Below are 141,061 nucleotides of genomic sequence, written 5' to 3' on the forward strand. Positions count from 1 at the left end.
ATTTACTGGGTACTCAGTACTGGATACATGCTGGGGACAGGTGGCAGAAGAGTGGAAAACATCCCAACTGTTCTTAAGGCAACATACGAAGTACTTTGGCCCAGGCTGGTATGGCTCAGTTGGTTGAAGCATCGCCCCATACACCAAAAGGTGGCGGATTTGATCCCCTGCCCAGGCACATATGGAAGGCAACCAATTGATGTTTCTCTCTTCTCGCTCTCTCTTCCTCTCTTTCTCAAATCAATAAAAACATATCTTTGAGTGAGGATAAAAAAAGAAAAAAAACCCCAAAGTACTTTGCAAGTATTACTTTGTTTGATCCTCAAAATAACCATATGCAGCAGGCATTATTAATATTCCCATGTTACAAAGGAGTTAAGGCACACAGAGGTTAAATTACATAGCTGAGGTCATGGAGCTAGTAAGTAAAAAAGTTAGATTAGAACCCAGCAGTCTGGCTCCAGAACTTGTTCCACTACATCACAGCTGATGAGCTCTACAGGTCCCATTGAGAATCTGAGTAAAAACCGGTCCCTGACTCTAGAAAGTTCTAAGCCAGTAAGAGAAATGAGACATATACTTTAACAACAACAAAAAAACACATACAAAAGCAATGGATATTTATTCCTCAATGTTTGTGCAAGAGTATAAATATGCATTTGAAAGAACCTGATGGCTAGTGAGCATCAGCCATGGCCTCCAGGCTGGCCTGGTTTACAACTAGAGTAGGAGAAGGAAGGAAAAAAGGTAATTTGCCTAGTTCACATGAATGATGTTTCTGGCTAACACAGTTGTTTACAAGTTTCAAACTACATTTTACTAGAGTCAAGGGAAGACTTCAAAAAGCCACATACAGTACAAGTTAAAATTGGATGGAACACCCTGCAGTGTTAGAGACATGTACCTTTGTACCTGCAACAAGGGAGTATGTCCTAAATGCCATCTGTAGATATGAGGTGCCAGAAAGCATTCAGATGTAGGAGAAGAGGGTAAGTTTAATGGAAAAGGCAGAGTTGGGCTCAGGTCATAAAGGAGATGGAAGGCCAAGCATTCCAGGTGACAGGAAGCTGTGAGATGTATCTAGGGAATGGTGGGCAGACCTGTTTGACCAGAAGAGAGAGCTCCTATAGCAGAGCTCCTCGGAAAGGAAACTACAGGTCAGTACCAGTGTGTACTCATTGTTCCTTGGAGTCCTGGCAGGGTTTCTTTAGGATGCTTGCAGTTCTAGGCTACAGGAAGTCCCTTTGAATAGCTTGTAGCTGTAAAGAAATATTGTTGCTAGAAATGACTTGTCCTCTGCCTGTTTACTGCTACTTGAATACATCTTCTTGATGAGGTATTGATACCACAAGAGAGAGAGGAAGGCAAGGAGAGAGAAGGGAGGGCATTGGAGGGAAAGATGGGAGGAAAATGGAGTGGAGGAAAACTACTACACTGAGCAATGTAAGTCCACTTGCTCCTGGTAAGCAGCTAAAATCAGTTTCTGCCTCGAATCCTAAGCAGACTTTCTTCTTACAATGGATGTTTTGGGGGAATATTTGAAGATTTTACATCAGTTTGCTTATTTCCTTGGATTCACTCAGGGAGACCTTCATTAGTTTTTTCTTTATTATTCTTTTTTTATTTATTGATTTTTTTTGGGGGGGGGAGAGAGAAACATCAATCTGTCCCTCCACTCATTCATGCATTCATTGGTTGATTCCTGTATGTGTCCCAACTGGGGGCCGAACCCACAACCTTGGCATATTGGGATGACACTCCAGCCAACTGAGCTACCCCGTCAGTGTCCTTTCATTAGATCTTCAGACATACAAGGTAAGAGGCCCTAAACATAAGCCTGCTGTCTCTGATATGACTCAAACATCAGCCCCAGCAAGGGCTTTCCCCATTCCTGTTCCATCTAGGACCAGGACAGTTGATAGAGGAAAATGATCACATGATTTAAGAGCACATCTCACCAGTGACATCATCATAGTTCAGAGGTACAGAACCCATCAACAGAATCAATAAGCAGGCTGGTGGGAGCTCTGCTTATTACATTGCAGCAAGCTTGAGGCTTCCTCAGATGGCATGCAACAGCACTGCCTCCCATGTGGAGTTCATCATCCAGCCCATTCCTGAGCCTCATTACTGAACAAAATGTGGCATTGTGTATGGCTTTGATAAATGAGACAGCATTGCTGTATGGCTCAGAAATCAAGGGGGACAGCTTCCAATATAAATGGTGCTTAAGACACACAGGCAAAAACTCTTCCCAAATGGGTCCATAAGATTAAGGAAATGGGGAACCCTGAAAATCTGCAGAACATTTCCAATGACCCCAACTCAGCTCAGGTTGTGGAAGGTTATGCAAAGTGTATGTAAGGGCTGCTAGGGGAAGATGGAAGTGGTGCTATTTTCATAATTGCTACTGTTTTTCACAAATCCTTTTCAAAAGGACACATAATTATATGAGTGAGTCTGTGTCCCAGGAATTTGGAGTCTTAGAAGAGGTAAAATAGAGGGAGCTATCAATACTTTTCCAAGGGGGTTTCTAAAGAACTGTACCTAGATAGTGCACCAGTTCACCTGACAGTTAAGCATACACCTTTTGCTCTATGGACAGTTTGGAGCAGGGAACAAAAGCAAAGTTGTTCCAGTCTCCCCTAAACTTAATTGTATGTAATATCCTAAAACCAGCCCCACATAGTCAGGATGGTACACTCATTCTACCAAGAATAAAATCTAAGGGTGAGGCAGTGCTTCTTGGAGCTTATAGATTTCTTGGGAAGAAAAGTCTTCAGCAACACTATATCCACTCCCTGCAATTTGTAATGTGTTTATGTGTTTTATGTGTTTATGTGTTTTATGAAGACCTTAATTCCTGGGGCTTGAGGAATAGTATTATATTTCACTGATGTCTGATCACTGCAACAACAGAATATATGCTTGAAAATGATTCTGGAAAATTCGACATCCTTTCACTAGACCAGGTAGCCAAGTGAAAAAAGTGAAATGGAAAATTGGAACTTTTGGGCTCCTGTCTTAATATTTTACTCAGCCAATACCGCTTGATGTTCATTTCCTGATCACTCTGCTCTTGGGGATATAGTGCACAGTAGGACCTCAGAAGTGGCACAGAAATATAAAATTCCCAGGTTGAATCCAATCCTGGATTTTTACCCAAGAGGACTAGAGGTATTGTGGTAGGGGTGAAGAATCAGAAAGGAGTCCAGGTCACAGACAGAAATATGGGGTTAAGTGTCAAATTTGAAGGATGAAGTGAAAAGGACACAAAAGAAGTTAGCTATTTCTGCTAATTCTCCAAGTGTGGGAAGCCAACCTGATGAGCTGATGCCCTGCCCATTAAGCTGTTGATAGTTTAGTACTTTCCTTCCAATTTTCTTTCTTTATATACACAGTCATCATTGTAATCATATTGTACATACAGAGATTTTTTTCATAGGATCATTTTCCAGGTCTTTCAAATAGAAATCCAATGGTCTATTCACCCATCCTCTCAAGCTGAGGATCCAGTGAAACATGTAAACCAAGCCCTAAATAGAAGCCCTTGTGCTCACCTTTCTGTCTAATCTTTGGACTCCTCTGCTCTTCCTTCTGTCAGCCAAGTTTGCCAACAATAACACCATGAATGCCTCATCCAGAATCCCCATGCCTCAGTAATCACAACTACTACCCCTGCTCCTTCCTGGAACCAGCCAGCACTACCAGGTCAATATGTTGGGGAGTGCCAGGTTGCTGACAATACCCTGAAGGCCAAGGCTTCTGCTGACATGTACTACTCATAGCAGGAGGGATGGTAGGTTATCCAGGTAGGAAACCCAGGCAGTTTTTCTCCTACCCCACCTGTCCAGCCAATCCTGCTGTAAATTAGAGGACTGACTTCTAGGCCCTTTTTGCCTTCTGCCTAAAGTCCTCCACCTCCCTGTTCAAGCACATTCATCCATCCTATCAGAGACAAGGAGCCAGAGTATGTGTTACGTGGATTCCTGGACAGACCCATCCATGTGGATTCTGGCACCAGGTCCAGGGAGATAACACTGGGCCAAAAGGGAGCACCCATGAAAGCTTGAGTACAACCTTAACTCTCACTATAATGCCTTATGCCTTTCATAGGGTCAGCTCACCTCCAGCCCCAGCCAATAGAGCAGTGTGTGTGTGTGTGTGTGTGTGTGTGTGTGTGTGTGTGTGTGTGTGTGTGTGTGTGTGTGTGAAGGGGCAGATAGGATCTAGTCCTGTATAACTTCTTTTTTGTTGTTGTTGATCCTCACCGGAGGATATTTTTCCCATTAATTTTTAGAGAGAGTGGAAGGGGGGGAGAAACATTGATGTGAGACAGACACATTGATTGGTTGCCTCCCACACACACCCCAATTGGGCCGGGCATCTGACCTGCAACCCAGGTATGTGCCCTTGACCTGGAATTGAACCCGAGACCCTTCAGTGCTTGGGCTGATGTTCTAACCTCTGAGCCACACTTGCCAGGGGCTGTATACCTTCTTTAAACTACCAAATCAGTCACTGCAACAGGCTCTGAAGTACCATCTTCATCTTTAACAGCCTTCATTCTAACTAACCTGCTTTCCTTAATTTGTCCCTCGAACTTGCTCCAATGTCTCCCAAAGATTTTGTCTCCCTTTTTTTATTTCAATCCTCATCTTGCCTTTTGTTTAAAGATTATGGTTCTCCTCTATGGCTTTACTGCCCTGTGCCTCCCCAAGTGAAAACCTCTTTTAGTTGGATGCCCCTAAGATCTTCTTTCCTCTGCTTATCCCAGAAGCAGACACATCCAGAATAAGGATTCCACAATCTGTGGGGCCTCTGCTTTGGGTATAAAGTAAGAGCTTCAGATCCTCTGAAGAGGCCTCCATTTTGGTTATGTTTTCCTCCTACAAAAGACATGGATGATGGAGTTATTTCATTGTCTCCTAGGAAATGGGTTTGCCAGCATGAAGGCACTTTTCAGAATGTCAAGCAGTTATTGATTTTTGAATCTGAGTTAGTGCTTTAAATTAAGCATAAACTGCTCTTTCTCTCTGCTGACATTTCATCTTACAGTGTTGGGGCTGGGTTAAGCCGTAGAATGCACCAAGGTTGGCATTATTCCTAGAGAACAATATTGTCTACAGAACTGAGCTACACACTTTTATAAAGAAGCCCTTGCCCTGGCCAGTGTTTCCCAGTGGTTAGGGCATCGACCCACTCACCCAAGGGTCCCAGTTTCCATTCCCGGTCAAGGGCACGTACCTGGGTTACAGGTTTGAACCCTGGCCCTGTCAGGGTGCGTACGGGAGGCAACCAATTGATGTCTCTCTCTCATATCGATGTTTCTCTCCCTTCCTCCCTCCCTCCCTCCTTTCCACTCTATCTAAAAACAGTGGAAAAATATCTTTGGGTGAGGATTAAAAGAAAAGAAAAGAAAAAAAGAAGCCCTGACTGTTATCACATGAGTCCCAAGAACTTCCACAACTATTTCTTCCTCATAGCATGGGTTTTTTTTTTTTGGGGGGGGCGTCTCTTTTTAAGGGTTAACCCATGCTCTAAATTATGTAGCCATATATGTAGCATTGAAATGTTTTGCTCAGTTTTAATGATGACAAGTTTGAGCCCAGAAAAGCAATTTCTTTTTTAACAATTTATCTTTATTGTTAAAGGTATTACAGATACCCCCCTTTGTCCCATTGACTCCCTCCATTCTGCACCAGAAGAGCAATTTTAAAAAAAATTTTTTTTATTGATTTTTTAGAGAGAGGAAGGGAGAGGGAGAGAGAAAGAGAAACACCGATGTGAGAGAAGACTATTGATAGGCTGTCCCCTGCATGCCCCCTACCAGGGTTCTAGCTAGCCCACAATGCAACCCTGGCATGTGTCCCAACTGGGAATTGAACTTGTGACCTCTTGGTGTTCAGAACGATGCTTAATCCACTGAGCCACACCGGCCGGGCCAGAACAATTTCTGATGTTGATTCCCTGAGCTGGCTGCTGCTTCTAATTCCACCCTATGCTGTAACCCCTTACACTGAAAATCTGAATGTCAGAAGACCTTCATAACCTACCTTTCATCAGGATACTCAAAGCCACCAGACATAGTATGAGATTCTCAAACTGGATGGTATCTTTCACTGGGCCTCTGCCCTATCTCCTTTCCTTTTTAACCAAGTTATTGAAAGACACTTCTACATTTGTTGTCTACACTTCTTCATCACCCATTCACTCTTTTTTTTTTTTTCTTCTCAATTTTTTTTTTCTTTAAAAGGAGTGAGTTGTGTACAGGGGGATTAAATGCTTTATAGACAAGAAAAACAAACTGTGCTAGAACCAAATTATTCATCATCATCTTCTTCTTCTTCATCTTCCTCCTCCTCCTCATCCTCTTCATCTTCCTCGTCTTCCTCCTCTTCCTTCTTTTTCTTGCTTTTTTCAGCCTTGACAACTCCCTTTTTGGCCACATCGGGCTTTCCTTTAGCTCAGTATGCAGCAATATCCTTTTCGTATTTTTCCTTCAGCTTAGCAGCCTTCTTTTCATAAGGCTGTTTGTCATCTGCAGCAGTGTTATTCCACATCTCTCCCAGCTTCTTTGCAACATCACCAATGGATAGGCCAGGATGCTCTCCTTTGATTTTTGGGCGATACTCAGAACAAAACAAGAAAAAGGCCGAAGGAGGCCTCTTGGGTGCATTGGGATCCTTGAATTTCTTTTTTGTTTCCCCTTTAGGAGGGATATAAGTTTTCATTTCTCTCTCATAACGGACCTTGTCCGCCTTTGCCATGTCTTCAAATTTTCCTTTCTCTTTAGCAGACATGGTCTTCCACCTCTCTGAGCACTTCTTAGAAAACTCTGAGAAGTTGACTGAAGCATTTGGGCGCTTCTTCTTGTGCTCCTCCCAGCAAGTTTGCACAAAGAAAACATATGATGACATTTTGCCTCTTGGCTTCTTAGGATCTCCTTTGCCTATGTTTAATTACTTTCCCTCAGCGAGCATACAGTCACCCAGTGCCCGTCCGGCTTGCTCTTGCCCCGGCGCTGTCTCTATAGAGCTCAATGTACTGCAAATACCCATTCACTCTTCAGTTCCACTCCAATCTGACTTCTGCCCCTACTCCCTACTACACTGAAACAGTTTTCACCAAGGTCACTTTGTTGTTAAATTCAATAGACAGCTCTCAGAATGAGTATTACTGACTCTGAGGTGTTTGATTCAGTTGACCACTCCACGTTCTCAAAACTTTCTTCTTTTATTTTTTTCCTTTTAATATTAATTTTTATCCTTGCTGATTACACAAGTAATGCATGTTCTTTATGGAAAAATAAGAACACAAAAAATAATAAGGATGAAAATAAAAATAGTCTGTAACACCACACCCAGAGATAGTTATTACTAATAGTTGTGAAAGTGTACACTTTTCAATGAAAAGATAGAGATATACTTTTAAAATAAAATTGTCATCATATGATATATATTATTATTACTATTATTAAATATATCTTTATTGATTTCAGAGAGAGGAAGGGAGATGGAGAGAGAGAGACAGAAACATCAATGATGAGAGAGTCATTGATCTGCTGCCTCCTGCACGGCCCCCACTGGGGATCGAGCCCGCAACCCGGGCATCTGCCCTGACTGGGAATCGAACCATGATCTCCTGGATCCTAGGTTGATGCTCAACCGCTGAGCCATGCCAGGCTGGGCCATATTATTATTTTTATTGAGGTATAATTGATATATAACATATTAGTTTCAGGTGTACAACATTATGATTCAATATTTGTGTATAATGTAAAATGATTGCCACAATAAGTCTAGCTAACATCCATCACCAGATATATCTACAATTTTTTTCTTGTGATAAGAATTTTTAACGTCTACTCTCTTAGTAACTTTCAGATTTGCAATACAATATCATTAACTGCATTTACCATGTTGTATGTTACATCCCCATAGCTTATTTATTTGATAACTAGAAGCTTGTACGTTTTGAATCCCTTCACCCATTTTGCCTATCTTCCACCTACCACCTCTGGAAACCACCAATCTGTTTTCTGCAATATATATTATTTTATATCCTCTCTCGCTTTCCATTATAGCATGACCATTTTAAAATGTCATTAAATATTTCTCTAAAACAGGGTTTTAAATGCCTACATCATCTCCTTTAATTTTTGTTATACTTTTCTCTAGTGGGTCTCTCATCTCTCTGACTGCTCCATGCTTTCCTCTTATTCTGCTCTTTAAATGTTGATATTCCTCAGAGTTCCATTTCATCTGTTCTTATCACTTCTCAAACTCTCCAAGAGCAGTCTCATCTGCTCCCATAGCTTCAACTACCGATAATTTGAAATCTGTATCTTCAAGCCAGACCTCACTCCTGGTCTCCAAATATATAATCTCTTCTGCTCGCAAATCTGCTGTTCCTCCAGTTCCCTTATCCCAGTGAATGGTATTATATCCACCCAACTGTCCAAGCCAAGAATCTGGGGAGTTGGTATTAGCTTCCCCATCTTGCTCACTCTCCTACCACTTTGTATTCAATAAATAACTAAACTCTGTAAGTTTGACCTCCTCATATCTTCTGACTCTTCCTCTTCCTTCCTATTCCACTTCCACCACCCTGGTACAGACTGTAATAATTTTATAATTGAATTAGTAAGCCAGTTTCTTAACTGTCTCCCTACCTCCATTCATGGCCTCTTCCCATCCATTCTCCAAACTTTCTTCAGAGTGGTCTTTCTAAAATGTATATCTGATCATGTCAATTCCTTGCTTAAAATCCTCCATTGGCTCCTCACTGCCCTTGGTAAAAAACTTGCCTATTACATCTTTTCCCAATTTCTTTACCAACTCTTCTTCATTCTTTGAAACTCAGCTCAGATTGTCTGCCCTTCACATACAAAGGCTAATGAGTGGTGAGAGGTAGCCAGTGGCCTTTCATGCTAAATTCAGGAGTTAAGGTTTATTCCCTCCATTTTCTCTGTACTTCTGTTTCTCCTCTGCACCGTATATCTTTGAGATAGCACTTATCATAGCCCACTAATATTGTATATTTACTCTTGTGTCTCTTCCATTAGAATACTTTTGAAGGGCAGGAACCATTCATCTTTGTATGAGCACCTATGTGCCTAGAACATAGTAGTCATTTAGAAAAAGATGAATGACAACTGAATGAATAAATGGACATGGCCAACAAAGAAATGAACTTGAGGCCTTCACCCTGTCCTTAAGCTGTCAACATCATAATATAGTTACCTTTTATCTTGGTCATATCCCAGGCATCACTTCCAAAATTGGAATGATCTGCATAACAGCCTTAGGTAAAAGCTTGTCTGCAATGTCCTGGAACAAACCCTGCTACTGAGAGACCATAGAAGTATGTTATACATGTCAATCTCCTTGGCCTGCATCACCCATCACAGTTAGCACCCTCCCAAGTTAAATGATGCAGGGAGCTCAGTCAAGAATTACTTTTCAAGGAAAAATTAATTCCTTGGTTGTGGTAGACTCACTTTACAAATGGCTCCAAATAGTTTTTGCTTCCACCTCCTCACCTCTTCAGCATCAGTCATTGCTCTCTCCAGCTACTTGTAACCCCCTGGCTGTTGAAAATGGACCTACGTTGACCTCAGCTTTTTTTTTTATCCTCACTCAAGGATATTTTTTTCCATTGATATTTTAGAGAGAGTGGAAGGGAGGGGAGAAAGAGAGAGAGAGAGAGAAAGAGAGAGAGAGAGAGAGACATTGACATGAGAGAGGCACATTGATTGGTTGACTTTTGCACATTGATTGGTTGACTTTTGCTCGCTCAGGGATCGAACTTGTAATCGATGTCCGTGCCCTTGACTGGGAATCGAACCCTCAACCCTTCGGTCCATGGGCCACCGCTCCAACCACTGAGCTAAACTGGCCAGGGCTGACCTTAGCTTAATTTAATTAAAGAATGTGTAGGAGAAACAAGATGGCGGTGTAGATAACAGCTGCACCCGTGGCCTCCCACAACCACATAAAAATTACAACTAAAATACAGAACCACCATCACTCAGAACCTCCTGAAATCTGGCTGAACAGAAGCCCTACAACCAGGGAACTGAAGAAGCACGGAGACTGGTAGGAGGGGCACAGACTCGGGAGGATCGGGGCTGGATCAGAGACTTGCCGCAGGCACACACCCGGCGCCGTGGTTGAAACCCGGGAGGGAATCTTGGCGGTGGGGGTTTCCTGGAGCAGGGAGGGGTCTCAGCTCCACAACAGGCCCCCAGCCCAGGGCTCCAGGGCCGGGAAGAGACGTCCCCACAACTTCAGGCTGTGAAGCCAGCAGGGACTGTCCCTGAGGGACGCAGAGGCTGCGGGAGCCCCAGGCAGCTCCTCTTAAAGGGTCCGAGCATGCGCTCCCTCTGAGCCCACCGCCGGGCAGCAGCCTGAAAGAACCTGGGACACACCGGGAGGAACTAACCTGCCTGAAATTGGGACGAGAGGTGGAGGGGCAGCTTTCTCCCAGGCAGAAGGGCTGGCAGAGGCCATTGCTCCTTTGGCGAGTCCTCCCCGCACAGCCAGCAGTGCAGGTGCCATATTTGAATTGCCAGCACCTGACTCACAGCTTTGGCCCCACCCTATGATTCCCAGAGGCCCCGCCCCTCCTACCTGCAAGCTCATCCAAGCCATTTCCAGTGGCTTTTCTATGCAAGTGGCCTCTCGAGCCTTATGCTTAGGACTTTTCTAAAATCTCTCAAACAAGCAGCAGCGGGCCCCATACAGCTTGATAAGTGGTCCCAGGCCTGGCACTAGAGGCAGCCTGCATTGGTTCATAGCTTCGCCTTCCCTGGACACCACCAAGCCCAGCACAAGTAGCAGCCATCTATGGATTGCTGTGTAGTTCAGGCTGGGTGGCCCTGGGCAAGGCACTGGCACAGGCTGACTTTGCACTTCCTGGGAGGCCCCAGAGACAACCTTACCACATCCACGAGTGACACTCAAGGGGCGCACTTGGTGAACACCAAAGCACCACTGAAGTAAATCCTGATCCATAAGGGTGTCTCCAGCACAGCAGCTCTTTGGCTGTAGTTGTAGCTGGTCCTCACAGCTGATTGGCCTGGGGGTCAGTTCCTCCCAGGGACGCCAACAGGACAGTGCACACAGCCCACACAGGGGAGCACCTAGAAGGCCCAGCTCAGGTGACTGGGGAGGCTGAACCACTGGACCCTACAGGACACCTACTATACAAAGCCATTCTAAAAATTCCAGAAGACACAGCAGTTCTACCTAATACATAGAAACAAACATCTGGAAGCAGCCAAAATGTGGAGGCAAAGAAACATGTCACAAAGGAAAAAACAGAAGAAATCTCTAGAAGAGGAACTAAATGAAATAGATCCAAGCAAGCTAACAGATAGAGAGTTCAGAATTTTGTTTATAAGGATGTTTAAGCAGACTATTAGGGAAATAACAGGTAATCGATAACATAATAAAGTACCAATTTGAAATGAAGGCTACAGGAACTGAAATGAAGAATAATTCACATGGAATCAACAGTAGAGTAGAGGACGCTGAGGATCAAATCAGCAATTTGGAACATGAGGAAACAAAAAACACCCTACCAGAAGAGCAAAAAGAAAAAAGAATCCAGAAATATGAAAATAGTATAAGGAGCCTCTGGGACAACTTCAAGAGGCCCAACATTCATATTGTTGGGGTGCCAGAAGTGGAAGAAAAAGACCAAGGAATTGAAAACCTATTTGAAAAAATAATGACAGAAAACTTCCCCTACCTGGGGAAAGAAATAGACTTACAAGTCCAGGAAGCACAGAGGGTCCCAAACAAGAGGAACCCAAAGAGACCCACAGCAAGACACATCATCATTAAAATGCCAAAGGTTAAAGACAAAGAATCTTAAAAGCAGCAAGAGAAAAGCAGTTAGTTACCTACAGGGGAGCCCCCATACGACTGTCAGCTGATTTCTCAAGAGAAACTTTGCAGGCCAGAAGGGAGTGGCAAGAAATATTCAAAGTGATGAAAAACATGGAACTACAACCAAGATTGCTCTACCCAGCAAAGCTATCATTTAGAATTGAAGGTCAGATAAAGAGCTTCACAGATAAGAAAAAGCTAAAGGAGTTCATCACCACCAGACCAGCACTACAGGAAAAGTTGAAGGGTCTTCTTTAAGAATAAGCTAATGAACAAAAGAATCTGATGAACTAAATAAATCCAGAGACATTGATGCATGCAACAGACAATCGTATTTCAGAGGAAAGAGGGAAGGGGAGTGGAGGGTGGGAAGAGATTAACCAAAGAAGTTATATACATATATGCATAATCCATGGACACAGTTAATAACGGGGTGAAGGCCTGGGAAGGGGGCAGGAGCGAAGTGGAGGGGATCAATTGAGGGGGAAAATGGGACACCTGTAATACTCTCAACAATAAAGATAAATTTAAAAAAAAGAAAAAAAAAGAAAAAAAGAATGTGTAGATAAGAATTTTGAGTTGTGTCACCTTTCCTACCTTATCATCCTTAAGCAAACTGGTTGAAAATTACCAAGGCTGCTCAGAAGCATGTTGTTTGAGATTTGCCAACAAGGTTTCCCAGATGTCTCTTTTCTCAGTAGATCACTTCATGTTCAGCAACAATAGTTGGTCTTGCTGAATTACTTATGAGGCGATATCTCAAGACTTGGCTCCACAGTTTTCTTTTCACTTCGATAAATATTTATTAAGTACCTATTGCTTTCCAATATCTCTGTTAGGGGGGACGGTGGATGTGAAGATGAACAAGACAAGTCTCACTAGTTGTTTAAATAAGCAGCTCTAATATAAAGTAAATTAAATAAGTGGTAAACAGAGGTATAAGCAAAATGTTGTGGGAACACAGTTTAAAAAAGGAAGGGAGGCCAGAACTCATGTTTACCAAACACCCATCTATGATACCAACTCTTGTCACATGTGTTATCATAGAGGTTAATTCTGACTAGGGGAATCTGAAAAGTCTTCATGCACCAGGACATTTGAGTTGGGCCTTGAAATATGAGTAAGAATTTGGCAGGAGGAAAATCAAAGTAAGGACACTCAAAGTTGAGAGAACAATATGTAAAAAATCAACAGGGCATGAAAGTGCATGAACCATTTGAGGAACACAGAGTATTGGGCATGGCTAGGTTATGGGGTATAAAAGGGTAGTGTGGGCACTGAAGCATAGAAAGATGGACCGGAACCAGATTTTGGAGTTTTTAAAATACTTTTTAAAAATTGTTTTTTTAGAGAGAGGGAGGGAGAGTGAGAGGAATGGAGGGTGGAGAGAGAGAGGAAGGGAGGGCAGAGAGAGAGAGAGAAAAACATCGATGTGAGAGAGAAACAGTGACCAGTTGCCTCCAGCTTGTGCCCTGACTGGGGATTGAACCCACAACCCAGGTATGTACCCTGGCCGTGAATCGAACTGCCACCTCTTGGTGCACGGAATGATGCTCCAACCAACGGAGCAACCTGGCCAATGCTTGGAGGAGTTTTGATGCCTAAGTTAGACATTTGGATCTTATTTAGTAGGCAATGAAGAATCACTAAAAGCTTTTCAGTGAGGGGAATGAATGACAAAATGGAAATGACCCTTTAGGGAGATTAACTTGGTGGGATGCACTAGGGAGGGGGTAAACCAGAGGTTGCAAGATAGGTAGTAGGCTTTGTCAATAATCCAGACATGAAGTTATAAATATTTGATCTAGGGAAGTGTCAGTAGTGACAGATACAATAAGACTGCAAGATGCAATGTGGTATAGTACAAAGTGCAATGGACTAGGGCTCCAATAGCCCTGGGGAGTCCAGTCCTGAATCCCATTTACAGGCTATGGTGATTTACCTTTCAGGGATTCAATTTTATTTTCTGAAAAAAAGGTGAAGCTTGAAGAAATAAGTGTCTTTAAGGTCTCTTCCACCTCTAATGACCTCTGGTTCAGACTAAGTCACTTGCCCCAAATCACAGAGCCAGGATTTGGTCCCAGGCAGTCTTGTCCATAGAGGCAGTGTGCTTGACTGCTATATTACGTGGGCATTTATATAGGACTAACTGACAACATTTGATAAGGATTTAGCTGACTAGGAGAATGGAGGTGCCATTAATAAGACAGTGGAGTCAAAGAGGGAAGCTAGCCTTGTGGAAGAAAATGATGCTTCAGAAATGCTGAGTGTGAGGTGTGAATGAAACATCTAGCTAACTGCTGGAAGGGCAGGGTAGCAGCTCTGGAGAGAGGCATGGGTGGGAGATTTCAATTTGATAATAATAAACCTAAAGGCAATCCTAGAAGCTATGCAAATAGATGAGTTTATAGAAAGAGGAAGTGAGTATAGGGGACCCAAAAGTAAAGAACCATGGGAAGTGAGAAAAGTGGGGGGAAAGTCAAGGAAGGAACAACTGACCATGAACCCTGAATAAGCTACTTCCATTTTCTGGCTCTTTAGTCTCATCATTTGTGAAATGAGGGAGTTGGAGCAAGTAAGCTCTAAGGCTCTCAGCTGAGACATCTTATGCATAATCAGAGGAGATAGAAGACAGCAAAATGCCATGGAAACTGAAGAAGAGCATTTCTAAAAGGGGGCTTTCCCAGGTCCCTTGCATCCAATACTGCAGAGAGTCAGGGACTGAAGCCTTAGATGAAGCCACTGCATTTAGCAATTTAAAGATCCTCTGTAAGGTAAAAACCTCTCTCTCCCTCACAGGCCACTAATTTACTGTACTCCTTCTCCTAAGTGTGAACATTCTACAAAATTCCATTCTCTATAAGGTGAATTAGAAATCTCTGGTTTATACCTTCCCTTTGCACTTCAATTTACATTTCCAGCTGCCTAATGGACATTTCCATCAGTCACTGAAATTTAGTTTGTAGTAACAATAATAATAATAAAAATAATAGCTAACGTTTATTAAGTATTTATTCTGTTTTGTCCTAGAAATAAGGTAGGTATTTTATTATCCCCATTTTGCAGATGAGGAAGCTGAGGCTCAGAGATATTAAATAATGTGTGTAAGGTCACACAACTGGGATGTTGCAAAGCCATAATTCTTCCTGATTCCAGAGCTCAAGAGCTTAATAATTTCACTATGATCAATTTAAATTAAAAAGTTTTATATGTTTTTATTGATTTCAGAGAGAAGAAGGGAGAGGGAGAGAGGGAGAGAAACATCATTGATGAGAGTCATTGATCGACTGCCTCCTGCACGCCCCCTACTGGGGATCAAGCCCTAAACACGGGCATGTGCCTTGACCAGGAATCGAACCTTGACCTCCTGGTTCATAGGTCAGTGCTCAACCACTGAGCCACACCAGCCGGGCTTCACTAGGGTCAATTTAAAATCAAGTCATCATCTTTATTTCTTAAATCAGTTCAACTACTTTACTTCTCTATTTGTTTCATTCTCCTCCAACATTTTGCTGCTCTCTTAGAATAGGTTCTCATCTCCTCATGCTCAAATAATTATGGAAGTCTCTCAACTGGTCTCACCACTTGCAATTTTGCCCTTCTAATTCTGGACATGTGGCAGCTGCATGGCTCCTGATCCAGGAGCACACTCGAGAGTGGTCTGGAGTGCCCCCCCCCCCCCCCAGCCTTCCCTCCTGAGTCGCCCTGCTGCCAGTTTGGACAGTGCCTGAAGAAGCAGAGAAATCCAAGAAGCCAGTACTTGGGCATACCACAGACACAGGAAAAAAGTGCATCACATCAAACCTGAGATGTTATGGCTATTATTGCTTGAGACAACACTAAAGTGAACAAACTAAGGCTCAGAGAAGTGTAGTGATCATTTGTCCAAGACCTCACAGCTATAGTGGAAATCAAGTGCAGCCCATGTGACTGACCTCTCCTACTCGAGACTCGAGTAGCACCCGGGATCCTCATCATGGCTGTCTCACCTGGAGGTCTCTTTTCTGCCTTGGACTCCCACACACCTCATTTAAATCCTCAGCACCACTGGTTGGGGGAAAAATAAGGCACAGGGAGGTAAAGTGACCTGCATAGGTCACACAGCCTTCTGGGGAAGAGCTGGGATTCTCATCCAGGTGTGTGGGACCTTAAAGTGCCACCTCCTTCCTCTATATGAAGTATTGGGGCCCTCACAGAACACATACCTGAGCTGACAGTCTCTGTCTCTACGTTTTAAAGAGGTGGAAGGAACAGCAAGTACAAAGCTTCCGTGGCTGGAAAGCAGAGTCCACATATGTGTACTGTGAGCTAGAGCTTTGCTCTCAAGGAACTGCCCCTCCCAGTTCTGTATGATCCTGAAGGGGCTATCAGTCACAGAGCCTTTGCCACGGGTGGACACGGACCAGATTTGGCCAATCAGAGGTCCCCATGCCTAGGTTTAAGTCTAAGCTGGACCAATCAGAGACCCTCTTGAGACTTTTCTGCTGAAACAAAAATGAACTGTTTCTTCTAAATTAGGGTCTACTGGCAACCATTGTGCCCAATGTGTCAAAAAAGTTGAAGAGAAGGAGCACAAGACAGAGCCTTGATGCACTGCATGAATGCTTGCATCCAGTCTTGCCTGAAATCCACCTCTGTACTTATCTATTATATACACTACAAGTTTACCTTTTCGCTTATGCTTGTCTGAGTTATGTTTCTCTCACTTGCAAACCCGAGTCCTGGGTAGTCAGTTTGAAGAGCAGTAAGGCTCAGGAGTCAGGTCTGGCTGGAAGGAAGGGTGAGTGAGCAAAATGGAACAGTGCATCTTAGGAAGAGACAAAACAACCGTCTGCTCTGGAGTAGACAAGACCAGTTTTGCCAGGATCTGGGGCTCACAGTGATCTCCTCTCTTATAGATGCTTGTCTTTGAGGAAAGCTGGAATGTAGACACTTTCACACTTCCTGATTCATGGTTGTTCTTAATAACTTACTTTTTTCACTTAGGAAAAAAATCCATATTAAAACAAAACAAACAAAAAACAAACTCTGAAGGCCTCCTAGTATTTACATTAAAGTCCAAACTCATTGCCCTGGCCAGGTGACTCAGTTGGTTGGAGCATTTTCCCGTACACCAAAAGGTTGTGGGTTTGATCTCCCAGTCAGGGCACATACAGGAGGCAACCAATCGATGTTTCTCACATCTCTCTCTCTCTCTCTCTCTCTCAAAAATCAATAAACATATCCTCTGGTGAGTATTTTTAAAAATGTCCAAACTCGCCCGGCCGGGCGTGGCTCAGTCGTTGACGGTCGACCTAGGATCCAGACGATCGGGGTGCAATTCCTGGTCAGGGCACATGCCCGGGTTGTGGGCTCGATCAATGACTCTCTCATCATTGATGTTTCTATCCTTCTCTCCCTCTCCTTTCCTCTCTCTGAAATCAATAAAGATATATTTTAAAAATTAAATAAATAAAAATGTCCAAACTCCTTGACATGGCTAAAAGACCCCTTCACAGTCCAACCCTGTACCTCATCTGCACTGAACCACTAGTCATCACTAAACATGACATAGACATTTATATCTGCAAGCCTTGGCTTATGTGTCCCTCTACCTGGAATGCCTTCCCCACTCTTTACCAGGAGAACTTCCACTCACCTTTCTAATCCCAGCTCTAATGTCATTTCCTCTGTCAAGACTTCTCAGTTTCCCAACCCTTTCTTATGACAGAAATTACGTTACCTCTTCTGTGCTTTCAGACTCTTATGTCTGTCTCCTACTGTGGTGTGAGCACCTTGGGAATAGTGACCACAACTGCTTCTTCATATCCCCAACAGCCAAGACACCCAATAAATGTTTGCTGGAATGAAAAAAAATTGTAATACTCATCTTCTATACATTTGTTATTTAACATATGGTAACTGGTATTGTTACTTTTAAGGGAAATGCCCAAATTCTGGTTTTCAGGGGGTGGGGGGTGGGGAATAGTTCACACTCACTATCACTGCTTCCTTTCCTCCCATCATCATTCAATCCATTGCAATCTGGCCTCTGCCCCAACCATCTGCTAAAAGTGTTTTCATTATGCTCATAAGTGACTTCCATATTAGAGAAGCCAACAGACATACTTCAGAGGGAACTTCTCGGTGGTATTTGATGCCATGAACAAATCTCGCTTCTAGAAAATTGCTCTACCTTTGGTTTCCATGATATCACACTCATGATTTTCCTCCTCATTCTGTAATGTTCCTCAGAATTATAGCCTCAGTATCTTCTTACTCCAAGACTCTTGCTGAGTGATTCATTTGACTCTCATGTCAAGTACCATGTCTATGTTGATGACTCCTGTAGCTCTGTTTCAGGTTTTAATAGTTCCTTCCCACCTCCACCCCTCCAGCCCATTCCGGCTATTTGCAGTGTGAACATACATCTGCACAGTAGGTGAATATGTCAGCAGTGTTCACTTCACATCTGTACGGATTTTTTTTTTTAATCCTCACTGAAGGATGTTTTTTCCATTGCTTTTTAGAGAGAAGTGGGAGGGAGAGAGAGAGAGTGAGAGAGAGGGAGAGAGAGGGAGAGAGAGAAACATCGATGTGAGACAGACACATCAATTGGTTGCCTCCCACACACACCGTGACTGGGACTGGGGATCGAACCCCCAACCAAGATACGTGCCCTTTACTGAAATCAAACCCAAGACCCTTCAGTCCATGGGCCAACACTCTAACCACTGAGCAAAACAGGCTAGGGCTGGACAGATTTTTAAATTCATTTATATGCTATGGTGAAGGGCAAAGGCGCTGGGTGCTCCTTTGTGGATATAGTGCTGTCCATCATAAACACATTAAATTGAGATGAATGAGTTTACCTAAACTTTTATATATGGAGAAAAATATTGAAATACTTCAGATTCTGCCTCTGCCCCATCCCACTACTATTCCCAATCAATAAACATGTACCCTGTAGTGAGGTAGCATAGGAAACATGGATCAGACGTTTTCTCCTAATTGATTTCTAGCCCTATAGGAATCTCATGACATCAAGTGGGTTTCAAATTTATGGATTTTTCAACAACATGGCTAATTTATGTCCAGGACTTCATCAAGGGCTCAACTCAAGAAATAGCAATCTGTCCCAAGCTGACTATGTTGAATTTCTTATGTTGAATTTCCTATCTTTGATAAAGTTATGTTTGTCTCCAGTGTGATGTGTCCTCATGGTGTGTTTTTTTTTTGGGGGGGGGAGGAAGGGGTGGTGAACTTAACTCTTGTTACTTGGGAAAAAACAAAAGCACAAAAGGGAGGAGGATTTGAAGACATAGGTGGTGATGTATAGATTGCTTTTCTTTAGTACGACTTATTTTAAATTAAGAAAATTCATATTACATTTAAAAATGATATGATAAAAAATAGTCTAGCATGTATATATATTTCCATTTTATTTTATTTTTTATTGAGTTTATTGGGGTGACATTGGTTAACAAAACCATACAGGTTTCAAGTGTACAACTTAACAAAACATCATCTGCACACTGCATTGTGGGCCCATCACCCCAAGCAAAGTCTCTTTCTGTCACTTTTCCTCCCTTTGTCCACCTACACCTACCCCTACCACCTTTCCCTCTGGCTATCACCATACTCTTCTCTCTCTCTCTCTCTCTCTCTCTCTTCTCTCTCTCTCTCTCTTCTCTCTCTCTTCTCTCTCTCTCTCTCTCTCTCTCTCTCTCTCTCTCTCTCTATATATATATATATATATATATATATATATATATATATACATATACAGAGTAGTTTCTGTATGATGCTGCACTAAAAATCCTCTGTATGCTGGGTACTAGACTCATCGGGGTGATCACTTTGTAAGTTATATAAATGTCTAAAACTGTGTTGTACAACTGAAACTAATGTAATATTTATTTTATGGCAACTGTAATTGAAAAGATGTTTAATTTTTAAAATTAAAAATGATAAAATAAAAATTTAAGAAATAAACAGTACCACTGGGAAATGATACATTCATCCCTAGAAATGGTAAGAAGATATCAAAAGTGAAAAATTGCCCTTTAAAATGAAACTGAAACCCTAAAACGCGTTTCCATTGATTAACCCCAAGGTGGTCTACAATATTTTGTGATTTTTATATTTCATTAAAACTCTCAATTAGCAAAAATTTAAGCAAGTGATGCTACAACCTAAGAATTATTCTTCAGTAAAAAATTCCCTGCTTAAAAAAAAAAAGTCCTCTGTGCTCTGCCTATTCATCCTTCCCTGATCCCCAGTCCCTGGGAACTACTGATCTTTTTACTGTCTACATAGTTTTGCTTTTTCCAGAATGTTATATAGTTGGAATCATACAGTATGTAGGCTTTTCAGATTGACTTCTTTCATTTAGTAATAAGCATTTAAAGTTCTTCTATGTCTTTTTATGGTTTGATAGTTCATTTTTTTTAGCAATGAATAATATTTCATTGTTTGAATGTACTACAGTTTAGTTATTCATTCACCTACTGAAGGACATTTTGGTTGCTTCCAAATTTTGGCAATTATGAGTAAAGTTGCCATAAACATCTATGTACAGGTTTGTTTGTTTTTAATCCTCCCCCAAGGATATTTTTTCTATTGCTCTTCAGAGAAAGTGGCAGGGAGAGAGAGACAGAGAGACAGAGACAGAGAGACAGAAAAACATCGATCAGCTGTCTCTCGCATGAGCCTCAACAGGAGCCAGGGATCGAGCCTGCAACCGAGGTACACACCCTTGGCCGGAATCAAACCTGAGACCCTTCATCTTGTACCCTTTAGGATAGTATGGATGGACTTGGAGAAAATTATGCTAAGTGAAATAAGCCAGGGAGAGAAAGACAAACATCACACGATCTCACTTATATGTGGAATCTAAAGAACTTAATAAACTGATGAACAGAATAGATTCAATGAAATGGAAGCATAGATGAGACTGACGAATGTCAGAGGGATGGAGGAGGGCGGGTGGGTGGAGGGGGAGAGAGTAACCAAAGAATTTATATGCATATATGCACAACCCAAGGACATGGACAATGGCTGGGAGAGGGACTGGGGAGGGTGGTGGGATGGGGTGGAATGGGTCATTGGGGAGAAAAAGGGACATCTGTAATATTTTAAGCAAAAATAAAATTAAAAAAAAAAAAAGATTTAGTATAGAACAAAAACAACCCCCCCCCCCCCCCCCGAGACCCTTCAGTTTACAGGCTGGCAGGCTAACCACTGAGCCAAACTAGCTAGGGCTGTGTACTGTTTTCAACTCCTTTGGGTAAATACCAAAGAGTGACATTTCTGGATCATATGGTAAGAGTATGTTTAGTTTTGTAAGAAACCACCAAACTGTCTTGCAAAGTGTCGTCTATTTATTTATTTATTTATTTATTTATTTTTGTTGACGTTAATCCTCCCCCCAATATATTTTTTCCATAGATTTTTTTTTTTTTTTTTTTGAGAAAGAGTGGAAGAAAGAGATGGAGAAAGAGAGAAAGAGAGAAACATTGATGTGAGAGAGACACATTGATTGGTTGCTTCCCACACATGCCCCAGCCAGGGCTGGGGAAGGAACCTGCAACCTAGGTACCTTCCCTTGACTGGGAATCAAACCCACTACCTTTTGGTGTGCAGGCTGATGCTCTACCACTGAACACACTGGCCAGAGCAAAGAGTCATCCATTTTTAAAAAATATATCTTTATTGATTTCTGAGAGAGGAAGGAAGAGGGAGAGAGAGAGAGAAACATCAATGATGAGAGTCATTGATCGGCTGCCTCCTGCACGCTCCCCACTGGGGATCAATCTCGCAACCTGGGCATGTGCCCTGACCAGGAATTGAACCGCAATCACCTGGATCATAGGTTGATGCTCAACCGCTGAGCCAAGCCTGCTGGGCATGTCATCCATTTTGTATGCCCACTAGCATTTGGTATTGTCAGCTTTCGGATTTTGGCCATTATAAAATGTGTATAGTGGTTAGCTCATTGTTGTTTAAATTTGTATTTCTCTGATGGCATATGATGTGGAGCATATTTTCATATGCTTGTTTGCTATTTGTGTATCTTCTTTGATGGGGTGTCTGTTAAGGTCTTTAGCTCATTTTCAAATCAGGTTGCCCAGCTAGCCTGGCTCAGCGGTTGAGCATCAACCTATGATCCAGGCAATTGCAGTTCGATTCCCTGTCAGGGCGCATGCCCTGATTGTGGGCTCGATTCCCAGCAGGGGGCATGCAAGAGGCAGCCAATCAATGACGCATCATTGATGTTTCTATCTCTTTCTCTCCCTCTCCCTTCCTCTCTCTGAAATCAATAAAGATATATTTAAAAAAATTTTTTAACAAAATATAGAAAAAGGAAAAAGTCATTGCCATACCCAAGGTCATTTAGGTTTTCTTCTATGCTACCTCCTAGGAGTTTTATAGTTTTGCATTTTTACATGTAAGTCTATGATTTATTTATTTATTTATTTATTTAGAATTTCTTTAAATGTCTTAAGAGGTCTTAGCTCTACTACTTTTTTGTTTTTTTAATTTTTTTAATTTTTATTTTTAAATATATCTTTATTGATTTCAGAGAGAGGAAAGGAGGGGAGAGACAGAGATAGAAACATCAATGATGAGTCATTGATCAAGCCCGCAATTGGGCATGTGCCCTGCGGGAATCGAACCCCAATCGCCTGGATCCTAGGTTGATGCTCAACCGCTGAGCCACGCCCGGCCAGGCTTAATTTTTTTTTTTTAGAGAGAGAGGAAGGGAGAAAGAAAGAAACATCAATTTGTGGTTCCACTCATTTATGCATTCATTGGTTGATTCTTGTATGTTCTCTGACCAGGGATTGAACCCACAACCTTCGCCTAACTGGACGATGCTCTAACCAACTGAGCTACCTGGCCAGGGCCTCTCCATATTTAGAATCAGTTTGCCAATATCCACAAAATACCTTGCTGGGATTTTGATTGGGGCTGCTTTGAATCTATAAATCAAGTTGGGAAGAACTGATATCTTGACAATACTGAGTTTTCCAGTCCATGAACTTAGTGTATCCCTGCAATTATTTAGTTCTTCTGTGCTTTTTTGTCCATCAAAATTTTGTCATTTTCTTTATAGATATCTTGTACATATCTTCTTAGGTTTATATTTAAGTATTTCAGTTTGGGGGTGCTAATATAAATGGTATTGTGTTTTTATTTTCAGATTCCACTTGCTTGTTACCGGTATTTAGGAAAGCAATGGATTTTATATATTAACCTTGTATCCTGCAACCTTGTTATACTTGCTTATTAGTTCCAGATGTGTGTTGCTGTTTTTTGTCAATTCTTTAAAATTTTCTACATAGGTGGTCATATCATTTGCAAATAAAGACAATATTTCTTCTTCCCAGTCAGTTTAACTTTTCTCTCCTCTTCTTTTCTTATTGTATTAGCTAGAACTTCCAGTACAATGTTGAAAAGGAGTGGTAAGAAGGGACAATCCTTTCCTTGTTCCTGATCTTAGTGGGAAAGCTTCAAGTTTCTTACCATTAAGTATGTAGGTTTTTTGGTAGATATAATTTATCAAGTAGAGGAAGTTTCCCTCTATTCATAGTTTACCAAGAATTTTTGTTATGAATGGGTGTAGGATTTTATCAAATACTTTTTTGTACCTATTGATATGATCATGTGATTTTTCTTTTTTAGACTATTGCTGTGGTTGGTTGCAATAATTTATTGTACCAGCCTTGCATAACAGGGATAAAACCCCCACTTGGTCATGGCGTATAATTCTTTTTATATATTGTTGGAGTTGATTTGCTAATATTTTGTTGAGCATTTTTCCATTTATGTTCATGAGAGTACTTTTTTCTTTGTAATATCTTAGTCTGGTTTTGATATTAAGGTAATGCTGGTTTCATAGAATGAGTTAGGAAATTATTCCCTTGGCTTCTATCTTATGAAAGAAGTTGTAGAGAATTGGTATAATTTATTCCTTAAATGTTTGGTAGAATTCACCAGTGAACCCATCTGGGTCTGGTGCTTTCTGTTTTGGAAGGTTATTGATTCAATTTCCTTAGTAAATGTAGGATTCAGATTGTCTGTTTCTTCTTGTGTTTTTGCTGCTTGTCTCTTTCAAGGAATTGATCCATTTCATCTAGGTAATCAAATCTGTGGACAGAGAGTTGTTCATGGTATTCCTTTATTATTTGTAGTGATGATTCCTCTTTCATTTCTGATATTAGTAATTTGTGTCCTCTCTCTTTTTTTCTTAGTTAGCCTGGCTAGAAACTTACAAATTTTATTGATCTTTTCAAAGACTGCACTTGTTTTAATTGATTTTCTCTATTGATTTTCTGTTTTCAATTTCATTGATTTCTGCTCTATTCTTATTTCTTTTCTTCTGCTTGCTTTGGATTTAATTTGCTCTTTTTCTCTAGTTTCCTAAGGTGGAAACTTAGATTATTGATTTTTAGATCTTTTTTCTTTTCTAATACAGGCATTCAATGCTATAAATGTTTCTCTAAGCACTGCTTTTGCTGCAATCCAAACATTTTGATGAGCTGTGTATTCATTTTCATTTAGTTCAAAATATTTTAAAATGTCTCCTAAGATTTCTTCTTTGATCCATGTGTTATTTAGAAATGTGTTTTTTAATCTCCATGTATTTAGGAATTTTTTTAGTTATCTTTCTGTTACTGTCTCTATCTGAGAGCAGGCATTGTGTGATATCTATTCTTTCAAATTTATTAAGGTGTGTTTTAAAGCCCAGAATGTGGTCTATGTGAATGTTCCATATGAGCTTGAGAAGAAGTGTATTCTGCTATTTTGGGATGAAGTAGTCCATAGTCTATAGATGTCAGTTATGTCCAGCTGATTGATGGTGATGCTGAGTTCAACTATGTTTTTACTGATTTTCTGCCTACTGGATCTGTCTATTTCTGATAGAGGGGGTGTTGAAGTCTCCAACTCTAATAGTGGATTAATCTATTCTTTTTAATTTTTAAAATTTTTCAATTACAATACAATATTATATTAGTTTAAGGGGTATAAGACAGTGATTAGACATTTATATAACTTATGAAGTGATCACCCCAATAAGTTTAGTACCCATTTGACACCATACATAGTTATTACAATATTACTGACTATATTCCCTATGCTATACTTTACATTCCTGTGACTGCTTTTATTTATTTATTTATTTATTTATTTATTTATTTATTTATTTATTTATTTATTTTGTGTGTGACTGTTTTTATAACTGGCAATTTGCATATTTTCATACCTTCCTCTTTTTCATCTATCCCTCAACCTCCCTCCTGTCTGGCAACCATCAGTTTGTTCTCTGTATCTATGAATTTGTTTCTGTTTTGTTTGTTCTTTTTTTTAAAAAAATATATCTTTATTGATTTCAGAGAGAGGAGAGGAGAGGGAGAGAGAGAGATAGAAACATCAATGATGAGAGAGTCATTGATCAAGCCCGCAACCGGGCATGTGCCCTGACTGGGAATCGAACCCCAATCACCTGGATCCCAGGTTGACGCTCAACCACTGAGCCATGCCCGGCTGGGCTTGTTTGCTCATTTTTGTTTTCTTTTAGATTCCACATGTAAGTGAAATGATATGGTATTTGTCTTTCTCTGTCTGACTTATTTCCTTTAGCATGATACCCTCTAGTTCCATCCATGTTGTTGCAAATGGCAAGATTTCACTTTTTAATGGCTGAATAATATTTCATTGTTTATATGTACCACATCTTCTTTATCCATTAATCTATCAATGGACACTTCAGTTGCTTCTATGTCTTGGCTATTGTAAATAAGGCTGCAATGAACAAAAGGATATACATGTCTTTTCCATTAGTGTTTTGGGTTTCTTCAGATAAATACCCAGAAGTGGAATTATTGGGGCCTTCTTTGTGTCTTGTTATGTAGCCTTTGTTTTAAAGTCTATTTGTCTAATATAAGTATTGTTACCCCATCTTTTTTTGTTTCCATTTTCATGAAATATCTTTTTTTATCCCTTTACTTTCAGTCTGTGTGTGTCTTTCAATCTGAAGTGAGTCTCTTGTAGGCAGCATATGTATGAGTCTTGTTTTCTTACCCATTCAGCCACCCTGTATTTTTATTAGAGCATTTAATCCATTCACATTTAAAGTAATTATTGATAAGTACATAGTTGTTGCCATTTTATTATTCATATTTCTTCTTCTTCAAGTGTAACATTTCTTGTAATACTAGTTTGGTGGTGATGAACTGTTTTAGCTTTTTTGTGCCTGGGAAGCTCTTTATCTGTCCTTTGATTCTAAACAGTAGCCTTGGTGGGATAATCTTGGTTGTAGGCTCTTGCTTTTCATCACTTTGAATATTTTGTGCCAATCCCTTCTGGTCTGGTCTATTTTTTCTTGAAGGTTTTTCAGATTTTGCCTCATATAATGGAAGGAAAGACTTTGTCAAGACAGGGTAGAGTGATTGGACAAAGACAAGTAGGGATTTATAGTGAATGAGCAGAGTGAAGGGGTCAGTGAATGGAAAATTACTAAGAGGAGATATCAAGAATGGAGGATTCTTCCTAAAGAGACCTAACAATCTGTTAATGGCAAGCCAAGGACTTAGACATCAAAGGTGGGGGATGAAGAACTTGATCAGATATCAAGGGTGGGAGGATGGCTTAGCAGAATTTTTTGCTAAGACTAACATGGATAGGCCAAAAAGACAGGATGAGGGTGAAGGTTGAGGCTTAGTTGAGAAAAGGACTCACAGGAGCCTTACTAAAATTTGGTCAAGGAGACAGTCTTTGCCAGTGCTTCCTCTTGTTCAAGGAAAGAAACAATTTAAGTCATTTCTCATCTGATTGCATTTTGTTCATTAAGAACCAGCTGAGCCCTAGCTGGTTTTGCTTAGTGGTTAGAGCGTTGGCCCATGGACTGAAGGGCCTTGGGTTTGATTTCAGTAAAGGGCACGTATCTTGGTTGGGGGTTCGATCCCCAGTCCCAGTCACGGTGTGTGTGGGAGGCAACCAATTGATGTGTCTGTCTCACATCGATGTTTCTCTCTCTCCCTCTCTCTCCCTCTCTCTCCCTCTCTCTCACTCTCTCTCTCTCCCTCCCACTTCTCTCTAAAAAGCAATGGAAAAAACATCCTTCAGTGAGGATTAAAAAAAAAAATCCGTACAGATGTGAAGTGAACACTGCTGACATATTCACCTACTGTGCAGATGTATGTTCACACTGCAAATAGCCGGAATGGGCTGGAGGGGTGGAGGTGGGAAGGAACTATTAAAACCTGAAACAGAGCTACAGGAGTCATCAACATAGACATGGTACTTGACATGAGAGTCAAATGAATCACTCAGCAAGAGTCTTGGAGTAAGAAGATACTGAGGCTATAATTCTGAGGAACATTACAGAATGAGGAGGAAAATCATGAGTGTGATATCATGGAAACCAAAGGTAGAGCAATTTTCTAGAAGCGAGATTTGTTCATGGCATCAAATACCACCGAGAAGTTCCCTCTGAAGTATGTCTGTTGGCTTCTCTAATATGGAAGTCACTTATGAGCATAATGAAAACACTTTTAGCAGATGGTTGGGGCAGAGGCCAGATTGCAATGGATTGAATGATGATGGGAGGAAAGGAAGCAGTGATAGTGAGTGTGAACTATTCCCCACCCCCCACCCCCTGAAAACCAGAATTTGGGCATTTCCCTTAAAAGTAGCAATACCAGTTACCATATGTTAAATAACAAATGTATAGAAGATGAGTATTACAATTTTTTTTCATTCCAGCAAACATTTATTGGGTGTCTTGGCTGTTGGGGATATGAAGAAGCAGTTGTGGTCACTATTCCCAAGGTGCTCACACCACAGTAGGAGACAGACATAAGAGTCTGAAAGCACAGAAGAGGTAACGTAATTTCTGTCATAAGAAAGGGTTGGGAAACTGAGAAGTCTTGACAGAGGAAATGACATTAGAGCTGGGATTAGAAAGGTGAGTGGAAGTTCTCCTGGTAAAGAGTGGGGAAGGCATTCCAGGTAGAGGGACACATAAGCCAAGGCTTGCAGATATAAATGTCTATGTCATGTTTAGTGATGACTAGTGGTTCAGTGCAGATGAGGTACAGGGTTGGACTGTGAAGGGGTCTTTTAGCCATGTCAAGGAGTTTGGACATTTTTATTTATTTAATTTTTAAAATATATCTTTATTGATTTCAGAGAGAGGAAAGGAGAGGGAGAGAAGGATAGAAACATCAATGATGAGAGAGTCATTGATCGAGCCCACAACCCGGGCATGTGCCCTGACCAGGAATTGCACCCCGATCGTCTGGATCCTAGGTCGACCGTCAACGACTGAGCCACGCCCGGCCGGGCGAGTTTGGACATTTTTAAAAATACTCACCAGAGGATATGTTTATTGATTTTTGAGAGAGAGAGAGAGAGAGATGTGAGAAACATCGATTGGTTGCCTCCTGTATGTGCCCTGACTGGGAGATCAAACCCACAACCTTTTGGTGTACGGGAAAATGCTCCAACCAACTGAGTCACCTGGCCAGGGCAATGAGTTTGGACTTTAATGTAAATACTAGGAGGCCTTCAGAGTTTGTTTTTTGTTTGTTTTGTTTTAATATGGATTTTTTTCCTAAGTGAAAAAAGTAAGTTATTAAGAACAACCATGAATCAAGAAGTGTGTAAGTGTCTACATTCCAGGCTCGATTCCCAGCACCCCTGGCCCCCTGGGTTGGGGTACGTGGGGAGGCAACCAATCGATGTGTCTCTCTCACATCGATGTTTTTTTTCTCTCTCTTCCTTCTACTCTCTCTGAAAAGTAATGGAAAAATATCCTTGGGTGAGGATTAAACAAAAAAGAAGAACCATATGAATCGTATGTTGAGACTTGGCAGTAGAGGATATTTATTGGCTGGTGTGAGCCATCAAGCATTTAGTGAGGGAAATTTCTATGAAAACAAAAGAAAAACAAAGATTAATGGTTGGAGTAGATCATAAACCCAGTTTACAAGTCCAGAGGGCAGCTAGTCAAGATTTCTGTACACTGAACTCAAAGCATCTTTAGATAGTGGAAAGAGGACAGCAGTGGCAATCAGCTGGATTTCTTGGTTTGCAGCTTGCATGGTTAATTACTAGAGCACAGCATGGAAGATGCAACTGTTCCAGTGAACTTCCTGAGGGGCCCACACAGCAGCAGGCACAAAGGTTGCCCATATATGATATGCTGTGGTGATGACTCTTTTGAAGCTTATATCAAGTTGTGTAGTTTTAGCTTACAGGGCTTATTTAGATCCTGGGAGGAAGGTCAGCTACAAGACAATCTAGGGCTCCAATAAGGATCTGGGCAGTCAGGTTTTAGTTCTCAGTAACACCAAGTCAGGGGGTGGGAGTAAAAAATGTAAAGGCCAGTTTGGAGAATTGTAGCCACATATTGAAGAAAACTGGAAGAATTAAGAAATTGGTAAGGAGTGACAAAATGTGCAAGATGACAGGATCCAGTCCAATTTACAGATAGATAACAAAGTAGAGAGTAAAATGTAGTTTACCAAGAGATGAAAAACAGCTCAAAGACAACAAACAGGACTAGATTTTAATAACCCACAAGGGTGAGTTATAAAATAAACAAGTCATGTGGATGTAATGTACAGCATGGTGACTATAGTTAATAATGCTGTATTGGCCCAGCCGGGCATGGCTCAGCTGTTGGGCATTGACCTAGGATTCAGGATACTGAGGTTCAACTCCTAGTCAGGGCATATGCCCTGGTTGTGGGCTTGATCCCCAGTTGAGGGCATGCAGGAGGCAGCTCATCAGTGACACTCTCTCATCATTGATGTTTCTATCTCTCTCTCTCCCTCTCCCTTCCTCTCTCTGAAATCAATAAAGATATTTTTAAAAAATTTTAAAAATAATGTTATATTATATTTCTGAAAGTTGCTAAGAGAGAGCTTAAAAGTTCTCATCACAAGAAAAAGAAATTCGTAACTATGGTGACAGAATGTTAACTAGACTTATTGTTGTGATCATTTTGCCATATATACAAATATCAAATCATTATGTTGTGCACCTGAAACTAATATAATGTTATATGTCAATTATCTCTCAATAAAACAAAATCTGCTCTTCCCACTTCACATAGTTGTTGTGAAAATCAAATAAAATAATGTGACAATGCTTTGACATTCTAATGCATCACAAATGTGGTATATAGTATTATCATTACTGTGATAATTTTTATTGACCACGTAAATAGTTGCTAGCAGAGCTATGGACCTATCCATGTTATGAATAATCTTTTCCTATAGGTCTTACAAAACTGAGAGGCTGTATTCCTGGCAAGAATGTAGTGGGGGATTGTTTACCTGTAGAATGTATTTACCTGGACTTTACAAGGTTTTTTTGTCTGTATTGGGGCTTCAATTTGAAACTAACATTGCTCTCTACTCTAGTATCTAGTTGTGTCTGAAGGATTGGGCTCACTAGGATGTTCTGAGGAGGCCCAGGAGGAGAGGAACTGTAGAGATGTCTATTGGCTCTGCCCTTAGACTCTGTTATGGGTTGAAATGAAATCCCTCAAAAGATGTTCAATTCCTAACCCTCAGGACTGTGAATGTGACCTTATTTGGAAATAAGGTCTTTGTAGATGATCAAATTAAGATGAGGTTGTTAGGGTGGGCCTTAATCCTATAGGACTGGTGCCCTTATAAAAAAGGAAAATTTAGACACAGAGACAGACACATACAGAAAGATGATTTGAAGACACAAGGAGAATGCCACCTACAAACAAAGGAATGCTCGAGGCTACCAGAGGCTAGGAGAATGACATGGAACAGATCCTTTCCTCAGAGCCCTCAGAAGGAACTAATCCTACCAATATCTTGAGTTCAGACTTCTAGCCTCTAGAACTGTGAGACAATAAATTTCTATTGTTTAAGCACTGCCCCCCCCCAAAGCAAACCCACAAGGGTATTCTATTGAAACATAAAACTCTTCTCTACAGTTACCCTCAACTTTTTAATTTCTGTTTACAAAATAAGTCTGGTCTCGTTAGATTTGGCATGATTATTTACATAAATGCATCAATAATGACAATTGATCACATAAGCCTTTTAAAGTTTGCTTTGCTGGAAGTTTTCATAAGGAAATTCACATTAGACTTTTAAAAGACTTCTGGAGGCTAAAAAGCTAAGTAAAGAACTTGCCACCAGATTTTAACTGCAATATTTATAGATTTGGGTGAATTCCTCTCTTCTTGACAGCCCCAAATAGCCTAAGATTCCTGGGCCTTCCAGGAAGTGACCTTCCTTACTTACCTGTAAGGCTGGGAGCCCTGTAAGCCAGTTACCAGGCCAATTTTCTCAAGAGGGCTTTTTGTGCATTGCATCCACAAAGTCAACCTTAGTTCCTTAAAAGTGGTCATGTCTGGTTTCGTGCACAAAGTTCTCAAATATGACATTCCAATCAAAGTCTTGTTTCTATAAGCAATGTTTTGAATTATGTTCTGTTGCAATGAAGACAGATTCTTATTGAACTTTTGCAAATAGTTATGTTGCCATGGAAATAAGAATAATCAATAAAAGTTTTCAAGTTCCAGAGAGATCATTTCAGGAGAAAAGATAAATGTTTCATTTCTGTTTATGAAAGTATGATCTACTAATTGTTATGAGTATAGATAAGAGAAAAGAGAAAAGGGCTTCTTTAAATCCATCAGCCATTTTCCAAACAAAAGCCATAATCGTCCTTCATCAGTTCTTTCAGTCCCTGTAGTTAATTCTTGTTCTGTTTGATCTTGGGTTAGCAGTTTTATAAACCCATTAGCTTTTCCACTGGAGTTCTGAATATCCTGACTCAGCCCAGTGGTATGGTCTCAAAATTAAGCAATGTCATCAGAAGCCTGTGCCCTAGACAACCTGACACAGTCCTTTCCATGGACCTCTGAGACTGATTGCTAAATTTTCAGGCATTTTGTGAGTGGGGTTGACATCACACTGGTAACTTCAAATTGGCTACAGTAGGCATATTTACACCAAGGAGATCAGTAAATCAAGACTCCTCTAACCAGTCAGAGCTGGTAGTTAAACATTTCCTAGCACAGCACACCACTGGACACCTCCAACTCAATATGTCCCAAACTGAGCTCTTTATGTCCTCCTGTAAAAACTGTTCCTCACCCTAGAGTACCAATCTCTATGCGAATGATGTCACCACAGACCTGGTTGTCAAGCAATAAATCTTTGGAGTTGTCCATGGCTCCTTTCTCCCCATCACTCACCAGATCAATCACCGAGTCTGATCAACTCTCCTTCAGAAATATTTTCCTGAATTAATCCTTTCTGTCACTTTCTTAGTTCAAGCTCCCATCAATTTTTTTGCCTGCATAATTGCAATAACCTCCTCAGTGATCTGCCTGCCTCCAGTGCATCTGGGTACTATTTCCCACATGGTCTTTCTAAAACACTCCAATGCAACCCACTCACTTGCCAACATAAAGACCACAGCTAGACAGGGTGGAATGGGTCATTGGGGAGAAAAAGGAACATCTGTAATATTTTAAACAAACAAACAAAAATAATAATAATAATTTTTAAAAAGACCACAGCTAGCCCTCCTTTACCTATGGATGAATGTCCGAGCTCTTGAACAGCACCCACAAAAGCCTTCATAATCTGGCATTTAGACTCACAGTTCCCACCCCTCCCTACCATCTACCCCATGATCCAGTATGAATTGCTTATTGTTCATCAAATGTGCCCTACTTTTTCAAAACTTTATGCCTTGGCCCATGTTATTCCATCTGGCTGAAATTCTCTGCACCACTCAGATCCTGGGAAACTTCTCCTCTTCTTTAAAGACCCAGCTTAGAGTTAATATTCTTTGTGAACTCTCCCAAGAAAAGTTAGTCTGCTCTCCAACTCCACACACAATCTGTGCCTCAAATAGAGAACTAATTGCAATATATAGATCTTATAACATAGAAATCCATACCTGAAACCTATATGATCCTATTAACCATTGCCACCCCCAATAAATTTAATTTTTTAAAAAAGAAAAGAGAACTAATCACATAGTATTGTAGCTACCTGTTTTACAGGTCTGGCTCCCTGACTAGACTGTGTCAAACTCCAGCGCCTAGCATAGCACTTGCAACATAGTGAGAGTTCAAAAATGTTGTTAAGAGAATAGATAGGAGGGTGAATGAATGGAGTTGATTTCTAGCTCTAATAACTGGATTATTTCCTGATTTCTTGTATAAAAGCCCCTATCTTAGGCCCCTACTCTGGTGTCCCCAACTCCTTAGTCCTACCTTGGTGCCCTGTCTGTCACCTTAGTCTTCTCAAGACTAGTGCTTCATATAGCTCTAGTCAGACCTTTTAACATCCGGCATTCTGCTCTGGAAGCCCAGGCCCCATGGCAGAGCCTCTGTCACTGGCTGCCGGATACCCTGTCTGCCAGCCACCTGCCTGCCTGGGCTTCCTCCAAGTGTCTGTGCATCCTGGTTACCCAGATACTTGTTCTACCTGCTTGTCTACATAGCTGGCTGGGGGCTCTGCTGCTGCTTCTGGGATCTTCTGTTTTACACTGGTCTGCTTTCAAAAACCCTGACCCTCCCTGGTCTACCTTCCTCTGCCACCAAAGGCATCCCATTTTATCATTGTCCAATTAGAAGATTAGGTAGAGCACACTGGTTAAATTCATGGGCTCCAGACTCTAACTGGCTAGATTCAAATCTAACCTCTTGCATTTACAGCCAGTTGTGTGATTTTCAGGCAAGTCACTTCATCTCTGTGAACCACAGTTTGCTCATCTGTAAAATGGGCCTGATAATGATATCTATATCATAAGGTAAGATTTAAATAAGATAATGTGCTTAACATAGTGCCTGGCACATAGTAAATAGTCAATAACTATTTGCTATCATTATTATTTTTATGTTCCTGATATCTAGGACAGAGTTGACACCCAACAAATGTGTGTTGAGAGGGGAAGAGAAGGAATAACAGTCACAGGTAATTCAAGCTTTCCTGATTAAAGTCTACTCCACCTGCTAAGTCTATTCCCACCTCAGATGCAAATACTGTACTGTATGGTCATTTGGTTCTGTCACTCAGCCATTTCTGAAATTCCACCTCCTTCATGAATCCTTTGCAATTGAGAGCCAGTAGCTTTGCTTTCCCAATCTGCCTAGATCTCAAACTATCACAATTGCCTATCCCTACTTTTCATCACAATTACATGCATTTATCCTGACTCCTATGCCCCAGATTGCACTGACCCCCAGATGTGTCACTGGTGTGAACATCTCTGGACTACACATTAGCCTACTCTCCCTCCCATGTGCATGTGCTTTCTATATTTTTCAGTGTCACTCAGCCCTTGTTGCCTCTGATTGTCAGGGCAAGGATTGTGTGTAAACTAATGAGGACAGACAGAGCCTGGGACAGAGAAATGCTTCAGAATTGTTCTGTGAAGACGAAGGAGAGGGAGTGGAAGTAGAAGCTGGGAAGCAGAGAGGATTGTGTCTCCACTTACTCTTCACCCCAGCAGGGGCAGAAAGCATGCCGCCTCTTTCCTGTTCATTGGCTGCATTCCTCTCAGAGGCCAGAGGGGCAAGCCTGGACAATGCAAATGAGCTGTGGAGGGGACTTAGCCAAGAGGCCTCCAAAGGGAGAGCAGAGGGACTGGCTAGGAGAGAACCGCAAAGGAAGGTGCCTACATCTTTTTTGTTTCCACAAGCTGCGAAGTACTCTTTTCTCCCAGAGACACAATACAGAAGTGCAAAAGCTCCCCTTCTATGACAAGCCTGAGTCTGAGAGCACTTGCAGACTGGGTGGGCTCTGAGTCTCTAGCTTCTGAGTGATACTCACACTCGGGGAATTTGTTTTGTGCCCACTATGTGCAAACCCTATACAAGTGAGGCAGTGTTAAACCTAGGCAGAACTGGAAGCTTTCAATCACAGGTTTTAGCTGTGGCGTAAGAAGCATAGAAGTGGTGATGACTGTGTGAGCATGAAAGAACACTTAGCCTACAAGCGTCCAAAGGGGACAAATTTTGCCAGCTTCTTGCCAACTTCCTACCATACAACTTCTATTGCCTTCACTTGACCTTGTCCAGTAATGCATGCTATGAGGACCTGCATGGGCACAGTGTGGCAACGACCCTTGCTCCCGTGAAAGTCCATTCATTCACCTATTTAAATGGACTGGGTCTAGAACAGCTTCTTAGTTCAGTCTCAGTCCCTTACTTATTTTTGCTCCCCCTTCTTTCTCCCCCCAATTAATGACTCAGTGTCTGTTTCCTCTTCAGGACTGCAGTCCTCAGCAAAATGGTCGTTTATGACTGATGCAGATGCCCAAGAGACCCACAGAAATGTTTGGAAACTTTCGACCCTAATTGTGCCTCCCTGGACTCCTCCCTTAGCGAGGCCAGCGTTGGAGTGAGGCAGCTTGACCTTTGCTGGAAACTCAAAACTGCCTGGGGTTTGGAGTTGAGCTGGAAATAGAGGCAGAAGCCCTTCAGGCATTTCTCCCCTACCCACCCCCGTCCGGTGAAAGAAAGAGCTCAAAGCACAGTGACGGGTTAAGATCCTAATAAGGAAATGAACCTCCTCTTTCCAGGGCGGAAATTGTTTTTGTTTGTTTGCTTGCTTGCTTTTATATGTTTAAAGTACACTGTAAAAACTATACCTGACAGGATTCACAAAACCCATTTCCCCAAAGGTGGGGGCAACTAGGAGCCAAAGCAGAAAAGACAGGCGGAGTGGATATGAGGAAAGCGCGTCAGAGAAGAATTTGAGGGATGAGTCATCAAAAAGGAGCTGGGAAAGAGCGGAACTAGTAATCTGAGCCAGGGAAGAAGACGAGCATTCATTAGACACAGATCGTGTCAATCACATTTGCTCCACAAATGACCTGAGAGCCTGCCGGTCTTCTCCGACGGAAAAGGGGTCTCGGTGGGCGGTCTAAAGGCTTTGAAATAGGAAAAGACAGCGCAAGCATCGGTCAGGGGACTCTGCGGCAGTGCAGGCAGGTTTCTTAGAAAGATGGCGTTTGCTATCAAGGTCACATTGCCACTTTAGGGCACTAACCGAAATGCTAGAGAGAATAATAGCAACAGCTACCATAGGATCCAGATTTTCAGCAGTAGCCTTGAATCCAGTTTTTCCCGCAGTTAGATTCATAAAAACTTGTATTTGTCAGAACACGTGTCTTAAAAACATCGTCAGAACAATGTATGAAGGGGTAGAGTTTCACCGGGGCACTTTGCTCTCAGGGAGCAAGGGAAGGTGGTGAGCCTAGGGGCCTGGGTGACTGCAGAAGGCAGAGCAAGCACATGCCAGGCCAGGGGCAACATGGGAAGCCGATCCCGCCTGGGTCTGCCAATCTCACCAGACCGGTCAGGCTAAAGTCTAGGCAGCTTGGTCTAACCTCTGACTTCTCACTTGTTTTAATAGGTTGCCTTTGCCAAAAAGGACTTGGTTCGATGCCCTGTACATTGCATCAGATAAGAGATAAGTTTTCCTACAGTGAGATTTTGATTGATCCAGGATAGGATAAGAAATGTGAGTTAACCCATAAAACTGTTAAGTTCCTAGCAAATGTTACTTTTTAAATATTGCAACTCTATTGTGTCCAAAGTACAGGATAAAAAGGAATATGTTAACTTCTTGGCCAGTCCAGTTAGGAGGCCTCCATTCATGCCGCCTTGTATAGTAGGGACCTGGGAAGAGCCAGGACATATAAAAGTAGTGATCCAAGAATTGTAGCCTTCTAATCTAGCTAATTCTTTTCTTTGACTCTTCTGCCGTTTTCATGATCCCACCCACCATCCATACTCCAAACTGAGAGAAGGCACTCAGAAGAGCCTGAAAAGACTATGCCTGAGAGGGTGTGGCACTTTAAGGGGACCTGAGAAAGGAGCCAGTGGAAGAGAGGTTAACTTTTCACTAGCTCAGTCTCATCCTTACTCAGCAGTAGTCAACCCAATTCAAGCCATCCCCTCATCCTACTCTCTACTATTACCCCATTGTGAGGCATCATCAGACCAATTCGGTTTTAGTTTTACTGACCGCTTTGAATTTATTCAGGAAAGGAGTTTGAGGAAAAAGGGGCCATCATCTGTTCTATTCTCTGAGGCCCTGCTTCTCCCTCCCCTAACTTTTTAGAAGGCTGTAGGAAGCTTAAGTGTAGCCTCACGGAGCAGATTTCTTGAGGAGTTTGGGCTCAGTCATTCTAGAACAATATAGCCCACTCAGAAGGAAACACTTTAAACCTGAGCTCATGGGGAAACAAACCCTCTTGGCCACCCACCCTAGAGGCTCACAACAATTTCTGTTGGTCATTTCTGAAAGAGATCTTGTATCATTTGTTACAGATATTCAAGTGATCATAAGAGAGTGTGTATGAGTGGAGGGAGGGGGGAGGGGACATGGCAAACTCAATCCTATAGTACTTGGGGAAAATACACATTCCTGGGGGTACTCTGAGGAAAATGGAAACTTTGGAGAAAGAGGAAAGGACTGCCATGAGGCCTGGAGCAGCACTTTCCCTTTCTCCCTCTTTTTTCCATTATCCAGACCCCCGAGTGCCTCTGAATGGCTGACGCTACCCTCTTGGCAGGAAGCTAACCCATCCCTAGATGCTACTGGGTGGCAGAACAGTGCTCTAAATTTAGGAAGGAGGCAGCTATACCAGTGTGTTATATTCTGTCTCTGACAGCAGGTGGCACCAAATTATAACCATAAGTCCAAAGAAACCAGCAGAAAATGGACCTTGAGAGCCCTTGAACTATTTTCCTCTCCCTCCCTTCTCCTTACATGGAATTGAATAAGAAGCCTTTCAGATATGGTGGATAACTCTCCTTCAATGAAAATGCTTGAATCCTTAACCTAAAGCCACTTCCAGCTGAAGATTCCAAGGCTTTAAATGGGGCCTTATTCTCTGCCCTTCCTGGAGACTTATTTCTCTGCTGCAGATAAGGAAAAGCGTGATTTCCTGGAATCTTTCCAGATGCCTCCAGCCTCCAGAAGAGTTGTTTTTCTTCAAGGGGGTCAGCTGAAGAATAATAGACGTGAGACCTGGGAAGCTCTGCTCAAATGCATGTTCCCTTCTGAAGGACTGAATTCTTGAGCATGGTGTGCTGGGGCTGACCATATCTACAGAAGTTGTGACCGGCCTCATGGCCTCTTACAGGCGAATAGGACTGCTTCCAGCACCTCAAGCACGCTCCATGAATTCCATTCCTAAGCTCCTCCACCTGGAATGCTGTCCTCTCTCAGCCATTTCTATCTGTTGGTTCCACGCCCCTTGTCTAGGTGCAGATAGAACTCTATGAAGCCTTCCTTGATTTCCCCCAGTTTGAAAGGACCTCCCACTCTTCCAAATTACCACAACTTGTGCCATTTGTTCTATTTTTCTTCTTTATAATTATCTGTGAACATATCTCCCCTACAAAATTGTGAGCTACCCGAGGGAAAGGACCATATCTTATTTATCTTTTTTCTGATTTATAGCTTATTTATCTTTTTTCTTTTTATGCCCTATACTGGTGAACACAATAGGCGCTCAATAAATAATAATGATGATATCTTACATTTGTATGGTGCTTACAGTTTACAAAGCACATTCACATCCATTTTCCCATTTAATCCTCACAACAACCCTGTGAGGTAGGTGTTACCATCCCAGTTTTACAAATGAGCAAACAGACTCAGAGAAGTTAAACAACTTGCCCAAGGTCGTATAGCTAGGAAGAGGCAGAGATGGGTATGAACACAAGTTTTCTGACCCTAAATTCAGTTCTTGTAACTTTCTATACCTGAGCTGTTGGCGGCAAATTCCTTCATGGAGACTGAAGCCATGGGATTCATTGTGGGAACTGAGGTCAGACTTCTCTCCTTCCCTCCCTGCTCCCTTCCCTCCCACTCCCTTGTTTCCAAAGAGGATTTCAGAGTACAATCTTATTTTGTTTAATAATGTCCTGGTGTGAGATGTCCTTGTGAATAAGAAGGGAAAATGTGGGGTGAAGACAGGATAGTAAGGGGTATTCACAGCTGGTGACTAATGGATCTTTGTCAGCCTGGAGGGAGGTCCCAGGCCTAACAATTTAATTAACAACTTGGATCAGAACGTTGATGGCATGCTGATCAAATTTGTAAATGACATGAAGCTGGTTTCTAGAAGATCCCAAGAGGCAATAGTGAACCAGGAAAATGAAATGTAAAGTTTCGCCCTGCCAAGTGTGGCTCAGTGGTTGAGCATCAGCCTAGGATCCAGGAGATCATGGTTCGATTCCCGGTCAGGGCACATGCCTGGGTTGTGGGCTCCATCCCCAGTTGGGGGCTCCATCCCCAGTTGGGGGCATGCAAGAGGTAGCCTCTCATCATTGATGTTTCTATTTCTCTCTCTCCCTTCTTCTTTCTAAAATCAATAAAGATTAAAAAAAAAAAAAAGAAATGTAAAGTTTCACAGTTGAGTTTGTCAAGACCAAATACTTAAGTGCAAGGTAGGAGAGACATGAATTAGTAACAATCTGTGTGAAAAGGTTTCAGGTGTTTGAGGTGCCTGTAAGCTTGTTAATTTTGACACTAACTGCCCAAAATGTTAATACATTTGGTGCTGAGGTGAGGGAGACTGCAGCTGTATTCTCTTCTCTGCTCATTAGACTACAATGGAGGACTGTCTTTAGCCTTGAACACCACACATGAATGGTGGCATTAGCAACCTGGAGCATGCACAGAAGAGAGACCAGAAGTGTGAGAGGACTTCAAAATCCTTGTGTATGAACTACTGGGGCTGTTTAATGTGGAGAAGGGATCAACATGGTGATGGTGGTGGTTCAGATCCAGTTTTCAAATATTGGAAGGTTCCTAATATGGAAGAGGAATTTACCTTGTTTTGCTTCATAGGAGGGAGCCATCAGGAGCAAAGGGCAGGTGCTATGGGAAAACATATTTTGATTCAACCTAAGGAAGGACTTTATAATGGTTCAAGATGACCAAATATTATGCAATATTATGCTTTGAAAGGACAAGATTTTCCTATTACTGGAGGTATTTAAGCAGATACAAGATAACTATTTGCCAAGGAGGTTATAGAGGGAAATCAAGCATCAGATCACCAGGGAGGGGAATTAGGCAACCATCAAAGCTGCTTTTGACTGTAATTTTGGGATTCAAGGGGGGGGGCTGGAGGTGAAAACAGTTGTAGCGCTCAGAGTAGGTACCTCTTAACCAGTTATTATCTCTGCTTTCAGTCTCTCCTCCTCCAGCCTACCTGCACCTAGGCTCCAGAAAAATTTTCCTAAATACTTTACTATGAGACCTTCCAGTATCATAGAATCTCAGTAACCCTAGGTGGTCATCTGGTTTGGTCCTTTATCAGATGCTTTCATTGCCTTTGCATCATCCACACGGAGTGGTGTCCAGTCACTGCTTGAATATCTCTGGTGATGGAGAGCTGCTTACCTTTACAGGCAGTCCATTCTAATTTCAGAGAGTACAACTAATCATTAGAGGTTCTTCCTAAACACAGTGCAATGCTTATATTAGTATGATGAGATTAGGAACTTTCTTTTTTTTAAACTTTATTTTTATTGTCCACACTATTACAGATGTCCCCATCCCCCACCCCTTTTGCCCACCTCCACCCAGCCCCTGCCAACCCCCCCACCCCCCCAGCCATCACCACACTGTTATCTGTGTCTATGGGCTATGCATATATGTTCTTTGGCTAATTCTTTCACCTTCTTTCATCTAGTCCCCTCCTTCCCCTCTGACAGCTGTCAGTCTGTTCCATGTATCCATGCCTCCGTTTCTATTTTGTTTGTCAGTTTATTTTGTTCATTAGTCTGGTGAAGCCACTGTAGAAAACAGTATGGAGTTTCCTCAAAAAATTAAAAATGGAACTGCTTTTTGACCCAGTGATCCCACTTTTGGGAATATCTGAAGAAGTCCGAAAAGCCAACTAGAAAAAAGATATGCACCCCTATGTTCATAGCAGCGTTATTTACAATAGTCAATATCTGGAGACTATGAATTTTCTTCTTCTCTGTTTTGGAAAATGTTGGTAATAAATTTTAAAAGGACTTCAAGAGGCTGGAACCATGAGCTGAAACCTTTATTATCATTTTTTTCATTATATATAAAAAAAAAAGAAAGAAAGAAAGCATCTTCCTTATGTCAAACCAAAATCTGCTTTCCTACAACTTCCACCCATGAGATCTTGGAGCTCTTGGAGATATACACAGAACAAATCTATAGCTTCCTCTTCCACATGAACCCATTAATGAATTGCTGACAGTGGACAAATTTCTCCTGGGATTTGACAGTCCCTTCTCTATTCTCAAAACTCTTTCTCTGGATATACTTTTGTTGACATCTCCTTTGAAGTGTGATGCCCTCAACTGAACATAGGGCCTCAGGCGTGGTCTGACCAGTGCAGAATACCACATGATGATCACCTCCTTTATTCTGGACTTTATACTCTTATTAATGCAGCCTAAGGTCACAAGACTTTCTTTAGGAACCAAACTACGCTTTTGACTCATGGCTCATGATGAACTTTCATTTTCTCTAAAATCCTCTAAGCCACATCTCTCACATCCTACACTGATACTATTACATTTTGGAATTCAAATGAGTGACTTTATATTTGTCCCTCTTAACTTGTTTTTCATAGACTAATCTTTATTGGAATCAACTTCATATGTACATTTTTGTTGAATATTTGTCTTATCTGTGAGGTTCAAACACCATGTCCATCTTGCTCACTATTGTCTTTCTAGTTCTGGATACAGGCTTGATAGTCAATTCTGATGAGTTTGTTGTAACCCAGATGTCCTGGGGTTCTCCATCTTCCAGTAATGATTGCATTGCAATTGTCAAGCTCTTCAAATTGATCCACCGGAATTGCAGTCTTGTGACAGGCTGCCCTTCCCAGGTATTTCTGGGGTCCCTGAGGAAAGCTTACATGTTTCCCATATCTGTTCTAAGGGTCTTCCTCTGGGCTCTTGCTCCTAAGTTCTCTGTGGGACATCTCTCACTGCCTTAGCCCTAAACCTCTTACTGGATGCCTAGGAACCTGGAAATAAGAGCAGGAAAATGTATCACAGAAAGGTTATGTCCCTGTTAAGTTCTATTTTGCTATAGTGAGTCCATCATACCAGCCTCTTGACATCTCTATGAATTCTGACTGTCATTTTGGCTTCCTGTCCCAGCTATATGTAATTTTCAAATTTGATCTAGAGACATTAAAACAGAACCCTTTTGTGTGTAGTCATTCAATTGGTTAAAAATCTGCCCACATTTATCTTTATGCATTTCTACATATTGTCCCAAGAGTATCATGAGAGAATTTTTTTTGAACTCCAGATACACTGTAGGTATAGCATCCTCCTCGTCTACCCATCTAGTCACCCTTTCAAAGGAAATAAACTGAGTGGGAGATGATTTGTTTTTCCTGAATCTATGCAGGGGCTGAGCGATCTTCACTTCCCTTTGTAAGTGCTCACCAACTATCCTTTTAATCATTTGTCCTAGACTCTTGCCCTCAATCAATATTAAACTTATTGATCTATAATTTATGGAATTCGTCTCTTCCCATTTGTAAAGCTGTGGAGCTGCCTTTGCCCACCTCTAAACTGCAGTGTGCATCTTCTTTACTCTGCGGGATTTTCACAGCCACCACTAGTTGTCCTGTAACCTAAGCTGCAAGTCCTCACAATGCCCTGGGCTGTTATTGATCCAGACTATAAAATGGAATTACTCAGAGCAGCTAAAGGCTCTTTTGGAATAGACTGCCTTTAGGAGCCTCTCACAGGTGCTCGCTCTGTCTTTTCTACTCTGGAAATCCTTCTCCTCACAGAAGAGAAGGAGCAAAAGAGGAGCTGAGGAGGTTTTGTTTCATCTCTATAAAACCATTAGTAAAAGAAAAAGTCAGGGCATCCCCTCACTCATCCAATAACACCCAAACTCTTCTGCTATTCTGAAGATCTCCACAACCCACCTTTTCAATCAGATGTCTAAGTATTTAACTTGAACCCTCTACTTTGATCAAGTCAGTCCCTCACTGCAACTCAAGCATGCTTAGGCCTTCTGATGCGGTTGCTCTGGCTGAGCCTTTTCTCCCAATTTGGAATGCCCACTATGCCCCCCCAAGCCAACCCCCATAGCTTGTCTTGCAATTTCTCCAGCCCTTTTAACCTTGACCATACAATTGAACTCATATGCTAAATTATGCATTTCACTCATTTTATTATAGTTCAGTTTTGTCTTCTTGATAGTATGCACCCCAAAGGGGGCATCTTCTATCCCTCAGAGTATATAAACTAGCACAGGGCCAGGCCTGTAGTCTTGACAGTCATACTTGCTTTCTACGGAGATTTTCCTAGTGACCAACCTCTGGCCCTTCACACACCCCACAAGTTTAGACCCCAACATAGCTGTGTCCAGCTCCCAAAAGGACTAATACAGAAACAGATAAATCTAGTAATGCAGGCTGGATTATTCTAGGCACTAATGATTTTTGCATTGGGAAATAAAATCCAAGTATATCCTCAGCCCCTCTTCAAACAAGGAGCTGGGCTTTTTAGCTGGGCTCAGGGCTGGCTGTCAGCAATGGGGCTAAGAACACTCAAGCTACCCAGACACAGCACTCACTGTCAATTAGATTGAAACCCTGCCTGTCTTGGAGGCCACCTCTTACACTCAGACCTTTCAAAGGTGTGAAGACCAACTGTAATCTCTCACTGTTGGGTCCCAAATAGGATTGGAGCTGGGTTTGCTATAGCACCTTGAGTTCTTAGAGGAGAGGCAATGTCTAAATCCTTCCCAAACGGAGAGCCTCCTAATTTGGAGGTGTACACACACACACACACACACACACACACACACACACACGAGAGGAGGCCCAGTTTGGTAATATCTGAGATGGAGCAATCAAAGGATTATAACAACAAAGACTCTGAATTGACCTAAAAATGTCATGTAATCCAGCCCTCTGCTTTCAGGAAGATGAACACCAGTGCTTTCCTTAGTAGTAGTCTTTCATTCAATTTGGCAACTGTTTTGGAGAACTTACTAAGTGCCATGATCACCTCCTATCCATATCAAAGTTTGTCCTAGTGTCTAACTTAATCTTTTTCCGTCTATCATTCTCAGAAGAAATGACAGCTCTGTTCTTACTTAAGAGTTAAATTTTTAAAGATGATATAACATGCTTGTCACATTGTAGGTGCTCTACAATTATTGAATGTTACCTCACCATGTTCCTCCTTTCTAAATTAAAACACACACACACTAGTCCTTTGGCACATTGTTTTTGCTCTTCTCCAGACCCTTTCCAGCTTTTCCACATATGCTGAAAATGTGTTGACCAAGGGCAGACACATTAATGCTTTAAAAGGCATAACCAATCCTAGGTAGAGTAGAAAAAGTTGAGGACCGTGGGAAAGGTGATATATTTCTGGACTGCATTCCAGGTCTGTTTGTTTTCTTTTCTTTCTTTTTTTTTCCTCTCTCTCTTTTTTTTTTAATATGTTTTTATTGATTTCAGAGAGAGGAAGGGGGAGAGAGAGAGAGAGGGAGGGAGGGAGGGAGAGAGAGGGGGGTGGGAACACCAATGGTGAGAGAGAATCATTGATTGGCTGCCTCCTGACCAGGTCTGTTTCTAACCCTAACTGTGACATTGGACCCATTTCCCCAATTGTAAAATAAGTGTGTTGATTTAGATGACTCTGAGGTTATTTCTAATTCTAAAACTCAGACTCTGATTACTTTCCAGCAACTTCATGCTATATTTTTGTTATTATATGCTAGTATTCACATTAGTTTGGGAAAGAAGGGAGGGAAGGAGGGAGAGGAGAAATGAGTTCTACACTATGGACTCATTCAGCTATAACCCACCCTGACACTCTGCACCCAGTTCTTTTTTTATTTTTTAACTATACTGTGTCAAGTCAATCATTACCCATCTCTCTTGTCCCCATGCACCATATAAGTAGATTAATTCTTGCTTTTGGTCTTTGTACTACCTTGTGTTCGTCCCCTCTGAACATCATCCTGTTGTGTTGGTTCATCTCCCTCATTTTGCCAGGGTCACTTAAAAGAATTATATTCCTGGTTTTTGAGGTGTCAGCAACCCTACCCAACTGTCATACTTGATGAGTAGACTGCTGGTTCAGCCCTTCAAGTCACTGAGAATAATATGAAATACCATAATGTTAACCCTGTGGAACTCCATTGAATCTGTCCCCCAGGGTTGATAGGGAATCACTGATTATAATCCTGGAGAGAAATTGCTCCCAGGGCCCCAGTGACTTCTCCAATTCCAATTCACAGAACAGGACACAAGCATCTCTGGGGAGGAGAGGGCCCCTGCTCTGTCAGTTGCCCAAGGCCAAGGAGTCTATAGACCTGATGTCTCACCGGATTCAGATATGAGTAAGAATTTCAGCATGTTAGAGGACAGACCTCCTCCCAGCCCCCAGTCCAGGATGAGGGCAGGGCAGTAGCCCTGGTGGCAGTGGCAGCACGGGTGGAGGTGGGGGCAGCAGCACGAAGGCATGCGGAGGAGAAAGAAGTGTTATTTTTGCCATTTCATTAGGAGGCCCCGAGGCACCAAGAGAAGGCTTCAGCAGCAGGAACCCATAGCCCTGGGGGTGGGGACAGCAACCTGATGAAGATTGGAGAGGCCTTCATGCGGGTCCAGCAGAGTGCAGCCCAGACATGTATCAGCTTAAAGGCACAGGAGGCAGAGAGCTGCTGTGATTCCTAGCCTGCAGAGGCACCCAGCTGGGAGGTCTGTTGGGGCAAGGCCTGTGCAAGGGAGGCAAATTGGGAGTGCTAACTAGATTTTTTTATTTTTATAACAAGACACTGTGTTTAAAATTTTTACAAAGGACAAACTCCATGGGTTTCTGTTAGTGTTTTAAGAACTTTTCTTTAAAAAAAAAAAAAAAAAGCCAACAACAACAGAAAAAAAAACACTGCCTTTTTGAAAGAGAAATGACAGACACAAGAGATTGTAAGTAAAATGGGGTGAATTTCTGATTGCATTACCCCGAGGACAGAGGCATGGCCTCCACAGAACCTCATTCACCAAATCTACTTTGCAGTCTGCAGCCCCCTCTGCCATGGGGACACAGAGATGGCTGAAGAGTTCTCCCCTATGGCCCTCCAACCCCATCCAGCGATAGCCCCTTCCTCCTTCCCCGTGGTCTTACTCAAATCTGTTTCTTTCTTGGGGGTCCTGTTCCTTGGTCGGATCATGTGAGCACTGGGGGTTCCAGAGTCAGAAAGACCTGGGCCTGAGGCCCTCCCTTCTGGAGTCTCTTTGCACTCACAGGTTGGAGAAGCATTTGTTCCAATTTTTTTTTTTTTTTTAAATCAACAAAAACCAGACCCAGAAAAAAAAGACCAAGTGTGGGGGAGAAAGAGCTACTCTGCTCTTTACAGTTCCCAAGTCTGGAGTTGGTCGGTGGTGCAGTTCCAAGAGAGGTGGAGGGCGAGCACCAAGGGGGTGTCCAGCTGGTGCTTTCAGGCCCCCAGGATTGTCTGTGGTCAGGCTCAAGGAGCTGGCTTCAGCTGCTGTTCCATGGGTCCTCAGTTTCCCAAGGACTCATTTGCGTCCCCATTTGAAGGGTTTGTTCAGGTTTACTTCCTTATTTGTGTTTTCATACATGCAGACGCATGTCCACGTCTGTCTATGTTTGTGCAGGTGGGTCTGCTGTTGGGCGTGGGTGCGTGCGTATACATATATATCTGTATGTGTCTCTGTGTGTATGTCCTTGTGTGCATGTGTGTTTGTGGATATGGGAGGAAGGGAGTTGGGAGATAGGCTGTGCTCTGGGCTGAAGCTATACCCGGGTAGTGGAGTGTGAGTGGGGCAGCCCAGTACTGTTGAACCCTGCAGCAAAGGTGTTATAGGGGTGCAACGTCTGTAGCCCTACCAAGGAATTGGGAATCATAGTGATTGTGTTGGGTGTCATGAGTGGGATGTCATCAGGGGAGCGCCGCAGGGTCAGAGTATAGTCGGGCAGTGCTGTGAGGCGCAGTGTGTCGTGGGGGGGACCGGCCTCACACTCATGGTGGGTGGGGCCCAGCTGTAATGCTGCGAGCTCCTCCTCAGGAGCAGCTCCCAATTCGGGGGCCCCGGCTCCCCTCTGAGGGCTAGGCTGCCGCAGGGGCTCCTGACGTCGTTTGTCCTTACGGTAGTAGAGGGCAGCGAAGGCCAGAACATTAAGGAACAGAAGGGAGGCCCCCACAGCAATAGTGACACTTAATTCAGTAGAGTAGTCACGAGGGTTCTCCACTAAGAGTGGCCCTGCATTCTGATCCCCGTTCCAGGACCCTTGGGCATTCTCATTGCTATAGGCAGGGGAGATAGCTGGCCGCTTGGTGCTCCAGGTCTTGCCATTGGGCCTTCGGGTGATGTGGGAGCTGTGGGTGGTATCCGGGGGCGGCACTTTGGTGGTTGTGGATGTATAGTGGAACATGTCATGCAGGTTGTATAGGTGGGGCACCAGGTGTTTCCAAAAGGCCACCTTAGTGGCCCGATAATGATCACGAACCCTCGGTTTCAGCCCGATGTGAAGGTAGAGCTGGTCTCGGGGATTGTATTTGGACCAGGCCACTTCCTCAAAGCGGTTGGCCTTGGTGTGAATGAACTTGGTGTCCTGGGGGACCGGCTTGTTGGGATCCCTGAAATACCACATGGAAATCTGGGGTCACCACTCTACCTAGATGAGGAAAGGTCCCAGTATTTTTCCTCTTACACCCACCCCTAAAATCCTCCTCCCCAGCCCAAAACTTCTCACTGTTCGTACTCCTCTTCCCCAGCCTTGAACTCCTATTGCCCACAGCATCATGGAATCATCTCATCCTTCCCTATGCCCAGCCTGTAAGATCATGCTATGCCACTTTTTCTTCTCACATGCTACTGAGCATCCATCAATCTTTTCAGCTGCCCAGCTTTCCCAAGAGCCCTTTAAAGGCTCTTTCTGAATGTACTTTATTCCTACTTCACACAGCCTCTGACCATTTAACCTTTCATCCCATAGTTCAGCCAATGACTCTCACTCTTGCTCAGTCTTAATGTTAACTGAGTTATGAACCTATGCAAAACATTTTAAGGGAGGGAAATGGCATGAAAGACTCAAAAGGAGGAAGTATGGAGGGGTGGTGGTGAAAGGGTTACCAAGCAAGATTTGGGGAATACTTTAGGAAGGGAGATGATAGAAGAGGTTTAGATAGAGGAGCAGAGGGGAGGTCATGCTGGGGTCCCAAAGAAGAAGGCTCCCTTTCTCCTTACCCAGTCTTGGCAAAGTTGGTCCAGTAGGTCATGACGACAGCACTGAGCATAACGTCATTCTTGGAGAAATTGCAGGGGAAGAGGTCAGTGGGGCCCACCATAGGGACACCAAAAACATAGGGTACTTCGTCCCCATGAGCTGCATCTGACCAAGCAGGCTTCATGAGGCTCTGGCAGTGATGGTAGAAGGCGTAGAAGTAAGTAGGTGAGCCATAGCGGGCGTGCAGGTCAGCTGTCACCACTGAGGGCTCCACCCACTGGTGGTCAGTGAAGAGTGCCACCAGTGTTTTACGACGGGTTTCAGGGTTGTCACGGTCTGCCCAGTCTGTGTACATAAACTTGATGGTTTCCCGCAGGGTGTCCTTACCCTCAGGATATCCATACAGATTGTCCACAAAGTTGGAGACTGAATAGTCAAAGTCGGTGCCAGAGACACCATCCTCAGGGTCTACCACCCCTTCCACAAACTTGAGCCCTTCACCCTGGTTGACACCTAGCATGATGTCATAATTGAGGAACTCACCCTGTTCCATGAGAATCTCAGGGTCATCAGGAATGACATCACCATCAATCACAGGGCCAAAGGCCACATGGTAGCGGGCTGGCTGGATGTCCTGCTCTACCAGCTCCTTGGCACTCTTTTGCCGAAGACAGTCCACCATATCCACTGTGTCTAGCACATTACAGCCCACCTTGTCTGCCAGCAGGCTGGTATACTTCACTGGTTGGTAGTTCACAGCCCAGCTGGATAGAGCAGAACCACTCTGGATGATGGCCCTCTGAAAAAGCCCTAGAGAAGATAGGCAGCACCAGGTCAGATCTGTCTTGTCACCCACAGCATGGGCCTCCCTTGCCTGTCTCTGAGGGACACATCAAACACCTCCTCATTCCTTTGTTACTGAGGTTGTCCTATCAGTTGAATGTGCTATAAAAGAGGAACAACCCTTTGAGCTAGGATGATTGTTGAGGACCAGAGGACGGGTTGCTGGGTCCTTTCCTTGACTGGTCTACTGCCTGCTTCTTGCTTCCTTGTCTTGGGGCAATGGTTGGTAACTTGGGGGTTAAGGACATGCCAGGAAGAATTAACCCCTTGGATCCCAGACATCAGCTTCCTTATGCTCTCTCTATCTTTCCTTGTCTTCCCCTCTTGCTTCCTGCCCAGCTGGGCCCAGTTCTGTGCCAGCGCACCACCAGGGAGCTGGCGCTTCTACCACAAAGGGGTCTTTTTCATGAGAGATGAGAAATGCAGGCAGGAGAGAGCCTCACATTCTGGGAGTTTGGGAAAAGATTTCAAGGGCAAAGGTCTTGGGGTCTGAAAGTCTCCAGGGAATGTGCCCTCCCAGTCTGTAGTGTCCACAGAGACTTTCCTTTTCTTGAAGCTACTAAAGCCTCAGATCCAGATTTTCCCCTAGTTGTCAGGGAGCCAGTCCCTCAAATTCAAAAAGTGAATGATTCTTCCTTTGGGAAAAAAAGGGTATCATTCTCTGCCCGGCCTCAGCACTGCCAAGGGATAATGTGGCCCTTGGGTGCACAATCTCATTCCTCTAAGAGGCAGTTTGCATGGGCAGAAAGGGAGGGAGGGAAATACAGATGACAACTTAAGAGACAGCCTCACTTTTCAAAAGATTATTCTCCATGAGTCAATTACAGAAAGGCAGAGAGCAAATCTTTAAAGCAGCCACGCCTCCAGGGCCACGGCCCACTATGAGACAAAGTACAGTGCTGCTCCAGGAAAGGCCTTCTCCTCCTGGGAAATAGTCCCCAATCAGAGGAGAAACTGTTTGTTCCTCTTTTCAGACAGAGGCACCCTCATAGTCAGTCACTTTGCCCATCTTTGTGGAAAAGGGATTCCTGCTTCTATTACAATTAAAATCATCTAGAAACACATTCTGAGGTGGGATGCAGATCCCAGCTTAGTCTTCCGTCACCAGGGTAGTTCCTGGAGGGATAGAGATGGAATTTTTAGGTACGAGAAGGTGATTTTTCGCTCTCAGAGAGACAGACTTTCTTCAAAGAGAGACTGAAAGTCTTCTTGTGAGAGTATCACTAACTCATGGGGTTGATTTCAATGAAAAAAACATGTCTTCTCCCACAGATTTCCTTATTTCAGAGAAAGGGTATCTTTACCTCTCAGAGCCAGAATGTGCTATAGTCCAGAGGTGATGAGAACACTTCCTGTGAGCACAAAATGACCTATTCAGCCCCCTTGGAGGAGTCTCTGGCAGAGGGACTCACAGCAAGCAGAGAGGATTTCCTTGGGACTAAAAATGAGTTTCCCTTAGCAGGGTTGTACTGCCCTGGAGGAGGTCTGAGTCCAATAATAGGTGGCCACCCCTTGGAAAAAGCCTGCCCTGCAGGTTAGCAATCCTCACCTGGGACCCATCTCCCCCCTCAAGGAAAGTTCCTTCTTGTACAGACTTGTTCTTCAGAATGAAAGGCAGAGAGTGAGTGTTTCTTACACCTAAAAACTAATTTCCACCCTAGAGCTCTACCTTGCAGTCACATGTCGTTCCATAACCAAAAGATTCCCTGCCTCAAAAAGAACTCTTGTCCCTTCAGAGGGAGGCATTGGGCTCTCCCTCTCCCAAATAAGACTCCCACACCAGCAGGCAATAGAAATGGGATTACTTTCTCAAGCTGGAAGTGGGATCTCTCCTCCTCTCCTCTCCTCTCCTCTCCTCTCCTCTCCTCTCCTCTCCTCTCCTCTCCTCTCCTCTCCTCTCCTCTCCTCTCCTCTCCTCTCCTCTCCTCTCCTCTCCTCTCCTCACCTCTTCTCTCCTCTCTCTCCTCTCCTCTCCTCTCCTCTCTATCATTGGGAGAATTCCCTCTTCCCCAGTGAAATATTTCCCGTCAGCTTCTCCCCAAAGGGATACTGAACTGATAGAAAAGGGTGGGCTGATTCCCCTGGTGCTCCTGGGGCATGGAGCTGGGCACTCTGGAGCCTGGAAGGCCTGAGGTGAGGGGTGGGTAGCCAGCACTTTGCTCATTCATATTTTGCCCCCAGAGCTACTCACCCTCAGAGTGATGTGACAACGTGAGGAGGCTGACACAGGAAGCGCCGATGCCCGAGCCAAAGACGGTAATGCGGCGGGGATCACCGCCGAAGAAGGCAATATTCTCGCTCACCCAGCGGAGGGCCTGAATTTGGTCAAGGAGCCCATAGTTGCCCTTGGCAGCCTGATCTCCAGTGCTCAGGAAACCTGGATTCAACAAAGGGCATGAGGACAGTGAAGGTGGAAGGATTGAGGATCTGCGGTATGATTGCAGCAGGAGTTGGGGCTGTGAGGGCAGAGGATGAGCTTGCAGTGTAGTTCTATCCATCTAGCTAGCATAAAGCAGAGCTCCTTTCTGCAAGGTCCAGCACCATCAGTACAAGAAGGATTGGCTACCTGCCTCCAACCCATTCTCCAGTTTAGAAAGAGGGGCCTCCAGACCATTCGAAGAGGATGCCTCCATTTGGGAGACTTAACTTGCAGAAACCACAAATGACCAGGACCCAGCATCCTCTACCCTGATGTACTATCCAGGTCATGACCCTAGCACCTGGCAAGATAGATTGGAAAAAGCAGGGACCCTGGACTCAAACAGCCCTTGGTTCGAGTCCTGGCTCTACTACTTACTAGCTGTGTAGTTTTTGGCAAATTATATAAAATCTCTGGGCTATAGTTTCCTCTTCTGTAAAATGAAGATAAAGAATACTGCAACGAGCCCGGACGGGCGTGGCTCAGCGGTTAAGCGTCGACCTAGGATCCAGGCGATCGGGGTTCAATTCCCGGTCAGGGCACATGCCCGGGTTGCGGGCTAGGCAGCCAATCAATGACTCTCTCATCATTGATGTTTCTATCTCTCTCTCTCCCTCTCCTTTCCTCTCTCTGAAATCAATAAAGATATATTTAAAAAAAAAATACTGCAACGAGTTGTTACAATGATAAAAGGGGTATAAATAAGCATTTCTAATATGCTGAGCACATTGTAAATCTATAGTTACTTCTCTTTCCCCTTCCTTCTCTCTCTGAAGGAAGTGAAGATCCCAAGAGGCAACAATCCCTAAACTCTCCTTGCCCCTCCCATATAAATTAGTCCATCTTCACTTCTTTCCAGGGCCTTAGATTTCCCTTCCCCTCATTCTCAGGGCACGTCTTCATTCCCCCTCCAAAGACTTAATGAATCAGAAACTGGGGATGGAGTCCATCAATCAGTGTTTTTAACACATTCTCCAGGTGATTCTGATGCCTGCTAAAGTTGGAAAACCACTGGGTTAGACCATCTTTTTCATCTGGTGGAGAAACAGGGGAGTCAGTGCAGTGCGTTACCACAGAAACAGGTCTTCCCACCCACTCAGTGGGATTTGCTGCCAGGAGACATGTCACCATGGAGACTACCTTCCCACCCACCTGCTGGGATTTGCTGCTGTGGAGACTTGTTACCATGGAGACTACCTTCCCACCCACCTACTGGCTATCCCACAGAGATGTCCTATATTGCCCCCTCCCTTCTATTTCAAAAGGATTCTGCTGCCTCATTTCATTCCTCTTTCCTGATCCCTAGGCTCCTTGGAAGGCTCTGTCTTCTCTCAACCTAGACTTTCAGAAGGGCTCTTTCCAGGCAGGTAGTTGTGGAGCTCCTACACATTGGAAACCCAAACCTGGACTGGTATTTTTTTAACCCCCTGAAAAGCTCATTCACAGCACCTGGCATCATCTTTGTGCGAGGCCATGTTTGAGGAGGCTTCCTCAGCTCACAGAGAGCTCTCTGGCAGTCTTAGAAGTCCACAGGCAGAAGCTGAATTCAAAAAGACTCAGCAGGCACAAGAACTCCTCAGCATCCTTCTCAAATCCTTCTGTTTCTAGCTTCTGCAAGAGAGCTCATTTCACCCTCTTCAAGTGTGTTATTAATTTACCTCTGGTACAATTAAGTATGTAAAGTACTTAGTTATTCCTCTCAGAACCTAGTTACAAGCCCTCTTCAGCCCCAGGTTCCCGATAAGGAAATGAGAAGGAATTAGAGAAAGCCTGAATGAGGATAAATGGAGGATCAGCTCCTTCTTTGCCGGTCCCATTCACAAACTGAAGCTGCTCCTGCGAGTCTTAAGGAGTATGCTGACCAAGATTCAACCCAGCTGTCCAAGCCTTGAGACCCTGTGGCAAAAGTCGCATTTCTCTCATTTGGTTAATAGCAGACTTGGCCTTAGCCTTTGCCAAGGAAAGTATCATTCAGTGAAATGTGTCAAATACATCTGTCTTAATCAGCAGGAAGAGCGTGCATTTGGATGATGTAAAGCAGACTGCTCCAACATGTACCAATTTCCTGGGTTAGGAACAAAGGCCTGAAAGGGCTGGGTGGAGGGTTCAACCATCACTCTTGGCTCCCTGGGATCCTAAGAATCTTGGGATAAGAGGCACTGAAGCATGTGGGTGATGCCATGTCAACCATCCTTACTACAAGAGTCCTGCCTGAAGTGCTGGATCCAACAGGCTCAGGAAGATGATACAGCAAACATGACCCACCACAAGCACACAAAACCTGGCAGTCTGGGAGAGCAGTCACTCGCTGCTAACTCCCCCATAACTCAGCCATCCATGCAAAGCACGTGAGAATGAGGGCTGAAATACCAAACTCCACAAACTGTCAGAATAAATCTGAGCCAGTCTTCTGGGCCTAAATTTATGCTGCAGTACATGGTAAGTTTGCTTGTCAAAAGAAGACAGGGGATTCTGGCACATTGTATCAAAACCAGATAGACATGTCACTCAAGGCTAGATGTTCACCAGGTTTTCAGTTTGCCTGAAGGGTACCGGGGCAAGGATGTAGGATTAAATTCTGGAACCCAGAATAAAACTTGGCAAGCCCCTACTTCTTCAGCCCCAGGGATAACCACATCCTATATCCTGCTGGGGTCCTATTCTTTTGTTGGTTTCAAGCCCAGTGAGGGCTTTTCAAATAATAGCTACCACTCTGCCTTGGACTTTCCCCAAATACATGAATCACCCAAGACATCTAAAGAAGCACTTTAGAGTGAACTATCTTTTGGGGCTCAGTGCTCCAGAGAAGCAGATGGGAGGGAGGGTAAATGAATACAGACACAGCAGGTTCTCAAATAATGTCCTTTCCTTCAACATCTTTTCATTATAACGTTGATAAGATGCTGTAGGAACTTAACTCTTGTTGGTATCAATTAGCCTATGGGAAAATTGGTATCTTTATACATTGTTTCACTTAAAGTCATAGAACTTATAGACAATGTTAAGTGAAGACTTATTATAATTGCAGTCCAAAACTAGCCATCTGTTCTGGGATGCTTTGGGAAACAAAACAACAAAGCCTCAGCTACACTGAGGAAAATCCCCAAGTGTCAGGGACAAACCCATGTTCTACATCTGGCACCAAGAGACAAAACACCTTGTATGTACCCAGAATCCAATCAGTGGCTTACTGATTACACTTGTGTTCCAGAGCAGGCACGGAAGAATACGCAGGAAGCAGTAAAGAACTTCTGACCAAATCTCAGTTTATGACTCCTTCTGAGGTTTGGGTAATATTAGTTTAATCATTAACTGCTTAAGCCCAAAGAATAATATTTCTGCCCGCAGATATGCTGTTCTGGTTAGCCACATAAGAGGAGGTTGTAAAGTGGGGGGTTCTCAACCTAGGTTTCATGGATGAGCTTCAGTGGGATCCATGAAATCATTTTTAGGAGTGTGTGTGTGTGTGTGTGTGTGTGTGTGTGTGTGTGTGTGTGTGTGTGTTTTTCCAGGGAGAGTCCAAAGCTTTCATCAGAATCTCAAAGGTGTCCATGACTCCCCAAGAGGTTAAGAACTTCTGATACAGAAGGTTAAGGATTAGAATAGCTGAAGGGCTGTGAAGTAATCAGCAAATCACAGGGAGTGCTCACCAGCAACAGCCTTCTATGCAGCCCACAGCTCCCAACTGACACATTGATGAGTCTCTCCAGCCTCCTTTCTGCCTCCTTTCTCTGTGTCACCTTTTTCTCTTTTCTTTCCACATCCTTTTCTTTTCTTCCTTAGGTTCTCCCCTCTTTCCCCCCTCCTCTCTTCTCTCTTTCCTTCATCCTTACCCAGTCCAATAATATGGAACTGAAGCATATTCTTAGTATTCCCTGTGCTTTTGAATATGCCTTCTAGAATGAAACTTTGTGCTTATAATTTTTAGAAGCAGCTGAGTTGAATGTTTTCTATTACTCTCACTAACAAAATAAAGTAGCAACATTACTTTTGGTCTTAAACTGCCAGGTATGTGTCCCTGTGTATCTGTGTGTAATTATGTTTCTATATTCATCACTCTTGAGGAACTGTGCAGCCCTAGTACATGGATTTCCAGCCACCTTCATAGTACCATTTTTACTGTCAGAGACTCAAATCCCCTTTCTCAACAGGACAGTACAGCTTAATAGAGCCTTGCCATGATGTCTGGGGCAGCTCAGACAGACTGAGGAGCAGCAGCAGAACCATGAAACCCAAAACACATCAAACTGTTGAGAGACTGGGGAGCTGCCCTGCAGGCTTCATACCCGGTATCCAGATGCCACTGAAGGGGACACAGGCTCTGAACCCCAAAAAGGTGTCTTGCTATCCCACATAGTATTAAGGGTAAGTCAAGAGGACATTGCCTTTCTGCATACATAACCACACCTGCCAATAAAAGGCAGTACAGGGGCCTCTGGGATTAGAACTGGCAAAACAATATGCTCAAAAGCAGATTAAAATAAGGTCTTGTCAGCCAATTTGCCATGCAAGAAGCCATGCCTAATTGCTGGTTCAGCACAAAGGCCTATAGACCTGACAAACAGCCTTGGCCCCCACTGGGACTCTGAGGACACAAGCCCTACAGGCAAGAAGTTGGCTTCTTCATGCCACTTCACAGATATGGGGCTGCATGTGCCTTCTGAGGCCTAGGTGAGCATCTGAAAGGGAGCAAGAACCTGTGCGCTGTCACCTTCTCTGAGGCACTTGTTTACCTCAAGACTTTTGCCACATATAGGCATTAACAGTCACCAAGGAAGATAGGGGGTAGAGTGGCAGCCTAAATCACTGAAACAAGCATGTGGGTGACACAGTATGTGTGGAGAGGGCGTGTAAGTGTGTATGAGGAAGCATTTGGGAAATAAGTGTTTATGTGTGAGTGTGTTTGTGTAATGTGTGGGACTGTACGGGGATGTATGCATAGACAGAGTAGAAGAAAATGTACATGTGTGTATATGGGGTGCATAAGTGTAGGTGTGCATGAGTGTGGGGGTGAGTAGAGTTGTATCTGCATGACTGACCAGGTGTGAGTGTATAAATGTATATACATTTGTGGGGTAGGGTGAGGAATACGTACATATGTATGTTTTGGATGTATATGTGTGAGGTATGTATGGGACATGTGTCTGCATGTGGGTACATGTGTAGGGGGTCTATATGTGTGTATATGTGAGGAGATGTAGAGGTTCAAGCAGAATATGAGGGGTGCGTGTGTGTGGGGTGGAGAGGTGTGGCTGTGCAGGTATGGGTGTTTATGTATAGGCAGGGGGAATATTGGTTTGTGTTTATGTAGGGAAGATGAGGGACATATGTGTGTATGTGGGTGTCGGATGAATGCAGAAGTGGGGTGCATAGGGGATATGAGTATGTGTGTGTGTGTGTGTGTGTGTGTAAGAAATATTTATGTACACTTAAGGTATATATGTAGGGGATTTTTGTGTGGAGACATGTGCAGGGTATGGGTCTTTGTGTAGAGCAGGGGTGGGGAATGTCCGGCCTGCAGGCCATATAGGGCCAGTGAAATCATTTGGTGTGGCCCTGACAAGGCAACCACAGTTGGGACTCTAAATTCAATAAATGTAGGAGTTTTTTTCATAGCTAATTTTTAAGTTGATAATTTTGTATGGTCCTCAAATGATGTTATAAATATTCAAATGGCCCTTGGCAGAAAAAAGGTTCCCCACCCCTGGTGTAGAGCATACATATGGATATAGATATGTGGAGAGAGAGATATATGGGGTTGTGTGCGTGTAGAAGGTGAGATAAATCTATGTAGATGTGGGATTGGGATATGGGGTATATAGAGATATAGGGGCATGTGGATATGTGTATGGGGGAGACTACATGTGTGGAGGGTATATGGAGTGCTGGGGGAATGTGTGTATATGTGAGGGGGTCTGCATATGTGGATGTGGGGGTCTACATGTGTATGGATATGTGTGTGTGCTTGTGGGGTGATGAGTGAGATCATTGTATGCATATGGGTGAATGAGGGCAGTGTGCATGTGTGAACATGTGAGGGCATATGGATGTGTGGATATGTGATTGGCTAGAAGGAATACCTGTGTGTATTCTGGGTGTTTAGGGATGTGTGTGTGAGTGGGTAGGGATGAGGACGGGACACTAGAAAATTAATGGGCCCTACAAGACTCAGCCAAGCAAAAGTCTGGAAGCAGAGACCTGGCTTAAGACCTAAGAGAAGATGTGAAGTTTGAATTGAATTTCTAGTGCGAACTAAACATCCAGGAAAGGGCCTGGGGACATAGGGAAGTTCCCAAAACTTGGGTAGGGGTAATGGGATAACAGTATTTTGACTATGGTCATTAGCACCAGCTAGAAAACCAAGGCCACCTGTTCTTAATTCCCCAGCATTCTTTCCTCCCTCCTTGAGAACCCAGGCTTCCTTCAAGGCGCCTAGCAAGGAACCATACCTAGCACCCCAACCCGATAGTTGAGGGTGATGACGATGACGTTGCCATAACTGGCGAGGACGCTGCCATCAATCATGTTGCCTGTCCCTTCCATGTAAGAGCCTCCGTGGATGTAGACCATGACGGGCTTAGCGCCACTGTCTCGGATGTCTGTAAGAAGAAGGGGTGAGATACAGGCTGGGTAGGATGCCCTTCCTCCCCCACCCCCGCCAGCCCTGGGGGTGTGTGTGGGGGGGGTAGGGAAGCTATCCCAGGTGCCAGGACACCACCACCATCTCTGAGGGTAGGACTCATGGGGCTGCTCAGCCTGGAGCTCAAGCATCAGCCAGAGACACTTGGGCTTCAGTGATGTTTTTAAAGACTCTGGTTTCAAGTGCCTCCCAGCAGCCAGGCATGCCCAATACATTTAAGCCTAGGCAGGCTGTGGCTGGGCCCTGGAGGCAGGGGGAAGGATCAGGAGGAAGAGGAAGGGCTGGGCCCTTGGCTGCATCAAGTGAGTCCTTCCCTGGGCACCCAGGAGTCCTGGGACCTGATATGGCTTTAGAGAGCAGGGGCTAGAAAGCCCTGGAACCCCCAAGACTAGACCATGGAAATATCGCCATTGGCAGCAGCTGGCCCCACAGTGCAGACAGAGACAAGAGGGGTGGGAATAAGGGGTAGCACAGGGAGAGAACAAGGAAGAATGTGGGGGAAGGGGAGTGAATAGCAGAGATGGGGTTGGGGAACCTTTGTGACATGGTTTCTTAGTCATGTGCTCATTTACCCTATTCTCCCTGAGCATCAGGTAGATTTATCTGGTGCCACTGGGGATGTGGAAGAGGAAAGGACAGAACTAAGAATAAGAGACCCTGCCCCCGTCAGCATTAAGATGAAGATGGAGACTCCCAGAGGCCATACAATGAGGGACTTTAAACTGGCTGCACCCCAGTTTTGGCAGCCCAGGGGAAGGAATGGGATGGGCATTCAGGAGGAGGCTCCCAGCCTGATCACCTCGACCTGCAGCCTCTCAACACTCAGCCACACCAGCACAGTCCTAGCAGCCACCAACGGGCCCCCTGAACTGTCTGGCCCCTCCAAAGGCAGAGGGACAGGGCCAGGCCATGGAGGTAGAAGGGAAAGCTCTGCTGCCGAGGAAACACAACCTGTTTTCCCAAAGAGGAAGGAAGACTGGTTCAACCAACATTCAAGGATCTTATGCCATCTACTGACTGGACTGTGGTGTCCTGGCCTCAGCCTGGCACTTTAGCTTCCAGTCCTTCTGGCCATGTCCTGAACCTACTGCAGGCCCTGGCCCCAAAGACATCTCTCTCTTGCTAAGAGAAGGCTGGGGAAATTTTAGCTGGAGATATTCTCCAGCCCCTTTGGTTGTCAATGCCTCATTCCTCAGTTCAACATCCTGCTGTGCCCCTCTCTTAGCAGCCAGTCTCTGCACAAAACACAGGCGTCTCCTCACCCTCCCTCAGCTCTGCTTTCTCTCCACTCTCTCTGCTGTTCAGTAGGGGCAGGTGCCCATGAACCACAGAAGATGAGGAGGAATCTATCTCCAGCAGTCCCTACTTACTACTGCAGGACTGAGAAGGATGGGGGATGGGGCAAGGAGGATGCCCTCCCCATGGCTCTACTTGTGGTCCCCTGCTCCCGCCAGCCATGTCCATCACTCTGGAACTCCCAGTGGCCAACCAGGCCAAAGATGGATGAACAGCCCAACGGCCTTGTACAGAAACAGAAACACACCAACGGACGGACAGACAGACAGACGGGGCTTCTCCCCATCGAGAGGGGGAGGGGCTCTGTGCCATGCACCAGCTGCCGCACCCTGCAGCCCCCAAATACCTTCATCTTCATCCCCGTCATTATCCGCTAAGTCCTCGCCCTGTTTCTTAGCGCCGGATCCTGGGGACCAGACACGGGGAGACACAACAGCACAGAACAGAGAACAAAACAGAGAGAGAATTCAAAAACAGCATGACTGCAGTGTGGCCCAGCAAGCCAGCTCTGAGCCTGGGCCCAGGACAGGTAGGACGGATGGCAAGAACTGAGGGAATGGTGGGCTGAGGCCCAGACCTTCATCAGGATGATGGTGTTGCAGGCCCCTGCTGTGCTGGCCTCCCTGCACCTCCCTGCCCCGCTTCTCTGTCCCAACAGCCCATCTCAATCAACTACCTTCCCAGTTAGGAAGGAGGTAGCAGCAGGTGGGCCAGGGCACAGAGCCAGAGAGCCACTCAGGGAAGGGATCTCTTCTGTCTGGAAGGGGTTGTGTGTGTGTACACAGGCAGGCTGAGCTGGAAAGCAGGGGCAGGCACTGAGCGTGAGAGGTGGCATTGCCAGCATGTGTGGATATGGATGTGAGCTATCAGAGCAGAGAAAGGTACCAGGGACTCCAGTAAGCAGGCTCAAGCTGGGCCTCAGCTCACCCTGATTCCCACAGGAGAAAATGGGACATGAAGCTGTCCTTCTGATCTTCCTTGTTGTGGCCCCCTGCTCTAGTTAATGGCAAATGGGAGTCCTGCCCATAAGAACCAGGCCTGAGAGCAGCAAGCTTTGCTCTGAGATCTAGAGAGAACCAGAGAAGGGAAGGAAGGAAGGAAGATGGAACGGAGAAACAGGGCAGGCGGGGGGAGGGGGGGAGGAAGAGGGAGAGAGAGAAACACACACACAGAGAAACATACACAGAAAAACAGAGAGAAGCAGAGAGAGTGAGAGAAACAGAAAAACAGAGGGAGAGAAACAAAGAGAGAGAAACATACACAGAGAGAAGCAGAGAGAGAGAAACAGAGAAGCAGAGAAAGAAACAGAGGGAAAGAGAAAGAAAGAGAGAGAGAGAGAAGGGAGAGAGGAAGGAGGAGGGAGGAGATAAGAATAATGGTAATAGCTCCTACCATGTACTATGTACTGAATATTTATCATGTTCCAGACACTCTATTTCTGCCATATGGTTTCATCCTTACACCCCAATGAGGTGGGTACCATCATTATTCTTGTTTTACTGATGGGGAAACTGAAGTTCAGAGAGGTAAAGTGACTTGCTCAAGATCACACAGCTAGAAAGTGCTAGAGGTGAGATTCAATCCCAGGTCTGCTTGACTCCAAAGCCCATGGTCTTTCCACTGCACCATGCCATCTCTTTGGGATGGGGGAAAAGGAAGGGAAAAATAAATGAGAAAAGAGATAGAGCATGGAGGGGAAGGGAGGGAAGGGAAGGAGAGAAAAAAAGAGGCCAGAGGAGAGAAGAGAGACATTTAGGACCTTGGGGTAAGCTGGCACCAACTCTTCTTCCTGTTCTAAGGAGACGAGAAGTACACCTTGAGAATGGCTGTAGAGAAAGGGGACCTACTGCCTAGATGCTGGGAAGCATGTGGAAACAGAGGTCATTCTGCTGGCACCCAGGGCTTACCCTCTTCTTTAGTACACCAGATACTCTGAGCCTGGAGAGAGCAAATAGCCTTCTTTCTCAGCTGGCCTGCGCTCTGGTGATTAAATTCCCTTACAGCTATTAATCAAAACAGGAACTGCCTTCATAATACAAAATGGCTTTTCAACTAGGGCAAGAGCCCAGTCCAAAGGGCAGAAACCGCCTCCAGCTTCCCAAACTTCCAGTGGCATCTATCATCTTAACACCTGCCATTACTGCCCTCAGAGACCCTGTGGGACATGGGGCGTCATTATCCATACAGTGTACACCCCCCTCCCAGACTGAAAGGAATCATTCATCCCTAAACATTAATTCCCTCCAAATTGATGGTGCTGGGGTGAGGATGGGGCAGGTCTTCCCGGGAAATCCTTTACTTCCCATGGGCCTTGGCTTAGAAGATGCATCCTTCCCCCACCCCTGGGTGTGTCCCTGGGTTGCTGCACTGACCCAGCCTCCTCCATACAGATGCCTTTGCTTCTTCAGCTTAGCACTCACTGAGCAACTCCTTGCTGCCATGCCTGTCACCCAGGCCAGCTTGACCGCCATCCCCCATCCTGACGGTATTGCTGCAGGATCCCAGCCAGGCTAGACCTGCCTACCCTAAGCACACAACCCTAACCACCTCTGAGGATGAGTAGTTCCTGAATAAGGAACTACTCAGAACAGTTAAATGACCAAATGACCTCCCCACACTGTCTGAAAAACCACTTCCCAGGTTGACCTGTGGGGCTTAGCTAAAGTGGCTGAGATTAAATGCTAGGCTAGGAGCTTCTTCAGAGTAGCAATCAGACCTTCAGTTATTTCTAAATCTTTCCTTTGCCTCATTTATCTCTCTCCACATCCCAACAACATCTAGCACTTCGCCGTGCCCACAGTCAATTATTATGATCAGTAAATGTATCTGAGAGGAGCTTACAGCCAACTCTCTAGCCAAATTCTCAGTACTGGACTGGACTGTCTTAGGCCCTTATTGGTACCCTGGGGAGATCATTCCTCCTAGTAAATGGTTAATATTAAGGTCATTTCCTCTACCTCCCACCTAAGTAAGTAACTCATAGGAGCAGGTTTAAGAGACCCTCTTCCTGAGTTCATTGATAGGCTAATGGCTATAAAGGACAGACAGTTCTCTACCACTTTCAGATGCAGAAACAGAGGTTCTTAAAGTAAAAGACTTGCCTAAGGTCTCACTGTGAATTAGCAGCAGAGCTGGGACCACAGGCTTTTTGGCTCCCAGACCTATACTCTTGCCACAGCAACACATGCTTCTTCATTTGTGCAAAAAAAAAAAAAAAAAAAAAGGGTTTACTGATAGCCTACTGTGTGTAGGGTCCTGGGCTGGGTATAGGGATATGGTGGAACACTCCCCCAGGGCAGCAGGCCTCACTCACTGCTTAGTGTACATCAAAAGCATTTAGCATGCATGCCCATTGTGGAGATCCTGGGCTCTGCTCCCTGAGGTTCTCACTCAGCAGGGAGCACCCAGTCCTAGAAATCCTGAAGACCCCACCTGGGGCAACCCTACTCCAAGATTTCAAAGGAAAACAAACTCCAAGCTTGCTAAAGGGTTGTAGGGATCAGGCTGATTTTCCACCAGTTCTTAGGCTGTTACTGTTTCTAGTTCAGCTCAACCTGTCCATACTTCACCATTTTTCAGAACTGGGGAGGCGGGAATGACTAGACAGGAGTTGTCTCCCATGCTACAGTGGAAAGAACACTGCCCTGAGGGTCAAGAGATCTAGGTTTTGGCCCCGGCTCTGCCACAGACCAGCGACCGGGCCTTGAGCAGCAGCAAGTCACTCCTCTGGACCTGTTTCCTCATCTATAAAATTGGGATATTGATTCCTGCCTTAGAAGCTTTCAGAGATGTGGGGAGGATTTTATGAGGTATGAAAGTGCTTTACAGAAAACATAAATTGCTATTCGAACATGAAGAATTGTTATACATGGGGAACAAATTCCTCCCAGCAAGAGGGTCAATTTAAAATGCAGGATCTTATGCCTCCATTAGAGTCCATAGTTCCCAGAGACCCCCAAGGTCTGCCACAAGACCAGTCCAGGCCACTCAGCTATGCTCTGGCCACAGGTGGGGGCCGAGTGGCAGGATGACTAAGTCTGTGCACGAGTTTGGTCTCAGCTTCAGGGCTGGAGAGTTAAGTCTAGACTATCAACCCAAGAAAGAACATGGAGGGGTGAGCCCACAGCTCCCCAACCAGGAAAAGGCAGTGCCTCTGGCTCCACTTTGGCTTCCTCTAGTTCTCCTGAGGTGGCTAGAGAGAACCACCAGCTCTGTCTTTTGCACATGCTTAAGGGTGGAATTGAGGGTTGGGAAGATTGGAAGAAATGGGGTTGCTGCCTCTGCTCTGAACCTGCCTTAGGCCACCAAATCCTCCCTGGAAAGGCACCCAGGGCCCTTGGATGAGGTGGAACTTATATCTGCTCACTGTCCACCCCTTGAGCCTGGGCTACTTGAAGGAAGGCTGGGTCCTCGGGGGCAAAAGCAGGTGGGCAGGCAGCCCTCCTTCTCTCTCTCTCTCTCCTTCCCCGCCGGCTCGCTACCTACCTCCTTTCCTACAAATTTTCTTGTTGGGCTTTCGGGCGCATTCCTTGGAAATCCGCTTTACTGTAAAATGAATAAAAAACTAAAAAATAACAGGAGGCCTCTGCCCAGGGGCATGCACCCCCCGCCCCCCAGGCCCCAAGAGCTGCCCTGCAGGTGGCACATGGCAGAGAGCCTGTCCCACCACCTCCTTGTTTCTGTCACTTACCTTAGTGTGACCCCTGTGGGAGGAGGCACCAGCTAGTGAAAGAGGAGGCACCTAAGCAGTGCCCACCAGGCTTGCCCCCCCACACACACACACCTAGCTCCCTTGGCTACACACAACTACCACCTTTCAAAGCGGGTGGAATGGCAACAAGGGGTCTGGTGGAGCCAGCATCCTCCCATGGGAAGCTTCCAGCAGTGGCCCATACTCCCCCGGGGAACCCCCATCCAGCACTCTGACCCTAGACTTGTCAAAGCTCTCAGGTCTGTCCAGGCCCCTCCTGGTAACAGTGTCACTCACACATGGGAGTTCAGACAATGCTGGGAGAGGGAAGAACAGGGAGGAGGAAGGGGGAAGCCAAGCAGAGTGATGGTTAGAAGCATTTTCACAGACAGACAGAGGCATGCTGTAGGGCACACAACCACATGCAAGCCACAAACACAATAGGGCAGGTGGAGGCAGGGAGGGCACAGTGCCTGGCTGGAGCACTCACCATCCTCCGTGGGCACATAGACATTCAGGTAGAGGCAGTCTTCATTAGGCTCTTGGATGTAAGTGGCGACAATATCCAAGTTGGCAGTGAACCAGACGGGCAGCATGACTTCGGGCACGGCTGTGTGGATGTTCTGGGGGCACACTGGGGGAAAGTGTGTGGCGTTCCGGATGCCTGACCAGGATGGGGGTGGTTCAGGGGGCAGGAACCGTTTCTCGCCGATCGGAGGAGCAGCGTAGGGCACCCCCAGGTATTGGTCCACAGGCCCCAGGATCTCACTGGGCAATGGTACCCGGGCACCCCTTAGCTTCCCAAAGTGAGTATTGACTGTGGGCGCTGGGGCCTGAGTACTGGCCCTCAGCACTAAGCTGAGAAACCACAGGATGAGGCAAAGGCTCCGGCCAACTGTGGGCTTGGGGCTCAGGGACAGCGAGGGCAGGCCAAGCCGCAGCCACATGTTCTGGGCAGGGGGACTGGCAGGAAAGGCAGACTCCAGGGTCACAGCATCAGCCCAATAGGCAGCCCCTTCATGGCCACACTGACTTGAACCTCAAAACTGAGCTCTTGAGGGACACCTACAGGTGCCGGGCCACGTAGAGAGCAGGTCGTCCAAGCACCACAGCTTCAGAAAGGGGACTCCCTCAGGGCCAGACAGGCCTGTGGAAAGAGGGAAGTATTCATCATCCAAGACAGTCAGGAGGGCTACGGAGTGGGTCTTTGGGGCTCTGCTGGGCTTGGGCTATTCTCCTAGTTAGGAGCGATTTCACATGCCCAGGAGTCCAAGGACCTACAGATGATCTCTGCTGCCAGTCTGAACCATTCTAAGTGCCTGGCCATGGTTGGAAAACCCAAGGGGATTGACAGAGTGACAGTGGTTGCCACTACAAGTTCCCAGTCCCCAAATTGAACTCCTCAGCAGCCAATGGAGCCCCTGGAGGCCAGCTGGAGCCAGAGTAGCATGTGGTAGCAGGGGTGAGAACTGGAGATAGAGTTCAGGTCCCTCGGCATGCTGCAGGAACACTGAGCTCTTTAGCTCTAGGGCTGGAAAGGCCACACAGGGACCTGTGCCTCAGGAGGCAGGATTATGGACCTCACTCCGGTACTCTATGGCATAAGAAGGGAAAGCAGCAGATAAGCAAAGGATCCCACAGAGAGACCCTTCATGCACAGGTGGGGCAGGGGCAGGGGCAAAGGCAGGGACAGGACAGCCATTTGCCAAAGTCCCCAGACCTTCCTGTGCCCTCCTGTACATTTCTCCTCAGCCCTAACTGCTCCCAAATCCTTAAGCCTTGGTCATATCTGTCGGCTAGCTCTGAGTCACATGGAGTGCCAGAACTGAGGCAGAAACCCTTCTGCCTACCACCCTAGGCATTGTTGATGCTCAGCCAGTGGAAAATAAACAGCAGAGTGCAGGGAACACACACTCAGAGACTCACACTTTGAGACTCACAAAGTCTCAAAGAGGAAGTGAGAGACCAAGCCAGATAACAAACACTGAGATATTCACTCACAGACATACATTCCAAACCCTTAGAGATCTCCTCATATAGTGCCACATTCTGAGACAGCGTCACCGAGCCAGAGACTCACAGAGACTTACTAAAATATAATCACACACATTGCTCAGGTAAATATCCAGAGACACATGCAGCATGACGGTGACACATAGGTGGAGACAGAAATAGAAATAGCAACACAATCAAGACACAGAGGCCTTCTGACACACAGTTACAGTCAACACATATCCACAGGCACACACAGACACTCTTGCATGGACACACACACACACACACAATTTCATTTTCCCCCCATTTCTCCCTCTTTCCAAGATTGCAGGCCTTCTCCTTTAAGACTTTAAGAACGGCCTGAAGGGGTGGGGGAGGGAGATTGGGAACGCCGGCAATGGGCCACCTCGAGAGGGGAATGAGAATGTGTGTGTGTGTGTATGTGTGTGGGAGGGGGTGGGGAGCAGGAGGAGGAGGTGGAGGGAGGGCAGGCAAAGAGACTAAAGGGGTGGGGGCTCAGAGGAAATGGGGAGCAAAGTATGAGGGGGTTAGATTCCAGGCACTGCCCATAATGCACCAGGGTGGGGGGAGAGGGGGAGGGGAAGGAAGGGGTAGGAGTAGAGAGGTGGAGCAGGAGGTGTGTGTGTGTGTGTGTGTGTGTGTGTGTGTGTGTGTGTATGGGGGGGAATAGTCCGCAGCTGAGTTCACACAATCCCCCCATTCACCATCTCCATGGCAACTCTGGGGCACAGACTGCTCATTCACACGGCTTCCCCACCAGCACCACACACGCACACGCGTGCGCGCGCGCGTGCGCGCACACACACCACATACACACACAGACACACACACAGACACACACTTAACCCTCTCAGTGCCGCCCCTCCCCACAAATTCCATTAACCCTTTTGGGATGTCTCCCTCCCCAGTACCCCTTTGGTGCCAAATGCCAGCCCCCTTTGAGTCAATTCCCTGCAGCCCCTCCCCCGTGAACACCTAGACAAATTGACCCCCAAACGCCCTCTGTACCCTAAGACCCACTGTGAGTCCCCAAGGCCAAGATCTTCATCCTGGTCAACTGGCAATTTGGGAGGAGACAGGGAGAGGCGGCAATGCCAGGGATTAGAATGGCATCTGGGGGTACTTTTTAGGCTGGAGCAGTATTGGGTGAGGGGCATTGTACAGGAATGCACTGGCATTGCAAACCGCAGTATTGGGGGCTGTGAGGGTTCAGAACGGAATTGAGCGATGGAGCTGCATTAGAATGGGGGGAGGATAGAATAAAGGCCTCCGTTGGGGGGGGGGGCTGCAGAGTGGGGGAAGGAGCCTGGTTATGAGATGCTATAATGGAAGAGGGATGGGGCTGCACTGCGGGGGAGGAGGGGGACTGGCAATGTGCAAGACAGGAATGGGGTTGGGGGCCCTCAGTAGGGGTATTTTGATGAGCATGCGGGCCAGGCTTTGGAAATAGAGGGACCATGGGTGGGAGAATGATAAGGATGAGGGATTCAGGGAGGAGGTGAAGGAGAGAAGGGGGGAGGATTGGGGTGTCAGGGGTGCTGATGGAGAATGTGGGGTTGAGGATGGGAGCATTGGCTGGGGAGTGGAGGAGTCTGAGATTGGGAAGGGATAGGATTGGGCAAGGTTTGGGCAGCTAAAGGATGAGAGACCGGGGCAGGTGGCCTCACCTGTTCCCCTGGCTGTTGTTGCGGCTGTTGCGAGCGACTGAACCGGGCCACGGACCACCCATATTGCCTCCAGGCCAAGGGCTCCGCACCTGAATCCCCGAGATCTGCTCTCTGGCTGCCTGGCTGCTGTGCCCGAGCACGGAGGGGGCGCGCTGCGCGTGCCCGGACATGGGGGGGGGGCGCGCGGTCCCTGCCATTAACTCCTTTTGTGCCAGAGATGGCTCAAGTCCTGGGGCATGGCCCAATTCCTCCCATGCTCAGGTACGCACTGCTCCTGCAATCCCTCTTACACACACACACACACACACACACACACACACACACACACACACCACACACACACACACACACACACACACACCCCTTAAATCACAAACAGGTAATCTTCCAGGGAAACTAGTCCAAACTTAACCTGCAAAGCTTGAGGCCTTGAAACAAGGGGAGAAACTGAGGCACTGCCTGCAGGAGACCCCAGTTATATTCCACAAAGACAGGCTTTCACCTCACTCAGCACCCCTCACCTCTCAGCACCAACACTACTCAAATAGCACCAGTGGGGGGCACTTTGCCCTCACCCTGTCACTCTCCCAAGGGCCATTGATGTTCCTTTCTGCTGTTGGTGCTGGGGCATGTCAGCCTCATACTGTCAGGATCTCTCGCCTCTATATCCGGCTGTCTTTGTATCTTGTGTTCCTGTATGTAGTGCATCTGTCCAATTTGTTTGCCCCACTCCCACCCCAAGCCCCTCTGAGTGTCCCTTATCCCAGTCAAGTCTCTATATCTGTAGCTCCTTAGAATGTTCAGCAGAAGCTTGTTATGTTTGTCTTTGCCCTGCCAATGAGTTCTATTCCTTGAGCACACAACTCTTAAGTCCCATACTTTGTGGACCTCAAAGAGGGAGTTAATTTTTTTATATTTTATAACTTGGGTATGGATTGGTGCTCCTGGTTATACCAGCACACTCGACACTTCCCAGTGATATAGTGCAAATATGTCCTGGATGTTATCCTGAAGTTGTCAAATCCTCCAGTACTGCCCACCCACAGGGCTGGGGCTGGTCCTCTTCCATCCCCAGCAGGGCATGCCAGAGGACTCCTTTGTAATAAACCAGTTGACTCTCCTGGATAGCCTTTGATCTAGGTACCTAAAACTAAAGGCAAGGGGGGCTGAGAATAGCCCTGCACAGTACCAATTGTGACTCTGCAGCAAATTTTGTTATCTTTACTTTAAAATGGGAGTGACCAACAGTTACCCTGGGTAACTGACAAGGTGAGTAGTGTGAAAGCAAGCTGTTGCAGCAACAGAGCAGAGAGAAAAAAGGGTGCTTCCTTTTACCGGTGTCTCTTCCTCCTGGAACCAAGCCAGACTTCCACCACCTATTCAATGGTGACACTTGCTAATGCAGGGCAATTTTTCATCCCAGAAATGTGAATCTCAGGGAAGGCCTCTGTCTAGGATACCATTTGGTGCACAATGGGGACTACACAAGGTAGCAAAAAGGGTAGTGTCTGTCATCCCCCCTCCACCCTGCAGTTTGTTCAAAACCCATCATGTAAGATGAGTGGAAGGAGAATCCAGTTTCATTGATTTTTCCTCCAGCCTGATGGCTCCTTCCCAACCCCAGTGGTACATCTGCCATGGAGAAAAGTTATCCAGAAGCTGCATCATCTAGTGAGACTAAGGGCCCAAACCTTAATATGTTGCCAGGTTGGAAAAGTGAAGAGAGGGTAGCAACCCAATTCAACTGAGAAATTTAGGGGATGGAAGGTAAACGGGAGATTATCTGAATAGAATGAAGGCTCTAACTTGTCTGTCCAGCCTCCGGTACTGTCCCAAGGACCCACCATTCCCAGACATGCAGAACTCACACGCGCCCTTTGCAAAGAAGCTTTGTATATTAGGTGCAACAGCTCTGGGGTCTCGATATAAATAATATACAAAACCCAACAGCTCAATGCCTCACATTAACAAAAATACTAAAAACTCATTAAAAATGGAGCCTGAGGGAAGAGCCCCAACCACTACTGGTGCTAGCCCGGGAAGGGGACTGAGAATTCAGAGAAAAGGGTGGGGCCACATCCAGCCACAAGCAGCTCCTCCAGATGTCTCAGTAGCGTCCAAATATGTTGGTACTGGGCTGTGGCTGGGTATCTGCGAAAAACCAGAGAGGGTTAGGGGTGGGATGCCAAGCAGGGCTGTAGCTATGCATGGGAAGAGCTATTCAGGTGCCAAGGGAAGGGACAGAATACACTGCTTCCCACCACAATCTGGGCTGGAAGCAACTGCCTCAGCTACTTGCCGCCTGACCCCCCACCCACCCCATTTATTCCATGGGGATCTCCTGGGAAGGAAGGAAGGAAGGCTTACTGGAGAGCTGTTGTTGGAGCTGCCGGACCAAAGCTGCTGTCTGTTGCTGTTGCTGGGTCTGCTGAAGCCCCTGACGCTGGAACTGAGGTGGAAATTGGAAGTGGAAGACTGAACTTGAACCCTCTACTTGGAACCTTCCACTTCCTTCTCCATCCCCATCTCCCCATCCCTTTTTACTGTGCTATGCCTTGCCTCCTACTTCTACCACATAGCACACTGTCCCCAACCTGGTTCACTGGCTACATGCCCAACCTGGGCAGCTGTCCCTGAGCCTGGTGCTGTAGTCCAGCAGCTACCTGGGGTTGGGACTGGGGCTGGGGCTGGGGAGGAGCCGCCGCTGCCTGCTGCTGCTGCTGCTGCTGTTGCTGCTGCTGCTGGTGTGCTTGCTGCTGCTGCTGCTGCTGCTGCTGCTGTTGCTGCTGCTGCTGCTGCTATGAGAACATAAGAGATACTTCTAAGGAGAGCAAGCAGCTGAGCCCAGGCATGGTGGGATGGGGATAGGGGAAGAAGCAGCAGGAAGAAAACTTTGGGTTCAGTGCCCTCCCGCCTTAGAGAGACGCAGAGAAAAACACCCAATCTAGAATCCCCAGCAGACAACCACCAACTCTCTCCGACTAGGACCCCCAGAAAACAAAAAGGGGGAGAAGGGGAAACTTCCTAAGACCCCACTGCACACCAACCACTCTGCCGGGTGCTTTCCCTGCACTGCCTCAGTCAGTCTTGATAACAACCCCAGAGGAGCCTGGGCCTCTCCTCCTCCTTGGGCTCCCAGGTCCCCAATGAACTCCCTGAACACCCTGGGCCTTACCCGCAGGATCTGCTGCTGCTGCTGCTGCTGCTGCCGGATGTGGTACTGCTGTTGCTGTTGCTGTTGCTGCTGCTGCTGCTGCTGCTGTGGCTGCTGCTGCTGCTGCTGCTGCTCAGGCAGGATGGCAGCTGATCGGACAGCAGCCTGGACACCCTGAGTGCCCAGCGGTGTCAGGGTACCTATCATGGGTGTTTGCTGCAGTGTCTGGTGTGAAAACCTACAAAGAGAGGTCCAGAGATCAAGACATGGGGCAGGGAGAGAGGTAGAGAAGAAGCCCCAGGTTCTGATCTGAAAGACACTTTAGTAAGTCATTTCATCCATTCCTATCACTAATCAGAAGAGCCCTTTGGGTCCTGGCACCTAAGTAAGGGGGTGGGGGGCAAAGACAATATCCCATCTCAGTGTCTCAGAACCTTCATGGTTAGGAATTTTTCAATTCTGTTTTAGCTATTTTTCTCTTATAAAAATGAAAAAACCGTCTTAGCACAGGACAGGCATTTTGTTAACACTCAGCGAGGCTTTAGTTGTTGGTGATCCCCAATAACATTTCAGGGGCTTAAGGATAATTGAGTTCTACTGCTCCTTCCATTTTCCTTACCCCAACTGTACATCGATTCACCAGGCTACTGCACCAGGCTACTGACCAGGCCCTTGTCCCAAGTCTTCTAGCACCTTTCCTATGCATCCTATCCATGCATTCCAAATTAATCTATTGACATGCCCAATTCATCATGTCACTTTCCTTATCCAAAGGGCCCTTTCTGGAACTGTGTCTCAGTTCTGCACTGAGCAATCAAGGCCCTCTTCAACCTGCCCACTCCTAGCCTATCCCTTACTATTTCCCAGCACAAATTTTACCTCTATCCAAGCTCTTCTACCTGTCCTCCTAGCTACTCTCTTCATTTGGCTCCCCATGTCTCGTTCACGCTATGTCCTCTACCTGGTATACTCTTCCTTCTCCTCCTCTCCACAAATCCAAATCACAGCTATCCTTCAACCCAAGTATGGCCTCCTTCGTGATATTTCCTCTGATGACTGAGGCCCACAATGACAGTACCACACACTTTTTCTGGATTCCCATTTTACTTCACAGCACACAATGGTACACCTGATCGTTTTTCCTCAGAGTGTTCTCTAAATGTTCCTCTGTGTAAGTCTCATCTCCCCAACTAGAGTAGCAATTCTTTGTTGTGAGGGACTTTATAGTTTTTCTAAATATCTTTCCTCACCTCAACCAGTCCTAGCATAGTGCTAGCCACACAGTGAGCAGTTAATACTTCTCAGTAAAGGACTTTCCCTCTTGTCCACCCTTCAGTGTTCTAAACCCTAAGCTATAGAGCTTCAGGACACGTGCAGGGTCTTAACTAAGGCCTGACAAATGTTCAGCATAGTGGGAGGATACATTCATTAGTCCATTTCAGTGTTAAGACTGTTCTAACACCAGCTTGATGCCTAACATGCAGCGTAACAATGAAACCCAGATTTGCCCTTATCATAGTCATATAAATGATTTCCCCTTTCTGGGCCTCAAAGAAATGTAGGGGAAGCAGATGTGGGACTACTGGTCACCAGGGTCCCTTCCAGCTCTGACATTTTGTGGCAATAGGCTATGTGGCCAGATAAGTGTTCTTGACATCTACAGAAGGTCTGACTAGTCCCATCACCTTCAGGCATGTTTTCCAAGTCAAATGTGCCTCCATACCTCAGTGCTTTTACAATCCCAGATTCCCTCGGGTACCTTTGAGTGGAAGTCAGCCCATGTCCGTAAGTCGGGGCCTGCTGGTGCACATAGCCACTGGGCCGCTGTTGCAGGTGGCGAGTGGGATCTACAAGAGTAGGATTGGTAGAAGGGTGGGTGCTCTGATAAGGCTGGCTGGAGTAGCTGGGGGGCACCATGGTACCTGCGGGGCCTGTGTGTTGCTGCAATCCCACATGAGAGACATAAGGAGTATAGCCCTGGATGAAAGGAGGACAGAGTCAGGGCCAAGAGTGTGCAGACCAACTTGCCTCAAGCTCCCCAATTCTTACCATCTTGTGCCCTTACCTGGGAGGTCTGCAAACCATAGGAAGAGCTGGTAGTCATCTGGTGGACAGATGACTGGCCCAACATCCCTTGACTCTGCTAAAAGGAAAAAAGGAGACAAACTCAAACTCAGGCAACACTTTCCCCCATCTCGTTTCCTTTATCTCCCACTCTGCATGTCCTTGTGAAGATCCCAAGTGTCTCCTCAGTCCTGTGACCCTCAAATGCCCCTCTCCCTGGGGGCCCTCCCTACTGCCCCTCTCACTATCTTTGCCTGGAGTTGTTGGCGAAGGCGTTGTCCTTGGGGCACTGCAGGCTGCTGCTGTCGGTACACGGAGGTCTTATAAGAGGAGGGTTCCAGTCCCATGACGCCAGTCATGGTTGTGGGCAGCACTCCAGGGTAAGATGGTCGGGCAGGCAGCTTCTGTATTGGTAACCGCACAGGGCGGTATGGGTCCACACGAGGGCCACCTGGAAATGGGAGCAGGCTGACCTCTTTAGGCTCCTTGTCCCTCTGTCCCTGGCTAGGTGTCCTGGTTTCCCAAAGCTCCTTGGAGGAGGGGCATCATCCCTGAGGTGGGAGGAGTCCAGGTAAGTTTCTCATTCCTGGGCTGGCACTAACCTGCAGGTAGTGGCTGGTTCTGGGTGTAGAGGCCTATGGGGCCCTGCCTGTAGCTAACGTGGGTTATGGAACCAGGGTTAGCATGGTGCAGGAGGTCTGGAGGCACTGTCACACCGTAAGGGCCACTCCGCCCTGGGCCCATTCCATAGTCCTATGTGAACGGCAGAAGAGGAAGGTGAGAGGTGGGGGTGAAGTAGGATGGGAGGGGTGATGGGAAGCTGGATCTACATGGTTAATTTTCATAATTCCAAAGGCACCCCTGCCCCACACGCCCCCATCCCTCCCACAAACCAGAAACTGAACAGAATCACACAGAGAGGCTGTGGAAGAAGCATCATGGGGGAGGCACTAACCTCTGTCTTGGCAGCTGGCTGGCTGCGTTTCTTGCCTTTGGTGGACTTCTTCTTGCGTTCCTCAGTACTGGCTGGAGCAGCTCCAGTTTTATCAGTTTTGGGGGGCTCTGGAGCCTTTTTCTCAGGCTCTAGCAGGGTGGGAGCAGGGGGCTCCTCATCTTCTGGTGGCAGCGGCAGTGGCTCCAGGTAATAGGTCCGGGGCCGGGGCCTCAGGTGTGTGTGGTAGAGCAGCAAGCGCTGCTGCTCCTCGCCTCGAGCCACTCGCCGGTCTACCCGGACTGTTCCGAACCAGCCCCAAGACAGTGGTGCTGATGGCTTCAAGCCCTCAAAAAGATCCCAGGGAGAAATCTTTTGTTTGGTGGAAACCTGTAGACCCTGCTCCAGAAAATGAGAAACAATAAGCAGCTGAAGCTTAGAAAACAGAAGCCAGATCCTAAGGACTTATAGGAAGGGGGGAAATATCTTCAGGCAATGAAAGAAAAAAAAGAGGGCAGATTCAGGGGAGATGGTCAGAGGAAGACAGATGGACACGGACACACACACATGCACATGGGAGAGTTGAGAGGAGAGAGGGCGATGGGCATGTGGAACAGAGAGACAGAGACAGATACTGACATTCAGTAGAAGACAGAGATAGAAATGGAGAGAAAAGGCAGCAAGAGACTAAAGACAGGCAGAAAGAGAAAGAGAGACAGGGAGAGAGAAAAACAGGAAGAGAGAGATAGGCAGAGGGAGCCAAAGAGACAGGTGGAGAGAGACAGAGAAAGGCAAAGTGAGTCAGGCAGAGAGAGACACTGAGAAAGGGAGACAGATACAGATGGGCCAGGAAAATAAATGAGGAGAATGTAGACACGAATGGGTTAGACTCTGGGTTTCAAACTCTAGATCCTTTTCTTCCCCTCTCTCTACTATACACATTGATTATGGTTACTCAACAAATACTGCAACTGACAGAGAGGAAAGAGAAAATTGTGCAGAGATGGGTGAGTGGAGGGAGAGAAATGCAGGGATGAAGGTATCAGATATGGGCTGTCAGCCAGACAGATGGGTGGGGTTCAGGCAGGAGGGGAGGAGGACAGGAGGTAGGTGGGGCAGAGGAAAGAGGGCGGGGTGCCGAGAAATGGGTGGTATGTTAAAAGGTGGGGAGGAGTGGTGAGCGGTGGGTAGGGGTGAATGGAGAGACCAAGGAAAGAGGTTGAGAATCCCAAGATGGGGAGAAGAAATGTAAGTAAAGTTAAGTGATGAGCTCAACACCCCAGCTCTCACCGCAAAGCCCGATGGATGCCGTAGCCTGATGAGCCTTTGTAGATACACGGTTAATGCAGAAAAAGGCTCTTGTCCAAAGGGGGAAAAGGCAGGGGTAGAGGATGGAGGGGCAGAAAGACAATGGAACGTGCCTCCTTCTTGAAGATGGAATCAAAGCCAGCAATCTTGTTCCCCTTGGTGTCAATAAGGGAGCCCTGTGGCTCACAGGTGATGACATCTCGAGTCTGCTTGGGCAGTGGCAGCAGCTGGCGAACCTTTTCCAGACTGTCTGACTGGCGCTCCCCCAACTCTTTCTGCAGGCACAGTAAAAGGGGACAAGAGTTCAAGAATACAAAAACATAGGGATGGGAAGTCTCAGGGGATAACACAAAACCTGGCAGGAAAACACTCAGTCAATCCTTGCTGTACAAATAAAGAAAAAGCAAACATGAGAGGGAAGGGTGGAAGCTCTGGCCAGAGCAAAATCCCAGGGGCTGGACAGCCACTGCAAGGTCAGGAGAAAGGGAACTAAGACTGCAGTTCCTCAAGCCTCGCCCTTGCCTCCTCTGCTCACCTGCAGCTTCTTCACCAGGTTCATGTAGGCACGTTTGTTTTCCTCCATGCTGCCTTGAGAGATGCTGGACATATCTGCAGCCAGGGTCCCATTGATAAGCACACTCAGCATGTCCAATACGGTAGTGAAGAGCTCACTAGGACAGGAAGCCAGGGAGAAAACCAGAGAAGTGGTGAAAACAAAGGCCTGAGGGTTGGATGCAAGCAGATAGCGGTGCTTAAGATGTCACCCCAGGGGCATCAAAACCAGGTAGGGAACCCAAGGCCTCTGAGTCCACAGGATGGGCCACATGGATCACAATGGGCTGTGCACCTGGTGTGGGGGAACGGGGACCCTCTTGGGTACAAAGTGCAAGGAGGCGTGGGGTGCTTTACTTGTTGGATTGCATGTCGACAGTGCCACTGATGATGATCTCCAGGAGGAGCACTGCCCACTCCGTGGTCTGCTGGGTGCTGCGCTGCACTGTGTCAAACATGCCACCCACCTGCCAGGGCCACAACACATCAGTCAGATGGCTCAGGGCGAAGTTCAGCATTTAAGGAAAGTTTAGATCAGAACCTGGGTTGGGTGGGCTAGGGACACCTGAGGTCAGTGTTCCAGTTGTACCTATGACTTGCTATATGATCTCAGGGCAATGACTTAATAATTGACATCTGCTATGGCTGGTTTGGCTCAATGGATAGAGTCAGCTCGTGGACTGAAGGACCCCAGGTTCGATTCCAGCCAAGGGCATGTACCTCAGTTGCAGGCTCGATCCCGGCCCTGGTCAGGGTGTGTGAGGGAGGTAACCAATTGTTCATGAGGCATACCCTCACAAACATCTGTCTCACATTGATGTTTCTCTCTCCCCCCCTTCCACTCTCTCTGAAAAGTAACAGAAAAAATATCCTCGGGTGAGGATTAAAAAATAAATTGACATCTCTGGGCCTTGGTTTCCTTATTTATTAAATGACAGTAGTTGGGCTAAAGGATGTCTAGGATTCTATCCAACATTCCAAAATGGGCCTCTAGGTCTTCCAGGCGCCAGCCAGAATCTAGGGCAACTGAGGCAGTGTCCCTGGCAGAATCCACTGTCTTTAACCACTTTTAAGTCCCTCCTCTTTTAGGAGCCCTGGGTGAATGCTTGAAGACCCAGAACAGCCTGCCCCCCCCCACCTTGCCCTCCCTGGGCTGGGGCTTTTTCCCTCTGTAGTTCTAGCCCCACCCCCCAGCTCCCCCTCTCACCAGGTTGAGCCGCAGTTTGAGGGCCTCATGCATTAGCTGCTTTGGTTTGCAATCATCTAAGTACTGGTCATCTCGCCAATTATTAACAATCTAAGACAGAAACAAGTATAACAGACAGCTCAGGGATCTTGTTTCCATTCCAAAGCACCCACGGTGTTCACAGAAAGTAATGAAGGTTCTGAGTATACAGTGGCCTCTTGGGTGCATCCTTCTCTGCCCTCCTGCCAGTGTTTGTGACCCAGAGACCTGTACCTGGTGCACCTGGCTATAGAGGGAGGTAAGGAGTCCCTCGCGCTGCTCATCCTGCCCTTTCAGACATGTCAGCACCAGGGATAAGAAGGGCTGCTGGCTCAGTAGGGACATGCTAGAGAGAGGAGGAAAAGAAAAGAAAAAGAACAGGACCATGGGTTGGAGATCTGGCAGCTTCCAACTTCATTCCCCCAAAGCCCCATGCCCTACCATCTTAAGATCTAGCTGCTTGCTCAAAGTTGTCCACTCTTACCCTCTGATTTTCCACCTTTCCATGGGTTTAATCCTCATCCCTCTGCCCCAACTTTTTTTCTTCGCTGGGCTGCTTCCTCTCCTTTCCACCCCTGGATCCTGCCCCCCCCCCCCCAGCTGCTTACCTCTTCTGCTTTTGTCGATCACGTTCTTTGCGGGAAGAGGAACCCAGGTGCTGGCCCTTCTCCAATTCTTCCCCAGCAGCCTTTAATACATGCCCCTGGACTGAGGTGGGCAGTTTAGCAATGAGGGGGGCCACCAGCCAGACACCAGAGCGCTCTAGAGAGCTGGAGGACAGATGGAGTCCACAGGGTTACAGAGGAGCCAGACAAGGTTGGTAGAATCCATCCTCTCCTTTCCTGATGGACATGCCTGGCATCTATCTCCACGCAGCTGAAATCATTTACATTGCCAGTAGAGAAACTCATAAAGGGATGGGTCCTAACACGCGTCTACCCAACCTGAGCACGGGCTTGGTCTTGTTGCTGCTGGGCATGTTGCTTGCAGTGTTTCCAGAAGATGACCCTGTCTCTGCTGACTGTTGAAAAACCTCAATTGTGGCCTTGGCAATGTTCTCTAAGAGGGAGTTCATCTCCTGGGGAAGAGGAAAGGCACAGGGATGCTAAATAGGTGGCTGGGGTGAAGGAAAACAGATGGTAGAAGAGATGATGAGGGCAGATAAAAGCATCTGTGGAGGTTAATGGGAGGGTAGGGACACCACTTTGCTGGGAGTCATGCTCTCCAGTCTTTCCAGATTTTTCCAATTCCCCAGTCTTCTCCTTTGCATACTTCCTTACAGTAGTGGACACAGAAAGAGCCTCCACAACCACTACCACTGCCAACCTTCCCCACAACTCAGCCTCAACACTCCCAATCCAGCACCCTTATCATCAGCTCCACACATCTGCCATCTTCCCATCCTCTCTTATTCCAAGAACCCCAGGGTAGGACCTAGGTTCTTGTATAGTGGCCCACCTCCCTGACACATGGAGCTAGAAGCGAGCATGGGAAAAAGAGGGCCGAGGCACCACTCACATTGTTTGGGGTCTGCTTGATCATGAGCTGCAGCTCCAAGGAAGACTGGCGCATGGTCCACTGGTCCAAGTTCTGTGATAGAGACCCCATCCCCCAAGCTAGTCATCATCATGTCACCCACAGCCACTCCTCACTCCTAGGCCAATTCCTGATCTCTCACAACCTTGAACCACAAACTGAAAGGGACCTCTATGGCCCCAGTTTTGGAAAAGACTACACCTAAATAATTCAAAATGGTTGAAAAAATCTAACCTATTTTCAAAGCAGTTCAGGGGAGATTTCACATCTTTCCCCGGGTTTCTGTTCCAGGGCCTCACATTCTTTAGCACAAGGAAGTTCTGCTTAACACTTTACCTAAATCTTTGATGTTAAAGTTGAAGCCTGCTTCTCCTGTTTCAAACCAGCTGCTCAAAGTCCTTTACAGGCCCTAAGGCTACAGTGCTCTTCGGCATTATCTCCTCTGGGCTGAAAAGACCTCATTCCTTTAGCTTCTCTCTAATGGCTTTATTTTTCCACCCTCCAGTCACCTGAATGCCTGAAGCTGCATGGCTAATCAAAACGGGGACAGGGATACCTAGGTTCACGTAATGACTCTCAGCTTATTAGCTGAGTGACCTTGGGCAAGTTATTTAACCTCTTCAAGCCTCAGTTTCCTCAATGGTCAGAGGTACTCACACCTACTTCACAGGGTTGTAAAGATTAAATAAGAAAATGTACATAGAGTGCTGAGCACAGTACCTGACATGAAGCAGACACTCTAGTGTAGTAGCTACTGAGTAGTAACTACCACTCACTACTGAGCCATGGCCAAAGTGCCAAACATATGAGGCCAAAAACTAGGCCTCCCAGATGGCATGCCTCCCACTGTTAAGCTGCAGTCCTACTATATTCAGATAGCTGTGCCCTTACCCAACAGCTCATTCTAGAGTCTAGACCATTTTGGCTTGACTTCTAAACCCATGCTGGAGCTGTTTCTCTCACCACCTCTCAGCCACACTCTTGTCTGTCTTCCTATTTAACTCCTCATCTCTTTTTCTCTCAAGGTTCTAATGGTCTGACACTAGGCTTGGACCCCATTGCTTCCTCCAAGACCCCCAACACCTTGGCCTACCTGGAGAATACGCTTAATACGCTGCCGCTGGGGGTTCTCCCCGTCCTCACTGTCCAGCAGTCGATGTGGGTAGCAGATGAGCTGCATGAGGCGCTGGGCCTGGGCACTACTCAACACTGGGTCTTGTAGGTCATTGCTGTCCTCACACAGCGATTTAAGGCAACGTTCTCCTACCCATTCCTAAGGAAGCTGATCATCAGGGTACTGGGGCAACCAGTGAGGGGGGTCAGGAATAAGGGGGATGGGGTGGGTATTGGTGAGGGACACAATGTGTAGTAGAGAGGTGGTATGATCATGGCTGGAAACAGGACTATATTATATATAGAGGCATTTAGGAGGTGTGGGGGGGAAGGTGAGACTGACCTGTTGGCAGATGCTGCGCAGCACGTACTTGGCATAGACATCCAGACTGGCTGTCTCCACAGAGATGTTGCGGCCACCCTGCCTCCGACCGCCAGTGCCACCTCCTCCCTCCTCCTCTGGAAGTTCTTCTGTTCCTCCTGTCACAGTGAAGCCTGAACCCTTCAGTTCCGCATCCCCTGTGGTCCACAGGCCGGAGATAGGGAGGGCAGAGTGAGATCCGAATACTGTGTGGAGACCCACCCCAGACCCACAGAGGCAGCAACTCCCCAAGTCCTGCCCTATGGGACAGAAATATATTTCCCTCCCTCTTCTCCTCCCTAAAAGTCAGGGAGACCACCTTTCAGGGGAAAGAAAGACTGTCCTTTGTAGTTTAGCTGCCACTCCACCCTATACACACTTCTGGCACCACTCCCTTCCTACCCCCATACCAAGTACAAATACAGCCTTGAGAACAGCAAACACAGCTCCATCCACTATGCGGTTCTGGGAGGCAGCCAGCAGGTGGCGGTCACAGGAGGAGCGGATTCCTACAGTAGGCTTGTCTGGGGAGGGAGCTGAAGTCAGGGGAAGCAAAAGTAGAAACGGTGGGGGTGGGGTAGCCACACTTTCTACTGCTGGCTGGCTCAGATGGGGATCACTTACTTCCATCCGACTGGCAAGGATTGAGTTGAGGTGTCTTGAAAAGGTGGAGGAGGATGCGGCAGGTAAGCCGGGCCCCCGGCTCAGAGTCCTGTTCACTGCAAGCTACAGAAAGGAAGACAAAGCAGATCAGACAGGAGGAAGGTAGATTGTATGTGGGTTTGTGGAGGAGGGGGTGATAAAAGGCGAGATGAGGTCAGGCAAAAGGAGAAAAAAACAAGATAATGCTGAAGAAGAGGTGGAGCAGCCAACTGTGTTGCTGTATAAGGAGAGTTCCTCAAAGGGTCACAAAATGGACACATCAGGGCTGCAAAATGCAGGGTTATAAAGAGTTTTCCCCAGCCTGAAGCACACCACAAGAGTGGCCTCTGGGGATGCCAGGGAACCTGACACTGAACACTGAGAATGTGGCCATAGAATGGACATTGAAATTTGGGCTCTAGAAATTCTAGGAGTTCTGGATTGATAGTTTACCTGCATTAAGGAGTGAAGGGATGGCAGCACATCGAATCAGATCCTCTAGGAGCAAACACTGCCGAGCAATGAGGATGGCAACAAAAGTAGCCAGGGAGTCATGAAAAGACAGGTCACTGACCTGGAGGAAAAAGCAGACAGACATTACGACAGTGGGCAGACAGGATGCCAACTCAAACTCAAAACGGTATGCCTCAACTGTACAAAACTGTCCCTGTACTGCCTTGATTACTGAGAACAGATCCCTGCCCTGATAAGTGGCCCAGGCCCCAGGAGGACCCCGCCCAAATCTCACATCAACATTGCAGAGGAGGTCATTGAAACCACAAGTGCCATTGTTGGAGGAGCAGCACAAGGCCTTAAGTACTCCCAGCCACTCTGCACTCAGTGACTTGCAATAGCCGGTCAGCTCTGCACACAGGATTGCGATGTCATTCACCCTGGGGAAAAGTACAAATGCCCTCAGGAAAAACCTTGTTCCAAGAAACCTCAGACTCATTAACTTTTCATCTCCACTCCGGCAAAAACCAAGGTTGCAGTACCTCCCGGGCATCTCATCCCTCCCAATATGGGGTCGGAGCGCAGTGCCCACTCCTCACTCAGTACGCCCCATACCTATCGGGATCATGGTGCCCCACACAGACGTGCATAAGGGCATTGCAGACAAAGCTGTAGCGGTTAGCAGGGTTCTCACTAAGACTCTTGCCTAGCCCTGTGTAGGTGAAGGTGTGAGCAGCAGGGTTCTCCAGAGTGTCAATCATGAACTCAGGTGCCCAGCGCATATTGGATTCTGATGGCTCCACGTTGCAGTAGATGGTGTTCTTCACCTTGGAGCAGAAGTCGCTGCAGGGGTAGGGGAAAGGAGACAGTAGTGTTGAAGGTCTGGTGAGGTAGAGGGATGGTCAGGAAGGTGGAGGAAAGAAAAAGAGCAGAAAGTGAGAGACCAGGGACTTTGGGAAAGGAAAAAGGGAGATGGGACAAAGAAGACTAGGCAAGAAAAGAACCCATTGAGAAGAAAGCACAGGCATCTCTGGAGGCAGGGGGAGGAGTGATGGGCTGGAGCTAAGGCCAACAAGGAAAAAGGCCCACTCTCAGGAACCAAGAACATGTGGAGGACACAGTCCCCAAACGACCCTACAGAGGCAGCAGGGTCCTGGGCTGTGCTCTGCTCCTGAAATGGGCGGCAATGAGAAGGGAACAGGACAAGGTCCCACTCTCTACCCCTTACCTCCCACCTCTCTTACCTGAAAAGCTCCCCAAACTTGATCTTTAAATGGCTACAGGAGGTATACAGATCATAGAGATAAGCAAGGATACAGCGTTCTGCAGAGGAGCCATCTGACCGGTTCATCCCATGTTTCACTACGCCACACAGCCTGTCACAAGAAAGGAAGGTCAGGAGGGTCAGCAGACAGTGTGTAGGGGACGGGGCACAAAGGTCCCTGGACACAGATTCAAGTCTCTTGACAATACTCTCTCCACCCCACATGAATGGCATGCACGTCCCCACTGTGAGAGCCCCACATGTTCTTTGCAGGTCACTTCCACCATTCACGGGAGCCCTCTGTGCTCCAGTGATTCTGAAGCCCTGCTTACCCCTCAAAGACCTGTGCCATCTGGTCCTGGTTGAGGATGAGGCAGGCATGATAGTGCCGCAGGACAGCCACGATGCACAGGCACAGGCTGGTAGTGTAGCTGCCCACCAGGTCGGAGGATTTGAGAAGCAACTCGGCCTCGACTACACTCAACTCATTCAGTAGCTAGCAGAGTGAGTGGGGTGAGAAACAAGAAGAGACCCCATATATTATATAAAATCCCACTTCCTTCGAAGAAACTGGCAAAGCCAGGCCCCAGCCCCTTCCTGCTGGAGCCGTCCCAGTCTACAAGGGCCCTGTTGCCACATGCCGCTGCCCTTTATTCTATTAACAACATCAGCCACATCAGTGATCTAACCAGTCTCCAGGATAGGATTCTACAAACTCCACAGTGGGGGGGGGGGGGGTTATACCTGATGCTCTAATCTGTGTCTTGTGCCTCCCCCGGGGAGAACTTGAGTCTCTATTCCTGCTGCCTTAGCTCATGTTCCGCTCCCCCTGTGAGAGTCTTTCTGCCCCTCCCAATAGCCTGGGACTCTGACTTGAGCCTCTACTCTTATCCTTATGACCCTATACAGCACAAACTCCTTCCTCTACCCTTATCTCCCTAACTTCCCCACCTGAATGGCAAAGTCGATGAGGCCACTGATGCTGAGTGAATATTCCATGAGGTCGAAGATGAACTGCACATGCTGCACCAGAGGCAAGTGGTATGACATGCCAAGGGCAAAACTCGTGATCTGCTCCAGAACATTCCGGGAGACCTGATAAGGGCAGTGGGAGTGAGAAGGGAGTGGAGAGAGGTGGGGGGAAGCAGGAAAGGATGGTGGTGGAAGGGGATAAGACTGGGAGGTTTAACTTGCCTAGGGGGGAAAGAAGATGAGGAAAGGAAAACAGGATAAGAGCCAGAATGTGGGAAGGGGGCTGGACTTAGGCCCATACCTGAGCTGTGACCTGGTGTTGGTCATAATGTGAAAGGTGCTGGAACTTAGCAAAGATATCTTCAGCAGTGGGGAAGGCTTCAGGCCGGTTGCGCCGCCGCTTCTGCCCATCCTCCCCACCTAAGGGGACAGTTGAAAAGGATCAGTGAGGACAGGGAAGATAAACTAGTTGACTAGGGGTGGGGTGGGGAATAGAGAGAAGGCTGGGTGGGAGGGTGGGTGGGAGGGAGGGAAAGGGGAAGGAAGGGGAGGGAGGGAAGAGGGGAGGGAGGGAAGAGGGAAGATGGGAAGGGAGGAAGGGGTGGGGGAGGGATGAAAGGGACGGTGAAGTGAAGGTTTTGAGGACCACAGACTATGTGGACCTTAGAGGAATACATACGGGGAGGTGCTAGGTTGAGGGAGGGAAGGAGAGGGAAGGCGGGCTGTACAGGGCTTACTGTGAGGTACCTAAGAATGTCAGGTCTCCAGGATTCAGAGGCACAATAGGAGCAAGCTGGTCTGCAGAGGGGGGGAATGAGGGGGGAAGTTTCAAAAGGACTAGAGCTCTCAGGAGACTCCAAGAGACAGGACATTGGGACATGACTGGGAGTGCCCTATGCTGGGGAAGGGAAGACTGACTAGGGCGTTCATTTGGGGGAGGTCTGGTTAAGGAGCCTCAAACCCACCAGTTTCTGCTGTCCCCTTGCGGTTCAGAACCTTCAGGATATCCTTGGTAATTTTCTTGATGGCATGGCGGGCATCATCTCGCTGCTTCCCCACCCCAAACAGTACGACCAACCGCTGGTTGCACTCATGGCTGCATGACTCCTCCTGCATCCCAGCAGCACCATCAGACTCCAGCATGGATCTCTCTCCCTCCTCTTAAAAGCATGCGCCATGCCCCTCAGCAGCCCAGTGCTCAAGCACTTCCCAGCGCACCACACCCTCAAGAACAACTCCAACCCCTCTGCTGGTCCTGGGACAGAAACCTGGGCTCAAAACAGATGGTAGCAAGGTGTTGGGGAAGAGTACCTGGGGGATAGGAAAGTGTGTGGCATACTGCACGTGCCGCGGCTGCTCGTAAAGAACCCCAAGAGTCCCTTCTATCTTCTCCTTGGGCGGTGGCTTCACCTCCTTCTCAACATCTGCTTTCTCAGGTGATGGACTGCCCTTCCCCTCACAAGGCATAGTTGGGGAGAATAACTATGAGACAGGTGAGAGGGCATAATGTTTAGGGGAACAAAAGGGGATGAAAGGGCATAAAGAAATTCCCAAAAGAGGCATCACGGGAAGTCCTGAGAAGGTGGGTTCTTCCACACCAGGCTCTAACTTACTGAGAAATCAGGCTTCTCCATATCTTCAAAGAGTACACTGGAACTAGGGTCAATGTCCATAGACTCCGAGAGCCCTGGATCCTAAGGGCACAGAACATAAAGTGGAGTTTCTTTAGCCCCAGGGAGCTGCTCCCCACCATCTAGAAAAGTTGACAGGGGAGGTGGAGACAGGAGACCATATTGGGAAAAGCACTGGATCTAGATTCAAGCCTTGACTAGTTATTTAACCACCATGGGCTTCAGTTAAAAAAAAAGCCCTGGCGAGGTGGCTCAGCTGGTTGAGCATTGCCACATGCATGGAAAGGTTGTGGGTTCGATTCCCGGTCAGGGCACATACTCTGGTTGCAGGTTCAATCCCAAGTCGGGATGCGTACAGAGGGAGGAAACTGATTGATGCTTCTCTCTCACATTGATGTTTCCCTCTCCCTCTCTCTCTCTCTTCCCCCTCCTTCTCCCTCCTTCTCTCTCTAAAATCAATAAAAACATATTTTTTAAAAAAAAGAAAAAATAAATAAAATGGAGTTAAGATTACCTCACAGGGCAGTTGTGAGGATCAAATGAAAAAGAATGATGCAAGAGTGCCTTGTAAACCAAGAAGCACTAAGCAGATACTACCCTCATAATTAGGTCTCATTATTAGGTAAAGGGACTCTCAGAGGACTCGGAGCCAGGCAGGTGAGAACATGGGAAGAAACTACCAGGACAAGGAGAAACTCACTCACCTCCAGCTTGCTACTGCTGCTGCCCTCAGCCTCCTTGCGCTCTGAGTCATCAGCAGGGTCATCAAAGGGAGAGGGAGGTCGGGGACCAGGGGCTCCAAAGGCAAGGTCCCCTCGGGAGATGAGAGTGCAAGTATACATGTTGTGGGAGAAAACATCGTGTCGAATCAGTTCACAGAACAGCAGTACCAAGTTAAAGAATTCCACCCGCTCACTCTCACTTCGGGGGTCCGCTAGAGGGAAGGAAATGAGAAGAGTTAGGAGAAGCACAAAAGAGATGGGCAGAGAGGGACACACCTCAGGCACACTACTCCTAGAGTACCTGAGGTAAGCGAAAAGAGGACCAATCAAAACCAAAACAAACCAAAACTGCCAAAGGACAAAGTGTAATTGGTTACCCCACCACCTGCCCCACACACCATCTCATAAAGGAATATAGCATCTTTGTTGCTAAGTATACGGGACAATGCTTCAATTGTTCATTTTGGTTTTTATTCTTCTCTTTATTTCTCTACTCTGTTAAATTACAAAATGATCAAAGACTAGAATTATGTCCAAAAGTCATTCAGCATAGAGCCCAAGACAGAAAATATACCAGAAGGCACTTAATTATGCTTTCTGATGACAGTAATGGGTAACTGAGTCTAGGTTGAGGTAACCAGGGGGTGACAGGGTCCATACTCAGCATGGGAGCCTGTGTATCCAGAAACTGCAGGAGGACATCCTGGAAAATGGGAGCACTAGGAGCAGAAAGGGAGCCAGAGGCAATGGAACCTTTCTCATCTGCGGCTTCTGATTCTCCACAACGCTGTAAGATAAAAAGAACAAATTGCAGGATTGTTTTTAACCTGTTTCCTCACTCCTTCCTCCATGTGTAATCCTGGAACTACCACCTGTTTTGTCTCCACCCCAAACTTTTCAATTCCATTCCCCCTTTGACCTCCATTTTCTTTACTGTCTCCCAACTGAAGACTTGATTGCTTTTCTGACATCAATCCTCTCCCCTTTCTACTTTTGCCTTATGTTCTCGACTTTCCCTGTAGGTTCTCTACTACTTCTTTATTCTCTCAGCTTCAACTTTGGTCCCACTACCAGCTCAATCTGTCTTCAACCCCAGCTGTCACTGCCTCACTGGCCAACCACTTTCTTTTCACCCTGCTCCCTAACCTCAGCTTCAATCTCTGCCTGTCTCTTCTCCAGGAGCTTGGCTACCACCATAGCACGATGCCGACCAGAACGCTTGCAGCTGACAGCCCATTCACACAGTAGTGATACCACAGCATCATCATCTGAGGAGATCTGGAAACCAAAGGAAGACAGGATCATCTCTTCAGACATCCCCGTTTTCATGCCTCACCATACCTTCCCCTCATATACTGTTTCTCTTGCAATGTTTTTTGCTCCTTTGGTTCCCCTTCTTGCTTACCTCATGCCCATCCTTGCTAGGCCCCAACCCAAAGATTCGGTTACAAAGGGAATCAAGAGAGTTGCTGAAGTCAGAGCGCTCAAAACTATGGCTGTCCAGCACTTCCAAAGTATGGAGCACCCGTCCAATGGTGAAGCCTAAGGAGGAAAAGTGGCAAAAGGGATTTATCCCCCTATGCAGTCCAATTCTCAGATCTCTGTCCTTACCAACCCCATCCTTTCCTCAAACATCCTTCCTACTATCCATCATGTGGCACCCACCTGCAGTAGCTTCCTGGCACTTATCAAAAGACCAGCGAACCTCAACTGCCTGTCCACGCTCCTTGATCTGCTGTTCGATCTCCCGCAACTTTGCACGGACCTGAAGTATCGACAAGGCAGGCTTTAAGGACATACCAATGCATACAAAAGGCCAGGACCCCAGGCTAAAAGAATAGTGCTGGAGGACTCCAAGTCACTATTTCTTCTATTTTTTAAAAAATATGTCTTTATTGATTTCAGAGAGAGGAAAGGAGAGGGAGAGATAGAAACATCAATGATGAGAGTCACTGATCTGATCGGCTGCCTCCTGCACACCCCCTACTGAGGATCGAGCCCAAAACCTGGGCATGTGCCCTGACCAGGAATTGAACCACGATCTCCTGGATCATAGGTCGATGCTCAACTGCTGAGCCACGCCAGCTGGGCCAAGTCACTATTTCTGAAAGAGTAATTGAGCCTCACCTCCCAATCTGGAGGTACTAGGCAATTTGCCCAACTTACCTGCTGAGTGAAGGCACTGTTGCCCTCTGGCATGGGCAGGTTGGAGGGGGCAATAGGCAGGTGGTCAAGTGGTGAGCCAGTCTTAATTCGGCTATCAGTCAGCGAGTAGTGCCAAACCAGGGCACTAGGACAACACAGAAGGATGGTCTGCCAGATAGGAACCATTACGTCAAACTCAGTTACCATGGCTACCTCTCTAGAATCCCATTATAAGTCCCAATCTTTAGAGTTCTGATCCAAAGTATTCTAAGTCCCTGGAGTGGCATCACTCGATCCCTGAGCCCCTCCCCTTTTCCACTCTCCTAAAAGCCTTTGGGCATACTATTCAGTCCTAGAAGAGAACTAACTGAAAAGGAACTAACAGCTCAAGTAGGAGAAGCAATAATCTCTAAGCAAGTACTCAGTGCTGAGTCCCACCTCCAATTTAGAATCACCTCCATTCTCCAGGACAGGCACCAACTCCTCTCAGGATGCCTCTTAATACTTCCTTGGGGCCACCTAGTACTTACCTGAAGTATACAGCTGAGGCCAAAAACAAGGGGCCGGTGCTGAGGGCACATAAGCAGGTCACTAAAGGGTATAGAGGGTGTGCTGCTAGTTGGGGGCTGAGGAGCAGGGGTGGTGGGCAGTGTGCTTGTCGACTGAGCAGACATAACATGAGCCGAGTGACTGCTCATGCCATCCAGTTGCAGGGCCAGTCTTCGGGTACAGAAATAGGCAAGGCGGCGGGAGAGGTATGCAGACTGAACGAATTCCCCAGAGTACTGTGAAGACATGACGAGCAAAACCCCAAGTTCTCTCCACAGGACCCTGCTATCACATCTTATTCCTCCTCTAGCCCTCCCCAGACCCCCCTAAATCCTAGGCCTTACTCGAAGCAACAGGGGCAGTAGCAGTTTAAGCAATTCATCCTCTCCAGGGCGGATTTTCTCAAAACACTCAAGTACCCAGGTCAGGAACTCGTGTCTGTCCAGCATTCCATCCTATGGGTACCAGGGGTGGGAAAAGGATTAGTTTAGCCCAGGGGTTATTAGAGATGAGGCAGATAAAATCAATGACAGGATGAAGAGAACCACAACCAGGGCAAGGTATCAGGCAGATTCCATTCTCTACGGGCAGAATGCGAGATCAGGTTCAATCCAATGTCTCACACGACATGCCCTACCTGAAACATGAACATGGCCAGCTTCTCATTGTAGTCCCACTGCCGTATTGCCACCTCTACATCATGGGGCAAGGGCCCTATAGTGGAACCACAGCCCCCACTGCCTGCAGGCCCTGGACGGTAGTATTCAGCCATCTTTTGCAGCTGCTCCCATAAGTACTTGGTGATGATCTGAGTCCACTCTAAGGGAAAGATGGAAAAAGAGCTATTTTATACTGTCCCTCTGCTTAGAATACAGTACCTTCTGTTCCCCACCCTACTCCCAATCACCATACTGTAGTCCCCCTTAGCCACAGTTTTGCTTTCCACCTTTTCAGTTACCTGCAGTCAATTGCAGTATGAAAATAAATAAATTTTCCCAACCATCAACATCATCTGTTCTTGACATTCAACCACTGACACTGTCATTCATGGCTCCGTGATCCAGCATCACTCAAAGCAGATGATCCTCCCCCTGATGTAGTGTCAGAAGGTCAATAGTAGCCTAATGCTATGTCACAATGCATACGTCATTCACCTCACTTCATCTCATCACACAGGCATTTTATCACCTCACATCACAAGAAGAATGAGTGCAGTACAATAAGATGTTTTGAGAGAGAAACCATATTCACAAAACTTTTATTATGGTATATTGTCATAATTGTTCTATTTTTAGTTACTGTTGTTAATCTCTTACTATGCCTAATTTATAAAATTAAACTTTATCATAGGTATGTATGTATAGGAAAAAACAGTATATATTGGGTTCATTACTATCCGTGGTTTCAAGCATCTGCTGGGGGTCTTGGAACGTATATCCCTTGGGTAAGGGAGGCTACTGTACTTTTAAATCCTAATCATCCTCTGGCTCTAGTCAAATGCCACCTTCCTAAAGCCTTCCCAGCTGTCCCCTGAAATCTCAAAAAAGCTGCTGCCTCCTCTTTTGACACCTACTTTATATATTTAATTATGTGATTCATACACCTGCCTTGGCATACCTACCAGACTATAAGCATCCTACGGGCAGAGATTAGGTACTGGTCATCCTTATAGCCCAGTACATGCACACAGTAGACACTCAAGATACTGGATGTTTACTGAGAGAATGCAACATATAAGCAGAAGCAAGGAATACAAATAAGGATAATAATTCCAAGGGTCTATCACTCCTTGAAGTGATCATTGGTGGGACCCCTGGTATTGGGAGTTACTCACCTATGAAGGGGTCAATGACATGTCTCTTCTTAACCTTGGTCTCTGAGAATGCTGCATAGTAGGCACAGGTCATCTTAATGAGCCAGGCGGCCCGCATCACAGGCACTGTGTATTTTGCTAAGTACCCAAACACCTCTTCCTTCTTACTGAAAATAGGGACCTGGATGGACATTGCAAATAGTAAGACCCTTATTACCACCACAACCTTGCAACCATATAGCTTAATCTGGGAACAGGAGGGTACTTGGTACCCATGCTCCCCTCCTTGGCCTAAAGAATAAGAAACAGTGTCTCACCTTCTTGGCTAGTTGTGTAAGTGGCTTGGTGCCAGCAAGGTCAGTGAACCAGGTGTTAATGGCACTCTGGGATCGTGCAGTCACCAGCCAGAAGTTGTCCTTCTGGTTCACTTGAGGCTTCCTGCGACCAGTGTCAGGGAGGGTGTTACAACGTAACTTCTCTGCAATAATGCTGCTGAAGTTGGAACTGATCTGAGGGAAGAAAACTATACCTCAGGGTGGGAAGAAAGGGCAGGGAGGTGACCGTGCCTTAGAATGGCAAATGCCAATGTGGTAGCATTAGGTTATGAAGGAAAACTCGGCCACTTAGGTTGTCCCTTTAAGTCTTCCCAACACACCACCTCCTCAGATTTTTCCAGCCTTTTCCTTCAGCCTGGCAGGGTTTTCTCACCTTGGCAGGATTGAAGTTTACATTCTTGGCACTGCCATGTTCATCCCCAGAGACAGCAGGCTGGTTATTGAAACCTTGTTTCACATTCAAGGCTGTCAGTTCATCCTGAGGCAGGAAAATGACATTTTAAGTATGTTTTTTCCTTGGGGGGGTGGGGGGTGGGAGAGAAAGGCAGGAGAAGAGGGGAAGAAGGGGGGACAAGGCAGGAGGAGGACTCTGAGAAGCACGGATTGCTATTTAAAGCTAGGCCCAGATATTCATTTGGACCCCACCCTCACCTCTCCAGTCACTCAGGTGCCCCATCACCCAGATCTCCCTCAACATCACTCTTTCCTCACAAGCTGGCCAGCAGCCGCGGCTCACCAAGCTGCCTCAGACAACTTTCTGAGGGGTGTGTGTAGACGAGGGGGGGGGGCGCGGGGGGGCTCCAGCTTGGCCCCTCCATCGTTCCCTAGTCACACCCAGGAACCGCCCCCCTGCCCTCCAGGTCCCATGCTCCTGCACCCACTTTACTCTTCCCCCTTTCGGGACTTTTGCTCCCACCAGACTACCCCTTCCCCGCCTTCCCCAAATCCTCGGTGCTTCCTCCTGTGCTGATCGCTGGACCCTGGCCCGGCGAGAACCCCGGTTTGTGAACGCACCTCCTTCTGTTTGGGATCTTGAGGGTACACATCGGGAGGCCCGAGCCGCGGCCGCTTCAGGGGCCGGTGTTCATAGCTCAGGATCCCGAAGGCCGCCATCTTGCCCAGCCCGTGGCGCCGGACGCGCCAGCCGGGCCGGCTCCGGGGGGTTAGGGGGGGGCCTCAAGGGGGGCGGCGGTGGCGAGGACGGCGGCCGAGAGACAACAGAGGTGCACGTTAGAAACTCTCGATCATTGCCGGAAACTACCGATGGGAACCGAGGGACGCCGGAAATCGTCGGACAATGCCGACCTCAGCGGGGCGGGGCGGGGCCGGGCCGGCATGGGGCGGAGCTCCGCGCCCGCGAGCTTTTCCGCTGGAGATCGATTTCACCGGGTCAGCAGCAGCGAAACGCCCCGGAGCCGCGCACTGGGCGGGGATGCGAACCTGCGAGGAGGGAGGCAGCCGCGCTGCGGAGCTGTGACCGGCGCTGGCTTCCGGGCGCCTCGCTCAGTTCTGGGCCTAGAATGGGTGCTCGATAGTATTTGCATTGGTTAGGAACTCTGCCTTGACAGACCACTCATCATGTCTTCGTTTCCGCATCAGAAAAATGAGCGTACTGATAATGCCTTCAAAGGACCGTTGTGAAGATTAGAACCTATGTATGCTGAGAAAGCACTAATTAAACCCCCGGAAAGGCCTGGTCTAATCCCTCAAGGTCTTTATGGTCTAGCACTGAGATTGTTAACCTTTTTGATTCACAACTCCTTTGAGATGCTGATGGAAGCTGTGGCCCTTCTCCCAGAAAAATGAACATGGAGACATACAAAATGTTACTTTCCTGGAAGGTTCTTGTACCCCTGAAGCTCATGGATGCATCCCCTAAGTGTTCATGAATTTCAGGTTAATAACCCCTGCTCTAGCAAAAGAGGCACCTACTAAGTGTAAGATGCTTTTTAGACAATTATCTCCTTTAATCTCCCCACAGCCCTATTAGTCAGGGATTGCTGTCTTCAATTGGTGGATGAGGAGGCTGATTTTCAGAGTGGAAGTTCATTTGCTCTATATTATACAGCTACTGAGTAACAGCTGAGACTAGGATTTTTTTTTGACTCTTGAACCAATATTCTTTCAATGACATGAGAAAAGACACAGTACTATAATAAAAGGAACAAATTACAATAAAAAAAAACAAAACTAGCAAATAACAAATAAAAATAATAAAATCCTATTGACTCACAGTGGGTAGACAAATTAATTCTGACTGGGGAGAAGAAACATCCTGCTTGGAGGAGGTAATATTTGAGCTAACCTTGAGGAATTTTAATACACAGAAAATTAGGGTTGGTTAGAACATAAGCACAGTGCCTGGCACATACTAAAGGCTCAGTAAGTGTTTGCTGAATGAACAACTCTTGTAAATAGTCTCTCCAATCAGCTCTGTGTTTGGGGGAAGATAAAGCTGGCAATAGGATGACTGGGAATCCAACCCACAACCTTGGCATATCAGGACAATGCTCTAACCAACTGAGCTACCTGGGCTGGGGCAGAGAGCAGCGGGGCTTTAGAAAGGGAGGCCAATTGGTGAGTTCTAGTAAGAATCATGACTCGAGGGAATGAAAGGCTGATTTAGCACAGTGGCTGTGCTCATGGAAAGGAGGACACTGCTGGGAGAAACACCACAGAAAATAGAGCTGATTGGATTCTCAGGGTGAGAGAGAGGGAGGAATTGGAGATGACTTTGAGGTCTCAAGTCTGGGTGACTGAGAGGGTGATGATACCATTAACTGAGATAGGGAACACAGGAAGGGAAGCAGAGTAAGGGGAAGATGAGGAGTTTGAAGCTAGTATTGTTGTTCCTCCATTTCCAGAATCTACTTCTAAGTCAGACTTCCTCACCAGTCTCAACAGGAACCCAGCTCAGCTAGGAACTAAGGATGGATATTCTGGTTTGGATTAGGTGGAGGAAAGATAGCTATATATGTGCCCACAGGAGTGAATACTGTATTTTCCATCTAGCTAAGACAGTAGAGCTTTGACAGTGTTTTCAGGGTGGCTGAGCTAAGGAAGGAGCATGGCACAGGATGGGGAAGTGGTTCAGACCCTCCTATATAGGATAAAATGATTTCAATGAGAAGGAGGTTGGGAATGGTGGTGATGGTAGTAGTAATAAGATCCTTCCCAGGATCTAGGTGGTCTAAGGATTCTTGAGTTTGTGACAATATTGTATACTCAGCCTACTTAACACCACTTCACAGCCAGGTGGTGTTACACCTACAGATTAGATCAACACGTAATCTCCCAGAAGACTCAGCCTGTGTCATAGCACACTTTTGCCACACCCTCTGTAAAGCCCTGGTTTCTAAGGTTCTTTCCACCGGAAGCTATGACAGAAGGAAATGTATGGGTAGGGAGGGGTAGTGGGTGAGGGGCCCAGGTTCCTGACACAGTACACCCAGGGGACGAAGAGCAAGAGTGCCATGTTGAAGAAACCATTGCCACTCAGATTCCTCTTATTCCTGCAGCTGCTTCTGCTGGGGATAGGGCTGACCTCAACAGTCCTCACGTCCAATGGGAATGAAGACATCACAGCTGGTGGGAAACCTGGGATTGGAAGGGGTTGGTGAGAAGGGCGGCTGTGGGAAGGGGCCATACAGAAATCTGGAACCTGCCACGACATAACAAGGATGCAGGCAGAATTAAGAGCACTGGGGGGAGGGCAGGGGAAGGGTTCCCTGCCTCACACTTTCTTCTAACCATCATTTCTTCTCTCCCCCCCCCTTTATTTTCTCCCCAACCTAGATTTCTTCCTGACCTCTACGCCTCCTGGGACCCTCAATGTTTCCACCTTGCCCCTCCCAGAGGTTCAGTGTTTTGTATTCAATGTCGAGTATATGAATTGCACTTGGAACAGCAGCTCTAAGCCTCAGCCCACCAACCTGACTCTGCACTATTGGTATGAGAAAGGAAGAGGGGATAGCACAGGGAACGAAGAGGAAGTTGGCTGGATATGAGAGACTGCATGGGAACCCAGAAAGAGGGTAGCTAGCATTCCAGGCTTCCCATTATTTTCTCATGGGGTTAAGTCATAAGTCAGTTCAGACAGGAGACTGGGCTATGGATGTCTGTAGTACCCAAGTTTACCCCACCGTTCCTCTTCCCTCCAACACTTCTCTAGGTATGAGAACTCTGACCATGACAAAGTCCAGGAGTGTGGCCACTATCTATACTCTTCAGAGATTACATCTGGCTGTTGGTTGGGGAAAGAGGAGATCCATCTCTACCATACATTCGTTGTCCAGCTCCAGGACCCACAGGAACCTAGGAGGAAGACCAAAAAGAGGCTAAAACTGCAGGATCTGGGTAATTTGGAAAGGGGCTCAAGAGTTCAGGGATATTGTAGGGCATTTAAGTATATAGAGTGGTGTTCTTTCACCATAAGGGTGCCTGGGCAGAAAGGAAGAGGTGAGGGTTTGGGATGGGGAAGGGAGAAGGGATCAGGAGCACTACCTTCAGGACCCTGACTTGTCTAGGCCAGGGGAATGACCACACTCACACACATATCTCCAGTGATTCCCTGGGCTCCAGAGAACCTAACCCTTCACAACCTGAGTGAATCCCAGCTAGAACTGAGGTGGAGCAACAGATACTTGGACCACTGTTTGGAGCATCTGGTGCAGTACCGGAGTGACCGGGACCGCAGCTGGACTGTGAGTGACTGGGGATATGAATGTAGCAGCTAAGACCAAGCAAGTGGGAATAAAGAATTCAATCAGTTAAACGGCCAAGCTCCTGTTCTTTTCCTTCCAGTTCCCCTGCCCACCCTCTGCCCTCCTCCAACTCCTTTCCCTACCATCACCAGTGGGTTTTCATTAGGGTTTTCCTACCTGTACTTTTCCCAGCACCAGACAGACAAGTAAACCTAAGGAAGCCTTTAAGGGATCTGGAAAGAGGCATTAGATTCTAGTCAGTGAAGGGAGCAGTGTAACTTGAGTAGTTTAGAGGAGGGAGGAACTGGGAAGAACCAGAAGATGACATGGGGGAGGGGCAGCAGTTTTAATTCTCCCTTCTTTTATAGACACCATCTTTTCCCCACCCTCTTTCTCCCCAAGGAACAGTCGGTGGACCACAGACGTAGTTTCTCCCTGCCTAGTGTGGATGGGCAGAAACTCTACACGTTTCGTGTTCGGAGTCGCCATAACCCACTCTGTGGAAGTGCTCAGCATTGGAGTGAATGGAGTCACCCGATCTACTGGGGCAGCCATACTTTAAAGGGTAAAATGGACCTAATGCCTCACCCTGACCCATGAGCCCAGCACCTCAGCCTTTCTAGCACCACTATCTTTTACTCTACCTCCCTATCCCTAAGCTCTCAAATTTTGTGGTCCATCTCCCCTCACAGTTCAACCCCAACCCCCAGGAAGCAGGGGTTTTCTGTGTAGGGTTGGGTGGATGTATTGTTAGATTAGGAGGATGGATTGAGGAGCCCAATGAGTGCTCAAATGGTAGATAGAATGTATAAGCTATCCCTACAGCATTCCCAGGAAGGCTGCATGATGAAGATGGCTTTGGAACCAGCCAAATCTCGGGTTTAAACCTACCTCTGCCATTTACTGCCTCTTTGATCTTGGGCACATCACTAACCTCTCTGATTGTCTTTCCTTGTCTGTAAAATGGAGATACTAATTGGTCCCTCCTCTCAGGAACTGTGAGGATTAATTATACGGAAAGTGTCTAGCACAGTGCCTGGCACCTAGTTGGGGCTTCACCAATGTTGGTATGTTGTAGGAGCATGACAAGTGTTAGGGCTCTTTTCCTCTCTTCTCCATAGAGTCCATAGAGCCCCCATCATTGTTTGCTCTGGAAGCTGTGCTCATCCCCCTTGGCTCCATAGGACTGATTATTAGCCTCATCTGTGTGTACTGCTGGCTGGAACGGTGAGACTCTGGGAATCCCAGAAAAAAGAGGTGGGGGTGGCTGGGAATAGTGGAGGAGGCTTAATACAGAAAAAGAGGGCAGTTCAGTAAGGAATGAGGGGTCACCCAAGTGGGCATGGTAATGGAAGGAAGCTGCAGGCACAGAGAACACAGAATCTCTTTATTCCATATGGGAGAACTGGAAGAAAAGGGTAATAAAAGAGCCTTACCAACGTATCCCTGCTCCGTCTTTCTCCCCCTACCTCAGGACCATGCCCAGAATTCCTACCCTCAAGAGCCTAGAGGATCTGGTTACCGAATACCACGGGAACTTTTCGGTGAGAACATTGGTCATAGGCAGACTGCAGTCTGTCAACTGCCTACTTCCTGCAGCAAGACAGACAGAGTATGGAGGGTAGAGGGGAGGGGAGGGGGCCCTGCACTAACTGTCAGGATGTGGCTGACGAACTGGGGGATGGGGTAGATGGAGAGAGACACATAGAACTAATTGTAGATTGGTTGAGGCAGATGGAAACAGTGGTATTGGGAGCCCAGGAATCTGTGTGTCCCTTCCGGAATCATAGTGGTGTAGACGTTTTGAGAGTTCCCTTGACACAGAGCCTGTGTCTTTTACTTCCTGCCCCTAATTGACCCCTGACCTGGAGCTATCTGTCTTTAGGCTTGGAGTGGTGTGTCTAAGGGACTGGCGGAGAGCCTGCAGCCAGACTACAGCGAAAGGCTCTGCCACGTCAGTGAGATTCCCACAAAAGGAGGTGCTCTAGGGGAGGGGCCTGGGGGCTCCCCCTGCAGCCAACATAGCCCCTACTGGGCTCCCCCATGTTATACCCTGAAACCTGAGCCCTGATACCCTGACAGAACCCCAGGGTCCTGTAGCCCTAAATTGTACTAATTTCCCCTCATCCAACCAGCCTGGGCCCAATGCTCCCCTCACACCAACTGTGGTTGATTTTGAGTTGTGTGCCCCCTATAACCGCCCCCTCATTCAATATCTTCTCCTTAAGAATTGCCCCTTTGCCTTGTACATGTTTGTCAATTCCCTCAATCCAGCCCTTCCTCTTCTTAAAATTCTTTCTCCCTCCCTCCCAACCTCCCTCTTTCCATCTACCCTTCAGTTGTTCCTGAATCAATAAGAAATAAAGTTTCTGTTGATAATCATCAAGAATGTCTGTTGTTGGGGCAGGGAGCAGGGAAAATGTGAGGTACAGTAAGGGTGGGGGCATGGTTCTGAGGGTAGGGAAAAGGAGTAGTAGACTCCTGCTGTGGAAGTAGTAGTACCACAAATTAACTAGAAAAAAGTATTGTTCCAGAAACTTAATTTTTCTCTAAGGTGTCCTTCTGGGGTCCAGTTTAGAGTTATATTTACCATGTTGCTCCCATTCCCAACAAATCTACAGGCCTCACCCAGGTTCTTCTCCCCTTATCCTTACTCCACCCTCTGCCACACATACCACTTCTGACCTCATAATCCCTCAATTGCAGCCTCAGGCCCCACCCCTAGCGATGTTGGTTATCCACAGCTGCCAATAGCTCTCTCCTGTCTGCCTGGTCTGGGCTTCCTCAGGCAATGTAATCCATCTGCCTCTCCAGTCCCCTGACCCCATGGATCCCCCAAGGCCTCCAGAACACCCTCTATCTTCATGACTCATCAGCTCTTGAGAGCATGTTCATCTACATCAAATATGGAGGTGAGGGGGCATCACGGAGCTGGAGTCTGTTTGTAGAGCTGGGAAGGTCTAAGGGCAGTGGAGATCATAGGGATGGTATAATTGGAGAGGGGTCACATGCTCCACCCCATCTCTTCTTAGATAATCAGCATTTTATTGTCAATATCAATTGTGCTGTCCACCGGTTGCTGCATTACACCCGCAGTAAAGTGGGGTTGGCTAAAACAGGTGAGGAGTTCGGGGAGGGGTCTAATGGCCAAGGGTCAGAAGTAGTAGAGTCATCTCAGGCCTCCAAGTCCTCCTGCTGGCAAGAAGAGAGCTGCTTGAATCCTGATAGCTTCCTCCAGCCCATTCTGGTTAGGATCATTGGCCCCTTTTGTCCCCACTCTCCTTCCTGAGCTGCCCCAATTACCCCTGTGGCTTCCCTCCAGACACCATTGATTTGTGTGATGAAACGGGAACAATGAAGTTGTTTTTCCTGATGAAGATCCCTGGAGACTATGCCAGCAAATTCCTTACAGCTCGAAACACCTACTACGTTTGTAGGGTGGCACGTGGGACACCAGGTAGAGTCTTGGGAGCATTCCCCAGAGATAGAACAAGGTCCTCAGGACGGATTATGGAACTTGTCCTTAAAATAGGGCACCCTCAACCAGATCCAACTGACCATCTCTAGTCAGCCTAAGAAGGGGCACTGCCTGTTGCAATAGGTTAGGTTCACACGTACCATGCCCCTCACCTTATCCTAGGGATGGATCTAAGGGGAGGAAATTAGGTAAACCAGCTCAAGGTAGTCTTGAGCATTAGGGTCCTGAAATCTTGGGCTTTGGAAGAGTAGAGACTGGGTGACAGGTACTGGGGATAGCACACTGCTATATTCACAGGAACTCAACTTGCGAATGCCTACCTAGCTTTTGTGCCCCTCCTGAAGAATCCAGAACACACGCTACTTGGTAAGAAGCATGGTGGAGAAACTGTACATAGCTGATGATGGAGAATATAGGGCGGGACTGGTGTCATGCAGTAAGTAGGATCACAAGATCCTAGGAAAAGGCGAATAGGATCTAGGTCCACTTTAGGAGGGATGCTTAACTCAAACCAAGTGGAGTGTGCATGTGTCATTCACCCTTCCCCCATTTATCGGTCATCTTCTCAGTATATCTCCCTATCACCACCTCATCATTTCCATCTTTCCCCTCATCCTTTTCTCTTGGCGCTTAGGCACCTTCAGGTCAGTCCTCAGACTAACTTTAGGCTGGATTGCTCCAAATGATCATTTGAATGATGGGAGGGACAGGATGGGTAGGTAAGGTCTCTAGTCCTCAGAGGTAGGGGGGGCTTTTCCTGGTTTCTAGATGCCTTGCGCACTCAATGTGACATGCTGGAGAGGAGTAGACTGAAAATGCTTAGACTCCAAGAAGCCAAGAAAGCCGTTAAAATTGATTCCTCTGTGAACCTTCCAGTAAGACTCCCCAAATCTGGTCTGTCCCAGCACTCCATTATCCCCACCAGTCAACCAGGCTCCTCTACCATGGCCCTCTGGGATAAATTTCCTTTCCAAATCCAATATCCATGCCCAAGACCTGCCTTTAGCCCTAGTTTGTAGCAAGCTTCCTTACACGAACTGAAATTCTTTATCTGAGTGACCCTTTCCTTTTCCAGTCCAAAACAGGTGAAGACAAGAACGCTCGCAAGCTCCCTCGCAAGGGTCCATTCCAAAAGACCAGGGCAGGCTTTCTCAGTAAGAAGGGAAAACAGACTAAAAAAATAAAGTGACCAAGTGAGAGCAGCAATACTAGGTATGAAATTACTGGAATTTAATGTGAGGTTCCTTTTCAAGAGACTCCTTCTCCCAGTATCTGCTGGGAGGCTTAAGAGTGTCCCAGGCAGCATGGAGGCTCTGAGAGTGGGTAGGAGGGGCAGGAGAGGGCTGGGGTGTGCACATGGGTGAGGGTGAGTAAAGACTTTGAAGTCTAGCCCGGCTGGGCGTGGCTCAGAGGTTGAGCATTGACCTAGGATCCAGGAGATCGGGGTTCGATTCCCGGTCAGGGCACATGCCTGGGTTGCGGGCTCCATCAATGACCCTCTCATCATTGATGTTTCTGTCTCTCCCTCTCCTTTCCTCTCTCTGAAATCAATAAAGATATATTAAAAAAAAAAAAAAAAAAGACTTTGAAGTCTAGTACAATGCGCCTTTGAGGGACAGTGGGATAGAGTAGGGGATGGGGTCTTTTCCAGCCAGACTACTAGAGGACGCCTATCACAGCCTGCTTGGGTTAGGTGGCTGACTGGTCACTTCCCTTCCCCTCACCCCCACCTCCTCCCCCTGCTGAAATTCCCCCACCTCCACCTCTCAGCCTCTGGGCAGTCCCGCCAAACCACTGCCTTTTCCCCTCCCTCCCCCTTGTTTGAGGGGGGCAGCAAGGCAGCAGAAACCAGAGCTGGTTATAGTCATTTATTGAATTTATTCATTTATTGATTTGACACACTTCCCCACTCCAATCTAGCACATGATACAATCTGGGTAGGCCAGGCGCTGACACAGGAAATGATGGGAACCCACAGCAGGGGTGGGGGAGGGGACAACGCAAAGGAGACTGAGGGAGGGGCTGCTTTGGGGCTGGGGTGGAGGAGCCCCAGATGGCCTCCCTGGCAGGTGCTAGTAAACCTGATCCACATTCCCCTCCATCCCAGCTCATTTCCCAGACCCTCAGCCAAGCTCCCCAGATCCCCTTTCCCTGTTCTGCCCCTCCCCCTGCCTGCCACCACACACACACTTCCACATAACCCCTGTAGTCAAGCAAGGGGAAGAAGGGCAGGGACAGCTGTCAGGGGCCTTGAACAGGGAGGTCTCTGTGCCTAACTTTACCACCCTAAATCCTTCCCTCCTTCTGTTCCCCCTCCCACCCCCTTCCCAGGCCACAAACTAATTCCAGGCCTTCAATGTACGCTCTCACTGTAGCACTAACCCACAGCTGGTCAAGGAAGAGTGTGGCTGCATCCCAACACCACACACTCCTTGGCACAAGGAGGTAGAATGTGGAGGGGGAGCTGGCTTAGTTTTTTCCTTAGGGAAAGTCTGAGCTGGTTGTGCACCGACCTTGTTCTAGACCTGGTTCACGTGGGAGTGCCTCCCCTTGCTCAGTACTGCTTCTCACTGCTGCTCTCCTGCCCATGCCCCCCTTCTCCATGCTTCCCCCAGTAATGTCTGTAGTGTTTACAACATGTCACTATGATAAAGCCTTAAGAAAGAAAAAAGCATTCTCTCCATCACTAGCACCTTGCCACTGTTAAAAATCTCTATATTTGTGTTTATAGATCTTTAAAAGTTTATATAAAGCCTTCTGTTATCTGCAGTCTTCCAAGGGTCAATTGGCCTGGTGAGCCACTCCAGTGCTCAGACCTTGGCCCTTCCAGGTCCCCACTACTCCCCCGGCTCAATGGCCTAAGAGGCCACTGCATTAAAAACCCCAGGTTCAACCTAGCCTGGACCAGCTCAGATAAGACGCTACAAAAATTCCTGCTCCCAAAGGCAGGGGTAAGGCCACTGGTGACTTCACATTTCCAACAGCATTGCCCACCCCTGCTATAAAGCCTAGAGGGTGGAAATAGGGGAAGCCAAGGATGGCTCCCAAGAGGGGGCCTTACCCCCTAATTGGCACAGTGAGAATAACCCCCCTCCTTTTCCCCCACCCCTTTCCCTCCCCACATAGTTCCCATATGGGGCATCTTTATCTTTATAAATTTCCTCAACACCTGTGTGAGTAGACCCCACCCTAGCTCTAAAGCAGGGTCCCAAATTCCCGGGGGGGGGGCCAAGGGTAAAAAGTGGATATGGGCACCCCTGGCTCCCTCTGAAGCAGGGGACAAAGCTTCCAGCAATGGCTCAGGGATCTGTGGGAAGAAGAAACAAAAGACAAAGTAAGAGACTCATCTGGGACATGACCATGTTCCACCATCATGGTCCATACCAAGGAAAACAGAAACAGCCCCTCTCCCACCTCTCCTGTGCTACCTGGTAGGGGTGGGCATTGCTGAGGGGTCTGAAAGTCCCATCGGGAAATTTCCACTCTAAAATAACATCCTCCCTTCAATTCTCCAGGAGCTCCACCTACTCTTTGTTCTAAGTCTCCCCCTTGCTCAGATTGTGGAAGTAGCTGGGCACCTGGGAGTGGGCATAGGTTGTGAGATGCTATTGTGATTAGGGGTGTAGTACCTGGCTCGAAGTTGAAGTCCAGTCCCTCGTCCCCATCCATGAGGTCACTGATGATGTTATCCATGTCACACTCCAGGTTCTCCAGATACATATCAAGATCGAGATCCTGAGGCATTCTGGCTTGGCTTGTAGCTTCAGTAGAGGGTGTGAGCACAGGAGTCCCCAGGGTCTTGGGGATGGGAACACCCGCCATGACTGGAGGCGGTGCTATCATTGGAAGGGGGGGAACCAGACTGCTGGGGCCTGGAGCCTCTGGGGGCTTGGGACACAGGCCAACTCCTGTGGCTAACTTACTGGAGGAAGGTATGCCCCCCAACAACAGAAGTGTGGGAGCCTGGGACAGAATGGGGTCTACCTGGGTCATGAGGACATCGGCAGGGGGTGGTGGTGTATCAGAGGTGAACAGGGCCTCCAGGGACTGGGAGCTTGAGAAGCACCCCTCTCCTGCTGATAGGGGCCCCTCTGCTGGGCTGAAGAGGGAGGTGCTGTAGGTATGTAAGGGGCCGGTAACCCCAGGATGCTGCAAAGAGAAGCCAGAGAGACTACTCCGAGAGAGCAGGGAATGGGAAGATGTTATATTGAGCCCATCTAACAGCTCTAGGTCTTCCTTTAGGGTGGGAGGGACACCCCCTGCATAGCTGCTGACCGAGGCTGGCATTTCCTCCGCAGCCAGCACCTCAGATTCTGGCCTCAGCGGGGAGAGCCGGGTGCTGACAGTGCTAGCATTTGAACTGCTTCGTGGACGGAAGGTGGTCCACACATCAGCTTCCTCGCGGTTTCGAGAGCAAGGGCTGCCTGACCACTTGGCAAAGTGGCCAACAGGGCTCGTCGGAGTGGCACCTTCAGGTGGAGCAGGCAGCACAGTTGGTTTCTTCTTGGGTGCTTTGCTGCGGCCCCGGAGCAGCTTGCTGCTGCTATCCATGGAGGCTGCCCTGCGGCGGGGTGCCTTGCCGCTCTTGCCACCCTCGGGGTTCAGCATCCACCAAGAGCTCTTGCCAGTAGCCTCATTGTGAACCTTGATGAACTTGCTGTGCAGGGACAGGTTGTGGCGGATGGAGTTCTGGAGAGGGCAGAGGCAGCAGGAAAGGGGCATGAGTGGTGTATAGGGGTGGTCAGTGGCCCACAGTCCAATCTAAAAGGATGCTGGGACACAGTGATATGGGGCATTCCTGGAGACTCAAAGCTAGTCAAATACAGGGGGAAAAGAGGCAAAGGTAGGGGTGGGGTTTGGGGAAGAGACCACATACAGTTCCTACCCGGAAGACAAGCTGCTCAGTCTCAGCTCCAGAATTCTCAGCACAGGGACACCAGAGACAAGCTAACAACCTACTGCAGAGGGCAGGGCACCCACCCTGGAAAAGCTCATAAAATTAAACTCCTCCCAAGTCTCTGGGGGGCTGTCTGGGCCTGGGGGTCATCAGGGAGATGCACTCCTGGTTCAGCAAGAACTAGGCTCAGATGGGAAAGAGCATTCCACAGCTCCACCCCTTTCCTTGAGTGCAGGCTTGGGTGGAGTTTACAGGACAGTGGCGCAACACCAGCCCAGGCTGACCCACCCTGTCCTGAGCCAGTTCTCTGAACAGGCTGAGGGGCTGGAACCTCAGCACAGCTGGTGCTCCACTCCCCATGGTGCATTTGCGCCCCAGCTTTCCAGAGGATTTGAAGATTCCTTGTTTCTGATTTCTCCCAATTTGAGGACACACGCCCTTAACTACATTTGGGCCAGGCTTCTCACTGTGCCTCAAATATACAAGGCACATTCCTCCCTCCCTCTCTCCTTGTCCCGGGAAAGAGCTCCCCTCTAAATTCTACTGGTTCGTCCAGACGAAGCTTAAGTCTCCTCTCTTATAAAGTGGCTGCTTGACTTCTGCAGGCAAATTTCTTGCAGAGTATTTTAAATCTCTCCCACACAATTTTAACCAATTTCTACTGTGTTCTTTACAGTTTCACAGAACTAGTCTCATAAAGTGTAAGCACCCAGGACACAGATCATCATCTATTCAGGCAGCACGCCCCAGTACTGCCTCTCCCTGTCAGAGTGCCAAGCTCCCGGTACATACTCAGGCTCCTGGTACAGAATCAATTATTTCTTTCCTGATCAGTGGGTGGCCCCCAGGTGACGGCAAAGCTCCCCTTGAGGCTCTGTTGGCTCTTGAGTGGCTTGGGTATTAAACGCTATGTGTTCTTCCTTCCTCTCTTGCTGCTGATATTCTGCTAGAGATAAGACTTTTTTCCCCCCAGGGGCCCAGAGAATGGAGATTGGCAGATTCTTGAGCCCCTAGAACACCTTATTTCTACTGGTTGCCCCAGGGTGGTTAAGCCATCCTTTTGTGCCCCCTAACCTCCCTTCTTTCCTATCTCTTTTCCCCCACTTCTCCTCAGGAATTTGTGTATAAGATCTCCAACCTTCGGGGCATTTGACCTCCCACATGGAGCTCTTTAGTGTTTAGAAATTCAGGAGAAGCCCAAAAGGGCTTGGAGCAACTAGGAGGCTGAGGTTATGGACAGTGAGACATTACTTCATGTGTTTCTGACTCCTCTAGATAAGGAGACCCTTTGCCTGGAGAAAGATGCTGAAGTAGCTTCTTGTTCCAGGGTTTTCTAGCTAAAGAACTCCTTGTCTCCCTGGGACCCTACAGTAATGCCACTTCAACTACTCTGGCTACGTTGACACTCTTAGTTCCTTCAAGGAACTACACTTGTTTATCCAGCCTGGGTTCTTAGTAACTGAGGACCACAGTGACTTCTGGCCCCATGATTTCCCCCCTTTTCAGCCTCTAACTTTGGGTCTACTGAGAAGGCCCATTCTTTTTCCTACTACTCCATATCCATGAGGCCCAATTCTTCATTCCCTCTTCTTTAGGAACTAGTACGTGGTACACCCGCCTACCTGGAGAGGTCAGCTCCCTAAGAGCCTATATTTCTTTCCTGTTGGAAGAGGGGTAACTGTTAACTGCTCCCCAAGCCACCTAAACTAAGCTTTCTTGTCCTAAGTGGGTGCCGCCCCCTGGTGGGGTGGTAGTAGCCTTGGCAAGTCACCAGTTAAGCCAGTTCAGGCATAAGGTCCCCTTGGAGTAGAGGTGGGGTGAGGACTGGGAGTGGGTGAGAACCTGGAGGCCCCAAGTTTGATGTGATTTGGCTTTGCCATCATTGCAATGAAGAGAATTTGGCAGCATGGACTAGCAGCAAGAGCATATGATTTATAGTTAGAACTGAGTTCAAGACCTCGTTCTACTGATATTAGGTGAATTTCCTAACCTTTCTAAACCTTAGTTTCCTAATACGTGAAATGTGAATCTCAGAATTGCTGTGAAGATTAATAAAAAATTTAAAAACCACTATTTAAACTAAAAGCCCCGTATAAGTGTAAATTACAAGGAAGGACTACACTCCCACAGCATAACTAACAACTCATGGTTATTTCTTCTACCCTGGAAAATCAACCCAAGGGAAAAGAAAAACAGCTGTGTAGGCTGGGTCCAAGGAGGGGAGCTCTTTATGAGCTGAGGCTGTGGTGTGGCAGTCTACCCAGAAATAGTGCCAAGGGTCTCAGTCAGCTGTCCTGTTTTCTGTTCTACCCAACCCCTAGGGCTACTGCAGATCTGATCCCTCAGTCTCTACCTAGGGGAAGACCCTCTCTTCTTTCAACCCTCTGTACTGTCTTGTATGCTGACCTTACCACTTACGGGCGAACAAGACATTAATAGGGGTTGAAGCTCTCCAATTTTGTGATTAAACCCCATATTTCTCAAGACAAGTTTTCAGAGCCTCTATCAAGATCTTTCCTCACAGTTTCTTCATGGAAAGCCAAAGAAATGCCCAATCTTGTGCTCTAAAGTCACAGCCCTATCTCTCTTTTTTTCTTCATGATGAATATTCCTCAACTTTTCCCCCAAACTTGGATAGCCCCTTACTAGGGAGAGTTTCTTGGCATTATCAGGTAAACTGAGACAGGCAGCAGTTCACAGCCTTTCTTTCTTAGTGGGTAAGATCGGCTACCTTACTCCGTGAATATAACTCTTTACCTTTTGCCAACTCCACTCTTTCTTCTCGGGTAGAGGAGTTCTAGAACAGAACCTCTACCCTGAGGCATTGGGAGGCAAGCAGGGAATCCAAGTAATCCCACAGGAATGGGAGAAAAGGTGTTGGGGTGGGCAGTAGGGGTGGAGGGAAGGCTAGGTTTATGTGGAGAACCCACATAGCTCCTGCAGTGCATAGGATAAAGACTTCTCTGTGGCAATAAGTGTTTGGGGCAGTCCAAGCCAACACTTGTGCTGGGAGTGTTGAGCAGTAAGCAGAGAATTCAATTTTCTCCAGGGCAAGGACAGTGTCTTATTCATCTGTAATCGTCCAGCATCAAGCACTGAGCATGGCATATACTGTCCTAAGTAAATGTTTGTCTAATTGACTACTGAAGGTGGATCTCTGTCTGGGGTGGGGATGGATGTAAAAGGGGTCCCAGAATAGTAGTAAGGAGGTAGGGGGCCCAGGGGCAGATGGTATTGGGATGGAGGTAAGGGGGTCAGAGTTACCTTCCATCCTGCTGAGCTGTTGCTGTCACCCTTGTCCTTGAAGTAGGGCACAGTGCGGACCATCCACTCATAGATCTGGGCGAGTGTCAGTCGCTTCTCTGGGGCGCTTTCAATGGCCTGGCTGATGAGTTCTGCATATGACTGATTTCCCCAGGCATTCCGGCGGGAGCCTCCCTTCCGAGGACCTGTGACAGCCCCCAGGATCCCGGGCTGGGGGCCCCCTGCCGGCTCTGGGAGCCTTGAGGGCAACAGGATTGGCTCTGGGCGCCCCTCCGTGTGTACCTTCTCTCCCAGACCTGGATCCACCTCGGGCGGTTCAGACGGCTGAGTAGCAAGCTCTGGTCGGGGAAGGGGCCAGGTGCAGGAGCGGGGACGACTCTGGGGTTCGAAGTCGGGATCGAGGTCTATGATCGCAGCAGCCTCTGTGGCTGAATTCTCATTACCTGGATCCATACGTGGAGCTAGACCTCTGCCGCTCAGCGTTCAGAGGAGCCTGCCACAGTCCCTCACGATGCCTCCCCCCAGGGGGGAAGCACCCAGGGCCAGGAGGCACATTCCTGCCAGTCCTCAGAAAGTCTCGAACTTCCCCCTCGTCCCCGAACCCTAGCCCACAAGCTGTCCCTTCCACACAATTCTGGTTCTCTTCGCGACTACAGCCTGCAGCCTCAGAGCTCTTTCTGAGACACCACCTGTAATCTCCGCCTAGCGAAGACACTTTTTCTCCAACCTCTCACTTAGCTTCCTGCTCTTTTAAACCTGAGGCACCGTAGCCCCTCATGCACTGCGCTCCCATCAGCGAAGGTCTCCTTAGCTGCAGTTCCCACCCCCTTTTAAGTTGCTGCCCCCCGGACACTCCTCCCAAATTTTCTCCACCCTGATCACTGCCCTCCCCCACGCCCCGCTCCCCCCTGCTCGTGTCACTTGCCCCTCCCCTGACTCCCCCTCCTCCGTTTCTTTCCTTCCCTCCACTTTTAAGGGGGTCTACGTCCCCTGCGCCCCAGCCTCTCTTATTCCAGAACCAATTCCTCTACCAACCCCCCCACCCCCCGCCCCCCGGGTTTCCCTTTTGTTTTGCTCCGAGCTGCAGCCCCCGCCTGACGTCTCTGTTTACCACTCGCCGGGGCAGCCATCTGCGCACGCGCCTAGAGAGCCAGTTGGGAAACCGAGTTCCTTAGTCCTGCCACTCAGCTCAGGCGTGAGGACTGCATTTCCCGTCCTGCTTCGCAGCCAGGAGCCGATAGGGGCGGTGAGAGAGCAGCGTGGCAGGATATCTGGAGGTGGAACCTTATTAGAGGTGGTTGCGGACTCTTTTTCATTTTCCTCCTTTCTTCCCTTTCCACCCCTTTCCTAGTGATTCGGCGGCACCTAGTTGGCCGTGCTGAGAGATGCTAGACTTTTCCTTCCATTGAAGAGAGGGCAGAGGAGAAAATGCACTCTCTACAAGAGGCAGAAAACGGAGAAGCTAAAAGCAAAGAACTGACTAGTAAACAGGATGTTAAGCCTGTTGAGGAGTTGGGTGACGGGCTTGTGTAACGTAAACAAATGGCTAGCTGATGATAGTGTCTCCCCCACCCTCTAATCCCCCTTACTCAGTTCACACTGACAGTGTGGTCGCTGACCAAGCAGTTTTCTCCATTGGCTCTTCTGGCCTCACCGTTAAATATTGATATCCTCCAGGAGCCTATTTTCCGGGGCTTCACTTCTCATTCAACAGGTCCCAAACTGAACTCATTTATCTGTTTCTGCACCCACACCCCTATCCTCTGGCTACCTTTATCTCTAAATTTGGTTAATGGTTATCCTGATCTACCCAGTCTCCCAGCCTAGACTTACCCCTCACCTTTTCATCTCCCTAGCTTCCCAAATCCAAATCCCTTTTCAAGACCTTATTTATCACTGGATTAAATTGCAGTGCCATCTTAATCAGACCTCTTGCCATTATCAATCTTTCCCCCACTACAGTGTATGTTTGATGCTACCAACAAAGTTACCTTTCTAAAAAACCATCCTGATAATGGTAGCTAAAATGCGTGGAGCGCTTACTATGTGCCTGGAGCTGTGCTGATTGCTTTACATACACATTAGCTCCTTTACTCATCAAATCAACGCTGTGAGATAGGTACCACTATTATCCTCCCTTTATAGATAAAGACACTAATGCTAAGAGATTTAGTGACTTGCCTAAAGTCACACAGCTAGGAGGGAGAACCAGACCATAGCACTTATATGTGATCATATAATTTCCTTGGTTAAAACTTCCTTTGATTTTTCCCATTGCCTGTGTGATAAAGTTCAAACTCCCTAACAAGGCATACATGTCTCTTCAGAGCCAAGCCAATTCCCACCTTTCTTAATTCATCTTTCACTGGGATGTCCTCCCTCTCATCACCCTCGCTCCAAGTCTCATTCTGGAAAACAATTATTCAGCCTTGCCTGTCTGTCAGGTACAGTTCTTCCTTCCCAAGCACTTTGTGCAGGCTTACGTTACGTAGCATAAACCATAATGTAATTATTTGTTTATATATATGTCTCTTCCACTAAACTGTGAACTCCTTGAGGGCAGAGACAAGTTTTCTGAATCTATGTGAGAGTCACATAGATATTCCATAAGTGTGAGAATGAATAGGATCAGGAATTGAATGACATTGCACTAGTACATTTGATATCTTTTAAATAAATATATCATACGTATTTTCTGCTTGTCCAAGCCCCAATTTTCCTGTTAGACAGCAAGCTCTTAGGTGTAGGGTCTGTAATTTAACTTGTGTGTATAGTGCCTGGCGTTATACCATTTGCAGTGTTGCTTAACACAGCTGCTCTATGGTGACCAGGCTTTCCTCCTGTCAGGAACGATTTCTATACAACCTGGGATTTTTCAGAGGCGGTATTTTTCACATTGGGCCTTCAAAGTGATATTAGCCTTTTTATGGTAACATAACCATCTTGGTTCTACATATTCCTGTTTCCCTCTACTCCAATATGCATTTGTCTTCCCTCTGTCATGGAGAGGGTAAAGAAAAGACCATGTATTACTATCTGAGGTCCAGACTAAAGAGATGGGACATAGTTATTCACAATGCCTGGCAAACATTTCCTGTATTTGCCTCTTCCTCCTGCCTGGAGTACTTAGTAAGTGCTGTATGAGTGGTGAATTTGATAGAGGAGAGGGCCTAGTGGACACTAGGTCACAAGGAGTTCTCTTGTAATTGAAATAGGTGTGGTGGCAGATCATGCAGAGCTGCTGAAACAGGGAAATGGCAGGGTGGGGCGGGCACCTGTCCTGGCTTGAGTTTTATCAAGTGCATTGTCTCCCTTTGTGCACTTGTTTGAAAAGGTCCACCTTTCCACCAACTCATGTCCATCACTTCTTTAAATTTCCAATTCAAAGCTTAAAACTTACGTGCTCCTGGAAACTTTCCCCGACAAGTCCAACCTGACAGATCACTTATCTACTTTGCATCTCCTGAACCTCTATGAACTCAGTTTGTATTCTTTAATTTTGTGCTTGTGGTTACATGGCTTTTCATTTCATGAGGGCATATTCTCTCCCCAACTAGATTATAAACTCTGCAATCAATGAACAAATGATTATTGAGCTTTTACTGTTAACATGAGAGTATACTTTGAAACTCTGGACAGATGAAAATGACCATAAACTGCCCTGGCCGGTTTTGCTCAGTGGTTAGAGCATTGGCCTGTGGACTGAAGGATCCCGGGTTCAGTTCTAGCCAAGGCATGTACCTTGGTTGCAGGCTTCTTCCCCAGACTGGTCAGGGCTCATGCGGGAGGTAACCAATCGATGTGTCTCTCTAACATCAATGTTTCTCTCTCTCTCTCCCCCTTCCACTCTCTTTGAAAAGAAATGGAAAAAATATCCTTGGGTGAGGATTAAAAAAAAAAAAAAAAAGACCGTAAACCATAGGAACAGATAGATGATTTAGGAGGGTGAACTAAAGGACCAGTGGAATGGTAAAAACACTACCGAATTTGTGGACTTGAAAGCATGCATCTAGAGAGGTCAGAGTTACTCACCTTATTACTGTGGGAGTGTTAGAATATACATTAATCAAGAGAAAGAGTTAGCCAGGTGGCCTTAGAAAATAAGAGACACTAGTAGTAAAGAGGACTAACAGCCCCCCCCCCCCCAAGTCACTGTAGTCATAAATTATGAACAGATATAGCAGGACATGGGGGGGGGGGGCAGGGCACAGGCCTTTTTCCTAGTTGTAATCCCAGAGTTGTAATCCCAGAGTTTATGGTCTCAATTGACTCCCCATTCACGACTTCTTTTTTTTCTCTCTTGAAGGGCATAGGGTTTGGCTTTCTTACCTCTTTCACTGCCACCGCCCGCTCTTCTACCTGGGTGCCACCCCCAAGCCTGCTGCCAAACCGGCTTTATTAATTTGAATTGAGATAGACATTTCCCTACTTCTTTCTTACCCTGCCCAGTTCTGAAAAAACACACAACCCCCACCTAGGGTTTGTATAGGATTTTTGCTAATGACTACAGGGATGCAAAGGTTAACAAAAATAGCAATGAGAAAGTTCAAGGAATCTCAGAAAGCACCACCTCTACTTGTCCTTGGTCTTCATAGACACTGTGTATGAAACATACATATTTTTAGTAACTTTCTTCCCTAAGTCCTTTCTTATCTGTCTCTGAAGGATTTCTAGTTCTTCTCTTAGAAGCCAGTACCACCCTCCCAACCCTGTTGATTTAAAAAACCTTTTCAGTTAGTAAATATTTCTTAGGAGCCTACTATTTTCCAGACACCAGGCTAGGTGCTTTTATATAAAGTGCACTAAAGTGGACTGAAGTCCTCGGTTGTAATCCCAGGTTGGTTTGATTTGGAACCACTACTAAGTTCAAGACAACATTCAATCCTTTCTGGACCCTGGAAATCAGTCCAGTGCAGTGAAAAGAGCACTAGATTGAGTCAAGAGATCTGAGTCCTTGTCATAGTCACTGACTAGTTGAATAATGATAAAATTACACTACTATTAATAAGTAACATTTATTGAGTTTTCAGTTTGTGTTAGGCACTGTGCTAAATGCTTTACGTGATTCATCTGATTTAATCCACACACTAAGCATATAAGTTAAACGCTATCACTATTTTCGTTTCACAGAGGAAAATGAGACTTAGAAAGGGTAAAGGGACCTGCTTAACGTCCAGAGTTCCTAAGTGGTAGAGCAGAGTTACAAATCCAGGCAGGCTGACTCCAGAGCCTCAAGTCAATTCACATCTTCTGGCTTTGGTTGCTTCAGTTGTAAAATGAGAATGCTGTATTAGATATCTCTAAAGTCTCTCCTAGCTCTAAAATCCTATCTCCTGTGATCTTCCATCTGGGTACAAGATGGCAGATTGCCCTTTTGGCCTTAGGCTGTCCTGAGCTTTCACTTCTCACCCACACAAATTTAGTCCTGGCGCCCTGTGTGAATAAGGTCCATAAAGCTTCATCTCTCAGGTTTTGGCCCCTGAACTGGCCTTTGAGCTTCCCCTTTAACCCTTCCTGTAGTCCTCTATGGTTCCAATGTTTGAAAGTTGTACTGGCTTGATATTTACCAGAGTTATTAACCAAATAGTTTCCAATACATGAAAACATGCTTATATATTTAAATTACATGAAAAGAGCATATGCTACCCTGGCCAGGTAGCTCAGATGGTTAGGGCATTGTCCCCCGGTCAGGGCACATGCGAAAATCAATCAATGAATGTATAAATAAGTGGAATAACAAATAGATGTTTTTCTCCCTCTCTCTCTAAAATCAAATAAATTAAAAAATTTTAAATAAGAGCATATGCTTTTAATTTTGTTTAAGCATGGAACAGACTGACAAATCTCAGAGGGAAGGGGGGGGCAGGAAGAGGTTAACCAAAGAATTTATGTGCATATATGCATAGCCCATAGCCAGAGACAATAGTGTGGCAAAGGCTTGGGGTGGGGTGGGAGCCAGGTGGAGGGGGGCAAGGAAGGAAAAAAGGGGAACATCTTTAATACTCTCAGCAATAAAGATAAATTAATCTTTTTTTAAATCCTCCCCTGAGAATATTTTTTCCATTGACTTTCAGAGAGAGTGGAAGGGAAGTAGAGAAACATCGATGTGAGAGAGACAAAATAATTGGTTGCCTCCCACACGTGCCCCGACCAGGGCTGAGGAGCAAGCCTGCAACCAAGATATGTGCCCTTGGCCAGAATCAAACCTGGGACCCTTCAGTCCCTGGGCCGACGCTCTAAACACAGCCAAACCGGCTAGGGCAAGATAAAATTTTTAAAAAATAAATTAAAATTTACATTGAGCCCGGCCGGGCGTGGCTCAGCAGTTGAGCGTAGACCTGGGATCCAGGCGATCGGGGTTCGATTCCTGGTCAGGGCACATGCCCGGGTTGTGGGCTCGATCAATGACTCTCTCATCATTGATGTTTCTATCTCTCTCTTTCCTCCTTTCCTCTCTCTGAAATCAATAAAGATATATTAAAAAAAAAATTTACATTGAGAGAAGATAGGAGAAATGCCATAAAGTGTTAACAGTGGTTATCTTTTTAAACTTTTTTGTAGTTTTTCAATTTACTGTGACTGTGTATAACTTTTAAACTGAGGAAAATGCTTTATATTTTGCCTCTTTCTATAAGGGATTTGAGGCACTTTACCAAAAAAAAAAAAAAAAGTACAAATGTCTTGAGATTATAGAAATAGAATATCAGAGGTGTGGAAAGGAAGAGGGAGCTAATGTACCATGACTGAACATTAAATTCAGCTTTTGGGGCAGCCAGGGGAAAGGGGGAACACAGTAACATACAGAATTCTTGTTATCAGAAAGAAAGATAACAGATTTTCCTGTCACTAAATTCTTTCTTCCCCCAATTGAAAAGATTGGGCTACAGCAAACAAAACTTTTTGAAAGAACAAAACATTTCTAATCCCATTGCCCTCATACAACCTTTATCTTTGCCTATCAGCTTTCAGTTCTTTTCCACAGACACAAATAATTTAATATGGTTGCAATTAGAGTCTATATGCCATTTTGTGTTCCGCTTTTGTTTTTTTTCAGTGAACATATCATAAACACATTTTCATATTTAGTCTTTCAGAATTATAATTTTTAACAGCTACATGATGGTACATTGCTGGCACTAAATTCCATAAGAAATTCCTCATGTGGGATTAACATAAGGGACAATGTCCTCAGTAACAGTTTCATAACACAGACAGAAGAGATTTTCATATTACTTTCTTTTAACAACCGTGGCTAAAAGCCAAGGGTGTAACATTAAAGCCTTTCTGCAGGGGCTGGGCTAATATGGCTCTGGCATGTAACTTTCTGGTGCTCTAACTTGATCTGAGGACACAACTTAAAATGCCACCTAAAGGAGTGGATGGATAGAATGTCCCTTACAATACATTCCATAAATATCTCTTCTCACGGCCAGGCTTTTGATAGGACCTCAGAGGCTGACTACACGTATTCTCTGATGAAGGCCAGAAATGTTGGTATGCTCTGTTGTTGACTGAGGCAGGATCCATATGTTTTGGAAGCCAGATGAACAGGTGGTTGGGTGACAGGATTTACATTCTGTCTTGAAAGTTGAGAAGCCTGACCAGTGTTGTTGCCTGCATGGAAGTTTACCCCACATTCTCATGAATGTAGGGTGCAGGTGAAGCCAGGTGTCTCCTAGGAAGCAGCTTTTGGATCTGAGTTCCACACTACAGTGAGGGGATTTTTGATCTGAACAATTTTCAAAACCCATAACCAGTCAGGTGGCCTGAGCATAAGGGAAGTCTCATAAATATTCTGATGGAACCTCTGGTTTTAGGAACTGTAGGGTCCCAGTGTGCCTGCCAGTATGAATTAACTGCAGGATGGGGTTTTATATTGAAAACTGAATTTTGGAGAATGTCACCAAGGACAATTAAAAATTTTTACGGAAATGATGTTGAGCTGTTATTTCTGGCACTAATTATATACCAGAGCCAATTGCCTCTTAATAACTATACCTCATATGTGATAATACTGTGTCAGCAGTAGAAAGGCAGATTCATTTTTTTATTTAAAATTTTTTATTATATTAACATAGCCACAAAACAAAAACCTTTTTAAAAATAGAAGTAAATAATTATCACAATCCAGCTATCTTAACTATCTTTAGGGTTTTGTGTACTTCCTTTATTTTTTTCATCACCATATATTTACATATTTATAGTCATATTGTATATATAAATTTGAGTCCTGTTTTAAAATTGTAATTCCACAAGTAATATGTAAATATGTTTTCGTTTAAGAATTTAGACTATTACAGAAAAAGCTAAAAGTCCCATTGGTCCCTTATCCCACTTACCTTTCCCCTCTCTCTGAAGTTACCATGGCCATGAGTTTGGTGTGTATTCTTCTAGACCTTTTTAAAAAATAGTCTTACATAGGGAAAATGTAGTATTGTTTTGTGTGCAATAAATTATTACATTCAGCAACTTTTTCACACAAAAATGTTTTTGAGATCTATCCTTATTGATACATACATCCAGTTCATTCCCTTTAACTGCTATACCGTATTCCATTTAATGAATACACCACACTTGGCTATTCCTTAAAGGGAGATTCTGGTGTGTGTGGCAAGAAAGCTAATAAGTCTGTTAAACTGCTTCAGCTTCCTGTCTGTCACTCTGAGCACATTAATGCAAAGAGACAACTTGAAGTAAGAAAAAAATCAGTCACTTTCGATGCAGCTGCAGAGATGCCTGGTCCCCAATAAGTATTCTGTGAGTCCAGATTTACAGTGCTATCCAACAGAACTTTCTGTGATGATGGAAATGTTCTACATCTGCACTGTCCAATATGGTAGCCACTAGCTACACGTACCTATTGAGCATTTGAAATGTGGCCAGGCAACTGAGGAGCTGAAATTTTAATTTAATTTAATTTAATTTAATTTAATTTAATTTAATTTAATTTAATTTAATTTAATTTAATTTAATTTAATTTAAGTTTGGTCACATGTGGCTAGTGGCTACTGTATTGGGCGTTGCAAGACTCTAGCACAGGGTAATGGAAGCCACAATGTTTTATACTACAAATTACTTCATCAGGAGCTCTAAGACAATTGTGCCCACCCTATAAAGGTCAATGGATGATGTAAAGATCTTGTACTGGCCCTTCTACATGTCCTTCTTTTAAGGTTAAATCTCCTTGTTCCTGGTTTCCAGATGGGTTAAAGATGGGTTATCATACGGAAAAAAAACCCAAGGTTGCTAGAAAGCCTGTCTTTCTGGGAAATGACGGTACTCAAACCAAACCATGTCGAAATTAATTTTTAATCCCAACACCCCCATTTGACATTTAATAAGCCCAAATCCCCTATCAGTCACCCCACTAGCCCAGTAAAAGCTTCATGGGTGACAGAAGTAGTATACAAAGTCAACAGAATTGTATAAACATCTTACGAAAATGGTCTTAGCTATGAGCCAGCATTGTTCACTTAGTCAAGTTGTGTGTCATAAATGGGGTTTAGACCCAAAGGGAACTTATCTGCTTTCTTTTTAACCATAAATGCCTCTGGTACACCCTGAATCCCCATCCAGATCCCCTTTATCACTCAGAAGGTTCCTGACTGTCCCACATAGCCTGCTAAATCTATAATTCACATAGATAGGCACGTGGTTATGCAATTTACTTCAACAGTAGGCTCCAGAGTGTCCAGATCTAGTGTCCAGTTTATCTTCTCTGGCAGCATCAGGCAGATATGACAGCATATGTGAGCCGAAGAAATAACAGCCGGCCCCTGGGAGAAATAGTAAGGCATGAGGCACAAATATACACTTAATACAGATAATAATAAAGTAACATGAAAAATATGCTAGCTATGCCTGTTATAAAAACCCATGACTAGTTCCTCTTTTTCATATTGGTGCCAATGTATGAAAGTATACATACCTATCCTCTTGTTTTCCCCTCCCCCCTCCCATTTCTTGTTCTTTTATGTTTACTTTCTCTGATCTCTGCTTAGTCTCTCCTGCCTTTGGCAGTCTCCACTGCTGATCCCCTTCTTTCCCTGAGGTCATTCTTATAGCATCTTCCACAAACTCCTGCATTCAGTTAATCTACAAGTAGTATCAGGCCATTAAGATATAAGTTAAAGAGAAAGGAGGCTTAAATACAGTCCTGTTTTACTTGTAATTGTGGTCTGGTGTACCAGGTGACCTTTACCTATCTTTTCATTCATTACTGGAGTATTTTTCTCTCCTCATTAAGCCTCATCATCTAGGGTTGGCCTCCATTAATTGTCTTTTCCCTTGAGAATGGGTCACATTTTCCTGATTCTTCATATATTGAGTAATTTTAGAGGATTTCCTGGACATTGTGAATGCTATGTTATAGAAACCCTGGATTCTGTTATATTCCTCAAGAGTGTGGATATATTTATTTCAACAGGCAATTCACTTGGTTAGATTAAAACTGAAAACTCTGCTTTTCCTATGATGGTGACAGCTCAAATCTCAGTTCCATTCTTTTAGTCTTAGATGGAAGCTGCTTTGAGTCTGCCCTATGCATGTGTGATTCAGGAGAAGTCTTGGGGAGAATCTATGCAAATAACTTAGGGCTCCTTTTCTCAGGATCTCTTTCTGAGCTATCCTCTCACTTTCTAGAGACCGTGTTTGCCCCAGGCCCTGTCCTCTGGTTCTTGAGGCTAAAAAGATGAGTGTTTTGTAATACAGTTTTAGTGACTGCAGCCTGCCCTCAGGCTAAAGCCATAAAAATGGGAAACTTGCTCCATGCTGTTCTCTTATTCCAAGTTCCAACCTCCCTCCAGTCTCTGCCTGTTTTCTATCACCCTCCATCACTCTCTGGAGCTTTCAGGGTGGGTGTGTGGGTGTGTGTGTGTGTGTGTGTGTGTGTGTGTGTGTGTGTGTGTGTGTGTATTGTGGTGTGTGTTGTGTGTTGTTCAGAGTTTATGGTTGTCATCTATTGAGAGTTTACTCCATCAAATTGAGAATAGAACCTGTGACAGATTCTCAGATGAACTTATTTCATGTTTTTTTGGGGGAAAATCATAACCCTAACTTCCCACTTTTTCACCTTAACATTTCTCTATAATATCACTGACATTTCCTTCTTGCTTCAGAGGGGATAAAGAGGCTAATTTGTTTACTCTTTTCCCCCTTTCCTATCACCTCCTTTTGGGGGGCAGGAACTATTATTCATCCATCCATTCATTCAGTTATTCAACAAATATGTATGAGCCAGGCATTGTGCTAGTCTAAAATTAGAGGTAAGTAAAAATGAGACCCTACTTCCTTGAGACTGCTCTCTCCAAGGTCATCAAAGGCCTGGCTTCTTATTCACCAGATAAAATAAGTTTTTCTCATGCTTGTTTGTGCTCTCTAACTTCATTACTCCATCCTCCATTGACTCTGACCAGCCTCTGCATAAAACTGTCTCCTCTGTCTTCCAGTTCTCTGACCTCATTGATTTCTTCTCTCATTTTCCAAGTGGAGAAATTCTCAGAGACTTTGTCCTTGGCTTCTGTCTTCTCTTGTCCTTGGCAGTATTACTCAATCTTAGTGTTTCAACTACCACTTCCACGCCCAAGACTCCCAAATCTTTATCTTCAGCCCTGACCTCTCTCCTGAGATTGGGACTTGAATTTCAGTTTGTCTACACCTGGTTGGCTAACAATCACGTTAAACTGCACGTAGTCAAAATTCAACTCATTATCTAGCCCCAAACCTACTCTTCCTCCTATGTTTCCTATTTTGGTTAATTCCCGATACTGGAAGCGTATAATTAAATAAGAACTGGATCATGACTGTTGCAAAAGGGATTTTTGCATTGGTTGGGAAGTCTGACAATAGGGAAAGCTCTACAGTCCTTTCCAATTCTGTGATTCTATTTTGGTCCCAGCACAGTGCTAGCCATTTCTTTCAAGGAGATCACAATCACATTGGAGGAGAAAACAATGGAGTGATAACTAGCCCTCACTTCAAATGCAGCAGGAACTCAGAGAAGAGTGTACATTGAAGTAGCAAGAGAAGACTAAGCTAAGCTCTTTAGAGGTGAAAGTGGTGTTTTCTATTTCATGTCTATCCCCACAGCACCATGCTCTGCACACTGTAGAAACTCCATAGACTTTTTAATGATTTTGTAATCATTATTATGTTTATTGAGTACACATTGAGTGCATAGTTCTTCACTAAATGATATGGGGGTTAACCAAAAATTGATGCAGTTTATCACCTTTTTCAATCAATCAGTCAACCAACAAATATTTACTGAATGCCTTTTATTTGTAATACATCCTGCTAGGCATTATGGGGGATGCAAGATACAAGAGAAATAGAAGTCTTACTCTCTTCCCTTAAGGAATTTACAGTATGGTTGGTAAGATAAGACATAAATGCACACAAAGCTAATTATGAATGTGCATCAGAGCCAAATGAACATTACAGATAATAAATCTGTAAAAACATTTAAAAGTACAGATTACTGTAGACTTTATGGGTATGGAAGTTTTTTGGCAGAGGTAGGACCTGTGCTGGGCTTTGAAGAATGGGCAGAAATTAAATAGGTTTGAAGTTCTCATAGTTATTAAGAAGATAGAATTCAACACAACATTTGAGGCTAAAGACCAAACAGATGAAGAACATCTAGGCAGGAGTGGGAATATTACACTAGAATGTTACTGAGCTGGAGTGGGGAGGAAGAAGCTTCCTTTCTCTCCTTTTTCCTTTTCTAATATTGTTTCTATTTTTCTTTATGGTGGCATCAGGGCTAAAAGAATCTTCTGTGAGAGTCTGGGCCCTAAAACCAGACTGTCTGGGTTCAAATCCTGACTTTACCATTTATTAGCTATGTGATTTTGGGCAAGTTGCTTAATGTGCCTCATTAATAAAATGCAGATATAAAAACAGCACCAATGTTATAGGATTGTTTTGAGGATTAACTGAGTTAAAATATATAGAGTGCTTAAAAGAGTGCCTGGCACAGCCTTGGCCAGTGTGGCTCAGTTGGTTGGGCATCGTACTGTGCACTGAAAGGTTGCCAGTTCGATTCCTGGTCAGGGCCCATGCCCGGGTTGCGGCTGGATCCCTAATTGGGGGCGTGCAGGAGGCAGCTGATAGATGTTTCTCTCTCTCACTCTCTCCCTCTCCCTTCCTCTCTCTCTCAAAATCAGTAGTACACTATTAAAAAAAAAGAGTGCCTGGCACATAGGAAGTGTTCAATAAATGTTAGCCTTTATTAAGGGAGGAAGACTGGCTAATTGCAATTATCTTTCCAGGTCTTATTATTGCTAGATAATTCAGTATATAATTAACCTTTATGGAAGCTGGGGGCCAGACTCTTGTCAACTAAAGAGTTAGGTCTTTAGCAACCCTTGGTAAGTGTGCATAGACACTGACAAGCTTAGGTTACACCACTTTTCCCCAGACTGCCCTCACCCCTAGGCAATCCAGAGGTACTTTAGTAAAATAAATACAATCACTAACTTAAGTAGACAAGTTGAGTATTTAAAGGACACTTCATCTGTCAGGAACCAGCCTGAAAGACGAATAAACCTGAGTTCGAGCGGTGGGAATTAGAGACAAACACAGTTAGGTGATCAGGAGGGCTGCCCTCCAATGAGGTGCAGCCTCAAATGGCTTCAATGCCTTTATTATATAGTGAGTAACAAACAACTGGTAAGGAAGTGAGGGTGATACAAAGTAGTTCTTCCCAGGCTGCACAAACACACTTTCAGCGTAAACATCCTGCCTCCTGCATGAGCTCAGATCTTTGTAACTATCTTCATTTCGGCTCCCTACAGGAACCTGCGGGGAGGGTTGAGTCCTTGGCTCCAGAGCCTCAGGCTACGTGGACCATGTCCAGACACGTAGCCGGCTCTCAATATCAAGGGTCATTGGGGGGAGGGTCGAGTTCCTGACTCCAGACCCTTAGGTGGCTTGGACCATGTCCAGACACGTCACCGGCTCCCAACATTCATCAACATAGGGAGAGAACTGACAACTTTCAGAAGGGATTTAGTTTAAAGTAGAGACTATCCCAAGAGAGGTGCCAGGTGAAATTAGGGTTTAAATGAACTTCAAGAAAGGGAGAAGTCACTAATGGTAGTAGGCAGCTGGATGGGTGTGTATGGAAAGAGAGTGTGCTCCACAGAAAGGCTGCTCAACTCTGGGTCCATGTTCCCTGGAGTACAGACTGTAAGTTATGAGTGCTACGCTCTGTTTTTTCTCACTGTCCTACCACTTTTGCACTCAGAGCCTCCCCCTGCTCCCTCCCTGCAGTTCCAGGCCTCTTCTAGGAACACAAAACACCCCAGATTATAGGGCCTTTTGATTTGCTATTTCCTCAGGACAGTCTGAATAGAGACTAAAAGTTCTTGTCAGTATGATTGCATAACATTGAGTTGGAAGTTGTGCAACGTCCTTTGGAAAAAATGTAAGGGCACGAAGATGGATAGGTGTCTGTTTGCTTAAGGTACAGTATTGCCTGTGGGCAGGAGGGTGAACTAATGAGATTCCTTCCATTTTAAGGATCCTAAATCTCTATCTCTTTGTTTTCCCACTCTGGACTCATTTTGGGAAAGAATGAACCTGGTCAAGGAAACCCAAGAGAGGAAAATGGGCATTGTGCACATCAAGTTCTGATGTTATCTGTTTGCCAAGAGATTTGACTCAGCTATTTTTTTTTAGTGTGATAATTGAGGTACAGAGGACAACTGTGCCTTGTCCAACATCACTTGGTAACTCTGAAGCCCTGTGCCTCTCCTGAAAAGCATGAAGTGTGTGTGTGTGTATGTGTGTGTACCAGCTGTTATTTTGTTATTACTGCAAAGGATTTAATTAGCTCAGTACCCTCTACTCTCTTCTCTCCATCCTATGAAATCTTTCTCTTAAAAAAAAAAAAAAAAGCCTTTTATTTATACCTCACTGTGAATTTAACTTGCACAATTTTCCTAGGGCTATTTGATTTTAAGCCTTACCCTTTACTGACCTTTATATTCAACTTCTCACTTTCTATGAAATCCCCCCCAGCTATTAAACACAGTTAAGTCTCTTCTCTCACTAAGGAACAAATCCTTTGACAAGGCCTGGCCCTCTAGCACGCCTTTCTTAGGAAAGTTTCTCAAAGGAATGGTCTCTACTAGATGTTTCCACTTCTCCCCACTGATTTAGTTCTTAATTCACTACCATCTGGGCTCTACCTCCAGTACTCTACTGAAACTGCTCTCATTTAGGTAATAGTTAAATCTAGTGGAGTCGCTCAGGCCTTATCTTATTTGACAGTTCTGTTGTATTGAACACTGTTAACCACCGACTTGTTCCTCTTGGAAACATTAATTTTTTTTATTGATTGATTGATTTTGGAGAGGGAGGAAGAGGGAGAGGGAGAGAGAGAGAGAGAGAGAGGATGACACTCCAACCAACTGAGCTACCTGGGCAGGGTGGAAACATTTTTTTATCCTTCCCCTTCAGCTCATTCACTCTGACCACTCTTTCCTGGTCTCCTTCACAAGCTTCTTTTCCTGGGCCTGCCTGCCCTATAATTTTTTCTCTCAAAGGGAAATAGTTTTATTTTTTTTCTGATTAAAAAATAAGAAATGTTCATTGTTTAAAAAATTATAAATAGCCTGGCTGGTTGTGGCTCTGCCGTTGAGCATTGACCTAGGATCCAGGAGATTGTGGTTCGATTCCCAGTCAGGCACATGCCCAGGTTGCAGGCTCAATCTCCAGGTAGGGGTGTGCAGGAGGCAGCCGATCAATGACAACTCTCTCATCCCTGATGTTTCTATCTCTCTCTCTCTCCTTCTCCCTTCCTGTCTCTGAAATCAATAAAGATATATTTTAAAAAAATTATAAATTAAAACATAAAATCCAACTGAAACCTCACCACACAGAGGTAACTACTGCTAACATTTTGATTTATATCTTTCTAGTCTTTAAAAATTATAATATTAAGTAATATTCAGTAATACAAATGCTATATTTGTAAAATGCTATCATATTTCAATATTTTTACCAGCTTTTTTCACTTTTGCATGTGCATCATCTCATATTAATGAGCATAGAACATTATTTGAAATGGATACATAGGAGAACTCTGAATTTGGCCATTTACACAAGAGACGTGAGTTTTATTTAATTTTTTAAAAATTCATTTTATTGTTGACAGTATTACAGATGTCTCCCATTTTCTCCCTTTTTGCCCCCCTCTGCCCAACCCCGGTCCCCCCCCAGGCCTTCCCCATGCTATTATTGTCTGTGTCCATGGGTTATGCATATATGCATATACATTCCTTTGTTAATCTCTTTCGCCCCTTTCCAGATCTGTTATTCTGTTCCATGCATCCATACCTCTGGATCTATTTTTTGGGGGGTCTCCATATATATATATATCTATATATACATATAGATATATATTATTTAATTCATCTTTACTGTTGAAAGAATTACAGATGTCCCTCCCCGCATTGGTGCCCCCCTTCTACCCCCCCAGGCCTTTACCACACTATTGTCTCTGTCCATGGGTTATGCATATATGCATATAAGTTCTTTAGTTAATCTCTTCCCACTCCCCACCCCCCTTCCCTCTGAGATTCATCAGTCTGTTCCATGCATTCATGCCTCTGGATCTATTTTTTTTGTCAGTTTATTTTGTTCATTAGCTTCCACATATAAGTGAGATCATGTGATACTTATCCTTCTCTGACCGGCTTATTTCACTTAGCATAATACTCTCCAGGTTCATCCATGCTGTCTCAAAGGGTAAGAGGTCCTTCTTTTTTTTACAGCTGCATAGTATTCCATGATTTTTTATCCACTCATCTACTGATGGGCACTTGGGCTGTTTGCAGATCTCAGTTATTGTAAATAGCACTGCTATGAACATAGAGGTGCATATATTCTTTCTGATTAGTGTTTCAGGATCCATTTTAATTTTTTGAGGAACCTCCATACTATTTTCCACAGTGGCTGCACCAGTCTGCACTCCCACTAGCAGTGTACTAGGGTTCCTTTTCTATACATCCTCACCAGCACTTGTTCAAGAGACTGAGTTTTATGATGGAAGTGACTGAGATACAAAATCTATAAAATATAGAACCCACTACTCCTTTGTAAGACTTGTCATATAAACAAATTCACAAATTAGAAAAGTTGGCTACAAAAACATTACATTGTATAAAATGAACAATTATTTACTTGTAAAGACAAGATCCGTATTCTGGGATCTTTATGTGATTATGTGATTATTTTCTCAGGATAAATTATTATTATTTTTAAAAATTCATCTTTATTGTTGAAAGCATTACAGATATCCCCTTCCCACCCCCATCAGGATAAAGTATTGAAGGTGAAAATCTTGAGTCAAAAGCTTTCATAAATAACATTAAAAATATTGAAAAAATACAAATGTACTTAAACATAAATGAGAAGAAAATGAAAAACAATTCTCCCTGCTGTCTCTGACGTTTGTTCTTCAGTTTTGCTCTCCAGAGACAACCAGTATTACAAGTTTCTTGAGGTCAAAGGATTTTAAAAATACATACTGCTGATTTGCCCCCCAGAAAGAATGTACAGATTTACACTCTTATCAACTCTGCATGCCTTCACCAATTTTTAAATCCCCTCTTGCCTCTTCATATTTTTCTTTCAATACCACATGCTTACTCCCAAATCTCTTTCTAACCCTAATCACACCCTTGAGCTCTAGGCCAGTATTTCCAGCTGCCTGCTGATCATCTCCACCTGGATGTCCTACAGACACTCCAGATTGATCTAAACTAAGCTTATTGCCTTCCCTCCCAAACTTACTTTTCTTTCTCTAATTCCAGTGTTCAGTGTTTGTTGGTGGTGCCAGAATCCACCTAGTTACCTAAATCAGAAATCTAGGAGTCATTTTCAGTTTCCTTCCTCTGCCCTCAAATAGTAATAATAGCTAATAGTTACTGAACACTTACTGTTTGCACATATTTTATTTTATTGAATTCCCATAAAAGCTCCAGAGGTAGCTTTTATTCTTATCATTTCCATTTTACAGATGAGGAAAACTGTCTGGATAACTTGCTCAGTGTTATACAGCTAGGAAGCAGGACTTTAAACCCACATAGCCTAAATCCACAGCTCATATGCTTAAGCCCTATACTGTATCTAATGAGATACAAGTCCTATCTATCTTATTTCTTCCATCTCGGTGCTATCTCTTCCTTTTTCTCCATTCCCACCATCACCACCTATTCCAAGTGTTATTGGTGATACTGTAAAAATTAGTCACATTTGATTCAAATATATCTTCCATGTTACCTGCAAAATAATCCTTGTAAAACACATATCTGATCATGTCTTTTTCCTGTGAAGATACTTCAGTGGCTCCCTATTGCCTACATCATAAAGCCAGAGATACTTTGCTTCATATAGAAGGACCACCCTCATCTGCCCATCCCCAGCTAGCCTACCTAAGAACTTCCATTACATCCTCTGAATTGATGATAATTGCTTAAAAATATCATGCTGTAGCTTATTGTATGACTTTGCATGTTACTCCCTCTGCAGAAAATTACCTTTCCCCATTTCCACTCCTATTTGTCCTTTATGGGTTTTCATGTCTATCAAACTCAGATATCTCCTCCTCTTGGAAGCCTTCCTTAATTCTTCTAATTATTCATGTCCTGTGTGCTGCTTTGAATATTTTGCTTATTTTGTATCTGTCACATTATGTTAGTTTTATTTACTTGTCTCCCTTTGTAGAATGTTAACTCTTTGAGGGGCAGTTACTCTCTTAGTCAACTCTAGGTCTTTAGTGTTTAGTGTGGTGTCTGGCACATAGTAGTTGCTTAATAGATATTGATTAAATTGAATTAAATAATTGTGAAATTATAGGGCCTTGTACTCTGTTGAAAGAATTTCAACTATCAATGATATGGGGTATTTTTTCTGAGCCCAAGGAAGATAAAGGGAGGGAAAAAGAATGACCTAAAATCACCACTCTTAATGTGGGGCACTACTCCTTCATGTGGGCCATGTGTAAATCAGTCATATAACTATTTATATTTCTATAGACGTTCTCATCTAGACATGTATTCTATATCCATTATGCAAGTAACCTTAGAGTAGTGCCAAGTATGGAGTTCTGTAGAGATAGAAGGTATGAAATAAATGCCCTCAATTTGCTGAGAAACAGAGTTATCTGAGTACACCTTGGGATCGCTTTTATGTGGTCATAAGTGGAGGATGAAGATATGCCCAAATTTTCCTGAAAAGTGAGAATGAGAAATCATCCTTATTTACCCCATCCTTGCTGCTTTCCTGGTACCATAAATAGTGCTCACTGTGTGCTCAACTGTAGGTGGCAGGAATTGAAGCTATCAGTGACACGAGTGGCGGGGCTGCGTTTTAGGTTCTCACTACTGTTGTTGAAACCCCATCCTCTGGAGACCACCCTTCTATTTTCACGCAAAATCCTAACTTATTCAGGTCACGGGGCTTCGGCCTATCGCTGTAGCACCCTAGCATGCGGGGCAGTGCCCACTGCTGATTGATACACGTCCGGTGTAAGACAATCTCTTGGGTTGAGGAGCAACGATTGGTGGATACCGCCTGTAGTACTTCCCAGGCTACTGAGTAGCGCGTTCTGGGGATGCAGGCTCCGGGGCGACGACAACCCTCTGTGTCCCCCGCCCCCCCGGAAGTCTGAATGAAGCCTTGTTGATACAGGACTCCCAGCAGTCAGCGAGGCCGCTATTCAGAGTGCCGGGCCCTCCCCGGGCGACGTGCGCTCTCGTACGTGGGTACGTGCGTACGTCGTGCGTGGGTGCGCGTGCAAGGCGCCGCAGTCTGTGGGTTGGCTGGTTATTTTGCAAGCGGGAGGGGCCGTGCGCGCTCCTGCTTCGGGCCTGTGTCCCCCACCCCCCTTCCCTGGTCCCAGTCTCTCCTTCGGAAAGATGTCGGACACTGCCGTAGCTGACACTCGGCGCCTTAACTCGAAGCCGCAGGACCTGACCGACGCTTACGGGCCGCCAAGTAACTTCCTGGAGATCGACATCTTTAATCCACAGACGGTGGGCGTGGGCCGCGCGCGCTTCACCACCTATGAGGTTCGCATGCGGGTGAGTCACGGGGTGAGGGAGACAGCTGAGGGGAGGACCGGGCAGCTGGGCGGGGAAGGCGGGAGGAGGTTGCCGCGGGGGCACCTAATGGTGAAGACGCTTGAAGGGGTCATTTGGGGGCTGGGGCTGAATAGGTTTGGAGAGAGGTCTGTAGTTCTTCAGATTCGGTTGTAGTTCGAGGTTACAGAAAACTCCTGAGGGGACATCAGACCAGGGTGAGGGAAAACAAGTACCCTTGAGCAAGAAGTGAAGCATGGTCGGATAGGGTGGGGAGGATGGAGAAGCTTGAGTGAGCAATTCAAGGAAATAAGAATCGTGACTAGTAACAGGAGAGAAGGAAGCGTGGAAGAGGGCTGGGGGGTGGAAAGCCAAGGCGAGGTATCGCTGGAACCCCTAACTAAAATAGGTTGTGGGAAGTTAGTCTGAAAAGGGGGAGGGCAGGAAGGCCCAGCTTCTTCCTAATGACGTCTTCCTGGGATGATGAAGTTAAGCAGCAAAGCCTGGATTAAAGGGGAGATAAAATTCCAGGAAAGGGAGACTGTAGCTTTGGTGGAGCAGAAATAATAAAGGGAGTCTCCTGGAGACTGAGTGCTTCCCAGACTTGTGTAGAATTAGCATCTGAAGGAGAGAAGTGTTTTCAGCTTAAGTTTTCTCAGGTACCACATGCTGTGTGTCAGTGTGAAACCGGGCCTTGCACTGGGATTGGTGGATTGTTAGTTGCTGCTCTCATGCTGTGCTTATCCTTTAGATTTGAAGTATACACAATGTTCAATATTTATTGGCTTTCAGTTCTGTTTGTTTTGTTTTTTTTGGTAAATGGATGGTCATTTGCCCTTTCTGTCCTAGATTAACCTTTGGATTCAGACCCGGTCTGTAGTTGTTTTAATTTATGACATTTCAGGACTTCCCCAGGAGTGGCTTCTTCCAGTGTACTTTATTCTCAATTTCTTAGCCCACAATGCAAGGATGGAATGTGCAGGTAGAGTATGTGGTGTGCAGGTTCTTTGCCTGTTGAAGTGGTTACAGGCAAAAAAGTTTGAGAACCATTTTCTAATTCTCCTTATGTTTTCTTCTCAGACTAGAGGGCCAGAATATTCTCTGTGGACAGCATGCTGCTCAAACAGCATTTGAAGACCTAAAAGAGTGTATGTGCTTTCATTTTTGAATGAATGAATTGAATGAGAGCATGTGTTCTCCTACCCGGGCATTGAAATCTAATTGAGAAATGATGACCTCCAAATTCCAAGTTTGGCAAAGTCCAAACTGAAGAAAGAAAAGTGAATAGCAAAAAAAATGAGAAAACTCATCTATATAAGAACTATTTGAAATCATCTTTTTGGGGAAGAATGGAAGTTAGGTCCCTCAAAATATGATAAAAGGAAGCCTGGGCATAACTTGTTCAGTGTAAGGACACTCTGCTGTGGAATTTTGGAGACATTATTGTCTTGATACATTACTCAAGAACCGTAGAAAGTATGAATGAAACAGCTCTCTACTTCAGGCATTCTAACAACAACAGGGATTGTTCATATAGTGCCTACTAAGTGCCAGGCACTGAATTAGGTTTTACTTTCCAGTCCTTTACAAAACACCATTTTACATATAAGTAACTGAGGAGGAATGCAGCTTAAGTAACTTGCCCAAGTACACATAGCTAATAAGTAGCAGTGCTGGGATATGAACCCAGGTCTGTCTAACTCCAAAGCCCATCATACTCTTTCCACTACATTGTAGTCTCTTTGGCAATGCGTAGTTGCAAAACTAGTGTGCAAAGTTTTTCTACCAACTAAGCTTTTCATCAGTTCTTTCCACGATTTCTAATTGTATGGCGGTAATAGGGCTGGTGGCAGTTCCTAGTTCTGTGGGTTTGAGTTAATTTGTATTGTTTATGTTAATGTGTATAGCTATATGGGCTTTTAACATTTTTGTTGAACTCTGATTTGGGGAAAATTGGTAAAAATCATTTTGTTCTATTTTTTATTATTAATTTTTTAATCCTCAACCTGAGGATATTTTTTCCATTGCTTTTCATAGAGAGTAGAAGGGAGAGACAAAGAGAGAGAGAAACATTGATGTGAAAGAGACACATCGGTTGGTTGCCTCCTGCACATGCCCTGACTGGGGCTGGGAATCGAGCCTGCAACCGAGGTATGTGCTTTTTTGGCCAGAATCCAACCCAGGACCCTTCCGTCTGCTGGCTGACACTCTAACCACTGAGCCAAAGCAGCTAGGGCTCATTTGGTTTTAAATTGCTATTTTAAGTGATTGATCATGGTAGGCATTATAGGGAGCATGAGATTCAGAGAGTGGGCTTTGGGAGTTAGGCATTATGAATGGTAGAAGCAGATAGAACTGACTTTTTTTCTTTGCATAATAGCTAAATATTTCCGAAGCTGTTCTCTTTCATTTTGCTCAGGAAAGAATTTTTTCCTTCCAATTCCTCCAAAGAAATGAGGAGTCTGGAGAGGTGTCCTGGTGACTTGACATGATGTGTATGGAAATTTTCAAATGTCCTGTGGACTTGAACTTTGCTTCTTGTCTTTTTTCCGTTGACTGTGTTGATCAGAGCCAAAGAACTCTATACCCTGTACTACACAACCCTGTCTTCCTCATATAATTTGTAGGTTGGAGCTGGGAGACTATCCTAGAACATAGTAGCCCCTTCCTTAGATGGATAGGTGGTAAAATGAAAGGCCATTATTGTCACCATCCTGTGGGGGTAGGGAAAGAATAGCATTTTTTCCAAGTCAAAGGAGGAAGTTTACAAAATGGCAGTTGGTGGTTTTGTTGTCTGGGAAAAATCTACTCTGCCTTTCCTTTGGTCTTTCTGTTGGCTCCTCTAAAAGTTTAGGAACCACTGTTTAGGGAGCACAGTATTTGTAATGAACTGTGGCAGAAACCTAGAATCACATGATACTGAAGGGCTGTTTTTTCTTGTAGGATTATTCCACCACCACCCTCCAGTTTTATTGAGATATAATTGACACATAACATTGTATAAGTTTAAGGTTTATAATGCAATGATTCGATACACATATATTTCTTGTAGGATTCTGAGAATGTTCTTTGTAATGGTTTATCTTGAATAGTTAATACATGCATGTGGTACAAAAATCAAAAGGTATTTAAAAAAGATATGCTGTAAAAATTAAGTCTCCCTCCGCCCTCCAGAGGTTCCTCTTTCTGAAGAAACCACTGTTTCTAGTTTTTTATTTATTCTTCTAAAGAACAGTTTAGATAATAAAAATATTACTTTACATGTATGTCACTCCACTTCAACTCATTGACATTCATTCCTTGACCTTGATCCTGGGTAGACTTGTAACTTATGTAAATCGGCCAGTTATTTGGCTTTTGATGACTTAGACCTAGACCTAGATCCTGAAAAGATAATTTCTAGACTTGAGAATTACAAAGCATGATGTAGTGGGGACTGTGTGAAGCTTTAGCATAGCTCCAAGATGCTCTATTCCTGACCTGAGGCAGTTGTGCAGAAAGGAGAGAAACTAGTTCCTTTTATTTCCATCCACTGATCTGAATTGGCTGGTGGGAAATATAGTCAGCATTAATGCATGTGGTTATATTTGGAATTTGTAGACAAGTGTGAGGATCAGGGCTTTTTGTTTGTTGGGGATTCATGTTGTCATTAGAGTCTTAGGAAAATTCCCAGTGATTAAGATGTGGGAATAAGCCAGGCTGGCATGGCTCAGTCAACTTGTGAACCAGGAGGTCACGGTTTGATGCCCAGTCAGGACACATGCCTGGGTTGTGGGCTCAATCCTCAGTAGGGGGCGTGCAAGAGGCAGCCAGTCAGTGACTCACTCATATCTAGTTCTCCCTCTCTCATCCTCTGAAATCAGTAAAAACATACTTAAAAAAAAGATGTGGGAATAAGCTGATTTGTATTAGGGAGCAAACTATGCTTAGCCAACTTAATGGAATTGCTATTTCTGCTGCACTTTGTAGATGAGGAGAGGGTAAACAGATATATAGGGCCTCTATTAATCAATTGAATATTTATCAAGTAATTTGCATAGCCTGCATTTAAGAGGATGCAGAAATATTCATGGCTCCTGATTTCAATGAAGTTATAGTTAGATAGCAATACGAACATGATGCATAAAACAGTAGTGTGTCAGGCAATACTGAAGTATAATGGTCAAATAAAAATGATTAAAAAAATTAAGTATAGTTGTCATAGGAGTTCAGAAGAGAAGGGAGACCAATAATTTTTTTTTTTTTTTAAATATATCTTTATTGATTTCAGAGAGAGGAAAGGAGAGGGAGAGAGAGAGACAGAAACATCAATGATGAGAGAGTCATTGATCTAGCCCTCAACTCGGGCATGTGCCCTGACTAGGATTCGAACCCCGATCGCCTGGATCCCAGGTCGACGCTCAACCGCTGAGCCACGCCCGGTCGGGCAAGGAGACCAATAAATTAAGCTGGTATTGATAGGAAAGATTTCCTGGATGAAGTGGGACTTAAGCTGGGATTTGTAGAATGGAGGGGATTTGGACAGGAAAAGCAGAGGAAGGCATACCTTGTAGGTGCTTGAAGTACTTACCTCATGTTCTTTACGGGGAACTTAAATTCACTTTTTTCTTTTTAAATCCTCACCTGAGGATATTTTTTCCATTGCTTTTCAGAGAGAGTGGAAGAGAAAGAGAGCGAGAAACATCGATGTGAGAGAGACACATCAATTGGTTGCCTCCCGCATGTGTCCCAACGCAGGGCCGGGATCGAGCCTGCAACCGAAGTACATGCCCTTGGCCGAAATTGAACCCAGGACCCTTCAGTCTGTAGGCTGATACTCTAACCACTGAGCAAAATCGGCTAGGGCTTAAATTCACTTTTCAATTGAAAATGTAATACATGCACATGATAAATTCAAATTATACAGTGGAAAATGTGACCCACCGATTCCAGTTGTCTAATCTTATTCTCCAAAGTCACTCACCATTAGCAATATCTTTTCATAAATATTTTATTCATAAATACAAATATATACACATATACAAATCCCTTTATTTTTTATTGAATTTGTTGGGGTAGCATTGATTAAAAGATCATACAGGTTTCAGGTGTACATTTCTATGATATAGGATCTGTATATTGCATTGTGTGCCCACCACCCAAAGTTGTGCCCACCACCCAAAGTCAAATCATCTTCCATCACCATATATTTGGCTTCCCTCACCCTTTACTAACCCCCCCCTCAACCCCTTCCCTCTGGTAACCACCATACTGTTGTCTGTCTGTGTCTCTGAGTTTCAGTTTTATACTCCACATATGAGTGAAATCATATGGTTGTTAGCTTTTTCTGACTGATTTATTTCGCTTAGCATAATATTCTCAAGGTCTATCCATGTCGCAAATGGCAGTATTTCATGTTTTCTTACGGCTGAGTAGTATTCTATAGTGTGTGGTATATATATATATATATATATATATATACACACATATATATATATATATATATATACGCCACATCCTATTTATCCAGTCATCTATTGAAGGACACTGGTTGTTTCTATGTCTTGGCCACTGTGAATAGTGCTGCAATGAACAGAAATGTGTATATATCTTTGCGAGTAAATGTTGGCAAGTTTTTTTGGATAGATACCAGAAGAGGGATTGCTGGGTCATATGGTAACTCTATTCTTAATTTTTTGAGGATCCGCTGTACTGTTTTCCATAATGGTTGTGCCAGTTTACATTCCAACTAGCAGTGAATGAGGGTTCCTTTTTCTCCATAACCTCTCCAATACTGTTATTACTGGTCTTGTTGATTATAGCCACTCTTAACAGGTATGAGGTGGTATCTCATTGCAGTTTTGATTTGCTTTTCCCTAATAGCTAGTAAAGTTGAGCATCTTTTCATAATCTGTTGGCCATTTGTATATCTTCTTGGGAGAAGTGTCTGTTCAGGTCCCCTGCCCATTTTTTAATTGGAGTGTTTGTTTGGTGTTGAGTTGTATGAGTTGTTTATATATTTTGGATATTAACCCCTTGTCAGAGCTTTTGTTTGCAAATATCACCTCCCATCTGGTTGACTGCCTTTTTGTTTCGTTGGTGGTTTCTTTTGCTGTGCGGAAGCTTTTTAGTTTGATATAGTCCCATTCACTTATTTTTGCCTATTAATTTTCTTGCCTTTGGGGTCGAATTCGTAAAATCTTCTCTAAGACCAAAGTCCATGAGTTTAGTACGTATGTTTTCTTCTATGTAATTTATTTTTTCAGGTCTTATATTTAGATCTTTGATCCATTTTGAATTAATTTTTATACAAATCCCTTTTAAAACACAAATAGAGGCAAGCTATATATACTGTTCTGTACCTTGATTTTAATACTTAATATCTTTCCATACTGGCACAGTCTTTCATATTTTCATAGTTGTATAGTATTCCACTGTATAGGCATACTGTAGTAACCAATTACCTGTTGATGAACATTTATTATTATTACAGATAATAAAATGCAGTGAAAGCCCTTGTACATGCATATTTATATATAACTTCAAGTTTGTTTGTAGGAAAAATTCTAAGCAGCAAGGGACTTCTAATCACCAACTGTGACAAGGCTGGATGTGGTAAGGACTGGTATTCATCTGGTGGTGTTTTAAAAGGGTGATAGGAGCACGGTCCATAGGAGCTATTTCTTCATTGGGACCTGTCCATGTGGTTCTGACAGGTGGCCACCACAGGCTGAACATTACTTACCATCTTCTCTCATTCTTCCCTCCCTGTAGACAAACCTACCTATCTTCAAGCTGAAGGAGTCCTGTGTACGGCGGCGCTACAGCGACTTTGAGTGGCTAAAAAATGAGCTGGAGCGAGATAGTAAGGTATGGCCGTGTTGCCTGTGTGGCACCCTTGGAGGACAAGATCTGTATAGGTTGATAGGGGATAAGATCAGAGTCTATAATATCTTGAAGGCAATGGAGAGGGTCAACACACTGTAGCTACCAAATCCTAATAATTTGGATCTGGGTGATAACCTTTGAAACTTGAAAGTGGTAAGTTCAGGACAGATCTTAAAAAGAAAGTATTATTTCACTTAGTGGCTGGTAACATCATACAACTTCTATAGGTGCTAAAAATGGAAAGTATATTGTCAGGAAAGGCCTAGCTAGATTCTTGGATGATAGTGGATTGTTAAAGAAAGTGAGGAGTATTTGGAGTTTATTTCCTTTCTTTTGAGATGGTAAACCTGTCCTTCCACCAAAACAGTTGGATTAATTTTTGACCTTAGTCATCCTGTCTGTTCTTACAATCAGTTCTTGCAAGTTGCTGGCTGTGGGATAGGATGGACCCTATGCCTTAGGAAATGATGTATACAGTGCTTTACCTTCCCATTCCCTCTCTGAGTTCCCCCATGTGGCTGATATTTTGCGTCTGCCTACAGATTGTAGTACCACCCCTTCCTGGGAAAGCTTTGAAGCGGCAGCTCCCTTTCCGAGGAGATGAAGGGATCTTTGAGGAGTCCTTCATTGAAGAAAGGAGGCAGGGCCTCGAACAGTTTATTAACAAGTAAGCCAAGTTCCTGGTAGCTCCTCTTGCTACTTTTTCCATTTTGGTCTTTCTGTGTGTTTAATCTATCTCCTCTTTTGTAATGGGTAATATGGTGTGGTGCCTATTGTGTAGTGGGGTGACTGGACAGTAAAAATCCATTCCTTTGAACAGAAGTTTGATCCTGTACCTTAGGGCCTGAGAAAGCACTGCATGTTGGATATGTGTAGGAATTTTCCCCTACCCTACCCCTCTGTCCCTCTTCCCCTCTACAGTATTAGGGTTGAAGTGGTATCCTGCAGCTGCTGTCTGATGCTTGCTCGAACCTCAGGGCTGACCTTGTTCTTCTTCCCCTGTCCACACCCCCATCCCTCTGCAAATTCTCTCTGATCTCAAATACTACTGATAACCATCTTGATCTATTTATAGAATTGCAGGGCACCCACTGGCTCAGAATGAACGCTGCCTACATATGTTCCTGCAGGAGGAGGCAATTGACAGGAACTACGTCCCTGGGAAGGTGCGCCAGTAGGAGCCCCTTTCACCACTTGCCCTCTACTTTCCTGCTGAAATGACATTGGTTTTTACACTAAGCCTCTCTCTCTTTCTTTGATCTGAAGTTGGCTGCCTATCCCCTGGCCTGATAGACTGTCTGGCATTGTGTTCCTTGGTACCTGACTACACCGTGGGCACTCTGCTAGGAACCTCTTCTCTGAGGAGAGGTGGGAAACCACAGGCAGATGCCCTTTGGTTGGGGTTGGGGTGGGTGGGGGGATTGGACTGGAAGGCAATTTCTTGGGCATTTACCCATGCCAGAAGGTTAACTGGGGGGGGCGGGGGTCATGTGCTGGTGAGGCACTTGGCTACATACTGATGCTGCAAGTCCAGGGGATTTTTCTTACTTTTAGGTTTAACCAGAAATGCTGAGCAGGGAAAAGCCCTGCCTTTCCTACATGCATGAATTTTTTTCCTTTTTGGGAAGGCGGTAGAGACTCAAAAGCTGTCCTTATTTTCATTAGGGCTGCTCCCAGTTTTTCCCCACAGTTTCTTTTGTTACTTTCTCTCCCCCTTGTTGCTTTTCATGGCAGTAATCCTCCTAGAATCTAAGCAGTTTGTTGTGTGGAGCAAGGTATGTGGGTTTTCTGGGCCCATCTTCATGGCTGCTTCAGAATCAGAAGAAAGCCATAGAGCAGTAGGGGAGCTCCTGTTGCCTAGCTCCTCTCTTGTGGCTCCCCACTCTGGCTGCCTATTCTTGCCCACCAGCAGGTGAGTCAGCATGGGCCAGCAGTTCTCCCTTTCCAAGCCCTGCTACTTTATGGGTAAGCTTTGCAGGTTTGGTGGCTTGAGGGGTGGAGGCAACTCTCCACTCTCAGGTAACTCCCTGAGGGTGGGAGTGGATAATTTTCTAGGTATCTCTAGGTGGTAAGGAAGAGCATCACCACTCTTCTTTCCATTCTCTCTTCCCCCCATCCCATTTAGTGCTGCCACAGAGCAGAAGCACATGAACAAATCACACACTCTCTGACTTCTCCTAAGCACTTTGAGCTGTTGAATGGGGCTCAGGAGGAGTTGCTGCTGCCCTCCGCAGCTTGGTCACAGGGTTATTGAACTGCCTGCACTTACTTCCCATGGAACTCCAACATTCTCCCCAGAAGTTAAGCTAGGGGTAGCAGCTGGGTGTGGATTTCCCAAATCTGAGTCTGAAACACCTTCTTGGGACTGGCACCTTTCCTGGGTTTATGTCCAGGAGGTAGTGGTTTGCTGGGGCCCAATATCCATCCCAAGGGGTAGGATGGGAGCAAGTTAACCCTGGTGTCAGGTCAAAAGTGGAGGCTCTTTGCTTGACTCACTATCATGGAAGAATTGGAGTTCTCTGTACAGAGACTTGGGGAAAAGGATTACTCATTCTGACAAGATTCCTATCAGAGAGATTAGGATTGATTTTGACATGGGATTTGGAGTCCATCTGAATGTTGAAGTTCCCTGTGACAGATCAGCTCTCAGCTGCCGAATCTGTGCCAGGGGCTGTGCAGCCCATACAGAGAGGCTCTGCTCCCTTTCCCACCTGTCCTGTGTTAGTGTTATTGCTGCCTTTTGATTAGTATCCTTTGTTACTGAGTTTTGGAAAGATCCCTTCTTTCATTGTGCACAAGTGCTGAGAGCCTGAGGCCCCATTTCTGCTGTGTATATATCCTGACTTGGGGCTTTTATTCAGCAAACTGTTCATTCTTCTGTCAGACAATGTCATATTCAACTCTGTTCATATTAAACCACTGTGAAGCAAGCCTCTGTTGTCCAGTTTTTTTAATTGTCTAGGTTATTTTGGGTATTGTGCGGAAATCATACAACACGTTCAGTTTTCTGAGGTGATAAGTTTTGCATTTACATTTTTAAAAAGCAGAATTCTAGCTGCCTATAGTGATATTTACCTATCCTTGCAACTCAAAATTGAATTGACTGTCATAGAGGTAATAAGTGCATCTGTTTGCAGGAAGTAGCCATAGGGTTCAGTACCTGTGGTTTGCGTTAGATTTAGCATATCTGGTTTTTAAGTTTGTGGGTTTGTGCTAATTTGGGCAGAATATATTTAGTATTTGTGTATTTATATATATGTATGTATGTTCATGTGCTATATGTTACATAAACACATGCATTTGTTTTATCCTCCAAGACACCCACATACACCACCTACAAACACTATTTCTTTTAGAGGTTTTTTACTTCAATTGGACTTTTTTCTTTGAAATAGATTTGATGCAGGCAGAAAGGTGAGAACTGTTGATGGGTGGATATTTTCATCTGAACAGTGTGTTCTGAAGTGGTTTCCTACACATAGTGGGTTTTGGGAAAAGGTTTGGAATGCTAGGAGGTAGGAGTCTTGTCATTTGGGAAATCAAAGCTAGTTTTAATTGTAGTTGAAAATGGAAAGAAGGTATGGAAAGTGATGTGGTCAAAAAATGAATTAAGGTGACTGCAGTACTTAGGTTAAGTAGAAGAGTGGGGCAGAATTGAGGAAGAGGTTTTGGTAGTTCAGGAATTAGATAACTAAAGAGATCTGAGGGGATAGGAAGAATAGATGTTTCTGTGAGATAAGAGAAAGAAGAGTAATGAGAGATGCAACCTTTATAGTCAGCAGTGTTTAAGAATGAATTAGAGAATAACTAGAAAAAGCAGGTATAAAATAAAATATTAACAAAGTGTTGGTCAGGTGAAATTCATTTAACAAGTTCTAATTAATAGCCTTCTCTGTATCCAGCCTTATGCTAAAACCTGGGCTGGGGAGGGGGTAGGGTGGTTGTGGTACAAATAAAACATGATTTTATTCTCTTTCTTCACAGACCTTATTACTTCTTATACTTTAGTTCACGAGATGTCTATATAAGACCAGAAAATGCTAGAGACAAAATAAGATTCCCAACTCTGGCTGTGTAGCACAGTTGGTTAGAGCATTGTTCCGATTTTACCAAGGTTGTGGGTTGGATCACTGATCGGGGCACATATAAGAATCAACCACTGAATGCATAAGTAAGTGGAACAACAAATCGATATTTCTCTCTCTCTCCCTCTCTCTCCACCCCTCCCTCCCTCTCTAAAATCAATAAATTAAAAAAAGCGGTTCAGGCACATCTAGTTAGTTGTCCAGTCTTTTTTTTTAAATATCAGGTCAGATACATTCCCTTTCTTTGGAGTCAAATTGGCCATTTTAGCACAGTAATAGGATCCTGAAACAATCCCACATCCAAGTTTTCTTACCTATCCACACTGAGAAGCACACTTTTATAAGGAATTCAAGTTTATGCATGCATCTACGTGTTTACTACTAATTAATTGCCTTTACCCACAGCACAGAAGCGCCCAATCTTACACCAGGACCTGGGGGACAGAGGCTAACAAAGCTGCTTTATATATACTTTAACCCATTCTTTGCGATTAGGACTTGAGCTGGTAAAGGATTGGACAGTTGGGCCACATTCAGGCTTCTATGGAGTTTTTGTTTGGTGAGAGATCGTAGGTGAAACACGTCTACAAATATGTGCTGTAATTAAGTAAAATTACTTTCTGCTCTGGAAATGCAGACTGCTCACTGAAATGGATATTTCTTTATATCTTTGAGGACTGTTGAGCCACCTCTGGTCTTCTCTTAGACAAAATAACAGTTCTAATTTATCCTCACTTGGTTCATTTTTTAACCCATTAATCTTCATTCTGAAATCTCTCCAAGGTCCTCATGTTTCTATTATATACTTTTTATTAAATTTATTGGGGTGACATTGGTTAATAAGGTTATATAGGTTTCAAGTGTACTTTTCTATGATACAGGATCTATATATTGCATTATGTGCCCACCCCTCGAAGTCAAATCATCTTCCATCACTCTATATTTGCCCCCCTTTTCCCTTTACTACTCCCCCACCCCCCTTCCCTCTGGTAACTACCATACTATTGTCTGTGTCTCTGAGTCTCAGTTTTATATCCAACATATGAGTGAAATCATATGGTTCTAGGCTATTTATGCCTGACTTAGCATGATATTCTCAAGGTCCATTCTTGTCGCAAATGGCAGTATTTCATCTTTTCTTATGGTTGAGTAGTATTCCATAGTATATATGTACCATATCTTCTTTATCCAATCAAATATTGAAGAACACTTTGGTTGTTTCCATGTCTTACACACCATGAATAATGCTGCAGGGAACATGGTGCATATATCTTTGCAAGTAAATGTTTTCAAAATTTTCAGGTAGATACCCAGAAGAGGGGTTGCTGGGTCATACGGTAATTCTATTCTTAATTTTCTAAGTCATAGAGTCTAAAACTGGACCACAGTTTGATTGTAGCCTGAAAATTAGGTGGTTGTTAGTCCATTTATACATTGCAGTATTCAGTTTTACTTTTAAGCCCTAGCCAGTTTGCTCAGTGGTTAGAGCGTTGGCCCTCAGACTGAAGGGTCCCAGGTACGATTCTGGTCAAGGGCAGGTACCTCAGTTGTAGGCTTAATCCCCAGCCCAAGTCAGGGTGCATTTGAGAGGCAACCAATTGTTGTGTCTCTGTCACATCAGTGCTTCTCCCTCTCTCTCTCCCCCTTCTACTCTGAAAAGCAATGGAAAAAATATCCTCCGTTGAGGCTTAAAAAAAAAAAAATATATAAACACTTTGTGTCTAATTTAACTTGTGGTTCTCTGCCATGCACTACCCCGACCCCTCATTCTTTTTTTTTTTTTAATTTAAAGTTTTTAAATTTATCTTTCATGTTGAAAGTATTACAGATGTCCCCATTTTTCCCCATTGATCCCCTCCACCCAGCATCGCCCCATCTACAGGCCTTCTGCATACCATTGTCTGTGTCCATAGGTTATGGATATATGCATACAAGTTCTTTGATGCATCTCTCCCCACCCATACTCCCCTACCCCCACCTTACCTATGAGATCCCTCAGTCTGTTCTATGCTTCTGTGTCTCTGGATCTATTTTGTTCATCAGTTTAGTTTGTTCATTATATTCCACATATGAGTGAGATCATGTGATACTTGTCTTACTCTGACTGGCTTATTTCACTTAGCATAATACTCTCTAGGTCCATACATGCTGTCCCAAAGGGTAAGAGATCCTTCTTTACAGCTGCAAAGTATTACATGGTGTAAATGTCCCACAACTTTTTTATCCATTCATCGACTGATGGGCACTTGGGCTGTTTCCAGAACTTGGCTATTGTAAATTGTGTTGCTATGAACATGCTGCTACGATCATAGGGGTGCATAAATTCTTTCTGATTGGTGTTTTGGGGGTTTTAGGATATATTTCCAGAAGTGGGATCACTGGGTCAAATGGCAGTTCCATTTTTAATTTTTTGAGGAAACTCCATACTGTTTTCCATAGTGGCTGCACCAGTCTGCATTCCTACCAGCAGTGTACTAGGCTTCCCTTTTTTCCACATCCTCACCAGCACTTGTTTATTGATTTATTGATGGTAGCCATTCTGACAGGTGTGAAGTGATACCTCATTGTGGTTTTAATTTGCATTTCTCCGATTAGTGACTTCGAGCATTTTTTCATATATATCTTGGGCATCTGTATGTCCACCTTGGAGAAGTGCCTATTTAGGTGCTTTGCCCATTTTTTAATTGGCTTGTCTTCCTTTTGTTAAATTGTGTGAGTTCCTTATATATTTTGGATATTAACCCTTAGATGTGTTATTGGCAAATATGTCCTCCCATACAGTGGATTCCCTTTTCATTTTGTTGATGGTTTCTTTTGCTGTGCAAAAGCTTTCTATTTTGATACAGTCCCATTTGTTTATTTTCTCCTTTGTTTCCCTTGCCCTAGGAGATGTGTTGGCAAACATATTGCTAAGAGAAATGTCTGAGATATTGCTGCCTGCGTTTTCTTCTAGGATTTTTATGGTTTCACGTCTTACATTTACTCCTTTTATCCTTTTTGAGTTTATTCTCATGTATGGTGTAAGTTGGTGGTCTAGTTTCATTTTTTTGCATGTACCTGTCCAGATTGCCCAGCACCATTTGTTGAAAGAGACTGTCTTTACTCCATTGTATGTCCTTGCCTCCTTTGTCAAATACTAATTGAGCATAATGGCTTCATTCGATTTTTGGGTTCTCTGTTCTGTTC

At 45.4% G+C, this 141,061-nt stretch overlaps 6 protein-coding genes and 1 pseudogene across 14 annotated transcripts; 3 read left to right on the forward strand and 4 right to left on the reverse strand.

Annotated features, from left to right (window-relative positions):
• Positions 1-6,323: 6,323 nt before the first annotated feature.
• LOC107532894 (high mobility group protein B1 pseudogene) lies at positions 6,324-8,684 on the reverse strand (annotated as a pseudogene).
• A 37,010-nt stretch (positions 8,685-45,694) lies between these two features.
• NLGN3 (neuroligin 3) lies at positions 45,695-67,844 on the reverse strand. Of its 3 annotated transcripts, none has more exons than XM_016207416.2 (6): positions 67,722-67,844; positions 64,529-65,185; positions 57,862-58,011; positions 51,185-51,370; positions 48,171-48,960; positions 45,695-47,560 (listed from the first exon to the last, which is right to left on the reverse strand). In XM_016207416.2, exons 2-6 carry the CDS (start codon positions 64,983-64,985, stop codon positions 46,717-46,719), a joined length of 2,427 nt encoding a protein of 808 aa, XP_016062902.1. In that variant the 5' UTR covers positions 64,986-65,185; positions 67,722-67,844; the 3' UTR covers positions 45,695-46,716. The 3 variants fall into 3 exon arrangements, with proteins under 3 accessions (XP_016062902.1, XP_016062904.1, XP_087669424.1); XM_016207418.2 differs by lacking the exon at positions 67,722-67,844 and adding an exon at positions 59,695-59,754 and having other exon boundaries at positions 64,529-65,504; XM_087813298.1 differs by lacking the exon at positions 51,185-51,370.
• A 1,327-nt stretch (positions 67,845-69,171) lies between these two features.
• MED12 (mediator complex subunit 12) lies at positions 69,172-91,686 on the reverse strand. Of its 4 annotated transcripts, XM_087829541.1 has the most exons (46): positions 91,506-91,686; positions 90,865-90,969; positions 90,474-90,665; positions 90,178-90,337; positions 88,981-89,162; positions 88,688-88,798; positions 88,325-88,579; positions 87,816-87,962; positions 87,315-87,414; positions 87,055-87,191; positions 86,796-86,927; positions 86,310-86,436; positions 85,632-85,861; positions 84,910-84,990; positions 84,608-84,778; positions 84,262-84,406; positions 84,044-84,094; positions 83,598-83,716; positions 83,276-83,419; positions 82,657-82,820; positions 82,305-82,436; positions 81,676-81,903; positions 81,356-81,500; positions 81,061-81,181; positions 80,590-80,691; positions 80,376-80,489; positions 79,948-80,123; positions 79,585-79,764; positions 78,474-78,545; positions 77,900-78,033; positions 77,564-77,725; positions 77,190-77,301; positions 76,938-77,027; positions 76,088-76,197; positions 75,714-75,849; positions 75,292-75,453; positions 73,895-74,269; positions 73,542-73,692; positions 73,185-73,390; positions 72,941-73,018; positions 72,798-72,852; positions 72,635-72,722; positions 70,885-71,113; positions 70,385-70,516; positions 70,089-70,170; positions 69,177-69,872 (listed from the first exon to the last, which is right to left on the reverse strand). In XM_087829541.1, the coding sequence occupies exons 1-46, from the start codon at positions 91,602-91,604 to the stop codon at positions 69,829-69,831; spliced, it is 6,468 nt and encodes a 2,155-aa protein (XP_087685667.1). In that variant the 5' UTR covers positions 91,605-91,686; the 3' UTR covers positions 69,177-69,828. The 4 variants fall into 4 exon arrangements, with proteins under 4 accessions (XP_087685664.1, XP_087685667.1, XP_087685666.1 ...); XM_087829538.1 differs by having other exon boundaries at positions 69,172-69,872; positions 70,385-70,519; positions 70,897-71,113; positions 72,635-72,852; positions 80,376-80,501; XM_087829540.1 differs by having other exon boundaries at positions 70,897-71,113; positions 72,635-72,852; positions 72,941-73,015.
• Positions 91,687-93,964: 2,278 nt separating this feature from the next.
• IL2RG (interleukin 2 receptor subunit gamma) lies at positions 93,965-97,282 on the forward strand. Of its 3 annotated transcripts, none has more exons than XM_087829536.1 (8): positions 93,965-94,103; positions 94,287-94,440; positions 94,663-94,847; positions 95,055-95,194; positions 95,597-95,759; positions 96,316-96,421; positions 96,669-96,738; positions 97,080-97,282. In XM_087829536.1, exons 1-8 carry the CDS (start codon positions 93,965-93,967, stop codon positions 97,263-97,265), a joined length of 1,143 nt encoding a protein of 380 aa, XP_087685662.1. In that variant the 3' UTR covers positions 97,266-97,282. The 3 variants fall into 3 exon arrangements, with proteins under 3 accessions (XP_087685662.1, XP_087685663.1, XP_016062906.1); XM_087829537.1 differs by having other exon boundaries at positions 94,347-94,440; XM_016207420.2 differs by having other exon boundaries at positions 93,965-94,079; positions 96,325-96,421.
• Positions 97,283-98,081: 799 nt separating this feature from the next.
• On the forward strand, positions 98,082-99,861 carry CXHXorf65 (chromosome X CXorf65 homolog). The gene is made up of 6 exons (XM_016207379.1): positions 98,082-98,106; positions 98,227-98,313; positions 98,517-98,651; positions 98,970-99,038; positions 99,441-99,547; positions 99,748-99,861. The coding sequence occupies exons 1-6, from the start codon at positions 98,082-98,084 to the stop codon at positions 99,859-99,861; spliced, it is 537 nt and encodes a 178-aa protein (XP_016062865.1).
• A 664-nt stretch (positions 99,862-100,525) lies between these two features.
• On the reverse strand, positions 100,526-107,591 carry FOXO4 (forkhead box O4). The gene is made up of 3 exons (XM_016207384.2): positions 106,834-107,591; positions 102,302-103,361; positions 100,526-101,979 (listed from the first exon to the last, which is right to left on the reverse strand). The coding sequence occupies exons 1-3, from the start codon at positions 107,284-107,286 to the stop codon at positions 101,972-101,974; spliced, it is 1,521 nt and encodes a 506-aa protein (XP_016062870.1). The 5' UTR covers positions 107,287-107,591; the 3' UTR covers positions 100,526-101,971.
• A 19,109-nt stretch (positions 107,592-126,700) lies between these two features.
• SNX12 (sorting nexin 12) lies at positions 126,701-136,720 on the forward strand. Of its 2 annotated transcripts, none has more exons than XM_016207423.2 (4): positions 126,701-126,914; positions 133,677-133,772; positions 134,333-134,457; positions 134,866-136,720. In XM_016207423.2, exons 1-4 carry the CDS (start codon positions 126,762-126,764, stop codon positions 134,966-134,968), a joined length of 477 nt encoding a protein of 158 aa, XP_016062909.1. In that variant the 5' UTR covers positions 126,701-126,761; the 3' UTR covers positions 134,969-136,720. The 2 variants fall into 2 exon arrangements, with proteins under 2 accessions (XP_016062909.1, XP_016062908.1); XM_016207422.2 differs by having other exon boundaries at positions 126,706-126,926.
• The last annotated feature ends 4,341 nt before the right edge of the window (positions 136,721-141,061 follow it).

The sequence above is a fragment of the Miniopterus natalensis genome, chromosome X (assembly GCF_054644295.1).
Source record: "Miniopterus natalensis isolate mMinNat1 chromosome X, mMinNat1.hap1, whole genome shotgun sequence".
NCBI lineage: Eukaryota > Metazoa > Chordata > Mammalia > Chiroptera > Miniopteridae > Miniopterus > Miniopterus natalensis.

Bases quoted from the DNA above. Each gene is read 5' to 3' on its own strand.
- NLGN3 (XM_016207418.2), bottom strand. From the start codon at position 64,985: ATGTGGCTGCGGCTTGGCCTGCCCTCGCTGTCCCTGAGCCCCAAGCCC. The intron at 59,755-64,528 runs GTGAGTGCTCCA...TCTGGTCCCCAG, and splicing joins CTATGTGCCCACGGAGGATG to GATCCGGCGCTAAGAAACAG. The intron at 47,561-48,170 runs GTAAGGAGAAAG...GTGGTATTTCAG, and splicing joins ACCAACTTTGCCAAGACTGG to GGATCCCAACAAGCCGGTCC.
- MED12 (XM_087829538.1), bottom strand. From the start codon at position 91,604: ATGGCGGCCTTCGGGATCCTGAGCTATGAACACCGGCCCCTGAAGCGG. The intron at 87,415-87,815 runs GTAAGTTGGGCA...TCGATACTTCAG, and splicing joins ACAGTGCCTTCACTCAGCAG to GTCCGTGCAAAGTTGCGGGA. The intron at 70,520-70,896 runs GTAAGGCCCAGG...ATGTTCTCATAG, and splicing joins AGCAGCAGCAGATCCTGCGG to CAGCAGCAGCAGCAGCAACA.
- IL2RG (XM_087829536.1), top strand. From the start codon at position 93,965: ATGTTGAAGAAACCATTGCCACTCAGATTCCTCTTATTCCTGCAGCTG. The intron at 94,848-95,054 runs GTAATTTGGAAA...ACATATCTCCAG, and splicing joins GCTAAAACTGCAGGATCTGG to TGATTCCCTGGGCTCCAGAG. The intron at 96,422-96,668 runs GTGAGACTCTGG...CCCCTACCTCAG, and splicing joins GTGTACTGCTGGCTGGAACG to GACCATGCCCAGAATTCCTA.
- CXHXorf65 (XM_016207379.1), top strand. From the start codon at position 98,082: ATGTTCATCTACATCAAATATGGAG. The intron at 99,039-99,440 runs GTAAGAAGCATG...CCTGGTTTCTAG, and splicing joins TCCAGAACACACGCTACTTG to ATGCCTTGCGCACTCAATGT. The intron at 99,548-99,747 runs GTAAGACTCCCC...TTCCTTTTCCAG, and splicing joins ATTCCTCTGTGAACCTTCCA to TCCAAAACAGGTGAAGACAA.
- FOXO4 (XM_016207384.2), bottom strand. From the start codon at position 107,286: ATGGATCCAGGTAATGAGAATTCAGCCACAGAGGCTGCTGCGATCATA. The intron at 103,362-106,833 runs GTAACTCTGACC...TGCCCTCTCCAG, and splicing joins ACAGCTCAGCAGGATGGAAG to AACTCCATCCGCCACAACCT.
- SNX12 (XM_016207422.2), top strand. From the start codon at position 126,762: ATGTCGGACACTGCCGTAGCTGACACTCGGCGCCTTAACTCGAAGCCG. The intron at 126,927-133,676 runs GTGAGTCACGGG...CCCTCCCTGTAG, and splicing joins CCTATGAGGTTCGCATGCGG to ACAAACCTACCTATCTTCAA. The intron at 134,458-134,865 runs GTAAGCCAAGTT...ATCTATTTATAG, and splicing joins CTCGAACAGTTTATTAACAA to AATTGCAGGGCACCCACTGG.